The 144,179-nt window shown below is 42.0% G+C and overlaps 4 protein-coding genes across 5 annotated transcripts in view; 3 read left to right on the top strand and 1 right to left on the bottom strand.

Moving 5' to 3' along the window:
• cep350 (centrosomal protein 350) overlaps positions 1-26,194 on the bottom strand; it is a 31,000-nt gene extending 4,806 nt beyond the window's left edge. Inside the window, exons 1-35 of the mRNA XM_053429714.1 lie at positions 25,833-26,194; positions 23,588-23,676; positions 23,388-23,431; positions 23,108-23,216; positions 22,840-22,999; positions 21,211-21,860; positions 20,975-21,088; positions 20,462-20,590; positions 18,803-18,922; positions 16,884-17,623; positions 16,611-16,726; positions 14,862-15,895; positions 14,520-14,664; positions 14,129-14,298; positions 13,817-13,988; positions 11,990-12,174; positions 11,623-11,786; positions 10,991-11,101; positions 10,687-10,827; positions 10,406-10,545; positions 10,172-10,273; positions 9,846-10,063; positions 9,494-9,708; positions 9,034-9,312; positions 8,548-8,697; positions 8,224-8,384; positions 6,502-6,624; positions 4,663-4,913; positions 4,316-4,515; positions 3,847-3,997; positions 3,161-3,321; positions 2,912-3,045; positions 2,750-2,805; positions 841-2,642; positions 1-192 (exon numbers count right to left, since the gene is read on the bottom strand). The exon at positions 1-192 is cut by the window's left edge and continues 321 nt beyond it. Coding sequence (XP_053285689.1) covers positions 1-192; positions 841-2,642; positions 2,750-2,805; positions 2,912-3,045; positions 3,161-3,321; positions 3,847-3,997; positions 4,316-4,515; positions 4,663-4,913; positions 6,502-6,624; positions 8,224-8,384; positions 8,548-8,697; positions 9,034-9,312; positions 9,494-9,708; positions 9,846-10,063; positions 10,172-10,273; positions 10,406-10,545; positions 10,687-10,827; positions 10,991-11,101; positions 11,623-11,786; positions 11,990-12,174; positions 13,817-13,988; positions 14,129-14,298; positions 14,520-14,664; positions 14,862-15,895; positions 16,611-16,726; positions 16,884-17,623; positions 18,803-18,922; positions 20,462-20,590; positions 20,975-21,088; positions 21,211-21,860; positions 22,840-22,999; positions 23,108-23,216; positions 23,388-23,431; positions 23,588-23,672 — 8,724 coding nt within the window. The 5' untranslated portion in view covers positions 23,673-23,676; positions 25,833-26,194. The remainder of the gene's footprint in view (positions 193-840; positions 2,643-2,749; positions 2,806-2,911; positions 3,046-3,160; positions 3,322-3,846; positions 3,998-4,315; positions 4,516-4,662; positions 4,914-6,501; positions 6,625-8,223; positions 8,385-8,547; positions 8,698-9,033; positions 9,313-9,493; positions 9,709-9,845; positions 10,064-10,171; positions 10,274-10,405; positions 10,546-10,686; positions 10,828-10,990; positions 11,102-11,622; positions 11,787-11,989; positions 12,175-13,816; positions 13,989-14,128; positions 14,299-14,519; positions 14,665-14,861; positions 15,896-16,610; positions 16,727-16,883; positions 17,624-18,802; positions 18,923-20,461; positions 20,591-20,974; positions 21,089-21,210; positions 21,861-22,839; positions 23,000-23,107; positions 23,217-23,387; positions 23,432-23,587; positions 23,677-25,832) is intronic.
• Positions 26,195-36,098: 9,904 nt separating this feature from the next.
• Positions 36,099-114,084, top strand: LOC128448500 (voltage-dependent R-type calcium channel subunit alpha-1E). The gene is made up of 48 exons (XM_053431183.1): positions 36,099-36,655; positions 60,436-60,702; positions 66,536-66,641; positions 66,897-67,036; positions 81,124-81,227; positions 81,681-81,839; positions 83,368-83,558; positions 85,816-85,919; positions 87,337-87,452; positions 87,720-87,773; positions 88,782-88,823; positions 90,180-90,275; positions 90,437-90,646; positions 90,753-90,865; positions 91,102-91,214; positions 91,371-91,502; positions 92,467-92,536; positions 92,693-92,810; positions 93,643-93,710; positions 93,917-94,008; positions 96,711-97,628; positions 98,223-98,467; positions 99,364-99,475; positions 99,766-99,895; positions 100,639-100,698; positions 101,012-101,118; positions 101,299-101,310; positions 101,461-101,557; positions 102,598-102,758; positions 103,145-103,282; positions 103,842-104,043; positions 104,132-104,296; positions 105,033-105,143; positions 105,234-105,314; positions 105,449-105,634; positions 106,248-106,339; positions 107,019-107,178; positions 107,376-107,503; positions 108,513-108,609; positions 110,596-110,701; positions 110,804-110,911; positions 111,000-111,100; positions 111,417-111,523; positions 111,629-111,800; positions 112,138-112,266; positions 112,483-112,630; positions 113,237-113,409; positions 113,530-114,084. Exons 1-48 carry the CDS (start codon positions 36,126-36,128, stop codon positions 114,082-114,084), a joined length of 7,626 nt encoding a protein of 2,541 aa, XP_053287158.1. The 5' UTR covers positions 36,099-36,125.
• A 4,265-nt stretch (positions 114,085-118,349) lies between these two features.
• Positions 118,350-140,741, top strand: si:dkey-21p1.3 (collagen alpha-1(I) chain). Its single transcript, XM_053430730.1, has 56 exons — positions 118,350-118,518; positions 118,865-119,009; positions 120,800-120,995; positions 123,013-123,114; positions 123,801-124,544; positions 125,714-125,767; positions 126,743-126,862; positions 127,399-127,481; positions 127,700-127,753; positions 127,879-127,932; positions 128,035-128,142; positions 128,200-128,317; positions 128,469-128,522; positions 128,609-128,653; positions 128,782-128,835; positions 128,935-128,979; positions 129,087-129,140; positions 129,359-129,412; positions 129,631-129,675; positions 129,780-129,833; positions 129,916-129,960; positions 130,117-130,170; positions 130,265-130,372; positions 130,464-130,517; positions 130,598-130,651; positions 131,536-131,589; positions 131,781-131,834; positions 132,143-132,196; positions 132,283-132,336; positions 132,431-132,475; positions 132,672-132,716; positions 133,117-133,224; positions 134,022-134,075; positions 134,418-134,525; positions 134,628-134,681; positions 134,764-134,871; positions 135,350-135,403; positions 135,503-135,556; positions 135,679-135,732; positions 135,837-135,944; positions 136,082-136,135; positions 136,212-136,352; positions 136,837-136,890; positions 136,975-137,028; positions 137,124-137,177; positions 137,320-137,373; positions 137,468-137,521; positions 137,677-137,730; positions 137,815-137,868; positions 137,951-138,004; positions 138,091-138,108; positions 138,205-138,267; positions 138,447-138,611; positions 138,704-138,839; positions 138,948-139,054; positions 140,589-140,741. Exons 1-56 carry the CDS (start codon positions 118,350-118,352, stop codon positions 140,739-140,741), a joined length of 4,944 nt encoding a protein of 1,647 aa, XP_053286705.1.
• Positions 140,742-142,674: 1,933 nt separating this feature from the next.
• Positions 142,675-144,179, top strand: part of soat1 (sterol O-acyltransferase 1) — an 8,464-nt gene continuing 6,959 nt past the window's right edge. The window contains exons 1-2 of one of the 2 annotated variants that reach the window (XM_053431155.1): positions 142,675-142,811; positions 143,694-143,845. In XM_053431155.1, the coding sequence (XP_053287130.1) occupies positions 143,695-143,845 (151 nt within the window). In that variant the 5' untranslated portion in view covers positions 142,675-142,811; position 143,694. Of the gene's footprint in view, positions 142,812-143,693; positions 143,903-144,179 lie in introns of those variants that run through there. The other variant, XM_053431156.1, reaches the window with a different exon arrangement.

Genomic DNA, 144,179 nt, shown 5'->3' with positions numbered 1-144,179 from the left:
CCTGAGCTCTTCCTCTTCCTCTATCTGCCTCTGTTTAAGCCTCTGCTGTTCCCTGCGGGAGCTGAGGCCATAGTCCTCATCAAACCAGTCCTCATCGTCACCAAGGTCTTCCAGCAGTTCACGGCTCAGTTCCAGCTCTGCTAGTCGCTTGGCAAGCTCCTCTTGACCACTGGCCCCTAACACTGGACTCTCCTGCGAAGAAAAATAGAAACATCATTTGATGGGCAACAAGTTTAGAAAATAAAAATGTCAATTCATTTGAATATTTAACTTCAGCATTACATCTTTAAGAGTTTCTCGTTACTGATGTTTCAGACGCAAAAAGGTTTTCAGCAAAGAGCTAAAGACTGTTAACAGACTCAGTTGGACTTTGGCTGCACACATCCCAAAAACATGAGGGTTCTCCAGGTCAAATCAATAACCACTGTTTGCTAGTAACTTGATTATCAGAACACCACAGTTCAATCACATTAAAGACCAGCACTATCTCGCAATCTAACATTTTAGATTGAAATGACGAAACACAACGAAAAACAAAACACCGAAGAAGTCAAAGTGGAAATTCAGCCTGTAATTGTTTATTTAGACTTCAGATATTTGGGGTTTTATTATAAATTCAGGGTAAGGGGTGCATCTCCCTTTTTCCCTTTTTAACCTGTTCAGTTTAAAGTAGGGCTCTGATATTTTCTGTTTAAACTCATATTTTGCTTTTTAGTTCAAGAATGAATAAAAGTCACCAAATGACCTCATTGATCTTTTTTTGAAAGTGTCTCAGCAAGGAACCCGCTTAACTGTATCTATTTTATAATGACAACATAGGCTACAGAAATATTCACTCACCGGTCGGTTGCACAGCTCCGGTGAAGACAGCTCCTCTTTTTCTATGGTTGGGAAGAATGGTAGACCATCTTTTTGTTCCACTGTAGGGATCCACTCCTCTTCGACATTTTCACCCAACAGCTCTCCATTCATCTGGTTGGCATCTTTGATCTTCTGCTCTTTAGCCCTTTTAAGTTCAGTAAACTGCTTCACAGTGTCTGTCAGAAAGTTGTTGAAGAGCGTGTCTGTGAATTTGTCCAGTTTGTCTGTTTCCCTCTCTTTTCCCTCGACCTCCCCGATGTCTGTGGAAAGATCAGCAGGAGTAAACTGGTGTTGTGAGTCCACATCTTCGTTCTCGACAAGGGTTGTGATCTCCTTCGGACTGGGCTTCTTCTCCAGGTCAATCTTGGCCATGTCAGAGATGAGGAGAGTGGTCGGCGCATCGTCAAACTCCAAAATGATGTCCTGACTGTTGCCATTAGAGAGTTGATGATTGGAGTCCTTGTGATGCTGTGTATTGAGGTGGGATGTGGGCTTCAGTGAGGTCTGGTTCTTGCAAAGACAATCATCTGTGATCTTTTTATCTCCAGCCCCAACGTCCTGAGATGTTTGCTCATTTTTACTCTTTAGTTTTCCTTGTTTCTTATCATTTCCGTCCTCATCTCTTTCACATTTATCCCCACCTTTGTCTAACAGATCTTCAAAGAACGAGTCTTCGTCCTCTGTGGTGTCTGTGTAGAGCCCAAACTTATCTGGGAGGTGTGTGATTTTGTCCGGAGGAGCAAAGATACCGTGGCACTCATTACACTCAAAGTACACCACTCCATCATAAGTGCCGTTGTTGCTCCCTTCAGACTTATCCAGCTCCACGCCGGCCCAGAAGCCATTGGCAAAGCTGGTTGGGCCTTTGAACATCAGAGTGCCAGGCTGAACGCTACCCACAAGAACCCGATCTCCCACTTCAAAACTTGGCATCTCATCCTGAGCAGGAGAGAGAGGGCTCAGCACAGGAGAGAGGGGTGCTGAGTGACTGGAGTTGATGCTCTTTTGGTCATGTTTGAAATCTTCCGTCTGCTTATAGAGCTCCAGCAGTCTTCCAGAGTGCTCGCTGGGTTCACTCATGCCAGAATGGGAACTCAGCTCATCCTCTATTTCCTCCTCTACTTCTTCATCTTGGCTGTCATTTGGTGTGGTTCGGCCTGGGGAGTCCTTTCTGGAAACCTTGATTTCCGTCGGGGAAACTGAGATTTGAGACTCTGACTTGGAGATGGGATGTTTTTCTCTGGGTGAGGAATCGCGTGATGACTCAAAGTCATCATGATAGTCATCTGGCAAGGAAGCAAAGGCTTCAGCATCCTTCTTTGGTGCCTCCTGGCTTTCTAAGTCCATTGCAGGTGAAAGTGACTTAGTTGTAGGTTTCACAACATCCTCTCCTTCAGATGGAGATGATCGATGTTTTTCACTCATTGAAGAGGAATCATGTTTATGTGTAGACTGCTTCTCCCGGGAGTCGGGTCTGTCTTCTTTTTCTAGTTTATGGAGAAGTTCAGAATGTTGATCCTCTGAACTGGAGCTTACTTCCACCTCCAGCTGTTCCTGAATTTCAGATCTTAGATCCGACAGAATGTTCTCGTCACCAGACTCAATTATCTGTGTCTTGGTTTCTTTGGAGGTGGGTCTTAAAAGATCCAGAGAGGACTGACGGCCCCTCGGACACTCTGGGCTGCCGTATACTGGAGTCGGAGTGACAGTTGGTGGGTCTTCATCAGATAATACTTCAGGCACCGAGGTGGATCTACTATGATCCACTTCAAGAGGGGCATCTAAAATATAAGGGAAGGTAACATTAATATATTGTCTTTTATTATCAAATCAACTTTTTAATAAATGCTGTACATCATATTATTTATAATGAGTATGAATCACTCACGACGGTCAAATGAAGCATCAATTTTTGTCCTTTCAGAATCTTGGCTCTTTTCAGACCTAAGAAAGAGGGATTGAAAGAGGGAACTACACGTAAACGGAAAATCCTATTTCTGTAAAAACTACACAAATAACAGAGTATTGTGATTGAAGCCGAGTTTGGTACCTGTGAGAAGGTGGATTGATACTTGACTGTTTTGCGACTGATATGGAATCTTGAATCTGGGACTTTGTATCAGGTGTCGAGTCTGGTTCCTCATCAAGTTCTGCCTTAGTTTTCTCGATGAAGTCGTTATAGGTCTGAAACAATCAAATTAAAAAGGTATCATGAATTTACTTATAGATGGACAAACACACACACACACACGCAAGCAGACAATTTTGTTGAGACATCTAAAAACAACAACACATTTACCTCCAGCTGCTTCAGCAGGCTGGCCTCCTTTGCCTTCAGTCGCTCTTTGTTTCTCTTCTTCTGCTCTTTTTTCAGCTGGCAGGCCATAGACTTTCGTTTTCTGAGTTCCTCCTTCAGGGCCTTGATACGAGTCTCTATGTCACTCTGGTCTGAAATGGGTTCTAGGCAAAGTCAGACGAAAAATCACTGTTAGAATGTGAAACAAGTGCCAGACCTCTGATTAGCAACGGGTAATCCAACTTTGTGCCCAATCGAACTCAGTCCCCACCCAGTTCTTTGAGGATTACTGTACATTTCCTTCATTAAGAAAGGTAACATTTGTTATTGTGTATGTTTCTGTGGCTTGTTCACAATGAACAAACAGTATTACAAAGATGAAAGTTTTTAACAGCAGCCTGAAACTGAATGAAACACATTTCAGCTACAACACCAGGCCTGCAAAACTGTCGTTGCTTGTGCGATAACTAAGTGCAATGCAAAGTGTTCCCTTTTTCTATCACACAGCTAAGCAGTTCCGGTATCAGGGAAGTGCTTGCATAATGTATTCCTGGCAGCATCACATTATGCCTGGCTACACGGTGCCAGCAATATAGCTGCATTATGTCCACTTTCTCTGAGAACAATCAGGAACCATACCTCCAAAATGTGTGTTCAGTAAGTGTGTATTGAGTCATTGGGTTACTCACCAGTCGGTGCGGCCATGGGGGAGTCAGTGGGCTGAGTGCGGGCCTGGCTGATGGTCCGAGAGGAGTGAAGCTGCATCTTGGTCTTGCTGCTGCCGTCGGATGGAGAGGCGGCAGGGCTGTGGCTGCCTTTGACTATAGACGACTGGACGGACTAAACAGGAGGAGGGGAAGAGAAGGGAATATTACTTCAGGATATGAAAACAAAGTCAGATGGACGGAAAGAGATGATTGGATGAATAATTTAAATGCCCAGTAATCTAAAAGTTACCCATTACCACTAATGTGAGGGTTGTTTTTCATCTTTTAGTGAAGTTTTCAACTCACACACTAATCGTGACAATTAAAGTTGCCTGAAACCTGTTCACAAGGACAATCTTTACTTTCTTCAACAAATAAGGTCAGTCTTAATTAAACACTACCTTCAAAGACGTGGGGCTAAACAGAGAAACAGGACTGCATTAGTGCTTACTTGTCTGCCAGGTGATGGAGAAGCTGAAGAGAAGTCGTTGGTGTAGTTTGCAGGGCTGCTGTGGACGGAGGCCAGAGGTGTTTCACGGACTGACAGAGGTTTTGCCGAGGAGGGGCTTCCTGGTTGCTGGGACCCCGATCCCTCTGTGTGTATACTTGACTCCGGTGCTGCTGAGGAACAGTCGCCCTCACTGACATAATCTAAACATTAAAACACATGAAGTCATTTTTATTTGTTAATATTTTCAAACCACAGGATGTGTTGTCCAATTGAATTTGCAAATGCAATTTCTTCTTATTTCTTTTAACTCATCAACAGCTAGCAAATTAAGAATCCTGTTGCTTCACCTCTCTCGCTGTCAGTCCTGGGTTCTGAGCTTTGATGTTTACCGGGACTCGTGTCAGAGATCTCCTCTTTCTGACTCTCTGGCGCCTCACGATCCTTAGGTTGAGATCTCGTCTTGTCCCAGACAGCCCGGGCTTCCCTCTCCATCCTACGGACCTCTGCCTCTTCCTGGTCCAGCCGCTGTTTCCACTGCAGCAGCTCCTCGGCATGGCGGCGCCTGTGCATCAGCTGCTGCTCTCGCTTGGTAAGGAACCTGTGGTAAAGTTGAAGGGAAAAAGAGAAAGGAGAGAGAAAAGAATGGGAGACCGAGGAAGATGAAGGGTGAGAAAGAGGATGAGGTGGCAGCGATGAGGGGAGAGAAGAGAAGTAGACATTTAGCATAAGAGATGTTTAACATGGCCCCTGCAGAAGCAAACAGACCCAGATCACCTGGTCATCCAGTTTTCACAGCAAAACCACCTCAAACATCTGTCCAACACTCAGAGACGCAAGCACACACACACCTGACACATGCTGAGAATAATCATCCAAATATTGACGTGTACAAGCACCCATCAAAAAAAAGATGACATGTCACTCAGGTCAAGAGAAGAAAAGAAAAACAACAGCAAAAATGTCAAATACATGCATCAGTTTGATTGGGGTGTAGTCTCTCTCTCACACTCTTCTTTCGCTCTCGCTCTCACTCACACACACACACACCCCACACCCACACTCTTAGAATAGAAAGAGGAGAAAAACTTAAGCACAGACGGTTACATCTCTTCAGTATGACCTCCTCCATTTAGCGCACTCCTCTTGCCAATAAGGATAATGAATAAACAATGGTTCTGTTCTGCAAAGTAATTTGTTACATTCAACTCACACTGGCTCACTTATGGGTACATATCTCTGCAGATGCCTATCAAAACAAAGTGCAGTCAGGTATAGCTGTCATGTAATGGGGTCTCCCACAGCTATGGGTGCCATTACAGTGCAGTATTATTTAGCCCTAATCTAATTCAGAGCCTTTCCCCCGACCTAATGTAAACTGATGACAAGTCAGATACTGAAGACCCAGACCGGGGTGGGGTGGGGTTCTCTTAGTGCTTTCCCAAACTGTATTAAAGCCAATGGCCATCTGTACTTATTATCCCATCCTCTGCAACAGCTACCTAATAAAGAGGGATAGTTAAGATTTACTAGGCTCATTAAAGAGATAGACCACTCTATCTCTGGTCTGCGCTAAGAAAAAAAGTCTGGTACTTTAAAGTCATTGTGCGGTTCAATACGAAAACATTTTGTATCAATAACTGGTCTAAGGCCGAGAAGGGAGATGCACAGCAGCTTATTTTTCATTCATTCATTCCAAGAGGCAAGAAATAAAGAGGGGAAGAGTTGCAAATCAAACACCACAGACATTAGTGAAATCCCAGCTTTGAGTCTGAGATTCCCATCGAACAAGGAAGGCTCCTTTTTTTGTAATAACCATAACCTGTGACCTTCTTTCTAATCTCCAATTATCTCAACCTCTTTTGGTTGAAATGAAGAATTAAAAGAACATCTTAAATTCAAAGTGAAGTTGTCAGAAGGTTAGATTATTTCAACCAAGCAGCTTTCCTTGGGCACATAGCGCAAGCTTTCACTCAAAATTCCTCGCCCCACAAATTCCATCCTGGAAGTTCTCTAAAAAGACCAAACCACAAGCCGTCAAATCACTCATCATTCACCATCCCACCCACACAGGGTCCCCGTGCCAGTGGATGAACACAAGCATGTTCCAGATGGGGTGGGAGGTGAGGCGGGGGCAGAGCTATATAGGTGGAGGTGCTGGGGGAGAGGTAGAGATCACTGTACAGTACCTGACCAACTGGTTGTAGATAAAGAGCTGGAATTTAGGTTGGAGTTTGGGAAGACAGAGACTGAGGGAGGCCCAGTGGTGGGCAGTGAACACAGAGAGGAAGTAGTGGACAGGAGAGCAGTGTCTACAACACAACAAGCACGCAACAGACAAAGTCAAGAGTCACACGAAAGTGGGTGTGGACATGAAAACATAGACACACACACACACACACACACACACACACACACGTAATATAAGAGGGGGACAATTGAAAACACGAGATAGAGAGGGATAAGACAGGTAGAGAGAAAGGGAGAAAAAAGAGCAATATGAGCAAATGTGGTTTTATTGAACCCATGGTGTCAGTCTGTCAGGCTTCTGGTTAGAAAATAGTGATTTTAAAGGAGGTGTATTTTGGTAAACATAAACATTTAAACTGGTATTAGGACATAGGGTGAAATTCAGTATAAGAATGGGGGTGTGAGGAGACCAGTGCCGCACCTGCTTATAAAAGGGCTTAAATAATTGCTTCACCAGTAATTCAAAAACAGTCTAAAGAGTGAGTGTACAATTACAGCTTTAGGTAAAGTGAGTACAACTTTGTTAGTGTGTTATGTCAGGTTGAATATATATAATGATTTAGTAATGCCCATCTAACCCGACAGTGGTGTTAGAGAGTGAAAAATGGAAAGAAACCGATGGATTTTTTAAAGGATCATGGCAATTAAGCGAGCAAGAAGGCTGATAAGTACTGTTTTCTAAGATCCTCTTTGTTGCTTAATTTAAAGTTAACTGTGATGATTTTAAACATCCTAATTATAAAAGAAATAATAGACAAATCTAAATTGTTTTGCCAACTGTATCCGGTATTAATCTAAACAAATCTAGATCTAAAAAGAAGTGATACTACTGATTGATGACTGGCCAGTGTTCATAAATCCTAAACCCCAGAATAATTAACCTAGTTGTTGGAGCTACCCGGTCACAAGAGGCTCTAAAAATCACCTGACTGAAGCTGGTACCAACAGGAACTCCAAGTACAGTTAGTGACAGGCCAACACAAGAGGAAATTGATGGAATAAAGGTAATGGAATGCACAACTAGTGTTGGTGTTATCTGTGAAAGAATCAGGATTTTATTATTGAAGGTTTCATTGGTAAGATTGCTTGGTGTTAGATTTATCTGAGGCCTAACGTTGTCAGATGTTATTGCTTTCCAACATTTGTTTAAAAGTGCATCAGATATTAGTACATTAGTACAGAATGTCCTGTTGTGTGCTCATAGGTTTAAAAGGTTAGAGGGGATGCTTGTGTAGTCTAGAGGGAGGAGAACATGGAGCATGCTTGTGTTCACATCCACACATTCACAGCACTTTAGACAGCAAGCAAAGATGGCATGGACTGGTATTACTGTTAGTTTCCATTAGTTTTGTAAGTGCATTTTTGTAAACGTAATTTTTCTATTAATCATGGTAAAAATGAATATTAAAACAGCACAGTGACGCACCTAATGCAAGGCAACTCATTTAAATTCAATGTATATCTTGTATATGCAAAGCTATAGGCCAAGTTTGCCCTATGTCAGCCCAGGCTCTATGTTCCAGTATGTTTGGCCCCTGATTGAGATCAGAGGACAAAAATGAAATAATTGGAGCAGGGTGATACTTCGGATTTTTTTTAAATGAAATGAGCAAAACAAATAGGAGGAATAAATGACAGCCGGAAGAAATGAAGGTGTTTACTTCTCATCCGTGTGAGTGCGCATCTTCTTAAGCTTCTGCATGATGCTGCTCGTCTCACTTCCAGAGATGGAAAGCGAGGGAGAGGGGCTGCGGTTATCATCAGCATGTCTCATGTTGGGGGAGGCCGGCTCCGACAGTGGTGCTTCTGACACAGGAGTCTCCTGGAGGATGGACAAACAGACACACACACACACAGGAAAATCATAAAAAGACATGTCTGTTTTCTAACCTTTATTAAATAAGTTTGAATTTTGTATAACAAAAAATATTGAACTGAACATCCTTTACATAGTTTGTGACATGGTTAGTGACTGCACTACTTACAGGTGGTGCTTCAACCCCAGCACACTTGAGACGCTCCTTCAGTCTGAGTGTCGAGTTTCTCATCCGCTCAATCTCCTCCTGCTGCTTCAGCAACAGCTGCCTCTCCTTCCTCGCTGCTTTGTTGGCCTCCTGAAGTCTCTTGATCTCAGCCTATAGGAACATGAATAACATGGAGAGAAGTTTTGTTAAATCAGACCTGATATTAAAATACGTCCTAAGAGAGATCACGAGTGGAACAAGTTACATATGATTGTTTGGGACTATAATATGTGTTTGCTAAAACCAAATTATGTAGTTTTACGAGTCAGATTTTATGAATGTGTCCGATGACACTGTGTTTGTGCGCGTGTCTGTGTGCTGGTGCGAGAGAGAGAGAGATTGAGAGAGAGAGAAAGAGAAAGAGCAGAGTCAGGAGGGACTGAGCGAATGACTGCGTGCAACTATGGTGACAGATTTGGCCATTTTGCATCTACCCCCCCCAAATACCTGCTCCTGTTGTAGTTTCATCAGAAGGCCCCTCTGCTTCTTCCTGAGCGGTGGCATTTTGTCATCCTCTCCCTTGTCCCTCAGCCTATTCTTCTGGTGCTCTAGCCAGGCCAGCTCAGTTCTGGTCTTCTCTTTAAGAGCCTTCTGGCGAAGATGCAACAGAGAGCTCTGGTGCTGCAGCCTAACTTCCTCGTCCTTCATGTACTGACGCACCATGTCCATGGTGAACTGAGAAAAGCTGTCCTGACCACCAGAGAAGGCCATCTTTCCATCTTGAGACTAAAGGAAAAAAGAGGAAATGGTTAAGATCCACTGCAAGTGATAGGTAGGAGGGAGACAAGCTAAAAGCGAGTGAGAAGTATAACTGGCAGGAGGGAGTAAAATAACTAAATATCACATTTAAGGGGATAAAGCACACCATAAGTGGTAATATGTTTGTGTGACTGCACTGCCCTCTCACCTTAAAGATGTTGTGTGCCCCTGAAACCAAAGTTGTGTTGTGATTGGCGCCATCGTCCTCCGATTCCTCATGGTGTCGAGACTTTTTCTCGATGGTTCCTCGGCGATGCGCCTCAGACGGCAGCAAAGAGCGGAATGATCGCTCTTCTATCTCGTCCTCTGTCATGGATTCATCAAACTTGAGGGAATACTCAGTTGCCACTGATGTACTGTCTCCTGGGGGGTCAGAAATAGCAACGGTTAAGTGAACGCATTCAAATTGCGACTACACAATATTGGCCAAATTGAGTGTGAAGACACAAAGAAATGCAGGCCAGCTTTTTAGACTCTGTTTCATGCTCATCATCCAGCACCTTTCTCATCCACTATAGAGGGGATGCTGTCACTGCAGAGGGAGTCATTTGCTGCCGTAAGAACTTCCTCCTCTATGGAGCTGCTTCCTGCTTCCCTCTCTCTCCTCCCCTCTGCTCCCCCGTTCCTCCTTTTGCCCTCTCCTGCTTCTTTCTTTGGTGGTTCTCTGTGGTCCGAGGAGACGTACGATGGGGTATTGAGGCTGCTCGAATTTTCTCCACTGAGGAAAGAAGAAAAACAAAGATTAAGTGTCTCTTTTGGATTTGCTTACTCAAATCCAAACGCAAAACTAATGAAACTAATGCTACAAGAGAGGCCTGAGTGGTACCTCATGTTGGGTCTTCTGAAAGAAAGCGAGTCAGATTGGCTGTTCAGTGAAGACAGAGATTCATCTGGCTTGGCCCTTCTGCTCGACACCTCACTTTGGAAGCTGTAAGACAGAACAGAGAGGACACATTTTAAATAAATAGTAGTTTTAAACATTTCCAACCCATATGTAGGTGCCAGGGTATATTCTATAACTAGTAATCTCATACTAGACAAACAGTACAGTTTACTTTACCTATCAGAGTCAGCTTGATCTTGTTGCTGTTTCGTGTAGGAGCTCTCATGTTCTACCCGCCGGTCCAGCATGGAGGAATCTGCAGCAACAGGAGCGACAACCAAGGCCCCCGCTATCTGCGACCGTGCCAATTCTGTCATCTGACAGACGGGAATATATAGAGAACAAATATTCATATTTATTGTTATTTCCTTGCTGTAAGTCAAAAATCTATTAGCTTTTGTTATAAAATCAAGACATGGGCTGTTTTCCAGGCAGAGAGGAAGGCATTGATTGCTAACCTCCTTGATGTGTCGGGCAGCATCGGCTGTGTACCGTGCTGCCTCAGCCTGTTGACTCATCATCTTAGTAGTTGCCTCCTGGAGGCCTTCCAAAGTCTCTTTTTGGTTCGCTGCCAAAGTCTCCTGCAGCTCTGTATGAGCCTGGACCAAACCAAAAATAAAATAATAGTTGTCATAACATGGACTTGGAAACGTGAGGGAAACAACACAGAATTGGTCTTCAACAAATGTGCATGTATTTAACTATATGGATATGTGTGTGAAAGAGAGAGAGAGAGAGAGAGAGAGGTCTTCATGTTCATACCCTGGCCACTCTCTGCCGATTTTCCTCCATCTGTAGCTGCGTCCCCAGGGCTTCTCTTTCAGTCTTGATCTTCAGTTCGTAGAGGTCACGCTCATGGCGCTGCTCCTTGGCCTGCGGGGTCAAAGTTCATATTGCAGCTCATTAAGAACATCAATACAGAATCGTTACAGTGGGGCAGTAAATCAGTTTATCATGTATTGCAGACACAATAATTCAAATCAGGTTTCTAAAAAGCAAAAACCAGAGGAAATTGCTTAAGTGCATTTCCATTGATGAGGCTCATTACACTAGAGACAGAAACTGAATAATCCAAGACTAAAGTGGTGCCAGTGACAAAATACAGCCCTAGTTGTTGTACATGATTAATCGGTCTACATTGTTAATATTTTGTATTCTATGTGAATATGGTAAATACAGAAATATTATCAACTGCGAGCAGCTAATTTGTAACTTATACCACAGTTACAGTTAATGGTACGTTATCATCCAGAAGAAAGGTTAATTAGGAATTTGAGTATAATTTACAGTTTTACTTACAATAATTCACCATTGTCCAGATACTACTAAAACAACTAGAAGTACTACTACCACTACTTGTTATTACTAACGTCAGCATCTACACTCCTGTTTACCTTTAGCATTTGTGCCAAATTGGCACTGTCCTGCTGAGCCATGGAAACACCTATCAGCCTCTCCACGTCGCCCAGCTGCCGGACCGACTCTTCAACAGACTCCAGGTAGTGGAGCTCTGCTGCCATTCGCTGCTGCAGAACAGCAGGTGAATACTGTAGTTCACCTGGGAGAAAGACAAAGGCGGTCAAGGTGAGCGAAAGTAATGAAGCCATTTGGTGGTGGAGAGCAGCCCATTGAGAGCAGCATGATACACAAATAAGCCTGATGAGCATCAAAAGAAACAACCAACCTTTTCTTTGTTATTTTAACAGGGACATCCTTTCTACCGACATATTATCTGTTATTATATAAATATAGGTTATTTACCTGTGGTCCTGTTCTCTAGTCTCCCACTGCCAGCTGAGTTGCCAGTGCCGATGTAATCTGAGCGACCTCTTACAGGCTCACTGAAAGAGTCTGCTCCTGGAGGAGAACCAGGGTCTGGAGAGCCAGAAGGAGAAGCATGCTTGGGAGTCACCGCCGAAGCTGACATCTTTCCATCCAGCGCCGAACTACAAATGCAATGAAAAAGTTATGACATGTTAGTGGTTTGAAATTTTAACCAAAACAGATTTTCTTCTAAATGTGTATGCTTTTGTTGTTTGGGTTGATTCGATATGTTTTCAGGTTGTGGCGGATCTGTATATATCTGATAAGATAGATATTCCATAACAGTGGTACTGACTGACAAAGCTAAACTGTGAAAAGCTGATATTTAATATGGAAACCTGATGTCACAAATGCTACCATATCAATTTTAAGACAGTTTGAAAATTGGATTTTAAAATCACTGACAGTGTTTTGAGCGCTTTGAACCGAGGGGCAGGTTGACCATATGCAAACCCTCAGATTAACTGAGGCAGCATAACCCTGCTGGCTGAGGCCCAGATGATGAATGGCTATATTGTGCTGCTGCGAAATGATCGGAGGCCAAAACGTTGTCAGAGAGATCAGAATACATTCTACTTCTCCATTAAGAATTGTAGACAGTGGCGTCATTATTCTCCAATGATAGCAATCAAACTAAAAAACTAATAAGAAGAAGAAGAAGAAGAATATAATATTTCCATGGTCTCAATGTTTAAACAGTTAGCGGTTGTGTGCACAGAAACAGATATGTATACAACCTCTCAGAAACCTACAGACCTCTTACTGCTACACATAAGCTGTCCATGAAAACTGTTTGTTTTATTTTTTTAAGTCACCACCAACAACAATTCACTATTTAAATGGTAGTAAGGAGACACTGTCTGTCTGAATGTCTTGCCCTCTTACATGTCGGCTCCACAGAATAGCAGGAATCTGCCACCTGGGCTTTAGGGAACCATTGGACGGCCCAAATGTTTCTACTGGGGACTGAGATTAAAAGAAAAAAACTCTCTCTCCTTTTCCTATGGCAGCCGGCCCAAGCTGCGGTGAAGCTGGCTGACCCGACCAACCACCCTGCTGGCCTCCAAAACAAAATAACCACTGTTTTCTGTCTTGGGTCGAATTGCAGCCTCCTCCTGTTGCCGGGCACTGCACGGCTGCTTAAACCTGTTAGTCCTAAACAGAGCAGCAAGCCACAAGACTGTTTGGACTGGCAGTCTAAACTCAGGCTCTCTTAGTGTTGTTTAGTAATAGGTCATGCCCAGATAAATTAACCTTTGGCTGATTACAGTATATACCAAGTGGAAGTTTTCAGAGGTTGGAACAGCAGCAACTGAAAAGAGCCAATGATGAAAAGATCTCATTCATCTCCCTGAGTGCTAATAGATTTTAACACTCCTTTTCAGATAAGCTTGGAAACACTTAGGAGGAGAAACAGTGTGCCTGGTGTGGTTTTACAGGTTCATTTCAATGTTACTTTAAACACATTCATCTGTATTTAATGAAAACCTAAGTTTAAATTAAATAATTTAAGAGGAAGAATTTTAAAAAAGTGCCAGAAAATAAAGTAAGCCAAGTGAGTGAGAGGGTAATTTATACTTGTGGGAACACTTCTCAACATTTATGCACTTGGTGTGTGTGCGTGTGTGCGCAACAGTGGATCACAGTTTACATGAATCAGTTTGATGCTATTTACTGAAAAAGTTTGTTCCACTTTTAAACCACTCAAATAAACCAGAAATACCCCCCCCCCCCTCTCTGATGTAGTCTCCCGAGGATCATTACCTTTGGTGAGGATGCCCTGAGAGATCACTGGAGAGGACACTCCTAGCCTCGCTGTGGGCAGAGCTTTTGTCTGAGCCCTTTTTCCTGGAGTCGGAGGATAAAACCTCTGACCGGGGTGAGCAGGGGCTCCTCTGCTCTTCCACTAAAGTGGCATCACTCTGGTCTGATGTGCCTGTAGAGAAAGCAGAGTTAGAAATGCTTTAGACAGATTTGACACCGCAAATGACCTTACAGTGGCAATTTAAATTAAAATAAAAAATATAGAAAATTCAGACTCGTAGCAGGACATCGTGCAAAGATACGGATTCTCACCTGTTCTTCTGCTGGAGTACTTTGAGAGCGGTGAGGAGCCAGATGTTGAACCAGAGGAAACACGTGGTGAGTGGGCAGATGAGTGAAAGGATGAATGGTGGGAGTTGATGCCTCCTCTACTTGGCTCATAAGGAGACCTTCTGATCAGCTCCTCAAAGTGACTGTTCACACTGACAGAGAAGGAAGAGAAAAGGGTGAATTATATTATTATTTAAAACATGTAGGATCTTTGATATTACACAAAAAACTATATGTCATGTTTGCATATCCTCATTATATATATGATATAATTACCATCCCTCTTAAAAAAACAAAAAAACAACATGCATTTGGTTTTCATCTCTGTGACATGAACGCCACCTAGTGTTCACATCCAGTCTCTCCATTTTACCTCGGCGATTTTGAGCCTCTCCTTAATTGGCCGGTGGTTTTGCTGCTTTGTGATGATGACACAAAGTCATCTTCATAGACCGCTGCATCCCAGAGGCCATTTCCAGGGTGATAGGATTGGGGAGAGGGAGATTTTCTCTCACTCGCTGTTGTATAAAGGTGGAAACAAAACAGACAGATGAGAAATATTTATGACATTGTCTAGACTGATTGGTTGGTTTTTCTGCAAACAATGTTTATATGATAAATAATCTGTGTAGCTCTTTAAGTTATATTCGTAATTCTACATCCAATACTGCAGTTTCTTTCTTCTATCTCAACAATTAAAAGAAGGAAAACTGACCTTTAACATGCCCATGAAGGTTCTTGGTGAAAATGTTGATAACGCTTAAAGGGCTTCCTTTGTTCAGCTCTTCCCAGGCCATTTTACTGCAGTCCTGCTGAGCAAAGGGGGGGCTGAGAGCGGAGCACTTTGCTGCCTCCCTCTGGAACTCAGTCAGCCGCTGGTAATCCCCTCTCCGACCTGCACAGTACTCAGCTGCCTCCAGGTGGCCTGCTGGTCGAGATACACGATTGTTGGAGGGGCGGGGAGGGCTGGCCTCTTCCTCTGAGAAACTCCCTTCACTCAGTATGGGACCCTCACTGATTGAACTGGCACTTGAGTCATGGAGACCTGTCTGATTCTCCATCTGGTCAAAGCCGCTCCTTTGGGCCATTTTATCAATTATTTCTACCTTTTCAAAGCCATTGACCAAATTTCCCCTTTCTTGTGTATAACTGTTGTGAATGGGCCCCGTTCCGTCGCCATAATTTATTTGTGGACTGGTCAAATTGGTTTGTACACTCCTCCTTTCTTTCTGTCTGCTAAGGGTGTGCAGATTGCCCACTCCTGGAAGAGCTGTGCTGTCATATGAACTTTGACCTGTGCTCGTCCAAATCCTCTTGACACCAAATGCCTCATCATTGTTTTCTGTGGCAGCCGTTTCTGCCCAGCGTCCATCGTCAAGATAAGCCTGAGAGGACAGAGGAGCCAAAATAGCATCCATGTCAGCTGAAGCTGCCGTACCATAGTTGACTCCTTCCCCAGCAATCTTCCGTGCCTCACTCTCTATACGATTGGAAAGGGATGCGGCCTTGGCCTTGAGGGCCTCAATGCGGGACATCTTGAATGGTGACCTGTTGGTAGGTGCTGTAGCCGGCCGCGGGGTGTGGTTGATGTTACTGGCAGCCACTTCCGTCTCCAGCCGGAGAAGCTGAGAGAGAAGATGGTCACCATAAGGAGCTAGCGTACTGCCGCTGTGTCGAGCTGTGGGTCGCACAGCAGGGCTCAGACGGTCAGGTTGAAGAAAAGAGGAAACTCCAACATCCAGATCGTCCCTGCAACAGTGAAAGAAATAAAGAAATGTTAAAAAAATTTGGGAAAAGGGTATAAACAACTTAAATTGATGACCAAATCAAAGACAAATGTTTAAATCAAAAGACAACTAGAGAACTTTCATTTTCCTTGCTATTCTTGGTATTTAAATTGTTTTTCCTTGACATTCATATCTGCATTTCACAGCAATAACCATCAATTTTTTTTTTTTATATAATGCGTCTTATAGCTATAATGTTGAGTCTGATACAAACAGTAATTGTTAGTCAGAGCACAATGAGGCTTGCAAAGTCATGACAGTAAAACAGATGGAAAACGATAAATCAAAGCAAACATAATTCCTCCAAATACTTAGAGTGCAAAGACTGTTATGTGTAGCATCATTATATACTGTAATCTTCACTGTATTATATATAGATTTCATGATATTAATAGTGGCCTGCAGTGTTTTCGTTAAATCATGTACTAAAATTGAGGGGAAAAGGCTTCTGGGGGACTTTCATAAGAAACAAGCATCTGAGAACAAGCAGCTGCTCTGTTTGATAGAGTCAGGTGATCCCCCACAAGCTTTAATTCCAAGAGATAGAAGATTTGTTCACTTGCAGAGAGTTGTTTGTTTTTCATCTCTATGTATAATCTGAGTGTGGTGAAGTTGTTGTTCTGGTGAGTTAGTGAGCAGACCAGAGAGGTTGTGAGTAGGTGTGTGTATCTGTGTACCTGTACAATGGAGGTGGCTGATCATTTAAAGACCTGTCGCTGCTCGAGGGGCTATGAGGGGCATCTAGTCTTTTGTTCTCTTTGTCAGACTCCCCAGAGGGCTGGTACATTGGTCTCTGCGGAAGAACACGTAAACAAACATGTTAAAACAGAGATTTTCTTTCCCTTCCTTTAGATTTCATTGACACATTTAAAAAAGTTAGTAATTCTGCCCAGGATTCATATATGGTTACAGTGATTGCTTATTTATGAAATGTTTTGTATGTAGAATACCATTTGACTAGGAGCCGCAGGGTGCATCTGTGTGACGTCCTCGCCGAGCTCGGCCTCCTCCAACAGCAGTTTGTTGTAGGTCTCCTGAAGTCGCTTTTGTACAGGAGCCACAGGTGGGTCGATGGGAACGGCCACTGTTCTAGCGACTTCTCTTTGCTTCCTGTAGAGCTCCTGCAGTCTCTGGTTCCTCCTCTCCGTCTCCTCCCTCAGTGCCCTCTTGTCCTCCGCCAGACGCCTCTTTCTCTCCTCTTGTTGCCGGATGATGTAGTGGCGAACGGCATCCGCATCATAGTGGCGATTTTTGTGGCCTGTATCAGTCGTGTTGGCAGACTCCGGTCTGTGTCTAGTGGGGCTGGCACTGCGGCATCCCCTCGAGGAGCTACCTGTGGCCGCTGTAGTTCCCCACGCAGACATTGGAGTTCTTGTTCGTGACCCTGATCCCCCTCTCCCTCTCCTGACATTGCTCCCTCCTCTGGACCTTTGCCTGGCCCTCTCCTCCTTCTCGGCTGCTTTACACTCCAGCTGAAGGTCATCAAGTATTCCCTGAATGTCTGCTGACAAAAGGTCTGTGCCAACAGCCACCGGCTCCTTGTCCTGAGCCGCAGAGAAGGGGCAAGATGTGGTTGCGGAGGGGATTTTTGACTGCTCCTGGAAACCACTGCGAGGCCTCTCTGTGCTGTTGGGTCGAGATCGTCGGCTGGATTTTGAGCGTGGCTCTGAACTGGAGTGGGGATGGGAAGCTGGCAGACATTTACAGAAAGGCAAGATGTTACAGTTCTACCCAGTAATCAATTCGATAATAGAAAGAAACATACACACAGGTAGCAGAGTATGCTGCTAAACACAGTAAAAATAATGAGATAATTTAGCATCATGATTTATATTTAATCAGAAGTATGAGTGTCAATTTTTAACAAAAAATGTAAGAACTACTTTGCTGTTTTTCTACAATCAATGTCTATAACAAACAGGGTTGTCGTAGTTAAATAAAAAACTGGAAGCCCGAACATGTGACTGCAGCAAATAAAAACAAATCCTTCACAACTAAAGCACTAGACCCAGACAGAATGAGACTAAATAAGGCTTGGGGGGCTGGCTTGCCATGGCGACTCTAATCTGGGCCAAATTGAAGAGTACATCTAGATTTTACAGGATCTAATCCCACACTGTGTTAGTAGTGAATAGTGAGGCTCATTGCATCTCCCTGCCCACTCTGCAATTTCCCCAGAGTACACACACTCCACTGGGAGTCACCACTGAAAAAAAAAAAATCAGGCTATTTCTAATTGTGCATCCAACCAGAACAACCAGTCGATCTCTATTCCTTCCGGTCAATGGCACCCAGTAAACATGTAGCTAGAAAATACAGACATAGAAATAGACGGAGATGTGTATTTGTGTGCGTGTATGTGAGATAGAATTTGATAGTGTGAGTGCCGCAACAGCTACAGACTTCAATTATTGATATTATTTTGTCTGGCTCTATTGTCAGTCTTCATGTCAAAACTCTTATATTTAAACTTAAAAAAACTGATTTAAGTAAAAATGAGGACACAAGTCTAACAGACTGAGGAGACTGAAGATTGAAAGTCGGGAGTAAAACCTAATTTTCACCTCAGTGAATCTAACCCAATACACCATGGGACATAAATAATGCAGAGAAGACATTTTTTACACAAAGCTGAGACGTTTTCAGTAGCTCTTCAAATCCTAGTGGAAAGTTAATCGCCTTTGCTGTCTAGGTCCTTTTTTCTTTCTACTCCAAGAAGACCATTGGACAAATGATCCCAGCAGAGATAAATGGATTTTACGTCAGCTGAGTCAGCTGTTAGTATCATAAGATTTGCTTACATAGCAAAATAAGACAGGGCTGTAGCAGTATGTTTATGAGGGTAAGAGCTTAAGTCTCCGGTACCCACCTGTTCGGCTCAGTCCATCAACTGGATGGGATCTGTCATCTTCCCTCGGCAGCCGCGAAACTGGACCCAGTACCATCTTCACCAGCTTCTGGCCGTCCCGCCACGATGCAGGGCTGATCACTGCAGAGGAGGAGAAACACACATGATGTCGTTGATGAAGAGCATTGCAGTTCATAATAGCTCACGCTGACCTTATGGAACATTAGTTTGCATATAATGTAGATAACAAGACATGTCCCCAAGTAATACTGGAGAGAGCAAGAGATGTGGAGAAAAGCATTTGATCAACAAGGTGCAGAGATTTAGCAGGACAAAGTCAAATGGTCACTTAACCCAAACCTAATAATAGGAAAAAGAACATGAGACTTTGAATCACTTTCCTTTATCAAGTTACTGACGGTGCTGTGTGGGAGAGGTGATTTAACAAGAGGAACATGCAGAGTATATATTCCTCCTTGCTCCTCATAAGAGTAATTTGCTTTTATTTCACACAGCTTTGCTGTCTCTCAGCTCAGTACAATGAGTATTAACAGTTTTTTATTTGGAAATTACATTTCGCAAAACAGCAGTGTCTCCTTTCACTTTGACTGTATTCTTCTAACGAGCAGTTCCTGGTATTGAAACTGCACATCCACTAACTAAGCAGCTGTTTTTCCTGGGTGGATGAGCCAACTGAACCTGGCCACAGATTTCAGGGAGCTATTTATAGCACCGGGCCAGCATGAAACAGAACCCAGCCAGAGACACGAGGAGAAACCAAAGTTGGAAGAAACTCATGAAGACACTAAGCAAAGAGTGAAAGGGAGCTGGAGCACAGGATGTTGGTACAGTATTTTATGTGAGATGATCACACCATGCTCACATTTTTATGTACCAAACAAAGCCTTGGTTTATGCCCAGGTCTGCACAGACACAGAGGTCAAACTAGCTAGGCATCATGTTTACATGTGAGCCTTCAGAATAATCTGTGTAGATGGGGAGAAGTTTGTTTTCTCAGCTGTCAGAGGAAGGCTGTGTTAGCACAGTACGTTGCAATATATCTTCTGTGTGGGCCTCTGTAGCTACTTGCTGGTCACAAACAGCATGTCATACATACTGGGCATTTTTTCAGGGATTAGAGTCTTAACACAACCTCATCGGCCAGAAACCGCTCTAGTTCATGTACTAGAACAAACACATGGTACAACTGAGTCCAAGGAAAGAACACACTAAATACTGGAGTCCAAATTCTGGCCTTTGCTGTCTGTTTGAGGCATTTATGATATTAAAAAATATTTTTTCAAATGCAAAAGAATGACCACTTTATAAGACTGTGCTACAGTCAATGTGTTAACAATCACCTGAAGACTATGGTGAGTTGAAATCAGCAAGAACTTGAGTACAGGGTAACATTTTAACAAAAGATATAATCTATAAATAAAGATTAAGATAAGAATCAGAATGCAGCAGTCACAGACATTTAAACAGCAAAGCCAGTTGAGAAAAGCTTATAATCACATAGACGGTTCAACACTTGGGGTTCTTAGTTTTCAGGCAAATTCACTGACCCGCAACAAAATCCTGCCATACTGTCACAAATGATCAGCTTTCCTCCTGTCACTAATTAAAAATAGATCAGAAGGCAGGCTAGCCCTCATACATAAAATAGGATTATTATACCTGGTTTTGCATTTAGGTCAGAGGCAGGGGCTGCTCTGTGGACTTTCCTGGTTGGTTTAGGGGGCCTCCTCTCCCTGGACCTGTCTGCTCCCTCTTCCCTCTGCTGCTGATGCCGCGATCTGGGGCTCTCTGTACATAGTAGACACATGCAGAGAATTAACCGCTGAAAACATATTGCTAAAAACAAAAACAAATCTGATACTGTTTCAAAGATTCTGAGCAGGTCAATACAAATCTATGTTTTCCATATACTCTAGACTTTTTGTGTGCAGTCTATCCAAATAGATTTTTCCATGCAGATTGTCAGAATGGTTCATTCATACAAATTTCCGACAGCTCTCTTTACTCAATACCAAAGGGAACGAGCCAAGACCCAAACATTTCAAAGATCACCAATCACTGTCATTTCCCACATACAGTGAAATTCAGAGATGCTGTTACCAACGAGAGCTGTGGCATCAGGCCAAAAAGTACTAACAGCTATGAGAAGAAATGTTTGTGATGTGTGCTTACCAGCAAACTGTCTTGACAGGTCCCTGTATACGTCCCTGCTGAGGTTAAGAAACTCCTCCTCCTTCCACACTTTCCCATCAGGGGTCCGAATCTTTGTCTCAGTACTGTTGAAACCTGAGTGAGGATAGAAGATTCAACCTCCAGCCCATGGTTTCCCACTAAAAGGCTCAAATCTACATTCCCAAAACACTTAATTATTTGAGAAATTAAGGGGTTGAATCTTATAGTGAACTTACCTTTGTATATAGGAGCAGGGGGTGCAGCAGCTACTTTCCTTATTTTGGCTGTGGGTATGTTGTTGGTATCAGCTTTGTTAGTCCCCACAGCTGCCATAATAGGCTGCTCCAGAAAACCCAGCAGCCTCTCTTTCTCTGCAGCCTCCTCCAGATGTTGCCTCTGCCTTCGAATACGCTCTTTGAGCTTCTCCAGTTTATCATCAGGCTGATGTCGCCTTAGCTTTTCCAGCCTCTGAGAAGCTGAGCCAGGGCTGGTGGAGGAAGTGCTCTCCCCTCGGGGTACAGAGCCCGGGGCTGGAGCTAGACACGGGCTTGACTGTTGGCTGTCCATGCCCAGTTGTGCTTTGGGAGTGCTATCCTCCTCAGACCCCTCCCATAATGGAGCTCTTACACCTGTGAGATCTGAATGGATTCCATTCATTTTCAGGGTGTCCAGGGCTGGCTGATCATTGAGGTAGCGGACCTTGGTGCTCTCAAGAGCTGAGGAGTGTATGCTGTCCAGGTCCCTGACCGTCTGCTTGTCTCTTGTGTCCCTCTGGTAGACTAGCTGGCTGAGCAGAGGATCTGAGGATGGGTATGAAGACCCTGGCACTGACTGCCCGCTGAAGGACTCCAGCTGAGAGGATGGATGTGGTGGAGGGGTGGCCCCTCTGGAGACAAACCAGATTACAAGGGATCAGGAAGAGGATAAAGATTTACTCTTAATTTACTGAGAGTACTGAATAAAACATTCAAGAGTAGTCAAAGGGTATAGGAGGAGGAAAAGACATTCAGTCAAGATGTCACTTTACTTTAATGATTAATAATATTTTGAAGCAGTGAGTTTAATGTTTAATTTATAAATTTTGGTAATGCAAATCTTACACACCCTCACCGACAGACTGGATTGTAGAATATTACTAGTGATTCTCCAAGAACAATAACTTAAAAGGGGGGGCTGAATGCCATGGACTCATTTGTCATATGCACGAAATAGTCAAACATAAACAATTCTGACATTTCATTTCAAATCCTTGCCTAATCTTATAACTAAAATTCAATAACACAAATTGGGAGCAAATAAAAACATTTCAAATAATATAATTTACTTTGAATGTGCAACATATGTGCATTCAAAATCATTCTGTTACCCCGAGTAACAAAACATCAAGGTTTCAAAGTGTTTTAAAGACTTGAGCTACCTAAGTATCTGTAAGCTATTCAGCTTCAGGTAGTTAAGCGGAGATGTCAAGAACATATGGTCTGTGAATACAAGTCTTGAAAATCCAAGAGCATTGGTGACTGACACTTATTTAGGTGAAAGAGCTCTTCTGATGTGTCACATTTAAACCAGCACCCGACACATGATGCTGATGAAAATATCACATGCCAGGTGGGCAATAAACACTGTCTCATTCACTGTCACTGTAGCGAACAACCACACAACTCTAGATGACTGCAGTGGTATCATTCATTTCCATATCATTTAATATACTGATATGATAATAATAGTATAAGTATGCATAAAATGTAGTACTTTATGCTATATTTTCCTAGAAGATCTGGAGAAAGGGACTATTAACAATGAGAAGAGATAGAAAGCGGTGACTCAGTGTGTTTCATTAATGCAGTATAGTGCAGTATTTATACCTGTATGATGCCAGCGGTTCCCTAAACTCCACACAGTTGTTCCTGCAGACATTGCTGTCCTGGGTGGTATTTCGCAGTGGGCTGCGTGAGCTGCTCTTTTCTGGACTCTGCTGACTTCGCCCCCTGCGCTTTGAAGACCCTCTGTTAGCTTGCTGCCCATCTGAGAACAGAGAGGGCAATGTTACAATTGTTGTGGAGCTAAGAATGTGATTTAACTATTTATAATGATATTTTACAGTATGCAGCTTTACATTTTGGAATTACTCACCCCTGCAGCGGACAGTCCTGGACACTTTGTCCTTGGGTGGGTCCATGACTGAGTGCAAGAGAACCCCAGTCCCTGGAACTGCCTCTATATGGTTTTCTATATGCCGCAACTACCCAGAGAAAATATAATTTTATTTGTATAGCCTATATTCACAAATCACAATTGGTCTGATTGGGTTTAACAAGGTGTGACATCCCCTGTCCCTAACCCTCAATTAGAGTAAGGATGGTAGTTCTCTCCGAACAGTCATTCAGCAGAACACTCTTCTTATGATACTTACAGCAGCTTTGGGCTGAGCCAAACTTTTCCATGCAGTTGTCAGCTCTGACAAAGAGGAAGAGAATAAAAATCCATTATGACATGTGAGAATCCCCTGCTTTGAAAAATAACTGGATACATCTAAATTTTGAATTTCAAATGAAGTAATTATAATAACTGTGAATAAACATTCCTACAATTTTATTAGAATATATTACACACCTGTCCCAATACTATGATCGGTGAGCTGCTGCGCAGAGCTTTTGATAGACACCTCAGTCCTCCTGCTGCTCTTCATCTCTCCCATTCACCTGTACCAAAAATTCAACAGGCATAGAATTGAAAAAAAATAATGAAGGTAAAGACAAATGAGAGATCAACACAGCAATTCATGAGTGTATTTAGTGTTGTACTATTCTATTGTATATCATATGCAATATCTGCAGAAAAATGCAGTGGTGTATCACAATCATGTAAAATCAAAACAAGGCATAACAAAAAACCATTGACCCTGACAGAAACCAGCGTTAGAGACAATAAACAAAAGCGCCAGAAGAGTTGCCTCTGATGACAGCCCGTTGACAGCAGATTAATGTCACCCTGCCATTTAAAACAGGTTCTACAGCCCAACATTCCTCAATAGATTTCTATGAGGGAAGGTAAGCAGAACTGTAGACACGTCAGTCATGTGATGTTTACTTAAAACACCTGCAAAGCTGCGTACACGAGTCTGGTCCCACCTAGTTACTGCTCTCCTAAAGCCAGAAACAAGTGTTTCGTTCTAATTAGGAAAAACTCTCCCTGAGAAAACAGTGTGTTAGTTAATCATACCATGGATCTAAACAAGTACAATCTATAAGACCTCTTTCGCAATCTGTGAGTCATAAGTAGTTTCACAGAAGTTCTTTATAAGTCAAACTTACTCATATAACAATCACATGACACAGCCCTGAGGTGGTCACGTCACAACGAGAGCAAACAGGAAGGAAACTAATGTTTCTTCATCAATAGCCCTCTGTGTTAACTCATATGTGTACACCAATGACTGCTACATACACCAATTGAATTATGTTTACTAAATCTTACAGCAGACATACTAAACATTTAGTGAGAGTTTACATCCAACTGTACTTTGCACAATCTAGTGTCTGGTGTTTACTTACAACATATTACACAATCCCGCCCCTGGTACTTTTTTTTTTACATTAAATCTGTTTCGTATTTTTAAATATGTATAATTACAAAAATTCCTTGTATGTGTAAACATAAAAAGCAAACTAATAGTCAGTACATAATGTTGGTGCAGACAAATGCCCTGATGTTATCTCCAGTCGTCAGCTGATCACCAACCAAAGAGTCTACAAGCAGCAAGCTTGACACCGTAGCACCGCACTATGGTCCTCTGTTGCTTTCGTTTTGGTCAAGTTCAATAACAAAAAATAGCATGTTGAATTTACGAACTTGTCGAGAGGGAGGTGAAGCCACCAGCGACATGTCAGGTGACGGAAAGACGAAGGCAGGAGAGCGTTGAGGGACAAAAAAAACCCGAAAAGTTTTGCCGGTGGGGTTCGAGTTATAGCCATCCAAAACGAATATGTACATCAAAGATGGCGCAAACCTACTTCTCTGCTGCAATAGCAGCAGGAGTGGCTCAGTGCCGCCACCTATGTGTAGGCGCCGCATCTCAAAAAACATGAATGTAGGAACCGAGACTTGTGTAAAAGATGCGGATCCCCGGAGTCATCACAGTGCAAACAGCTGCTATACACACAGGTCGGGCAGTGAGGAGACATGTGACAACTTTGACTTAACACGGCTTCTATTGACATCAACCCCGATCACCTCCCCAGCGTATTAAATCACGTTTATACAACTTTACATCGCCCTCACGTCACACTTAGGTCCCCGGATACGTCGCTGACAAGTTAAACTCTCATTCAGTCATTAAGTATTTTCAACATTTCACACAGAGAGGCTGACTTATGTAGTTTAACCCCTGATCACGCATCTGGGTATGTAAAAGGGGGAAATCTGTCATCGGTGCTATTATTATTAAGCACGTTCATCTATTATAAGATTTAGTTAAACAGCAAGTAAAGTCCATACAACTCATATCAGAGAGAAATGAGCTGTGAAGGGCTGCCACTGAAACCCCGTGTCCAGGAAATACTCACAACACAAACCATCGCTTGTCTACTTTCGGGTGTGGAACTGACAACCATTGTGTTCTTATCTTTTAAATAACTGATTATTATTTGACACCACCTCAACTTTTTTTATAACCATGTTTGCTTATCTGGCGCAATCGCCGCATGTTAAAAGATTGTGTCTCCCCCTCGTTTTAACATCTGACTTCGAGATGACTTGTTTCCAAAGGCTTTCGATCCAGGGAATAGTCGGGGCCGCCGCCAACTCGGGAGTTTGTCAACTTGTCAGAAACACCGCTTTTAGGAGACATAACACGTACCTGTAGTGAGGTGATCCCAGGCGTCTAAATGTCCACATTCATGCCGACGTCCTCATGATAAGATCCGAACTTCTCCGGGCTGCTTCGGTTTCGATCAGCTGTATGTTTGCTAACGTTAGCGTTAGCCGGCTAACGTTAGCAAACCAATGCTAGCTCGCAGTTGTGCCAACTAAGCTAGCAACTTTTTCTAGCGACATGCAGCCATTGTGGTCATCCCGCCCGAGGGTCCAGTTGATCGGGTTCACAGCTCAGCCGACACACGCTGAGAAGGAGGAGTTGTTACCCGCCTCTGAGGCTACCTTTCCCGGGTTACTGTTGATGTTTCTCAACATAGGAACTGGAGTATCCAGGACGGGGTAGTCACTGAGACACCGAGATATCGCGAGAGTTGGACCACGTCAAATATCGTGAAGCCTCCCCCCCCCCCCCCCAATTATAATAATAATAATATTAGTAATAATTATATATGTTATAAATATATATGGATCCACACACATGTCGTAAATTATTTTTATTACCATTTTATTGTTATTATCGTCATTATAATCGTACACTTAATTAAGTAACGTTCCAATGTGTGTTTATGATGAGGGTATAATAGTATAGAATTGGCTATTTGACTGTTTAATAAACGTAATACTTACAGTACGTGTATTGAATTGCCTAAAAGACTTCAGTTCATATATGATCTGTTGGTCAAATTTGTCTGGAGGCACTTTTTCCTGTATTTGCTTCATTAATATAATATTTACAATTAAGATTGGCGATATAATATGTACAGGATGATGTCAAACATTTGTTTTATTTTTATTTAACAATCACATGAAATACTGAAATAGAGACAATTACAAGGGGCAATGAATAGTTGACATAAGTTAATGGGAAATAAATGATTGACGCTATTTATGAAAAAATTAGGCTCTGCCTTTAGGTTCCAGGACTAACTGGTTTTTCTTTGTTTAAAGAAATAATAGATTTTTATTGGGAATGTCCTTTCTTAAATGTTAAAGCAGTGCTAAATTGAAAATTATTGATTTGTCAAAGCCATTAACCATAAACACACAGTTAATGAGAAACGCAGAAGTGACCTTAGCAATACATTTCACGTGCGTCTACTGCCACCCAGCGGCACCTAGTGATTATTACACACAGACACACGCTTATTCATGATGCACACACATTAACTTTAAAATCTCCATTCATTCACTGTATGACGTGTGTAAGTTATTTTTTAATTTGTAATTATATTGTGTTTTGTATTGTAATTCATATCCCCTCATGCACTGTTGGTTGAGTCTGGATCCATTTTTTTATTAGCACCAGATTGAGTGCGCACACTTTTGATGACAGTGTTTGCGTGCGTGCGTGCGTGCGCGCGTGTGTGTGTGTGTGTGCGTGTGTTTGTGTGTGTGAGCTCACTGTTACAAAAGGTGAGTCATAAAATTATAAAGTGCAGCATCCTGTTATTACCAGGATGAAGGTTTCCAGGTGATGGCTGCTTGTTTGACCATCCAGGAGGAGGCAACAAGTAGGTCACCTGTAGTGGAGATTAACTAATACATGGTTACACGAATGTTTGACACAACAACACAACAACAACACAACGACAACAGAAGCTTTTATTGTAGGTTTTCTGGTGTCTTGAATCAAAAGGGTGCTCCAATTTCCCGAATTTACCCCCCAGCCCCCTACCCACCCCTCTCTCTCTCTCTCTCTCTCTCTCTCGCTCTCTCTCTCTCTCTGTCTCTCTCTCTCTCTCTCTCTCAGTAGTGGCTGGGGGAAGAAGTGGCGGACGTGCTCGTGTAGTCTGCTGCCACATTTTACATGTTTGTCCGCGGAGAGGTGAGCGACATGGAAAGGAGCCCTCCATTTGCAGGTAGGATGCGTGCGCGTTGTCTAACAGGTGTTAGTTTAAAAACCCCAAACAAATAACCCTGAGCTCCGCAGCAGTTTTGTCTTCTGCATTGATCTGTGTCGCCTCAATCCGACAGCTGAGGCATTATTCTGGCTAATATTTGTGTGCCACCCTGAAGGAGCAGGGTGCAGTCAGCCTGGATGGGGATAATGCTGATGAAGGAGGAAGAGGAGGGTTGGGAAGCTTTTGCGCGACTTGGAACCAAACAGCCCATCAGCTGTGCAGGGCTCTGATTCTGCATTTCTCAATTCAAAGTTTTCGCATGTTTGATTTACTGGGAACAAATAGACTTTTCCTGAGCGGATCCATGTTTTTTCCCACCTCAATGTTTGGTCCTGATTTGGAGGTTGTTTTATCAGCTCCACTCACCAGCCTCCAAATCATGAGGAAATGATACCAAAATTACAGGAGCACCAATCTCTTCACTTTAGTTTTTTTTTTTTACGAGTGCAACATGATGAGGGAACAGGAGAGGAACTGATTAGAGTCAGACTCCTACAAGTTGATTTCAAACATTCACATTCAAAGTGCTGCAGAGCCAGTGGCAGAGCAGGTGTCGCTACAAGGGGCCACATGCAGGCACACTTGAATGAGATTCTTCTAATTACTAAATAGGCATAAAGCAGATAATGATCAAGTCTCAAGTGTCGGGAATATAAATCCTTCCCCTGCTCGGGCTCAGATGTCGGGAGAGGCAGCGATCGTTACCTTAACGAGGGAGGATTTAATTAAGAAAAGCAAATCAAGGCTGCATTAGTTGCAGTGAATAGAAAGGAAGTGTGTGTGTGTGTGTGAGACGAGGTATTGATGGAGGTTTCTGATGCTAAAATGTCAAGACTTGCTTGTGTTGCCCATCTGTGTTTGTGTCTGCTCTTCTATTTCTGTGAAGTGGGACATTCTTTATCTTCCTGACAAATGGCCTTACTTTAAGGCCTGTGGTGAGGCATTCAGATAACGAATCCATCAGAACTGTGGCACAGCAGCCCTATTTTCTCAAGTCATGGGAGTCTGACAACAAAAGGAAGCGGCAGTTTGAACAATCAGTGTTTGTGTAGTAGATGACAGGCAGCTGGAGGCAAACACTGTGTTGCCAGTTGACTTCATCATTTTACATCTCTGTTTTCTTTTCTCTGAAGTACAGGCTTAAATTATAGCCATGCAGTCTCCTACTATCCCCTTTACTGCTCAGCTTTGTGCTAAAATTGATCAAATTAACTTTTTGTGTGAGGGAGAATTGACCATTGCTTGGATCAATCACGCTTGAATGTCTTGTTAATTATTTGTTAATCAATATTAATCGATTTATTGATCTAGGTTTTTCTACATTAATCTGAGGCTATTGCCGTTGGTTGATCTATTCTTTTTAATTTCACTGATTAATAATAATTCTCATTAGGATGGGGATAATTGGTTTTAATGCTTTATTATTAATTGGCTTTGTTCAGGACAAAGCTGAACCTGACTGTAGCTCATTGACCGATTCTTCTTGGAAAATCAGTTCTATGGTTTGGAGTACATACTTATTTAAAATATGATCAATAATCTTTAATGCTATAGGTTCCTACATTATTAAAAGCCTCCTGTCATCGGTTAAAGTGGAACGTTAGATACAGACCAATCAAACATCAATTCACCAAGAACAAACTCAGTCTATATGTCACAAGAGGAAGAAATTAGACCAATTTGCAGTGTCAGACTGTAGAATCAGGTTCTACCTCCTGTCACTACACTGGTGGTGACTGTGAACAAGTTAGTTTGTTTAGAAGTGGGTGCATTTAAGTTTTTATTATGTTTGCAATTGGTATCTCAATAAAGTCTTGTAGTGTTTCTAATTAATACGAGCAGATTTGAGTCAGACAGTTTAAGCAAATGCACGATTGCATGTACATGATATCACTGTTGAATTGCTGACATGTAGAACACGTTTAGAGGCCTTATAGACTACATGGGTGGAGCTGGGATCAAATGTACCATTTTCTATTACTATTCCAAACACTCACACACTTTGTACTTGTCAAAGTTTGTTTCAGATCGAATGAGGTCCATTAATGTGGTCTTTCATCGAGGACAAAACATTTAGATCACAAAGCACAGACAACATAGTATTCCTGTCTCAGTCATTCTGTTAAGAAGCCAACCAATTGAATTATAGATAATGGACATACTCTTGTCCAAGGACAGCAGACTCCATCGTTGTGGATGTTGAGAGGACAGACTGATTGTCCTCTTATTTACATCAGGAAAAGTTAAGCCTCATTCAGCAAACATTGATTTATGTGTCAGGTAATAAATCCATTTACCGGTTAATATTTAATTTCACCACACTGTGCAGAAAGTGCTGGATTTGAGCAATGAAAATAGGAATGATTGTAAATGACAGTTCAGTTAGCAATTCTGTTTAGAATGGGTTTATATTTCAAATGGAACATTGGTTCCTTCTAGCTTTGTGGATACTTTTGTCAAAATGTAAATGTTGGTTGTTTGTATACATTTTGTAAAGTGAGTACACAGCAATAATGTTTATATGTTCAAAGGATGTAGGTTGAGTAAATGAACAGACAATATCTACCAATAGTATTTAGTGATTGTATGCTCCAAAGTAAGTAGGAAGAATGATTCGATTCAATGTAATGATCCATAAGTATGTCAGTGTATCAATGTGATATTCAATTTACAAAAACAAAAATCATAAAATATGCAGTGAAGTATGTTTTTTATATATCGCACCTGGTGAGCTTGTGGAAATAAGTAGCTGCTTGCGATTCAAACCTTTGAATTACCTCAAACTCACTGTTTACACAACATCGAAACATCATTGACTTTTTATGAGACATTTCCCATGCTGCACTTGTGCACAGTACATTTTCTCCCCCTTGTGCCCTAAACGTAAAGGAGTATTTCTTATTTGAAAAATAGACCATCACCTCTTTACAGATGTCAGGACTAATCAACAAAACTCTTAGAATGAATGATGTTTTTTCATTACAGTGGTTTTTTCTCCATGCGCCGAACAGGTGCTGGATATTTCTACTTCTGTTTATGACTTGTGCACGTCTACATTCTCAATCAAATTGTCAAGATTTTATAATTACATCGTAGAGCTGAGATAATGCATCACCTCTTGGCCCAAGTTATCCATTAGGGTTGCCTCAACTTCCATGGATTGGACCACAACAGTGTGTTGGTTCTATTAGTAGAGCTGATCATTACTGACGTGTAATGGTATTTCCTGGAAGGTCATCACAGCAGTAGGATCCCTTTGAGAAGTGTCTTTTCATCATCTGAAGTCTACATGTCTAACCTGGCTGCAATTAAAGGCAAAAATACCATAAATTAAATGTGATACTATAATGTTTGATAATGTTTAGCCTTTTAGGTTCAGGACTCTGTCAGACATACTTCCACTATAACGCAAAACCTCAAACAGGCTAGCAGCTAATTGAGCTGTTCAAACGGAAGTCCCTCTGTGTTTATGGCACAATGGTTGCATACTGAAAATATGAAACTTTAATAAAGCCAGCAGGGACATACAGCTGTGGCGGCTGCGGCTCAGGAGGAGGTCGAGCGGGTCGTCTATCTAATCGGAAGGTCGATGTCAAGACACTGAGGCATTTCCAGTCCATTTACCATTTATCGTTCAAAGAATCATAGAATAAAAATGAATTTGAAGTGAATGGATGCATTAAATGAAGGTCAAGTACAGCACAACACTGCACTCTGGGAGCAATAACTATTAGTGTGGATATATGAATGAAATATGGATGAAAGAATGAAATAAATGAAATCTGAAAATGTATATGTACAGTATTTTAATACACACGAAATAAAAAAAATGTAAAGAATACAGAAAGGGAAAGGAACAAAAGGGAATTCACTGCTTACATGCGAGATGAGTGAAACATGCACTGTATTTGCATTAACACATCTATATAATGCAGTGGAATCTGTGGGTTCTGTAGGTAAAAAACTTTGTCATTAAATACATTCAATTTCCAGATAGACAGGAGCTAAATATAAATAACATAGAAACAACAATAGATGCAGAGGGACGTGGGATAAACTGGTGAAGTGCAGTGAAAAAGTTTTGCCTGTTTAGTTATTGCATCCTTAATCATTTCTTATTGTCTCAGAGAGGGGATGCCCTTTAGTATACACTCAGCAGGAAAACCTGAGTGTGAATTAACAGCATACGTTTCAGAAAAAGAAAAGCATCTTGCTCAATGTGATTGATGGTCAGGGGATAATTAAAATGAGATACAATTTATTATAATGCAGCCTGCTTGGAATAGAAGGCGACTAAAATGATGCTTCTGTCTTCTCACGTTGATATTTTTTTAATGTAAGTGATTTAAGAACTTGCTTCTATAAGCTTTCGGTGTTTTTCCTTTGTCTGCGTTTCTTGATGCTACATCCATGAAAGTGTAACATCACATTAGCATCACATCTGCACATGTGCTGCTTCTGTTTGTCGCTGTGTGTAATAGAAAGTTGTAAATTAAATATGTAAGCTAATGCACTCGGTATAATACAGAACAGTATAATATGCAGGGGCTGTATTTTAGAGAGTCACTGATCAAAGTTAGAGGCTATAGCTGCAATTAGACGTCCCATAAAACACATTCATTTACTGTCCCTCCAAGGCTTCTACAGTATTTATAAGCGTCTGTGTTTCTTATTCTCGACAGAGCTGCCATTCAGTTACATTTATTGTTGTCATTCGGTTTGTCCAGAGCTATAAGGTAACCTATAGAGCCTGAGCACCGTCCAAACATATGAGGAAATGCAATAACTGACACAGCTGAGTCATAATGTGCGTACAGAATATTGTTCTGTGCCTCGTGCTCCCTCTGCATTGTGATTAATAACTCCTAAGGGTCCTGGTCTTAACACTCCTATTCTGAATTTAAATGCATCACACCAACAGTATGTTTCTCGTACAGTCTCTATGTAGTGCCTGTTGTAACATTTCATTTTATTACCTCTGCCAAGGACTCATCATGCTTGTGAGCAGGATAAAGCAAAAACTATTCAACAGATTTCCATGACATTTTGTCGAGGGGGTAACCCAAGGAAGAACCCAATCAGTTTGGGTGCAGATTGAGATCAGGGGGGGCTGATCCAGGATTATTATATTATTATTGCTTTTTAATACTGTCTTTTACATCAAGACAGTGGTGGTATTTCCACACTTTTGTTTATTTCTCAGAGAATAATTCATGGATCCTGCTGCAGATCCAAAATCTGGATCTAGTGAATTTAAAACATGGTTTCCTAAGGGGACTGTTGGGCCTTGCCAGATACACTGTACTGAGTGCCAGTCTTGTATGATGAAGAAACATATGTAGAATAACCTAAGTAATATGAAATGATATTTGCAACCAGATAAAGGACAATAATTTGGTCTGTTTGGCCTGTTATCCGGCCAAATATTTTTGTGACTTCCATGATTCGATTTCTATAGCCTGAAATGTATTTTATCGATTCCCCTTAAGCACTTGCCCTCAAATTTTTCTAACAACCACCTGCACCGTGCTACAAACAAGATGGTTATTTTCAGCTGGCTGATTTCCTTTTCCAACACATCCCCCGTTAGTGTAGTCTCAGGTGATGTGACACTTCCTGACACACATTTGGCCACTCATGGGGGCTGACATTCAGGTTGAGGGTAGGATGTGGTGAATATAATGTGTATCAGGCATCATGGGCCGTCAAGGGGGCATCAGGTGTGAGAAGGTTCCTCGCCTGTCTGAGCCGCTCCTTCACTCCTCATTAGTGACCTCGCAGGTTGTCCAACAAAGAGCACTGAAACACTTTGGCCACTCTGCTATTGTGATCCAGTTTTCGTTGTATCCTTCAGGCCCTTTTAATGTGACTGTCACCGCGCTGTTGTGAGCAACACAGTAGAGGTGTGTGATTTGAGATAATGGCAGACAGAAAGCTACAGGGACCAAGTGTAATCAACGGCCAAACTCTTAAAAGCTAATTGGGTGAATTTTATCAAACCACAGCAGCTGCTCTCTGAAGTTTCAGTCTGTGCTTTGCAGTGTGGAGTTCAGAGCTCTGTGGTCAGAGTCTGTTGCTGGTCTGGCAGTGTGGGTCCTGATAATGGTTCAATGAGGGAATTAGCCATAAAAGTTTCATAAAATCAAAGCTTTGTCCAATGATGTAAGCCGTGAGCTTTCCCCCCCTGTTTCCAGGCTTTGTGCCCAGTTAAGCTAACAGGCCATCGACTTCAAAGTCATATTTACCATAAAGATAAGAGAGAGGTCTAATCTTAGTATGAAAGCAAATTATTTCCCAAAATGGTGAACTGTTCATTAAAAAAAGAGACATCACATTAGGAGTGTTTAGTTGCCTCTGTTTTTATCTCACTGTATTGATCTCACCAGATGGTACATGGCCATAAACAAGGGACTTAAGTGCCTCAATATTGAATATGGTGCAGGTAGCATATGGTATGTAGAGATAACCACATAGGCTCTTTACATAAATGCACCATGGAGGAGCAAAATGTAATCGTTGTTTACTGGAGTGACTAATCCATTTTCAGACACATTCTCCGGATAACGGGCAGAAAATTGGTTTGGGCATTTTCCTTTCACATATGAAGAATGTAGCAGGAGTTTATCAGGGACTGACACGTCCACAACAACAGGGAAATCACAAACAGTAATGGCACCTGGGTAGACTGGCATCGTAAAAACCTAAAATCTCGTCTTTCCAAATCGACATCCTTCTAAGCGTCTACATGTACAGCATCTCTTTGTCTTCCTGAGAAATTAGTTTAATTTTAATATTTTTTCAGTTTTGCACGTGTTGCATGCTAGAACTGGATCAACACGTCCACTTGCTGGCTTTGAATTTTCCCTGCTGTGTGCTCACATGGGCTCACTCACTCTTATGTGGCTGATGCTCCATATCTACACCAGACTGTCCGAACTCAAATAGTATATCAGATAATTGTGCTGGCATTCCTATGCAGCCAGTTTGTAAAGATAATTTGCAAAATGGATTCAGTAAGCAGCGGATCATTTCCTTAGACAGAGGTTCCCCCTGAGCCAGGAACAACACAATGGACGAGTGTGCATTCAAATACTTGTATATTCATGCCTATATATTTCGTTAGCCTTCTCTGAATGAGTCCTTGCACATCGTTTTGGAGCGCTCAGTAAAGCTGCAGGAGAGAATAATTAGAACAGGACTTGGCAGCACCAGGTGTTTTCTTGTTTCTCGGTTGGAAGCTCAGCTCATATGCATAAGGCAGCCGCAATTAAAGCCACTTTACCTATGGTCCCATAGCTCTCTGGATTCCTGCACTGCAATGTTGTCATTAAACGCTATTAAACCCCCATGAGAGCAAAGAGGTGACAGAGGTAATAGGCAATCAGAACCTATAGAACCATCACTGATTGTTAAAAAGAACAACTATCAAAGTGTGCTTCGAGAATTGATCTGTGATGCGTCAATTTCTGGTTGAGTTAGTCGATCCGATCAGTCGGTGCAGAGATGCGTCAAGAAGGTGTCAGGAGTGGTCCTCCTGCAGCAGAGGGCCTGTGATCTAAGTGTGACCTTTTGTAGTTGTAACCACTGCCGTCTGACAGTTTCATTATTTATGTTTCTTTCATCAATATATATATGAGCACTGAGATTAGCACGAAAAATAGTTGGAGAAAAATAAATGAAGTAAACCATTTCCCCTGCAACATCATTTTTTAAACTGAAAGGCTTTTCCAGAATATTTCTTCTCATTATAATGTTTGACTGCATTAGTAATGAACCCGACGAATGCAAGACCATCACTCTTTGTCGAGCTTCATAGAATGTTTGTGAAGATGGACAACATGCTTGTTCCACAAATGTGAAGCCAAAGTGTCTCATCTGCATTATAAATTCCATTCCAAACCTCCTCCATGATAATGGGTGATGAACAAAACTTAAATGTCAAAGACTCTAAATACCATTTTTATTTATTTTTAATTTTCATGTCTGCCTTTGATATTAACATATGTAATATTAACGTAAATCTTGGGATGGATACTAACATGTCTAAAATATAAGCATCGCTTATATGAATTAATACATCAAATTGAACATTTTTCTATTTGAAGATAACTAAAAATTTGAGTCCTGTATTTTGGTTTATGCAAAACAGTTTTTGAAAGTAATTAAAAGTTCTATTTATTCATCTCTCTATTTGAGAAAATTCTGTATCTGTAAATTTCACAAAAATATGCTTTTGATGTGTAGTGAAATGATGAGTGAGGATTTGTTCATTAATATCTTCTGTCTCTCTCATTTTCCTTCCTTCCTTTCTGTTCCATCTCTTCTCCCTTTTCTTCCTGCAGCACTATGCTGAGGTCCCGGGCAGCCTTCCCACAATGCTGGAACTGGGCTCCTATCCGGCCGGCTCTCAGTCTCTGACAGGGGACCACAATGCTTTAGGGCTACCTAGAGTGCCAGGAGGGCCAGATTGTACAGTGGGGGGTGTGGGCATGGGGGCGATTCGTGGTAGCAGTACCCCGAGACACCATATCCTCCACCCGTCCCCATCAGACTGTGAGGGCTGGCAGAAGCATCGTGCTGGACTGGACAGAGGGTCAAATCTGTATTCTGAGTCCCACTCTCTCCTGGAGCCCCAAAGTCTCTCAACCAGCTATGACACACTTTACCTTCCACATATGTCTGGACACGCTCCCCCGCTGCACCCAAACCGTCTGGGCCTCTGTCTTGATGTGGCCTCGACTTTTGACGTTGGAGGGGGGATGCTGGGGGTGGATGGAGATTTGGCGGTGAGTCCCAATGTGAACAAGAGACGTCGGGGCGGCCTGATCGAGCAGAGGGACATTGTAAAAGCCCACCAGGCTCATAAGATCCACAGCACACCACAGGCACGACGCAAGGAGTGGGAGTGAGTATGAGGCTAATATAGCACCCTGACATGCTCTATCTTTTAAATACATGAAGTTTAGTTATTATCTGTACATCGGCAAAGTTATCCTAGGGCTATGCTCTGAAAGCAGGTAACCTTAGAGTTGGGATTTACACATTATATATACTAATAGTAGCTGTCATAATATCAAATATAATATAATAATGATAATTACGATAATATCTTTAGCCTACGTAAATTTGATACCATCTGCTTGATATTGAAATTGTGCAAATAGTGTTGCACATTTATGATGTTACCATTGATTTCTATGACGCACTTCCAGTTTATACTACAAGAAATTCAAAGAGACAGTGCCTATAAATCAGATCTAACTGTTATATGAGCTGCTTTTTCTACTTTAATCTACACTATTCAGCACTCCCTGTGAGCAGAGACCACATATATGTAAAGTCTATGACGATAGAGCTGAAACTGATGTAAAGTTCAGATTTGTTATGGCCACACGCTGAATAACTCTTCATTTGTGCAGTTTAATGACATTCATCATATCCAGGGGTTAGTGGATAGTGGTTTCCTGAGTGGTTAGTGATAAATCTACTGTAAATATACTGTGACTTAGCAAAGCTTCTCAGTCAGTTAAATCTACTGTCAACACCTGCCATCAAACGTATGTCTTTAGGGTACAGTGAGAAAAATGGATTTCAAATGCAAGTTTGTTTTCCAGTACATAATGACAGGAATTCGACCTGTGAAGCCGCTCAAAAACATGTAGTGCATGGGTTGTTGTGTTAACTGCAGTGTTTATATCGCTCAGCATTTTGGGAAATGTACTTATTCATAAGTTATCATGTCTGTGTATGTCCAGTAGCCTAGCATGATAAATGGATCAGGAAAAGGCTAACCTGGCTCTGTCTATCCATAACTACCTGCAGGCTGAAGCTCACCAGTTCATATTTTGTATGGTATGTCTATTATCGCTTTACACTTTGGTGTTCGCTCTTCTCCTGTTTCCTTGTTTTTTTGCTGGTAGGTGGCAGAGCACAGAGCCAGACTAGCTGTTGTCCACTGTTTTCAGATGCTGAGCTGTGAGCTGAGTTAACCAGCTGCATGCTGTCGCTTCATATTTACCTTACAGATTTGAGCTTGATATAAAATTTCTCATCGAACTTTTTGACAAAAGCAAATAATTCCCACAATTTCCAACCTTAGTGAATGTTTTGTTGGAAAAGATATATTAGCATGTCAGCAAATCAGCAGCTTGTTATTGAGTTTATGTCGGGTTATGAGAAACGTCTTAACATGGTGAGAATATTCAGCAGGATGATGTATTTTCAGCTCTAAAAAGACTTTCAGATAACAGTTGAAGCACCAGTCTAATGCTCATTCATCAACACCAGTTGCCCATAAATTGTATATGAGAGGCAGCGCTTATACCATGTCCCTTATACCATGCTTATGCCCTTTGAGTGTGTACGTGTAGTTACTGGTTTCCTGCCCTGCAGCGCTGTGGATTATAGCGGTGAGGCCCCCCTCTGTTTCCCTGCTGAAGCTGGGGCTTCACCTCTAGTGGCTTTGGCCCCCTCTGTGCCCCCCCACCCCCTTCTCACCACAGGTACAGGATGCCACATTCGATGCTGAGCTATGTCTATAGCTGGAGGGACAAAGCCTTTGGGAGTGTGGCGGAGGAATAGGGGATTGGAGGGTAGATGGGTTAGATACATGTAGGGGGAGTGAATAAATGAGGACTAAAAATAAGATATTTATAATATGATCATTTAAGTCCACCTGACAATAGTTGATGTGGTCAATTACTGAGTAACCAGGCCTGTAGAGAGGCTCTGTCATGGACTAGATCATTTTTCTCTGGCCTGCCTAATATGATTATTACAATCGCACATGACAGATCTACACTTGTGCTGCGGAGAGAGCAAAGACCAGAGTGAGTCAGGTTCTGTTACAACCATGAACATCCACCTCTCAAGGCCACTTAGCAGCAAACCCACATCCTCCTGACAGCAGGATGGAACATGGGATGTTGCACCTGAGCCAAAGTGTGCACCTGCTTTTGTTTTTCAAAGGAAATTGGTTTGGATTCAGATGAAATGGGAGAAATATTAAATGAAAAAGACAAGGTTATTGGAGTTTATTATACCAATGGTGCCATCACTCATTTTCTCCCCCTGTTCCTTGTTTGGCTGCTTAAAAAAAATTTGCCAGCCAGATTTCCATGAAATATAAGATGGGTATTCATTGTCCCCAGAGAACTACCCCTAAAACTGTGACGACCCACTGACCCACCATCAGGTGAAAATTTGTCTTAATAATGTCTTTAAGTAATGGGACGATTCCCACAAAATGTTCTGAGGATCATGGTGTCTCACAGATGACTTTTAATATTTTAATAATTAACTCAACTAAGGAGATTATGTTTTCTGTGGCATAGATTTTTTTTTTTTGGCAGGATAACGCAAAAAAACTGGTCTGATTAACATGAACCTTGGTGGAAGGATGCGGTATCGGTCAGGCTCTCTGAGCACCATTCTAGTTCCTTGATCATTTGTCAAAATTTGTCATAATTCCATACAAAATTATTTAATCCTCCCAAGAAAATATGTCATATTTGGCCGTTACCTATCCCATTCTAACAGACCCGTGTGATAAATAGTCAGTGTTGTAAATTGGTGAACTTGGCTGTGGATATTCATCCTCCATAGAGGATTAACTCTGATATTCTCTCTACTTCAATGACCCTGTGTTCTACACTGAATTTTCAATCTCTAAAATACTGAGCAACTCAATACAGCATTGTCATGCTCCCCAGAGGAAGAACCCGTATATAGTTTCCATTACCTGATCTTTAGCCCCATTCTGAGGTCAGACCGCACGTGTTTGTCCACAAACAATTAACAAGTGTGTGCTGTTTTCCCTCTGACCCTTCTGTACTGTGGATTAAGAGCAATGAAACCTCTATGAGGCTGTTACTTTCTTTAGTTGGTGTTTTTTTATATGCGTCCAGTGAGGATCTTCTGAAGGATTAGTATATGACATTGGAATCTCGATCATGTTGAAACAGCAAACACTGCTTTGTAAATGAAGCAATTAAGTGTGTAATCCTGCCATTTTGTTCTGCTTTTAGCTGTGTGTGTGTGTGTTTGTGCGTGTGTGTGTTGGAAGCACGGCATTCAGGGTGAAGACATCTTTTCGGAAGTGCTTGATGAAATAACAGTATTTAGAGGTTGTGTTAACGTGGCCATAATGACGGTGATCAGACTGAATCAATCTGACATTTCAACTGCAATGAGTGGTTGGTCACAAACAGAGAAGATCACCAGATTGATTTGGTCTCTGCTGGAACTGGGAGCTGTTTGTGTGTTTTGGAGTTTAATTTGTGTTTTTTCATCCAAGCCAAAGGCAGCATGACTTTTATGTTTGCACCAAAACAATCATTTGGAAAAGTTTTTGCATAGTTTTATACACATTTCACAAATTATCTCACAAACACTCTTGTGTCTCCTGAAACCTCAGTATATCCACTAAATGCTGTGGGTTTTACAATATATTCCAAACTGCCCCTGCCGTTTTTGGAAAATATGAAATAACTTGTGGGACCTCGACCAAGTCTCTAAAGACGTCTGAGGGAAAAATCACTGTCATGGGGAACTGCTAATAACTCTAAATTAAGTACATTGCCGGATCGAGGATTAATCTAAACAGGGGCCATAAAGGGTCCACAATATACACAGAGTGGCCAATTATATACCCAACATCTTTGCACAATTCCTTATTTTGCATGGTGCACATTTAGGACATTTCTTGTTTACTGTTAGATCTATATCTTTCAGCAATGTCACACATCATTGAATCTGTTTGGATAATGGTCCCCTGTTAAAGCCAATTGTGTACCTGGAAGTATTAATTTGTTCCTGTGCTCAGGTTTGTCCTCTTCATATTAGAGCTGCATTTAGGTTTTTAGTGAAAATATCACTCAACATTTTGTTCTAATTCATTCATATGATCATATTTGTCCTCAAACTAATGACTGTGCACCACCACTCTCCACAAACAAGAGTTTCTCATATTTATAATGACCTGACATACTGTTTATGTTTTGCCACCGATCCTTGGCTGACGTGCAGGCCGCACACACATGCACATCGATATAAATGTGCACAGTGAAGTCATAGTGAAGGACATCAAACATCAACGATTCCTTCAATAATTTATAGGCGATAAAATCTGGAAATGCGACAGGTGTCAGTGGTTACAGATGGCAGGCGAGGACATTGGCACATCACTGCTGTATTCACCGTGGGCGTGTGTGTATATGCGTGCGTGAGTGTGTGCATGCTTTGTGTTATCATTAGTTTTCTTTGCTGGGCTGTGCGTCCGATCCATGCTGGTCCTATCCTCTGCAGGGGTGTTTACAGATTCGGACACAGTGTTTGATCCTCATCTATTCTGATCATAGCTGCGGTTGTCAAATTGGCCGTGTGCAGTCGAGTCAGTGTTTTGATTCTTTGAGTTTCTTTGCCTTTCAGTTCAGGGTTTTTGTTTTCATTGAAGTCTCCATGACGCATTTTGAGTTCAGCAGGGACATGACCGAACAATTTGTTTTTTTAGCCCTGTGAGCAACACTCGTCTGTTTTGTCTGATGCCACTTAGCTCCTGACTTTAAACTAATGGATGGACTGGCATCGAATTTGTTTGTACAGACATTCATGGTCTTCGGAGGATGAATCATATTGAATAGATCTCATGAGGTTTGCAGTCAAATGTGAAGTTCATCAGGTAAAGATTCATCTAGTGTCTTTGGTTTGTGATTACGTGTAAAACTAATAATATTCTTCTCAGCAAAAAGTAAGATTTGTGAACAATTCTGAAAGTGCTTGTATATGTAATGTGGGACCTGATCTAGATACATGCAATATTTTGATAAAGTGGCCAATCAGGCAAGCTGTATTCAAACTGTGTTGTTAATCACCAGAAACACAGTTTACTTTAAAAGTTGATATTATTCTCTTAACCCTTTTATTTTTATTTTTTTAATGTCTGTATTTTTTCTTTAATGAAAATAACTTTGAATGAATATAGATTTCACCTTTGTAGAACAACCATAACTCTCTGGCTGAGCCTTATTTTCCAAGAGAAAACATCCACTCGATTTGATCCCCTGCAATCTGTTGTATTTGATCAAACTGAAGTCTTCGGTGAAGCTGCACTATGGGGTGGAAAAGGCAATAATGTAGTCACTGGAAACAGTGACACCACCACTGGCTTCAATCTGTCTGCTGCTCTTCAGTGTTTGTCTTCCCACAAGCCATTAGCTCTGAAAGAGCGCTTGCTCTCTGCCGGCCTCAGAGGACCTCGCATGTCGGTTTGTTCTAAACCTGTTGATCCGTTAGTCAGACGGAGATTCAGGAGGGAAGACAGAGGGATTTACAAAGTTTGCTACTGAGTCTATTTATTCACACTTTCTCATTCTCATTTGTCTCACGAGAAGCCAAGCGAGTGGATGGATGTTTTGTACAGAGGCGTAATTGGACAAAAAGGTAATCTAAATCTCGGGGGAACCTTTTTGTTCCTACCAATTTGAAAAGATTTGCTTAAGTAGACTTCTTATGCCCCATTCAGGTTTAATTTACTTCCCCTCTTGTTGTCAGAGCTACTGTAACCAATTTAAACTCAATTCAGGGTCAATGTACAATTTCTATAAAGGGCATCACAGCCTCTACTCCTGAAGCTTTGACGCTTAATAAGGCCTGACCCTTTCTAATTTCATCAGTATAGAACCGAGAGAGAGAGAATCTGCCCTCCCTCCATATCGGTGTCCTTCATAATTGTCTTCCTGTAAGAGTCAGACAGACACCAAGTGCAGTGTAAATGTCAGAGCTGTTTGTCATAAGTGAATTATTAATGACGACACGCTGAAAAGACATTTTCCCCACCACAAAACCCTGTGTGTGTCAAACGCTATGCCGAATGGCGGAGGCAGCGTTATTGAGAGGGAGAGAGAGAATGTGCATCGAGGGGAAATTGTTGAAATGTTTGTTGGCTCGCACGCACACACACACACAACGCTTAGATGGGGTTTTCATTTAATTCAAACTGGCTTATTTGTTTTATGACAACGATGTATTTGGTTTTGCTGCACTCAGCGTACAGAGCTTCTCATTAACTGATAAATAGATATATGGCTGCACTCATTCACTCGCTCGCCCTCTTCTCTCTCTTTCTCTTTCTCTCTCTTTCTCTGTCTGATTGGACAAATGTGGCAAACTGAAACTACTGTTGACATCGCAGAGATTGAGAGAGATCCTGAGTTTCTGTGATGTGTGATCTGTCGGGCGATGGCGGCGTCCATCAAAACTAAATGTAGCCCCGGGGTGTAATATGTAGACAGTGAAGGGATGGGAAAGAGTGAAGCAGTGCAACAAACAGAGTAAAGACAGCTGCAGAGTGAAGTGGTATCAACATTTAAAAAAAGAAAATGTCTGCATGCCCTCACGTTGCCCTCTTACTTGTAGTAGTTTGCTTTTTATATAGGCCGGTAAATATATATATAGGGGATAGAGCGGATGCTCTGCAACAAGAAGGTTGCCGGTTCGAATCCCACTCTATCCCATCTGCATGCCTAAGTGTCCTTGGCAAGATACTGAACCCCTAAATGGCCCCTCATAAATGCTGAGTGTTCTAAAAATGTAAGTCGCTTTGGATAAAAGCGTCAGCTAAATGACATTTAATGTAATGTAATATAATTTTCACCATTTCAGTTTCGTATGTTAGCATCCTGAGAAGAACGGGAATGTACCAAACTTCAATTCATAGTTTCCATACATTTAAAACGGGCACCATGACAGAATGTATGAACTAAATTTCATGGTCATCGTCCATTCAGTCTGTACCAACGCCATCCATGCATCCATCCGTACATAGAGCTGATCCTTTTAAGCGAAGCTGGAGCCAATCCCAGCTGACGTTTACTGACTCAATCTGCAGAAAACCCACCCAGACACAGGAAAAACATGCAAACTCTCAGCAGTGGACTAACAGACCAGTATTTGCCCTTTTGTTTTAGTTCAGAGCAGAGCACCATCATGTGGCCTATATTGTGTCTCACCACAGAGGAACAGCTGGGTGTCCTCATTCCCTGATTCTTTCAGTATTACATTACATGTTACTACCATGCAGCTGTATGCCCTTGCCCTGCTTCACTGACACCAGCTACGTCTCCTGAGGGAACTTTATGAAATATGGCCCCTGGTCCTCCCGAGCACCACCACATCACTCATTTACTATTGCATATTCACATTCAGATGGGCTTACACTCACTTGCACACATACTGACACTCACACAATGAATATGGTTTGCTGGCACTGGTGTAGTAAATCAACTTTTATTAACTGTTTAATAAAAAAAGACCTTTATTGTGCTGATAACTCACATGCTTTGGGAGTCTCTGAGATAATGCTTCAGGCTCTGTGCTTGATGGAAAATGTCCAATTGCTTTAGTTAATTTATGTCTTTATTTTTGAAGAATGTGTGTTAAAAGGTCTAATTGTGTTTTCTCTGCTTTGGTGAAATAACGGTGAAAATCACCGAAGCATCATAAAGTGACAAACAAGTCCATCTTTCATCAGTGTTTGTCTAAACCTAAACTTTTTACTCGTTAAACAAATTATCTTAAATATGAATAGACAATTTGAGATTTTAACTTCATGAATTCGCACTTTAAAGGTTTATTTGAAGATGGGATTCATCGTCAGCTCCTCTGAGCCAAAGGGGTTCCCAAATTTGTCCATGCCAAGGACCTGCATATAGCATAAGCCTCTACCGGGGACCACCATTTTTATACTTTTCTAAATTACGTGTGCAATATGAAGGCAAATATCCTGAATCAAACATACAGTTTCTTAATATATTTCCCTTATTTTTGATTAATAACTGATAATCGGTCTTTTTTCTGTTTCAAACATTCCTTGTCATTTCTGTACAGTAATATTAACTGTAAATATATATATATATATGTAAATATAGGTGGTACAAAGGTGGTATTCTGTGGTTGTGGCAGTTTTTGCAGCTGAGTCATCTTCAGTCTGGTGGTCTGATGGTCTTTTTCTTTTTTTAAATGTGTCCGTTAGCAGGAGGCAGCAAGCTATTTCTCAGGCACACAGCAACCTTCTGATGCAGCGGCTGCTCGATTCTGATTGGCTTGAGTGGTGTTTTTTTTTCTTATTTAAACTTCGGCATTAGAAGAAAAAAAAGATTGGCAACCAAGGACACATCGATTTCGTTATGCAGTGATTAATAACATCTAAAAAACATAGTTCATTTAATAAATACATTTTATTGTCACATTGTCCCCCCTTTTCCCTTACAGTTTCCGCCCCCCCTGGCGCCCCCTGGGGACCCCCACTTTGAAGAGCAGTGCTCTGAGCAGCTTATTTGCTGTACAGGTTCTGCTGGAGGTGAAAATAGAAATACAGCACTTTGTGTTGACCTCCCGTACAGCCCTGTGATACGACACCATTTAGCACAGGAAGCAATATGACCTGCTCCACCTGTGTTTGTGTGTTTGTGTGTTTGTGTGTGTGTGTGTGTGTGTGTGTGTGTGTGTGTGTGTGTGTGTGTGTGTGTGTGTGTGTGTGTGTGTGTGTGTGTGTGTGTGTGTGTGTGTGTGTGTGTGTGTGTGTGTGTGTGTGTGTGTGTGTGTGTGTGCGCGTGCGCTCGCTCCCACAGATAAGTAACACAACCTGCTGTAATGATGTTTGTCCACACACATTTAACCCACCCCCTTCTTACAATAGGAACAGGCTTCGAGCTAACACGAGGGAGGAGGGGATGTGGCTCCTGAACCTTCCTGTTGGTTACCAGGTTGTAAAATGTCAAGTTGTAAATGAGAAATTCAACCAAACAAAAAGGTGAAATGAATGGTTGCTTTAGCAATATGATATTACTATATGGCAAGATATAAATAACAATATATGCACCGAACATGCGTCTTTCTCTTTTTGACTGTGAGCTGTATTAATTTCACAATTTGAAATGACAGCTTTAATACTCAATTTACCATTTCATAGCTGTGTGTTTGTTATATTCACACATGCTAAAATTATAGCCATCATATGCTTCCTCGAAAATAAACTCCTAACACGCTGAAGAGCACGAGCGCGCACCCTGTCGTAGACCTTGTAATCTCTCCCCGTCCTTTCGTTCAAAGCCTCGGATTTGAATATCAAAGATGATTGTGCTGTGTGTTCTGAGAGTTCAATGCTGTTTAGACTCATCGGAGCAAATAATGCCTTTGTAGTGCCACATGAATTCTTTCTATTGCTGAAGCTTTTTAGCCGAACAGGCTCAGAATGCAGAACGAGCAGAATTTTTATCGAAATTGTCTATTTTGGACCCTTAATTTGAGATTACAATTCAGTGATGGGTCAGATTTGAGTGTGTGTGGTTAGCATCATGATCCCCACATCAGCCGCAGTTCTGTTTGAGGGAACGAGCCAAAGACATGCCTGAAGTGTGTGTGTGGGCGGCGGAGGAGATATTCATCACATCCGTCTCCCCCACCAAAACCAGAGGGAGTCCAGTCACTGCAGCTGTGTGACTTATGTTTCTCCGGGAAGGTGTAGTTCTGACAAATGGGTGAGGAAGGATGCTGAGCAAGCAAAGTGAGTCTTCATCAATATCCAGCACGGCAGCAGCAAAGTGAGACTCCAGCGCCATGTCTGTGACCTCTAGTGGAGCCTCTGAGAGCTGTTCACTGCACAAAACGGGCGCATGCATGCATTCATGAGACAAATGGGTGCTGCTTGGCCTGTGGTGGTGATGTCATCTGGAACCAGCAGGTGAAAGAGGCATGAGCTGGAAGGGTTCACGGAGCAGGGGAATGATGAGAATAGAATTTCCGGGGAATGATTCACGCAGAAGAAGAAGAAAGTGACACCGAACATAGTTTTAAGTTTTAAAGCTTTAATTAGTTGTAATTCAGCTCCGTCCTCCTCACACCGGATCCCTCCTTGCATGTCGAACGCCTTGGATCGAGAAGGGATCAATCATGTTAACATCTTTATCGTATTGGGACAAAGTTTGATTTGATCCTGTGTGTGTATTAAATTAGCCCCTTGTTGCCCAGCAGAGGGCATTCAAAATCCACACTCTTTGTGATTCATCGCAGCTTCGGCCAAGCTTGTCGGCACAGTATGTTTTCCAGATCGGAGCAGATGCCGCTGTAGAAGCTGTTGGATAATGATGTTGTGAGAAAGGCTGTCGTGTGGAGGGGAAATCAAGCAAATCTGATCTGCAGCTGCTGGGAAAGTCTTAATAATCTGAAAAAAGTCGAAACTATTTGGCAGAAACCCTTAGGCTGGGACTTTATGATTAGATTGTATAATTCTTGAGTTTTGGGGGTTTATTTGGCATTGGTTAAATCCCAGCGCTAAAAGAGGAAAACTACCTCAGGACCTGTCCAGGATATGTCCTGCCTTGGATGGACGATGTGTTACCTCATATTCAGTCCAGATTTTGGTTTAATCAGAGGCGGGCAGAGGCCAGGAAGGAGAGTTTCTGGTTAAATCCAGAGGTCCTAAATCTTTTCTCCCAGACTCTCGCCTCCAGTCTACTACATTCCTTTCTATGCTTCATTCATGTGCGCTGTGCACTACATAGCTTTTCCAGGCCTTAGGGGTCCTTCACTAATGCACCAGCCTACACCGGCAGTCTGCTCATGCCTGTTTCCAGCCCTTGCACATGCCTGGTAAATTTACTGCAGCCTGTTAACAATATTGATCTGTTTGGCTGCCAGTATGATTATTAACATCCTTCTCATTCACTCATAGTTTTGAGCCAGAAAGATATATGGACTATTGTATGGTTTAATTAAAAAAGGTAAACGGCTGCAGCAGCAAGCAATCACTGCAAATACCTTATTCATGACTTTTTTTTTTTATTATTAGCCCACCACCTGCCTTCTGCTCATTGTTTATTATGATGGATTTCCATTGCCTGGATTTGATGCTTTTCTTTTTTCTCCTTTTGGTTTTGCACCATGTTTTCTAAGAAATGTCTCTCAACGTCTCTATGAACCTGCAGTGTAATCGAATTCTCCAAAGCACATTTATGGGTCTCACTTTCCCTGAACAAGCAAATAACATTTTAGTTTTTTATTTTGCAAGTAAGGTCATGAACGATGTACAATGTGAATAAAAGTGCACAAAAAGACACTTAATAAAAAACTTTTCTATAGGGAATTAACCTTTAATGACCAGATAGTCTTGTTGTACAACAGCATCGGTTTCAGTACAATTCTTACATTTTTCTGTTTGTCATATTTAAATGAGGGAATACACTCCATATATATTGTTGACACAATTACAGTGACTAAACAATATCTAAACACAACATGAAAACTGATTATTGTCGGCCACATTGAATAATGTAGTGCCATCATTGGTCACTAGGTGGAGATAATCTCTCAGCGATCTTACTGCCCACCACTACAATTTCCTCTATGGGAGATGCTGGAATTGTCATCCAATTGCTCTATGTAGGCAAACACTTGAGACAAACCTGCCATGACAATCGAATTTTCTTTGCACAGTTGATTCCTTGATTAACCGTTTATATGATAAATTAATGAATGAAAGCTCTGGTTAGAGTCTGTAACGTTTCCAGGGTTCATGAGTGGTCTGATGTGGCTCCTGATGACTTCCCCACAAGCTAAGAAAATGAAAAAAAATCTCTTAAAATCTCTCAAATTGTTTTGCAACCAGTCCAAGTTATAGCTTTAAAAAGTTGCATTAGTATTACAAGTGGTGAATCAGGCTTTTATTTTCATGCATGATGATTTGAGTATTTCTCAAACTAGGTATTTGAGCTTAATATAACTTTAGTTGTATATTTGAATATAATTGTGAAATGAATGATTGAACATTTATAAACAGTTTATGAACTGACATTAATTGAGCTTGATTTTTTTGATTTTTTTATCTAATGATCTTGTTTCTTCTTTAAAGCTTTTCCCGGCACACTGTTATTTTAGGCTGTACATACATATCTGTGTGAATGCTAATAAGCTCAACTTAATATGGACAGTGTGCTGCCAAAGACTGCAGTATTTGTATTATCTGCTCAACTTCCCTCAGCCTGTATATCGGCCTGTATGAATGTTACCTCTGAAACACATCAGGTCAGTTGGAGGCTAACCTGCTTGCCAGTAAGTTCACCAAGATGATTCAGTGCAGTTTGTTGAAATTGACTGACGACAGCATCCCAGCAGCAGAAATCCTGAAGTGCTCTTCTCCATCTTTTTTTAGATTAAGCATGCTTTAATGAATAAGGCATCTCATACAGCTGTCTAAATGTTCGTGTTTGTTTCTTGTTATCTGGTTGATAACTGCAGCAGATCATTCAGTGCCCTATTGGTATTTAATTGGACCAGTCTAAACTGGCTTTATGCAGAAACCAGGTTAACATGCTCGTGGACAACGGTCATAACTCAGCCCCCCATGGGGGCCAATGATTTATATAGGTTATTCCTTAATGTCTAGGGTTATGGCGACTGATTCACGGGGCTGAGAATAGGGGCCATGTCAGTTCAGTTGCTAGGAAACAAGTAGGAGGAAGACAACAGTGGAAGGCAGAAATCTGGGCTGGGTACAGCCAAGGAGAGAGAGAGGGAGGGAGAGAGAGAGGGGAAGACAGTTGGAGAAATTGAGGAGGGTGAGAGAGAGAGAGAGAGACAGAAGAATTGTGCCGCCGGGTAAATGTGTTTCATCACATTTCCTTCAGGTGCTGATCAAGGCCGTGGAGAGAAATCAACAGTGCTGCTATTTCCATGCTGTATTACAGGGAGATGACTATTGATTCAGTCAAACCCTCTTGTAATTATCCTTCTTTCTGTGATCAAAAACACTTTCCCAGTTTAAAGCCCAGAAATTTAAATGGTGGTTGAGACCATTACTGACAAACACACACACAAACACAAACGAAAACACGCACACACACACGCACACGCACACGCACACGCACACGCACACACACACACGCACCCACACCCACACCCACACGAAGGTCCTCTCATGTCCTAAGCATTACCATGTCAATGAAGCTAAATATAGCACAATCTCCCGGCCCCTTCATCTCACCACATCAATAGGTCTGGCCTGGCCGTCAGTCTGTCCTTCATGTGTTTGCCCCGAGCTTTTCTTTGTCATGTTCAAATCTGGGCTCAGGCCAATGGCCCACTGACGGCCCACCGGTTAGTTTTTTGTAAGTTTGAGCATGAACCAATATGAAAGATATTTGGTGAGAACTTCTGACACAAATTGACATTATGTGATGCGGGTGTTTATAAGAGAACAATATCCAAAATAATACATCTTTAGTCGTAAAAGTGTGTTTAGTTTCATTACTGCTATATTTTCATCATATGTCATTTTCTCAAACCAACAGTAGCAGTGGCTCAAACATATGTTCTTTCTAGTCATACGTATTTCCGTAAGGCAGTGGAAAAGCAGTCCCTCAATTTCAAACATTGTATCATTTTATTTGCCAGTCTGTTCATGCTTTAACCAATATTAATGAATTTGTCCCACATTCAGCTGAATACATCAGCTGTGTGAACAGACTGTGTGAACAGATTGTTTTCGTGCTGATGCAGCTCCGTGATCTCCACCAGTCCACATTTGGACTACAAAAATATGAATATCTTTTCAAGTAGAAAAGGTCCCATCATGGGGGCAATTCTATCTAATGGGCACAAACAGCACTACCCCATAACATAAATCATTACACTCCAAAATAGAGACTTGTTTTTAGTTAACGTTAGTTTAAGTTAAGCTTGCGTGTGTTTGTGCGTGTGTTAAAGACCAGGTGCAAATGTGCACAGGTAGGAGTCGAGCGTGTGGAGAGGAAGAAAAATGTAATCATCCAGTGTGTTCTTCCGAGACCTGGAGTGAGAAGGAGGGAACAGTAGATCCTAGTAAATTAACTCAATATCAGACTGAGTTAGAGCAGACAAACAAAGAGCAGACAGGGAGTTACGACTCCGTGGTCATTAATTCTCAACTTGAAGTTGAATCTGATGTTCATTGAGCTGCTGCCTCTCCGTGGTCACAGTGTATCACTCCCTTACGGATGACAACTTAACTTGAATCACTTCAAAACAACAATCTGTCTTGGTTTGACGAAACTGTGAGATATAATGTTGATTTTATTCTGATTGATACTCACTTCCAAACAATCTGCTGAAGTTCCCTTAGTCTTTAGGTCCCACTCTTTTGTTTATTGTCTGTTTTTACTCGTTGCAGCCAATAGGAGTAACACCACCTTCCTGCTCACATGTTTACCAGTACGTGAAAGCTGGACAGCACCGTCTCTCCGAGTATCTCTTGTTGCCATAGAAACTGTTTTGGCAATGACAGCTGCAAAACAATTTCATGTTAGATTACCCTGTCAACAGTCACAGCAACTTACAAGGAAACTCTTCCTCCTCAAATGCAAAGTTTAAAACTTAAAATGAAATGATTGAGATTCTTGTGGGCAATCAACGTCTTCATACTTCGGGACTGTGAAGCGTTGAGCACGAGCAGGAGGCTCCTGTGTGTTAAAAACATAGCATTGATCACAACAGCCTCTCAAAGTGCTGTAATGCATAAGGACTTGGGTGAGCCTCCATATTGGATTTAGCGCCAACCTCAGGCCAAATAATATGATAACACATTGGTTTTTGACTCATTCTCCTCAGTATCTGTACTTGGTTACAAATGTTAACTAAGCTTAGCACCTCCCCAATGGGGCCAAAGTGTCTCTGTCGCCATCTGGTGGCTGGCTGCAGTATAGGTAATTAGTTTTGCTTTGTCCATGTTATTGGATGGGACATGGACACAACAAAGAAGTCAGAAGAACACACCAAATAAACTTGTTTTTTGTCATTTTAGTAAGTTCTTAGTTTGTTTAACTAGCAAGATTAAAACAAGTGGTCATGTAATTACAACGGAGGTTTATTGAGTTAAAAGAAAATGATAAATATGCACAGATCCAAAACTCTTCCTGGATGTTACGTGTTTCAGTGTCTCAGTGTGTGTTTTGATCTGCTCTTTTATACCTTCACAATAAAAGCTCCTCCCCCAGCTGCCATCACTTCTCCACACTGATGAAAATGTGTTGACACGTCTGCATCAGACGGACACACAGATTCCTTATCTGACGTCTCTCTGTCTGTCACACCGTGCTGTGTGGATCATGTGACTTCTCAGTGTAACTCACTACAGTGGCTGCCAGCACTTACTCTGTACTACTCCAATTACACTACCTCTCATTTAGTCAATGATTCATTTGGCCTGTTTCTTTCTCTATTATGTTTCACTGACCTGCGCTTGGTTTCAAAGTAAAGGAAGAATAAAAGAAACAGAAATAGCCAGAGGTATATGTTGATTTACCTAAAGTGTATCATTTAGTGTAAGTACCTTTCTGAATTGACTTGTCATATGTGGTTCTTGCTGAGTTAGCACACCTCATGGCATGAAGCTGAAGTTGTCATAATGTTTCTGAATGTGATATTTTTAGCAGAAACACAGAACACTGACTGAGCTGCAGAATCTCTCATTAATGTGTCCTTGTCTCTGGCTCTAAATCCACTTCCCAAATCATACAAAATACCCATCAAATCCAAAATGAGCTCTAATCTGTCTAACATTTATTTTTTTATAGAGAAAAAGGTGCAGGCTACTAAAATGTCTCCTATTTCTGGATTCATGTGGGTTGAACAAAGCACTATCTCATGAATAGAGATCAACAAGTAGAATAAGGTTTGAGAAAAGCCATGAGAACTCAGCACACAGAAACTTGTTGGAATTATGCCGATGCAGTTTGTGTGTTTGCGTTCAGAAACCAAACGTGCTGGAGTGAATGTTATTTTCCCTCAGGGTAAGCAACTACTCTAGTTACACAACTATAAATGGAAGCGGTTGATAATGACCAGGTTTCAAATCCAAGCCCACCAGGTATCGCCATGCCCACGTTCTATTTTTGACTTCAAATCTTTATTCCCACCTCAGTTCTGTGGCACTACGTCCCATTACCAGAGCAGGGACTGTCAACCTGCTGTCATGACAGCTGGTTACCTTAGAAACCCCCGCATTTCTCGGCTAGTTTTGGAAAATAGACAACTTTTAATGCCAAGAGATGGTTCTACAACATTTACACAATGTCTACAATGTCCAATTAGACATCCATTCTTCAGTTGTGTCTACCATATACAAATTGGTTGTTGTTGTTTTCCATCATATTCTGGTGTTTTAATACAGTTCAAGCTTTTTCAGCTTTACAATGAAATATTTCAGTGCTTCAATAAAAGACTAAATTTCAGATCTTGAGTTCCGTCGGATTACTCCCTGCTCTCTTGACTCAGAGCACCAGCTTACTTTGTTGGATTTGATAGTTTTTGAAACTTCTTAAATATGTTTTCTCTCCTTTTAAAGTATCATTTGTAACCTGTCTCTTTACTTGATTACTGTCTATATTTTTTCATTTTCAATATAGGATGATATAACACAAAGACCTGCAGTCAAGACAAGGCACATTTAAAACCAACTAAACAAGAGCTTATAAACAACAAACAAACAAACAAAACGCACTCGTTCTTCTACGTTTGTCTCCCCCATTCTTATAACTCTCACCCGTTCCTCTCTCAGGTGTGTTGCTATTGGGGACCAGTCCCTTACAAACTCCTCTTAGATAAACAAGAATGGATGGATGCATGATAAACATTGTCTGAAGGGAAACCCCTGTTTAAGCTTCAGTATCTTATTTCTGATGTAGAAGTACTTCTTTAACAAACTGGTTCAAATTTTATAATGGTCAATACACAAATGTATATTTACTAACCCAGTATTTAAACAAACATGATAAAGAATATATATGAAAGTTTGAACAAGAGAGTTTTAACAAGAGAAAAAATCATTTAATATCAGCCTTATCAGATATAAACATTTACACAAATCAGAGAGGGGGTGTCCAGGGGTAGCCCTTGCTATATGAGGGCGTGGTCAGTGTTTCCTCCAGTGTCTCAGTTGTAGCCATTTAACCCTGAAAAAGCTGAAATAATGAAGGAAGACACATTAAGTTTCCCAAGTGCTCCATTGATCAGGTAAAGAGGTGCAAAGTAATCACTTCACTTTTCTTGTAGGTATCTAACAATGAACTGTTTGACCACTTCAGTACCAAAATCCATCCACAACTGCAGACTTACAACCAGTCATCCAGAGAAGTGTTCACATTAATGCCTAACAGCTGATTTATAAAGCACCAACTTATATATGTGGCACCAACTCACCTCAGGGCCACTGATGTCAATCACGTTGTGTTGGTAGTACTCAAACAATGCAATGAATATTTTAATTCCAAATGGTGATTTATAATGTGAGAAAAAAAGGGTATTCAAATCATCACCTACATCAAAGAGTGTAACTGCTCGCTCTCTGACTCTCGGCAGGAAAGATCCATCATCCCGCCGTCATCTCTGTTTCTAACACACAATTATCATAATTCACCCCTCCCCTCTCAGCCAAGAAAGCTGTGACTGCTGCGGCACTCTCTCATCACGGCAGAAAACAATGAAATGATATTGTTTGTGCACTGCGGCGCCGAGAGGGTGGAGGAAGTGACATTTCAATCACACACAACTGAAACCTCTAAAACGAATGAAATGTGATTTTTCTAAAGCATTTTTTTTGCTTTATAACTAGAGGGGAAGCTGTATATTTCGTCTGCCTGTATAGAACAAGAAGCAGTTTGTCTGTTGTCTGTTCTATTTTTAATGTCCATACTGTGATGGAGCACTAATGAGTCAGAGGCCACACACCATTGAACACTGCCTCTGTCACACCACCATCACTAAATACCCATCAGTGTCAGCGTTGTGGTTAAGCTCCTGTGGTCTCTTCTCCTTGTCTTCTGCCTCAATCACTACTACTTCACTATTTCAGATGATGGCTGGTGAATTTGACTTTACGCAGACTCTCAAGTTTAATGCTCTGTAAGAACATGGTTTTTATTCAGGCATCGTCATATATCTTGCTTTTGCTTTGTGGTGGTGGCTTTTTTTAAGACCAGAGTTATTTAATATTTGTATTAGTGACATTAAAATGCATTAAATGACCAAAAACCAACAATACGTTTGTCTCACTGTTTTCAATCAGAGTAAATCTAAAAAATAGCAGACAACCTTTACAAACCTAATTTCATCCGGGCACTGTAAATTGTGAATGCATCTGCCAAGGCCAAACACTCCCTTTATGAAACCACACTTAAATTCACTGGATCCAGTATTTTTTATTTGGATTAGCACCAAATACTACTCCCCTGAACATGCCTTCTTCACGATCCATTAATTTCTTCTTTGAGAAATCCATAATAATGTCAGGCCTCTGATTCAGATCGACACCTTATTTATAGGATTTGTCCCCCTACGATAAAACATCCTTCCACCAGGTTTAGTGTTAATCTGCCCAGTTGTTTAATGTGTATTGTTGCTAAAAAACAAATAAACAAACAAACAAACCCTAATCCAAATGGACAGGGGTAAAAAAACAACCTCCTTAATGCAGGAAATAACCCAAGCGCCAAAACAGACTGGTTGTGTGTATGATAGGCTGCTTCACTGTATGCGGGTGCAAGCGTTTAACTGTATCCATCATGTCCACGGCATAGGTGAACATTTATGTGACATATTAATGTACCTTAAGTGTGTTTAATTGTCTTGCTCTTTTACATCTGTGGCACAGAGCAATGGAATGCAGGCTTCAACACGATACTTGTTGGTGTAATTACTTTACATGATTTGTTGACAATAAAAGTTAGTTAGTTAGTTAGTGCCTGTAGCACCCCTGCTGGGGTATAGGCCGTCGACAAGGGACCTCCAGAGTTCACGGTCGCTGGCGTTCTTTTCTATCTGCGACCAGGTGCCTCCCAGTCTCTTTGTGTCTGCCTGAAGGTCCCGGCGCCAGGTGTTTTTAGGACGTCCTCTGCTTCTCTTTCCTTGAGGGTTCCAGGTCAGAGCCTGTCTGGTGGTGTTTGACTCTGGTTTGCGTAATGTGTGCCCGATCCATCTCCATCTTCTTCGTCCAATTTCGTCTGCTGCTGGGGGTTGTTTTGTTCTTGTCCACAGATCGTTGTTGCTGACCTTGTTTGGCCAGTAGATTTTCAGGATTCTTCTGAGACATTTGTTTATGAAGGTTTGCACTTTATTTATTGTGATCTTATTGATTCTCCATGTCTCTGCCCCATAGAGCAGGACGGATTTTACGTTGGAGTTAAAGATTCTGATTTTAGTCGTTTCCCGTATCTCTCTAGAGTTCCAGATGTTCTTGAGAAGTAGAAATGATGTCCTTGCCTTACCTATCCTAGCTTTTACATCTGCATCTGTACCACCCTGACTGCTGATGATACTCCCCAAGTAGGTGAAGGACTCTACCTCTTCTAACATGGTGTCACCAAGGGTGATCGGTTCCGTACTAGTTGTATTTATCCTTATGTTTTTAGTTTTTCCCTCATGGATGTTAAGTCCTACTTGTGAGGAAGTCTCTACGAGTGTATTGATCTTGTCTTGCATCTGGTGGTAGCTATGTGACAGTAGTGCCAGGTCATCTGCGAAATCTAAGTCATCCAGTTGGGTCCATAATGTCCATCGGATTCCGTTCTTCCTTTGTTCTGTTGTTGTTCTCATGATCCAGTCAATGGCTAGTAAAAACAGGAATGGGGATAGAAGACAACCCTGTCTGACCCCAGTCTTGATCTGGAACTGTTCCGTGAGCTGTCCATCATGTATCACTCTACAGGTCATTCCAGAATAGCTGTTTTCAATGATGTTCACTAGCTTAGTGGGCACTCCATGGTGTCTCAATAACTTCCATGCGGTCTCTCTATGTACACTGTCGAATGCCTTCTCGTAGTCGACAAAGTTGACATAGAGTGGGGAGTTCCACTCTAGTGACTGCTCTATGATAATGCGAAGAGTGGCAATCTGGTCGACACAGGACCTATTCTTTCTAAATCCTGCTTGCTCGTCTCTCAGTTGGTGGTCAACTGCATCCTTCATTCTGTCCAGGATGACTCTATTTAGCACTTTGCCTGGCACAGAGAGTAGGGTGATCCCTCTATAGTTGTTGCAGTTTCCCAGGTCTCCTTTCTTTGGGAGCTTGTTAATAAGGCCCTCTTTCCAGTCAGATGGTATCTCTTCTTCTTCCCAGATCCTTTTGAAGAGTGGATGCAGCAGGCTCACCGTGATACCAACGTCTGCCTTTAGGGCTTCTGCCGGGATGTTATCTGGCCCAGTTGCTTTCCCACTCTTCAGCTGCTGTATCGCTTTCCTGATCTCCTCTCTGCTGGGTATGTCACAGCTGATGGGGAGGTCGGTCTGTGCTGGTGGGATATCTGGTGGGTTTACTGGTGGGGGTCTATTTAGCAGTTCCTCAAAGTGTTCTGCCCATCTGTGTAGTTGTCCGTCCTTTGTTTTAATGCTGTTTCCCTCTTTATCCCTGACCGGTCTTTGTGGCCTGCTGTATTTGCCCGACAGCTTTCTGGTGGTGTCATACAACTGTTTCATGTTTCCATTTCTTGCTGCTTCCTCTGCTTCTTCGGCTAGGTTGTCGATGTATTTCCGCTTGTCCGCCTTAATGCTCCTCTTAACCATTTTATTGATATTAGTATACTCTTCTTGTGCCTTTGCCTTGGATGCTCTTGTACGACTGTTTGTCACTAGTGCTTTCTTCTCTTTTCTTGTTTGGATTCTTTTTTGGGTTTCTGTAGATATCCACTCCTTTTGCTGGAATTTCCTGTAGCCAACCACTTCTTGGCATGTGGATATTAGTGCGTCTTTAATATGTTGCCACTGACTGTCGATGCTGTTTTCGTCTTCAAGTAGGTCCTGGAGAACGTCAAATTTGTTTGATAGTTTCAGTCTGAATTCCCCTTGTTTTTCTGCGTCCCTCAATAGGCTCACGTTGTATTTCTGTCTGTTAGCTGTTGTCTCCGTCTTGTTCTTCTTGAGCTTGAGTTTCAGTCTAGCAGTTAACAAATGATGGTCAGATGCTACATCTGCCCCCCTTTTAACTCTCACATCCTGTAGTGATCTTCTGAACTTCTTGCTTATGCAGATGTGATCTATTTGGTTCTCTGTTGTGTGGTCTGGTGATACCCATGTTGCTTTGTGTATCCTCTTATGTGGGAAGATGCTGCCTCCGATAACAAGCTTGTTCAGTGCGCAGATATCCATGAACTTCTCTCCGTTTTCGCTTGCTTCTCCAAGTCCATGTGTTCCCATCACCTCCTCATATCCGATGTTTACTTTTCCTACCTTTGCATTAAAGTCACCCATGAGGACGGTGGTATCTTTCTCTGGATATTTGTCCAGGATGTTCTGAAGCCTGTCGTAGAACTCCTCTTTTTCTTCTTCTTCACTGGGGTTCGTTGGTGCGTAGCATTGGATGACATTCATCTTTATCTTCTCCTTTGTTGTTCTGAACGATGCTGTGATGATCCTTGGTCCATGGGCCTCCCATTCTATCAGTGCTCTCTGTGCGGCTCTTGATAGCATGAGGGCTACCCCTTCTGTGTGTGGGGCATGGTCATCTTCATGGCCCGAGTAAATCAGCAGCTCTCCACTCCTTAATCTTTTCTGGCCTGATTGTGTCCATCTTGCCTCACTGATGCCCATTAGTACAAGATTATAGTTTTTCATCTCTTGTGCTATTTGAAAGGTTTTCCCTGTTTGGTACATTGTTCTTACATTCCATGTTCCAATGGTAATGTTTTTCCTGGTTGAGAGAAGGATGGTCGGTCCTGTGGCTTCCAGGGGCTCCTGGCTTTCACCACACAACGTCATTTGTCTTCTAGCTGAAGAGCTACTCTCTCCCAGGGCCGTGTCCTCTCGTAGTTCTCTTGTCGACGTTTCTGTAACTGCAAGTGTTTTACAGGGTGGGGTTGTTGGCCCCACGCCCAACCCCCAACCTGGAGGACCAGGTGCTGCTTTTCGTCCGGCCTCTACTCTAAAACCTGCCCGGCATGGTTGCACCTACGGGGGGTATGAATACCCGCCGGTATAGCCTTTAGAGTCACGGAGGCACGCAAGCCTCCCCACCACGGCAAGGTAGCAGCCACGGGGGGTGACAATAAAAGACAGAAACAATAATACCAGAATCATCGTGTTACTGCTCCCTGTGCAGTCTGTCAGCGTTGCATTGGTCCCTGCCCTTCACTCCTTGATTGCAACAACCACACCCTAATGAGACTGTAGATATGATCGCTTCCCATCAACAGCACACAGCAGCATGACCCCCCCCCCCCCCTTCACTGTATCATGCCTCTTGCAATAGTAGGTTCCAAACCCTGTAATTAGCCAGAGAAGCTTGCTGTCGTCCTCTTGAGTGAGCTGCTGCTGCTGCGCTCATTTCACAACAGGTGTTTGTTTATTCCTCCTCTCCACACACACACACACACACACACACACACACACACACACACACACACACACACACACACACACACACTCCTCCGGATCTGATACGTGACCAGCATCCACTGCGCTCGCCTTGAGGCGTGACCATGCAAGGTGAACAACACAAGTCAAAGCCGAATATCGCAGCGTGGTTCATCTTCAAATTGCTGTTGACCAGTCACGAATAAGAAAAGCCTGTTGTCACGCGTCACAGTCGATTGGAGAGAGAATTTTACGCACATGTTCAGCAAAACGCACAAAACCGGTGTGTGGCTGCCTTTTTCAATAGTTCGGATAATTACAGTTAATCATGATCTCCTGGTGGAGGCAGTTGCGTCTAATGATTGTTTTCATTTCACTGAGGTTTTTAATAATTCCTTGCAATACGCTCTGTTGCCTCTCCTCGCGGTTTATATGCGCATGTTAAGCAGCGTGGGTACAGGGTTGGACAGAGGTTATAGCAGAGGTGTGCTGATCCTGTCGCTTTGCATGAGGAGACACTGTTGTCTTCTCTCCTCTTTCACAGCGCAGGGGGAACCGGGGGAGATGCTTCCTTCACTATCCCGCTGCAGTGGAGACGGATTCAGGATTTTCTCTTTTTGCGAGTGACGCGTCATTTTCTTCGCGTTGTTTCGAGGGGGGTGAAAGACGCAAAAGTTTTTTTTTCCTCTTATTATTAAATTTTTTTTTTTTTCCGTCCTGCGCTTACACATGCAGCAGGATAGTGCTCTTGCCGTAGGTGGTCAACGGAGACGAGGAGAGAGGAGACAGGACTGATGTGCTCTGAATTAGTTAGTGGACTGTTGCCAGTTTATTTAAAAATCCATGGATTAACCTGCTCCTCTCCTCCTCGCTCCGGGGACTGAGGATGGCTGGAGACGTGACCTGTTGCAGCTTCCTCTCTCTTCGCTCTCTCTGCTGTTTGAATGGATAAAACGCAGCAAAATGAAACCGATTCCACAACTGCATTTAATAAGACCACGGGTTCGGTAAAAGAAACGGGATATAATTACTTTTTTTATTCTGTTGTTTCCTTTTTTACGCAAAGCGCACTAATAAGGTGGATCGACGTGCTGCTCTGCACGGCTCCTCATCGGACGAAATATCCGTTCATGTTTTGATCTGGTTTTGAAGTTTCTTTGTTTTGGGCGATGGACTGAAACTGGGCAGGATCTCGCCACACCGAGCGCAGCACCGCGCCCTGCTCGCCAGGAGGACATAACCTCCTTCCCCTTGCTCTCTCCTCTCCCGTCTCACTCTCTCTCTGTCTCCTCCCGTGTTGGTGTTTGCTTTTGACAGAATGGCCAGATTTGGAGACGACGTTCCGGGCTTGTTGAGCTCAGGGGATGGAGGGTCCGAGCGCAACCGGAACCGCGATGGCGCGGCGATGTCCACAGGTGGCATCTCCCCAGCCTTCAAGCAGACCAAAGCGCAGCGCGCCCGCACCATGGCCTTGTACAACCCCATCCCGGTCAGGGAGAACTGCTTCACCGTCAACAGGTCCCTGTTCATCTTTGGCGAGGACAACGTGGTCAGGAAGTACGCCAAAAAAATCATTGAGTGGCCATATCCTTTTTTTTTCTGCTTCATGGTGAAAATGAAGTGGGTAAGGTGTGAATTACAAACACAGTTATCAAATATGTGCAAGGAGTCATGTAGGTGTAAAATACACATGGTCTTCCTGTTGGTCTGTAAAAAAATAACTTACATGCAGTATAGTTTTCATTAGGTATGACAGGCCCACAAATAGCACCTCACCTCATATTCACAGAAGTGGGGGAGAATCTGTGGGGAATTTCAGCACCATGGACAGCACACACAGCACGACACATGAGAAACCACCAGAGAGTACAGCCCACTTCTTTGGTTCATATGAGCTAGATTCATTGAAATATAATGCAATAGAATGCAGTACTATTAGAAAGTGAAAAGACAGAATAAGCACCAAAGTTTGTATTGTTATTCTGATACAACGGAAACCCACAAGTGGGTGAAATTATGTATCAGTTTGACACAGGTTATATAAATAGCTTTATTTAGACAGGCACCACTGCAGAGGAGGAGGAGTTGTCAGTGGAAAGTGGATTAGTGGAACAGAGAGGAGGTTCTCCATGTATGGCTCATATATTTTGTGTCAACAAAACACTATGAAGACTGGCTGTTGCCATCAGACTCATGTGTCAGACTCAAATAGAATCCATTTTCATGGTTAATAAGTAATTTGTAAGCAAAAATGTCAAACATTCTTCTCCAGTATGATGATTTGTGTGTTTTATCTGTTTTATTTCACTGCAAACTAAATAGCTTTGGGTTTTTGTTCCTGATCAAACAAAAGAAGACATTTAAAGACATATCATTGATGTTTTGCACTATTGTACGTTAGGTTAAAGCCCTAAGTCACTTAGTTTTCAGCAGTGCTGTTACATATTATTAGTCTGGTTTTCGCATATTGACTCACTCTTCTATCCAGTGAAAGTGTTTCCTCTGCTTTGTTGAGGAGGAACGACCACACGTGAATGTGCACTAGTGGCGTGTTTGTGCTTCAGCTCACCAGGTGTCTGGGCCAGGTGTGGTCTCCTCACTTCCATTGTTCTGCTCCATTCAGCAGCTTCCTGACTGACTTACTGGCCCCACTGCTGATTTTTGAAAACCCCCGTAAACAGAATGAGTGTGCTCCTTTTGTTGATTGCGGCTTGTGGTTGCCTTTTTTTCTCGGTGGGCCCCGTTCATTGAGCTGATTAAAAATAGAAACAGGATGAATTTCAATCATCAGCTGAGGTGAAAGGGTTGAAGTGCGTGTCTGTGTGTGTGCACGTGCTGTATGTGTGTCATCACAATATAGATAATTAAGTGGTTGGGCCATTACTAAAAAATAATTCAACCTTGCCTCCATGCACATACATGTACATACTGGGGCGTGGTAAATGAAAGCATTGTCTGTGCTGTAGTGACCAGAAGAAAAGGAGCCAGACTGAACCACCTTCAGGTTAATGTGCTGTTATGGAGGGAGTGTCTCATTACATCTAATGAGCTCTACTGTATCTGATTAACAGACATTAACAGGAATTATATGTAATGATGTCTGATCGCTGTGTCGTGTGCTATTACAACTAGTCATTACTCACTGAGTCAGACTATATTATATTGTTGGCTAATATGGTTTCAAAGGGAGTGAAGCTGAGCTGACTGATGTCATATTCCGGTCAATGTCCACTGTGGCTGTGATGAGTGGATCACTTCACTATGTATATGTGGATCCTATTAGTTTGTAAACATACTGTACATATATATAAATTATATAAACATACTTGTGAGGACCCTTAATAACAGAGTGTATTCTTTAGCCTTAAGCTTAACCCACCGTAGTCCTGCAAGTACAGACTACACGCTCGAATCATGAACACTACTTTAACCAGAAGAAGAGAAATTTGCGCAAACCAGTTTATTCTCCCACAAACTGTTTTGATTTCAACTCCAAGGTAGATACCTTTTTTTGGCTCAGAAACTGAAGACTTGGTTAAAGGTCTGTGCCCAAAATGTTACCCGCATGGGGAAATTTTTCGTCTTCTGGTTTTCATCCCTTCTGTCCAACAGCCACTTTACTGAGCTGAAGCAATGTGTTTATTTGTCGATTTATCATTTAGTACCTTTTTAAGTAAACATGTCAGACACTCACAGGGGTCAGCGCATCGAATATCAGGATTTCATTTCATGAGCCCTTATGCAATAGAACTTGAAATATATTATTGGTTGCCGACAAAAGACATCTGAAGACGTCACCCTGGATATTTTTCACAATGTTCTGACATTTTCTAGGCAAATTGATTCGTTTAAGGAAGTACTTGCTGGAGTCATCGATTCTGAATTGAATGGTTACTTGCTGCCTTGTTCCCATTGTCTAAAACTCAAAGCCATCCCCACACGAATGGAAGCACAAGTGCACACACACACGCACACAGTCTCAGCAGGACGTCTCCTAAAGGTCAGCCTTGCATTTGGAACGCTACTTGCTGCTGTCACTGCGCCGTAAGAGCCTCTTCTTTCTCAATTAACAGCAGATGATCAATGCACGAAATATCCAGAGGCTTCCGGGGTTTGGGTTTGTACTGGAGCCAGCGAGGCATGTGTGTGGGCTTGTGAGAGCGTGTTGCTCTTTATTTTGATATTAGTTTGAGTACATGTTCTTTCTTTTTTTTATGTCCCATTGTGCTGGTTTATAGGAACAAGGGCTGATTTTATAGGTGTGCTAGTCTGACGTCAGTCGATTGAGGTTGAATTCAATGAAGGCAGGTCGAGGCCCGGCAGTGAAGAGGCAGAGATAATGAAGCAAATGACCTGAGTTTAGTGAGGCGGGCCTGCTGAGAACTGGCAGCTGCTCCTCCTCTCTGATCCCCACTGGGATCCCCCACAGCGGGAAGTTTCCCATTGAGAAGGTACACCTGTAAATAATTGATTGTTTGATTTAATAGAGTTTGTTTCATCGGGGCACACATGAATAGCCATGTGAGAGTAAGACGTGCTTACTGGATGACAGACAGTTGTCACTTTTTAAAAATTAAGCCTGTTTCAGACACATATGGGACAAAGAGTCCACATTCCAATCCACTGGCAAGAGAAATTGGTCTGAGTGTGTAGGTCTCCTTCCGAGGCCTTTGTTCATGATTTAAATTAAATAGGCTCTGATTTCAATAGACTCAACTTAGATTTGAGAAAGTCCATTAATTTCCCTTGAACTAAAGTTTTGCATTAAAATTTGGGTTTCAATACTCTCATTATTTCCAATTATAAAACAATTTTCTTGCTTATTACCTGCTTTTGAAGTGTATATGTAAAATATGAAACTAGTATAAATAAGCTTAACTGGACTATTGGGCAGCATTTATTATCAGGGTTGATCACTTAGAGTTAAAACAGGGCACTGTAATGTGGAATGATATACGAATATAGTTTGTTGCAGCAGTCAGCCAAATCTCTTGATAATATCTTTATTATCTTTGTCATATTTTAACAACAGCACAGTTTGAATTACATAGATGAATAGAGATTTAATTTGTAGTGTATCAGTGTCTTCATTCTCCAGACTCAAACAGAGCTTCATCATTGATTTCACTCCAAAATGGAGATTACACCCCTGCCCTTTCTCTATATCTTTGTATATTTGATACTGTTCTCCACCTGTGGCTCAAACACATAAACCCACATGCTGCAGATAATTCACAGGTTTCCAATAAGCCCGACTCAGATGCCCATGATTCATTTTTATTTTCAACTCTATGCAATAATAATCAGAGGGGCTCAGGCCCAATCTGGGCTGGAGCGCGCTCGCAGATGAACGTGGCATCACACTCTGTCTCCGTTTCTATTTTTACACAATTGTTTGAGGAATCAAGGCTGAGTGCCAGCGTCACGGTGACTCACAGGATTGCTCACGAGACACCTTGTTGCTAAAGCTGGAAGACGATCCGTGATCCGCGTCACACGCACCAGCCGACATCCAGGCTCTCGGGCAAACGTCTCACATGAATGTCTTGATATATCAGATTTTTTTGTCAAGACAGTTAGGTCATTTATTTGGCTGATACAGGCTTGGTTTTCTTCAAGATCCACCATGTAGTGGTTATAATTAGTACATCATGAAGTGTGTGCGGGCGTGCATGCGTGTGCGCGAGCTCAGCTGCCGTCTTGTAGCATTGACTTTTGGACGGATGAGAAGCCTGTTGCCGTGGATACCTCCCCTCCTCTGTTCCTATCTTCTTTTTCTCTCTTTTCTCCCCTTTCCCACCCATTCCTGTTTACTGTGTGGGAACCATAGACTGTATATAAATAAGATGGGAACGTCGGGCGTTGGGGCCGGCTGGAGGCTACTTCTTGAAAATCTCAAAACAAACTTGAAAACAGCTCCCAAGCTTGAGACAGGCCGACACTTTTTACGATATGTTTTTGTGCTCATTGTCTGCCGATGGCTGCTATATATTTTTTAATTTTTTTAATTTTATCTTTTTAAGTTCTCAGCAATTACTTGCATCCACTGAGTCGGTGTGTGGCACAGCCTTGGTTTAAGTCAGAACTCCTGTGGGCATGTGGGAGATTATGGTATTTGCTCTGCTTATTTAGCTTCTCATTGCTCACATGTCCCTGAATAACCCTGCTGGATACGACTGCCAGCGCAGCATCGACCTGTCCGGTGTCAGTCTTCCATTGCCTCCTCCTCACCCACCTATTTCACAAGCTTCTCACTCTGGATATAACCATCTTCTTCTCCTCCGCCGATCACCCTTTATTGCCCACATCATTTTCATTCTTCCGCTCTCCCTTCCTGTGTCATCTCTGTAGATTTAAGCTCCCTTCCTTCCTATACCTCTCCTCCATACAACCGGGAAAGAGGGGACCACCCACGCAGACCATTAGATACAGAGCACATTGATGCTCTAAGCTCAACCTCAGAGAACCCAGAGTTGGACTGACAACAATACAGGTCCCACAGAACAGACTGTAAAGATTGTAGTAAGAGTCGCCCTGTTAATAGGAGCGCAACTCAGGCCCACCCACTCGACCCTCCTCGATAAACCTTCTGTTGTCATTGTGTTTGTGAGTGTGTGTATGTTTGTGAGTCCTTGTGTTGCTGTCTGTTGCAGCTGACCTCTGATAAGGTGAAGCCAGTGTCTGGTTGAGTCTGGAGCCGCAGGGCTTATTACATTCCACATTAATTCTGTTCCATATAGAGGAATGATTGTTGAAGCTTGTCGACCTTTGCTTACGCGACACACTGCTGGGCCTGATGTACTTCAATTAAATGACTTTTTTTTTCCAGGCCTTTACTGTATCTGAAATGAACGTCCTTAAAACAGATGTTCTATGTGCTGTATAAATATACTGTGATTTCTAAAGCTTTTTATTACACTACACGCATCAGAAAAAATGCTGAGCTCCGACGAATACCAGCACTTGAGTGTGACCTAGAATCTTTGAGATTTCTCTGTATCGGTCCCATGTGCACTTTTCTTATTGTCAATAAATCCCATCAATAAGATGTGATGCAGTGGTTAGTTCCATTGCCTCACAGAAAGGAGGTTCCTGGTTCGAATCCTAAGCCCAGGTTTCTCTGTGTGGAGTTTGCATGTTGTAGTGTGTCGGTGAGGGTTTTCTTTAGTAACTCTGGAGCCTCCGACAGTCATAAGACATTCAGATTGGTTAGGTCATTGGAGATTCAAAATTGTCTGTAGTCTGTCTGTGAATGGATGTTTGACTCTGTATGTTGACTCTGCGATTCGCTTGTGATTGCTCCTGCATGTAAACCCACCTTTCACCTAAGGATATATATATATATATATGATAAACAGTTGTATTCAGTGATGTAAGTCACATAAGTTTTCTATGATCCTTAACTTGAGCCTTCTACTCCATTCGAGTACATGATCCTCGCCACCATAATCGCCAACTGTATCGTCCTGGCTCTGGAGCAGCACCTCCCTGGAGAGGACAAAACACCCATGTCCAAGAGATTGGTGAGATATTCACACCTGGAAACATCTGCATTTACCACACACACACAGACACACAGACACACACACACACACACACACACACACACACACACACACACACACACACTTCTCAATCTTCTGTCGAGTTGTTAAAATTAAACAAATAGGTCTAAAATGCCTCAATAAACAAAGATGCACCATTCATGCTTCCATTTCAGGTCAGATTGAACTAATTCAAACCAGTTATCTAATTGCCCTCTTGCTTTGCATTAACAGGAGAAGACAGAGCCCTACTTCATCGGGATGTTCTGTTTTGAGGCCGGAATAAAGATCATCGCCCTGGGCTTTGTATTTCATAAAGGTTCCTACCTTAGGAATGGATGGAACGTCATGGACTTCATCGTGGTTCTCAGTGGGTGAGTTGAACTGTGTGTGTCTGTGTGTGCCTGTGTGTGTCTTTGTACAGGCAGATCTGTGAAACAGGGTTATGAATTCAAAGCGATGGTGATTCTGTGGGATTTACTGGATTCCAAATGCACAGTATGTTCTTGGACTCTTTCTATTTGTTTGGGTTTTTTATATACAGTTCAGGCTGGTTTGTTCTAGTTTGTCTGTCTGCTTCCTTTTCGCTTGCCGCTCTACAACACCTACACAGGAAATCTTTATTTAATTTTTTTTTAATTTATATTGCCAGGTTTAAAAAAAGGGGTATGTGAGCAGGAGTAACACAAGGAGCTTGTTTGATTAAGATTAGTTGGATTTTTTGGAGGTAAGAGAGTTTGGTGATGGTAACTCATGTCACTGGAGATTGTTTCTTTTTGTAGTTGGTTCTCATTCCCATCAAAAGCACCCCACAGTTTGTCTCAATGTCTTCCTAATGTTAAACTACCTGATTGGTTTTATCTGGCCTCAAAGATAATTACAGCTGGCAGTTTCAACTGGTTTTGTCCCAGGGACCACCATTCTGACTAGAAAGTAATCCGCGGCCCACTGATGTGCCTACGCGCGCGCGTGCCTACGTGTGTGTGTGTGTCTGTGTGTGTGTGTGTGTGTGTGTGTGTGCGTGCGTGCAAGTGGATAGAAGGAAGTTTTAACATTTGGTTTTCCATGTTTGTTTTATTTAAAAACCTCAAAAAAAATCTACAAAAATGTGTAAAATACAAAAAAACGGTTGATTTTCAGTGCTTAAGAATTGAAAACAAAATTTAAATAAAGTTTGTAGTTGTACTGCATCTCAGAACCATATGTACATCAATATATAACGTTCAACAATCAACATAAACTGGGGCTACAACTGAATAGGGAAGATGACAAAGTAATGCAGAATATGTCACAAATGATAATCATACAATATCACACAAACAATTGAGGCCTACTTAAATTTAACCTCATGATCACCAGCAGCAAATCCTACCTACTGCGTGAGTAGTACTTCTGTGTGTGTGTGTCTAGAGCTCTCTTAAGAAATTGTTTCTCAACCAGCGAATGTGGTAAAGTTAACTGTTATTTTCATTAATTATTTTGGCTATTATGCCAATTTATTTTTCTTATTACAAAGTATTTGTTTTTCGCTCTTTTGTTTTATTTAATATTTTCATTATTAATTCTACCCTTTTGGGCCTTCTTTTTGGAAAAATAAAAATGTCCATCATACAAACTACATCTCCAAGACCTCCTGAGAGTTTTTCTACCTAGCTCAACCGCTCTTCTACATCTCCCTTTAACAAGCATGCACAGGGGAAAACTATTGGCAGTTAAAAGCCCCAAGCCGGTTTCAAGGTTCTCCTCATCACCTTTTTCTTATTTTAGACATATTTTTCTTATTTTAAATATTTTTCACGATATTCAAGAGTAATCTGGGAATATGTTGATATATCAAAGCAATATTTCGCGGACCCCTTGCAATGCCGACCACCAGGGGGCCGCGGACCCCTGGTTGAAAACCCCTGACCTAAAGGAAGCAAATATGAAGTGAAGTGTATCGGTCCCAGTACAGAACCTTGTGGAACTCCATGACTTACTTTAATGTGCGTGGAGGAGTCACTGTTAACATTAACATATTGGAATTTAAGTACGACTTAATGTTAACATAACTTTTGTTTGTAGCAAGAAAACGGCAAATTAAATTTAAACCTCTGAACATCATATGACCCGAGGGGGTTTATATTGACCAGTTAGTCAGTTCAGTGGGGAGAGTTGTTATATTAAAGGGCATTTCAAACCAGTTCCCTTCCCAAGAGAGTTCCTTCCACTTCAGTGCATAAATGTTTATGGTTTAAGAGGAGGACTTTGATGAGACATCAGATTAACACCAACACCTCTCTATCTGCTTCTTTTACACATACACACACACACACACACACACACACACACGCACACACACACACACACACACACACACACACACACACATACACACACACACAAATTAAATATTAATCACAGCAGAGTAATACAAAGGTTGGCAGACCTGAGCTCAGGCTTCTTAACAAAGTGCCGCTGTTGGAGAGAGGAAGGATGCAAGGTTGTAAGGAGTAGAAAAAAGGAGGGGAGAAGAGAATGAGCGATTGTAGTGACAGGGATTGTCAGAGTGGCTGCTGACTCTCCAGCATGTTGATCAGCTGATATTTGGCAGGCGTGAGGACTCTCGGTAAATTACTATACGACCAAAATTAGAAACTTAATTAAAAAACAGGGAGACAGACACATGCTAATGGATGTTCTAATTTCACCTGCCTCAATAGGGACAGAGAGGACTAGACTCCAGTGACTCTCCCAATGGGGACAGATGCTGTAATCAGACTTCACCTTTAATCAGCTCTTTGTATGGATGAGACAGCACTTATTGATGAGGTTTGTTGTCTCTGGTACAGAGGTCAGCTTGTGGTGAGGCATTGGGCTCCAGGGTTTGATCCAGTCTGGGCCCTGAAGCCATTTGTCATCCGCTCTCTCCCCTGCTTTTCCTGTTGCTGTATATTCAAAAATGCATTTACATATAATCTGAATCAACAAATTCTCATCAAGCTTTCTCTGCAATTTCCTGAACAATGATTTGGAAGTAAGATGAAGGTACAAAAAAAAAAAACAGCAAAGGCATTTATTCCCATCTTCTGTGCCATGGGTTGAATTTGAGTCACTGATTGTGACTGAGTAAGGCGACGGATTCGATCTGGATGAAATTGGCTCCCAGGTCTGATTATATTAATATTCAGGATGATGAAGTGGGCTGCGGAAAGATTCCTCTCTAAATTATCATTCTGGCCACAGCAAAGATAAATTAATGAAAATGTTCTCGCTCTGTCTGACACACACTTACACACACACACACACACACACTCACACACAAACACACACAAACACGCACACACACACACACACACACACACACACACACACACACACACACACACACACACTCACTCACCTACAGGCCATCGCTTGAGATTGCAACCCTATTAGAGAGTGAATGAAGCTTATGAGATCTGCTGATATTAGATGAGTCACCAGTGCTGTCTATCAGTTAGTAATTAGGAAGTCACACTGTGTAACAAATGCACTACAGACCCCCACAACCTCCACAGGCAGTATGCACACAAAGTCATAAAAATATGGTTTAACAATGATCAACAAAAATAAGCAAAATTTAATTTTCTGTTATGATAAATCTTCATATTCATTTACAGTCATATAGATTGTCCGTTCTATATTTACTCTGTAAAACACTGAATAGCTGTTCTCATATGATGAATAGGAGACAGATACATTGGAATGTGCGTAATTGTGTGCGGTTTGATTGAAGTTGAGGGATCTGTCAGTCGTTGGCGGAGGAGTGAGCTCCAGTGCCGTTCTAGCTGTAAGTCACAGCAAGAAGATAAAATGCACAATAGTCTAGACAGTCTTAAACAAAGTTTGGGTATTTGAAAGCCTTTATCACAAATCTTGTAAAAATCGACTTACTTCTAATTCAGTGAACCCTGACCCAATGGTATACAAACAATCGGCACAATATGTGACACCCTCTATCCAAACAGAGCATCACTGATTCAGATACACCTCAGACACTCTTTTCTCATGAATATTTAAATAATGTTATTTTGTTGATGTGCTCTGTTACAAACAAACATTTACTTCACCCCTGTCCATCCTGGGAAAAGGATCCTTCACTTGTGACTTGTGATTTGGGGGATTTTTCTCCCCCTGATGAACAAGTTTATTTGCGGGGTCGTTTTTCCTCACCCATGTCGGGGGGGTTAAGGAAAGAGGATGCCAACCATGCTCGGAAGGTTGAGCCCAATGAGGCAAATTCTGGCTTGTGAATATAGGCTTTACAAATTTTGCGATTAGGTAATGCTAAAAAATTAACTATTAAATCAGAAACAAAGTAATATACCTCAGGCAAAGAGCCCTCTTCCAGATTCATACTGGCAAAAGCCCTAATTTCAACCCTACTGTGTTGCAGATTTTTTTTTTTCCATTGAGGAATAACACTTGCCTGTTAAAGCTCAGACCACAAAACCTGCTAACCTCCCCTCCACTGATACCACTGACTCACGCCGCATTATGTGTAAACATGTGTAATTACGGAAGCATTTGCTAACGGTGTCAACACTGGAGGCCATGATTACCTCAGCAAGATGCCTTGGTGTTTCAGCATGGTTTTACACAGAGAGCGTGAGTGGGAGGGAGCTATGAAAAAAACAGATGGCACTGGCTGCTTCCTCGAAGGCTGTTGTGGTGTAGTTGAGGACTGTTGTGATTGAAATTCAAATATGGGGGGTGGGGGGGGGCAAACTACTGCTGCTGAGAAGGCAAGAACTGAGAAAAAGATGAGCGGAGAGCAAGGAAAAATGGATAATGAGGAGCAAAGACAAAAGGAGAGAAGAGATGAGACTGGAGGAAATAAGAGGGATGCCTCTATGCGTAATCGTACGTATTAATTGGCACCTTCGCCGTCTCACTCGCTAGCAAGGCCTCCATTAGACTGGCAACAGTTGGCAGAGGGGGCCGCCCACCAAGGGTTTGTGTCATCACTTTGTGCCAGACACTTGGAGTGGTGGGGGTGGAGGGAATGATGAGAGTAAAGCTGTGGAGACCCGAGAAAAGAGCATTTCAACTTTGTCTTCAAAGAGTAGGATCGCTTTAGATGAGAGGAGAAGGAGGAGTTGTTTATGTCTCCTTCAGAAAAAGCTTGTAAGATAGAAAAGTGGGAAACAGAGAGAAGAGAAAAGGATGCTCAGAAGATTGGACGACACAATAAGGCTTAGATGTAGACATATATTTATATAACTTCTATATCTTCAGGACGCTTACAGTTTTGACAGATATTTTTATCATTACATCAACAACACTTTACAGAAATTTTTTTGCATAAGGAATTTGTGACATGAAATTAAAATGGCTCTTTTGGTCCAAACAAGAAAATGTAATTGTTTATTTAACATCTTGAAATGGCTGTTCCTATTTTCATTTAAAATCCTATAATTATCTATTTATTCTTTTTTTTTTTTTTTCATTAGCAAGTGTGAAGTTAGGACATGTTTTGAAAGGGGAGATAAAAAGAGGGATTTCATGATCTTTGATTTTTCAATAGATCGTAAAACCAGCCTACATCCCTGCCTATGAAACGACCAATATTTGTAACCTGTTTATATCAATCATGACGAGTTTTTACATAAATAAAAGGATATGTTGTGTTTGGTTCATAACTTGTCATGTGGCTGAAATAGGGATGGTGTAGTGGTGTATCTCAGATCCGAAAACACCATGGTTTTAATAGACACCGATTTATTTTGCTGTGAAAACAGATGCTGCAGCCACAGTCCTTATTCCTCACGGGTGTCAGAACTGGATTATTTATTGCCAGGAGTGAGAGCACATGCACCAGCTTTCATAATAGGCCGTGAGAATATTTTGAATTTCTCAATTTATGTTCTATTTCAGTAAGAAATGTATTTACAAGTATTTACATTTTCCCAATTTACACATTCCTTTCTATTATTTTGTCCTTTCTTTTCTTCCTGTGTCTTTTCGCCTTAAAGTTTTGTCAGAGTTGCTGAAGTTGAGCTCTGCTGTTGATGTGATAATAGTATGTGTGTGTGTGTGTGTGTGTGTGTGTGTGTGTGTGTGTGTGTGTCTGTGTGTGTGTGTGTGTGTGTGAGTGTGTGTGTGCGTGCGTGCATTCATGTGTATGAACCAAATGTGCCACTACTACATGTCTTTTAGCCAACAGCACCTTCTGTCTGTTGACAGTCATACACCTGTTAGAACTGTCTGACACACACACACACACACACACACACACACACACACACACACACACACACACACACACACACACACACACACACTCGTATGTAGACACACAGACGGATCTGTCCTCTCTAGTCTTATTTTCCATCTGTTGTCTGATCGATTGATGAGTTCAGACACAGCGGGAGTGGATGTGTCCCCCTGAGCAGTTACCGTGGTGACTGAGGACCCCACCCCTGGTCAGGCTGTCACTGTCTTCGTGTCCCGCTGCTTCCCTGGTCAATGTCTCTACAATTAGACCAGAACAGGAAAAGATTTGTCAGTTTTTTATTATAGGTTGATGTGGAAATGCTCTTTGTGTGTGTGTGTGTGTGTGTGTGCGTGTGTGCCTATGTGCGTGTGTGCACTGAATATACTTACTTTTCAACCAGCCTTTATTTTACGAATCAACCAAAGTGGATAATGAGTCAGTGACATTGAAATGACTTCCCCAGGGAACAAGTGGTGCTTCAGCTGGGATCCTGAATTAAATCAGTGAATAAGGACGAGGATGTAAAGGAAACTGACGGCCTAACAAGCCCACTTTCTCTCCCTGTACACCACCTATCTCTGTCTAACTCTTGGCCTAATCTGACCCACTCACCTGTAGTTACAGAAAGCTGTTTTCCCGGATCAAGACAGATACATTTTGAGAAAGCAGATTTGTCATGTTGGGGTCAGAATACAACAATATCTGTTATAGCCACGACCCTGAGGACATAAAGGGCCTCAGGTTGGTTTTGGAACTATAAATGGGCATCCGGTGCTAAAATATATTGTTTCATTTCGTGTAAGGTTTGATAATAGAAGGCAAGACTCTTTGAAAATTCAGATTTCTGTCTGTAGGGCCTGGACGAGTTCCAGTGTTCAGTGCTTCTTGTTCCAATGTGCTGAATTATGAGGGGCAGAAAATGAAGAAAAGGTTAAAAGGCGAAGAATTCATCTAAAGTGAACTTTCATTTTAGATGAGTGGAGCACAAACTGTTCTTTTAAATCGAAACGAACTATAAAATCTCACTAGATTGGATTAAAGTTGCATTAATTGGTCAAATCAAGTCCCAAACCTGATTTCAGAAAGGTAGATGGTGAATTATATATACAGAATGTACCTTTAGACACTTGGACCTAGACACAATCCTGTTTGCGCTCTGCATGAGTGGAGGAACAGACCATTATGGTCAATCAAACATAGATTTGCTAAATAAGGTACAGTTTATAATCAGTGCCTGCTCTTCAGTGGGATTGGTCAAAAGAGTACAGTGCAAAAGTTCAAAAGTTCAATTTGCCAATAAGTGTAGGTTACAGACATTAATCAGAGCACAGGGTTTTTTGATGACACCAGGTTTGTCATTGCTGAAGCAGCCTCCTCGATCAGTGTAACTGTCAGAGTAGAATCTTTGCCAGGAAGCCATGTGTCACATTTGGCTGTGATTGTCCACAAGGCACAAAACAGCCGTGAGCCAAAATATATTCTCCTCTATTCCTGTACATTCCAAACATAATATCGCATGATGATGAAAATTATCATTGGAATTGTATGATATATGTTTTTCTAATTATTACCCCATGGAAGAGCTCCAGTGGAGAAGCCCACAGCATCACATTTTAAATGCTCGCTTCCAAAGATTAAGAATATGACATAAAATGATGCAAAGGACATCTGGATTATTTATATTTTATTTTGAGATGTTGTGAAATACCTATCAGTGTTTATATTTCACAGTGTAAACATATTAAAGAGTTGAAAAAAGCTGAAATATTATCACCAATCAAAACTCTTAGTGTTTATTCAGTATGTACTGTAGCGAGCCACTTTGGCTTCGTCCTGTATGTGAACTTTTTTGACCTAGAACGAGACGATCTGCCAACAAATCATCTCTGCACTGAGATAAACCATCAGATCTCTCACTTGCTCTCTCTCTCCCCTCATCTCTCTATCTGTCTCTCCCTCCCTCGCTCACTCTCTTCCAACAGATGGCTAATAAATCATTTACCCAAATCAATTATTCAGTCCTGCCAAAGAGCAAACATTTAGCAAACTGACACATAAACCAATATGCAGGGCGATAGTCAACTGATAGCAGATTCATATATATAGCCAGGCCATTACTGACGCTGTTGATATAAGGAGGAATAACATTTGATGTGTGCCTTCTGTGTGTATGTGTGTGTTTGTGTCTGCGCACACTTGTGTGTGTGTGTGTTTCAGAGAAGACAGGGAGGTGGTTAAAATGAGAGGGAGAACACTGTGGGAGGCAAAGAGGCTTATATTAACTAAACCAACCAGAGCATCACTGTAGGAGTTGCTCCACACAATTCTTTGTGTCAAGACAATCTGCTGTTCACACACACACACACACACACACACACACACACACACACACACACACACACACACACACACACACACACACACCACCCACCTCACCGTGGGCCACCAGAACAGTTATTTTAATTGATTGTGCTGCAGAATCACAGGTCTTCATAAAGAAGACAGATATGTTTTTTCTTTTTCTTTTTTAAGTCCTCATAGGGGATTTCTATTGGACTTGCTTCTTCTTTGAGATTGGTCTGAATGCTGTGACTGCAAAAGCTAAGCAAGTGCTTGGCATTCATGGGAGCCTCTGACTGGCAGATTCAAAGGTTTTTTTGTGATCAGAAGAAAAAACATATAAAAAACCTCCCCTCAATAGTTGGGTGGAGAGTTTAGGAGGATAGAAATATTTGTCCACGCTGATCTCTACCTTAGCTCATGTGCTTATGATTCCAGCATCTTCATCATCTCACAGTGTGTTTCCTCGTGGTTCTGGTTGCTGCAGGAGTTTTTCCCTCCTGATTCAATCTCCTGCAAACCTTGCTCTCGGATACTTACTGAAACATTAATGATGATATATTGTTTGGCGAATTACTCTTTGCTGGCTGGAAAAACCTCCCGGACATTTCTAGGAAGTGAGGAAAATGGTTTGGCCAAAATAAACTCAACAGAAGTTTTTCAACTGACCGAAAGAAATAGAAATCTCCTTTTCTCAGCAGGTGTTTTGACTTGTCATTCATTCTTGTATATTAAGATGGACCATACATGACTATTTCCATGTCGTTTGGAGCCAGAGTCTGAGCTACTGTGATGTTGATGCAGCTCTTGAATAATCACGAGTCAGACTCAGCTGTCAATCATGACATTTCATCCCATATTTATAGCATCAAATGCCGCATTAAAACCAAACTCACCAGAAAAACTAACAAACACCAGTGTGATATGAACTAAAATGACAGAAACCATCTTTGAGTAAAATGTATTTGAAGTGTGTGTTGACCCTTTATTTTGGCTCATGTCCTATCGACTAACATGGAGGGGGCAGGTTTTATAACCAATACTGCAGCCAGCCACCAGGGGGAAAATCCAGATGATTTCACTTCACTTTTGGGGAGCTGCCATGTCGTCCATCATTCTATTCAGTCTCTGGGTATAACTAACAACTGCATTTCATTTAAATGTGACATTGGTCCAGTTTGTTGACTATCAGATCAGGTCAGGTTGTAGTTAGACAAAGCTCTGCTGGGAATGTCATGATGCTACCAACCTCTCTGTCCCAGTAACAATGATAAACCAGCCTCATAATATTGTGCTATTCAGGGAAGAGGAGAAAGTGATGGGTTATAATTGGGTTTATGGCAATAACAACCCCCTGATGATGTCATCATGATTGAATGGAAATGTAGTATAGGAACGCCTCACCAGTGGTGTTTGAGATTTGATGGAGAGAAAACTGAGGGATCTGGATGTGATGATGAGAGGACTCAATGTGAACACTTTGGGAAAGAGGGTCACAGCGAGTTACTGATGTGAAAGCTGAGAGTGAGAGAGGAAAAACTATTTTAAAGTGTGACTGCAACAACGCAATTGGCGGATTGAGATTTTGGTGCGATTTGATTGGATAACTGAAAACAACCGAAGTCCAGTGAGGAGGAAAAAATAATATTGAATAAATAATACGGAAAGATGAGTTTTTACTGATTAAACCCACGCTGCTATTCATATTTTTTAACATGTGTTCGACAAGACTAGTTTACTGCCTGTCCTAAACCTGCCTGACTGGAATGGGCTGTTTGTTTTGAAAATGCGAAAAAATTTAAATTCACCCATTACATACTCACACCTATGAAGATGGACAAGTGGGTGAAGTGTTTGAATTCAACAAACACTTTTGGAGTCTCAGGGGTAAACCGCTTTGCAGCCGAATCCAATACTATGGAAGTCAATCGCGATTGCTTCATCCTACGTAATAAAACAACAGAATAAACATAACATGCCGCCATACTGCAATGCTTTGTGGACTCAAGCACTTCCCCCACCCCTTTATCGGCACAGGTGGCAGTAGATAATGAGTGAATTTTCATTTTTCGGTGAACTATCCCGTTAACATGTGACACGGATGAGATGAGCAGTTAATTTTAACACTACAGATTTATTTTTGTGTCTCTCGGAGCTGTGAGCCACATGCTGACGAATTAATATCTTGACACTAGTCAGGTGCGCTGGTGTCATATGAGTTTGCAGCTTGACGCTGACATGGAGCATAAGTCACAACGTTATCAGTATCACAGCCTGACGCTTGTCACAGCACATTTGTCACGCTGCAGGGAGCTGTCACATCCGCAGGGCATGTCACTGTTACTCACTTATCAGGGCTGACAACTCCGACCAGGACATCAGCTCAGTTCACCACGCCGAGCGTCTCACATAACTGCACATATGTGTGGATGATGTGTCGGCTCCTGGTGACTGAAAGGGGACTCTATTAACCTGTTGATGCCCCGGGCACCTGTCGGATGTGTGTCATCTTCTTGGATCAATGCAGGTGTCCATGAATTCACTGCCGTGGCTCAATCAATCAATCAATACAAACTTCTTCTCCTCATCAAGTTAGGTTCCAAACTGTAGTATTTATTGTGCACCCTGTTGTTGACGGAGTATTAAAGAGGGAGAACATGAGAAACATAGTAACGGATTCAACAAAGCACAACAGGGCAAAGAAAAAAAATTGAAGACACGTTTTAAGCTTTATGTCCGTGGGCCTTGCCATTCAACTTTCTGAAATGTATAGTATCACATTTGCACTCCCTTTAATTTGTAACTCTGGCTGAAATAGAAAGCTGCAATTTATGAGGTGAAAGGAATAGTCATTAAATCCATTTGTCCACACTTTCTTCATGATGCCCGTTGTGAGGTAAATTGTTGATTTTTAATCATTAAGCATCTTTAAAGATGCTGTATACATTCCTGACAATCACAGTCAAGAAGAGGTTTTAATCTAAGAGAGTTATTCAACCAGAGCCAGATTTTAGTTGGTAAATATTTCTATGAATGTGTGTGAGTGACTCAAAAACTAAAAGCTCCCACTGGAAGAGAAGAGGAGAAACAAGCAGAAAGCCGAGCACGTTGGTCTGTAGAGCGGTAATCAGAGCAGAGGAGTTAGTTCCGAGGAGTTCAGCCCGCTGGCAGCTCGTATTGTAGGTTATATTTCCATTATCTGTCATGTTTTACAGTGTGATGAAAAAAGAATTCAGGTCATTTGTCATAAAAACACAGGGTCAAGAAAAGCAGGAGAAGAACAGTTCAGCTCAGTTACTTTGATCTAATTGTCTGTATCTTATGCTTCTTGTTCTGTATTTTGCTTATTTACACATAAATAGAAGATAAACAAGTCAGTTCACCATTATATGATTTTTCCACTTTTTTCCACACCATATAGTTTTTAACAATCATGCAGGTGCAATCATACATCACTGCAATTCCCAGGTTTTATCCATAATGAATTTTTGCAGCATCACAGATGTGTGTGTTCTTTAGAGGACCAAAAACCACAAAATGTACATGCTATATATATTGTATGTACATTGTACAATACACTGTGTGTATTCCAGTGTACATCCTGTATGTAGATAACTTCTTTGTATCTTATCCAATCAGGCAGATCATCTCCTTAAGCTTTAACTGGCACTGTATTATTATTATTAGCATGACAGAGATACTGACCTCCAGACTGCAGCCCAGGACACAGACGCAAAACTACTCCAGACCAGGAAACAGCACCAAACTTTTTTTTTTGCTATAATATCTTTATTATCTGCAAGTATGAACACATGATGAGGAATTTCTCTTTTACTTTGGCTTAAAAATATCTTACAAACAATATTCAAAAAGAAAACTGTCTCTTCAATTTTCTGACTGCAAAATAAAGGAAAAGATGAGTGTTGTAAATGAAGTTGCACTTTGAGAGCATCCCGCTTCACCTCGACAAACGGTCGTTATTAGAAAACTGGGCCCAGGACATCCACTGAATAACAGCAGACTTAACGAGGGAGCCATTTTTAGACCCTCCATCCCATCGTCTCCATAACAACGAAAGGGCAGCCAGGACTGACTAATGGTCTGTTGAAAGACAGAGAGACGGAGGAAGTGGGGGATGAAATGACAGAGGTGGCAGGAGATGGTGGATGGAGTGATTGGAGTGAAAGAAGGGGAAAGAAGAACGTGTGAAGGAAACGAGTTGTTGAGACTGGAGTGAGAAGGGGGGGAAATACATCTGAAGGGGGGATAGTTAGAGGTGTGAATCTCACGAGGATAATTTCATTTCTATATTTGTGTGGATGATGGTGTTGAGCTATTTTAATCTTGTCTCTCCTCCTCTCGCTCCTCTTAATGAAATCACATGACGCTTTGTGTCGGCTATAGACAGGACTAATTCTCACCACCCCTTATCACAGTCATATAATTGGGTCTATGCTGCTACTTTCTTTTCAGCTGTGTGATGATCAAGCCTGCAATCATTATAGAGCAAATGACTGAACCAAGATGGCTCTGACGTGTACATCATGTGCTTAAAGAGCTGTAACTCTTGCCTCCATCTTTGTCTTCTCGTATGGTTTATTCTACGTCCGCACTTGGTAAAAAGTGTTCATCAAACTACATCATCTTGTAACAGAGATTATAATAATTCCTACCTGTTGAGCCTTATATAGCTCTAGATCAGACTTTATATAAAGATGGATGATGCGTCTGCCCCTCCTCCCTTCATCCAAAACCAAATATCCCGGATATGAACGCTGCAATCTTGAGCATTTGGAGCCACAATCTGTGCAGTAGTAGCAGATGGAGCCGCGGTATAAAGGTCCACACACACACTCGACCAATCACAAGTCAGTCTCAGCCGTCTATCATGACTTTTCCCGCCATTAATATAACCTCAAATAATTAATGTAAACCTTCTTTGTGGAAAAATAAGCAGTGTATTTGACGTGTACTTTTGCTTTTTATTTTGAACAATTCCCTATACATTAATTCTCTCTTAGACAAAAACCATAATCCTCAACTCCCCTTTTTGCTATTTTCCTTCTGCCTTTACCCCCCCCCTCTCCATCTGCGTCCGTCTCTCACTCAGCCGGCATCCAGATGAAATGTGTGTTCAGGTCAGTGGAAAATGGACAAACAAGAGAAAGTGTCAGAGGTGCAATTATAATTGGGGGGAGGCTTGAAAAAAAGGTGAAGAGCGACAGGAAGAGCAACAGGAAGGTGCAGAAAGAGAGAGAGGGAGGCTGAATAATTAGGAAGCATGGAGGGGGGGGGGGGGGTCACCAGACACTGCTTTTCTTTTCCTCATCAGTTTGAGGGTTTGAAGGCCACAAAGGTGTGTTTACAGGGTGGAGTAATGGAGGACTAAAATAAAACAAACAAAGTAAAAATTGAATTTGTGTAGCAGATGAGGGATAAAGGCTCAGGGTTTGTGCATTTGTGCGTGTGTATGTTTGCACGTTTGTCCGCGAGCTGCGTGTCTCTCCAGCCAGAGGGTGTCCTGCGCCCCCCCCCCCCCCTGGATGAAGCTGCTTTCTTTGTTCTCCTCCTAAATAGTAGTTGTCACAGTCGTCCTCCCACACACAGAGAAACAGCCAAAAGCCCCAAAAGCATCCTCGTTATTTTCTGCTTCCTCTGCCTGCTGGAGACCCTCACGTCCTCATGCACTCCATATCTGAGCAAACCTCCCTCACCATGTATGATGGCCTTAGTGTGACTGGGTCTTTTTATTTTTTTTTACACAGCTCCATAAACCAAGAAACTTTGGCATTTAAAAGCATCTACAACACACAGGTAGCTGTGTCTGTGTATTATTTCTTTGTGGGTTTGTAAATGGACATGTGTATGTGTTTACCTCTATAGGATCCTGGCTGCAGCGGGGGCACATATGAACATCTCAGTGGACCTGAGGACGCTGAGGGCGGTGCGAGTGCTTCGACCCCTCAAGCTGGTTTCAGGCATCCCCAGTAAGTGCCATACTTATATCAACGGACATATGCATATATATATACATTGAAAACTGTATATACTTGCTGCTATGATAACTAATAAACTTGCTGCAGCTACTGATCATTTTTACTATTGATTATTCTGCTAATGGTGTTCTCCTTACATTTTCCATTATTTGATCTACAAATTACTGGGAAATTCTTAAGAAACGCCCTTTCAAGACAAAATAAATATTCTCATTTGAGACGGTGGAAACACATATTTATATTTGATATTTTGCTTAAATTATTCTAGAATGATGAATTGATTTTGTTAGTTGTTGAGAAATTGGATAATTTGATTCACCATTTAATGTCTGCTCGGAAATGTACTGTGAAGGGATCAATCTTAACATGTTTATTATGAGTGTATCACAGGTTTGTATAAAATGTGATCTCACATCTTCCTGCTGTCGTGTGCTTCACCTCCAGGTCTGCAGATTGTCCTGAAGTCAATAATGAAGGCCATGGTCCCTCTGCTGCAGATCGGCCTGCTTCTGTTTTTTGCCATACTCATGTTCGCCATCATCGGCCTGGAGTTTTACAGCGGCAAACTGCACTACACCTGCAAACCACAGCCTGGGATACTGGGTACAGATACACTTGTGGTTTATCTCTGTTGTATACAGGTTCACATAGTTATACACAACTGCTCCCAATATATTAAAGTCAGTATATAAGTTAAGTGTTACTTTTTTATTCAGTTTGCACAGCATGTATGTAGCATGTACAGCTTTGACAACAGCTGCTTTCTATACTCTAAATACTAAATACTAACCCTGTCCACTAGAGTGATCGGACTGTAATCTTCTTTTCAACCCTGACGGAGCAAAAGAGAACTCTAACTGAGCCCGACCTGAGCCCAACAGATCAAGCCAAATGTTTTCCACAATTTACAACATGTGCACTGTAAAAAATCAAGTAGACTGGCCAGCCAATGTCACAGAAATCCAGACCAAACCCAAATATTTCAAAATCTTTGTCCGAACCCGGCCCACGGGGCCCGACAGGTCCTGACAGGATCAGTTTTGAGTATCCACTCTCTAATGCACGTGCACACACACACACACACACAGAATTTCCCATCCATTAGTTTCGCACAGATAACAAGGTGAGGAGATGGTAATGGGATGTTTGTGATAGTAGCCAATAGGAACATCCTGTACTGTCATTCAGATATTGTTGTTCATCTCAAGCTAAGATCTGATTTGAATTTCATTATATAACAGGGGAGCGTCCTCAACACAGCTAGCAAACACTGATGGCAGGGATGACACAAAGGAGACTAGCATGTAGAAAGGACCTAAATTATTCTGAAACAAATATGAACAAATAAAAGATTCAGTTTACAGCTATTTTTAACAACAAACTGAGTCACTGTTACACCGTTATTATTGTTCATGTTAAGTGTGTATGTGTGGCTTCATGTCATGTGTATTTACAGAGAAGGCAGCGGCTCTATTGTTATAACCACAACTCCCGAAACACATGCGTGCACACGATGTGACGGCAGGCTGCACCTGGAGACTTGATCAAACCAAACCAAAGCCGTTGTCCTGTATAATTAAATCCAACAAAAGCTGCGCACCACAATGGTTTATTGTACGTTCACAGCTGCCATTAACCACCGAGCCGCTCCTGTCACTGTCACACTGAAGCTGAATGAACAGCGAGATAACACAGACACACGGAAGGGAGCGTTTAATGTCAGTGAGTAGTCACATCACAGTCATGTCACAGAGCAGACAGGTACTCTGAGTGATGGAGAGAGATTTGTCTTTATTTGTACACTACATTTTACTGATGACTTTACTGACTGTTTAGCCAATAAGAAGTGTTTCAGGTTGAGAATTCACTGTCACACAAGTTTATTGTTGGGTAATTATATAGGTCAAATGGTGTTCACTTGGTACGTAGATTAAAAACTAATGTTTCAAACTTAATTTTACTCAAGCTTAAATATCATTAGACCTCAGTGAAATATTTATACTCCTTATATATACTTTAAGGTCTCGGCCTTCTATGTAAAGAGCCTTGAGATTATGTATATTGTGATTTGGCGCGATGCAAATATAATTTAACTTGAATTGAAAATAACCCTCAATACCTTCCTGTTCAGGAAACGAGACAGTGGACTCCTCTGAGTACGAGTTCCCGTGTGGTGTGCGTCAGTGTCCGTCCAAATACGCCTGCCACGGCACCTGGATCGGCCCCAATGACGGCATCACCCAGTTTGACAACATCCTGTTCGCCGTCCTCACTGTCTTCCAGTGCATCACCATGGAGGGATGGACCACTGTCCTCTACAATGTAAGTTAGCGAACACACACATGCACTCAGACGTGTGACACTCACTGATTGAAGGATGGTAGCTTGAGTGTTTTTTTACAATTTAGATTTTATTAACCATACTGAAGAGAATGGGCCTCAGGTTCGAGCTTGCTGATGGTTGTTGAGGGGACTCCCTGCCCCCCCCCTGTATCTTCGCCTCTCATACTGTTTGCCTGTGGATAGAGCGCATGTAGAGGAAGGTTACTGGGTTCTGATTTTAGTGTTGAAACTGCAGAGTGCTTTGTCGATTCCTGTTTTTCTATTAGCCTGCGCATGCTGCAAGGCCTGAATAGAGATTAGACTGCCCACGTATGAAATATGGCTGACTTCAGTATAATGAATCAACAAGCAGGGCAGCAGAGGCATTGACAAGCAAAGCAAAAGACAGGAAATATACCACTAGGAGTTTGTATATGATAGAAAATTGTTGAGAGTGAGACATATCACATGAAAAGAGCGCCACAGCTCCAGTCGGTTGCCTGAACTCCATTTATTCTTCCATTTTGTGCTAAATTCGTTAGCTTATTTAAAATGTGACTTGATTTTTGATCTGAGCTGGACTTTCTATCGCTCTAAGACCAACAAAAAAAGCTGAAAGCTTGGATCAAAGTCTTTTAGAAGTCCTGTAGAGACTTCTCCAGATCCACCAGCCTTACTTTTAGAGACGGCGTTTTGAAAGCTTTACAAAAGTGAACAGGGGAACTTATCATGCTGCATCTCCCGGAGACATGTGTTGAAGTAATGAGCACTGAAACCAGTAATAATGTAAGTGTCAGACAGGGATTTGCTGCTGCACTGGGCTTCACAAGCGTCTATATCACAGTGAGAGGAGCAGGCGGACACAGTGTGCACACAGAAAGGCAGCCAGTGGAACCATTTGGGAGTTTGATGAAGCTGTTGCCTGTGTGACCATCAGACCAATCACGTCTCATCATGCTCACATCTGCTCGCAGCAGGACCGCAATTACAGTACCTTGTTCACTGTATGAAATCATGTCATTATAACAAGTCATTAGAATAACACATTGCAAAATAATTATCATGCCATCACGTGGGGCGCCTCAGCTTTGACATTTGCAAAGTCTCTGTATGCGTGGATATGATGAACTATAGTAGGACCACCTCTACTCCTGTTTATCTGTGCGATCATTCAATCAGCCAGTCATGCAGCGGCATTGTAATGCATAAATCATGCAGCTACTTGTCAACAGCGTGTCAGGAGCTTTGCATGATTGTTGGTTTGAATATTTCTGAAAGTGTCGATCTCCTGGGATTTTCAGTGTAGAGTGTCTCAGAACAACACATGTCGGGTTCGTCTCCTTTCAGCCAAAAACCAGAATTTCGAGCTTCCATGGGCACAATCTCAACAAAACTGGACAATAGAAAAACTGGGAAATGTAGTCTGGTCCAATGAATATGAATTTGTACTGAGGCTGCAGATGGCAGAGTCAGAATTTGGCAATAATAGCATAATTCTATGAACCCAGCCTTGTGTTAACAGGCCAGACTATGATTGTCGGTGGTAAAATGGTGTGGGGAATGTTTTCATGTCAGATTATGGGCCCTTAATAACAACCAGGCATTGTTTGAATGCTCCAGTCTGTCTTGGTATTGTTCCTGACCATGGTCCTCCCTCTATGACCACAATTTACCATGTTCCTGGTATAACTGTGGTGTACCCACTATTTTGTAAAACCTTTGTACACTGTATTTTTACAAAATAAATAAATAGCTTGGATTTAGTCAGAGGTAAAAGACAGAGTTGTACAATTTAGATGTTGTCTATTTTCACACCAATTTAGAAAAATATTGTCTTTTGTTTACTAAGTGACACCGAATGAGCGCTAGTGATGGACGAGGACAGACAGAGGAAAGAGACAGATAACATGTTGCTCTAACAGGACTGCTTACCACAGACACCTGTGTTCTCAGAAAACCATACAACTTTCTCAGGTCGAGGTTTTCTTTAAAGCAGAGAAGCAACATATAATCTTTATACAGCCGGGTTAGTCCACAGAAAACCTCCACACACTCTCTCTGTGAGGCTGAAGCAGATCAATATACACCTGATGTCTCTGTTCGGAGCCCAGCCTTCTCCCGGGCTCAAACTTTCAGCAGCCACACAAATACCTAAACTTTCTTTGTGTTTCTGTCTTGTGTCGCAAGGGCAGCATGAGTCGAGTCTGCTCCAGCCTCGATTTTATAAAGTTAAACTTTGTTTTTTTTTATGTCTCAGACTGACGATGCCTTGGGCCCCAGCTGGAACTGGATCTACTTCGTCCCTCTCATCATCATCGGCTCTTTTTTTGTCCTTAACCTGGTGCTAGGAGTCCTCTCTGGGTAGGTTCGCCCTTTAGTCCTCAGCTTCCAGTTTAAGCATATTGAGTTTTCAGTGTCTACCAGACAGAGTGTCCCAGTTAAGGGTCGGTCTATTTGTGTCTCAGTAATGCAGCCTGTAGCATAGCCCTTTATTTGACATTCCAGTCCATTGCGTGTTGGTCGGTGGTTAAATGTTGCATTCAGGTAGTCTTGTCAGTCATTATTAAATTCACTGCAGGATCTGAATCAACAAAAACTAGTACAACTGTGGTTGTATGCATATATTTTTATTTAAATATTCTAGACCTTTGAGAAGTGGAATCTAATCAGTTCATCTTTGAGTCCAAGTGACAAATGATCCAAATTTAAAGAAATTCCCCGAAGGCAAACTTGAGATATCAAGTTCAAGAGGTCAAAAGTCACTCTGACCTTTCACAACCTGAATTTGATCACTTAGTCTGAGTCTGATATAACGTTTTTTCCAAATTTGAAAGAATTCTGTTTAGCCATTCTAAAACCATATAAAAGCACATCATAAAAGTGTGCTTTACTTTACTCATACTAACTTGGCTGTTAACAAGAAATCTGGAAACATCCCCAGACATCCCCCTGATGAAGGTAAGATCGCCCAAAAGGTTTTGTGAATAACTCGTGGGGAGAGGAGCTGCGTGAGGTACATATTTTTATGTTTGATGGACTTTCTGATGTTGTGTATCACTGCTTATCCTGGTGCTTTTACTTTTCTGGTGGAGAGGCTTGAGAAAAGCTTCTACCGAGCTAGATTGGTCTCAGATGAGGGGCCAAGAAAAAGCACACCAACACTCAAGGTTAGGGGGTTGGACGTGGAGCTAGAAATGATTCCCTGTGAAAACAAAAATCTGTCACAGAGGCCCATCAGATGACTAAGAGGATTAACTGACGACTGCTGAAATGCTTTGTTTGTTTTGGTCTCTATGAAGATATCTCAAGAGTGTGCACAGGTTCAGCCTGGTCTCCAGGTCCTTCACATCATCCTTTGAAGAATTTATCAAATGAGCTGCAGGTTTACATGCACTTTGTTTAGTTAATGGGAGTTTCTGTTTCCCTGGTATGTTGTGTGGATGGTGGAGAAACTGTTGTCAACTGTGTCTCAGCAAGTGGTGTCATATTCTGTTCAAGTTAATTAGTTTTACAAAAGGTTAATTGGGGATCCATTGCCATTATCTCCTTGGTAAAGAGAAGAGACCTCCCCTCCCCCATCTTCTCTTCTCTTCTCCTCCCCCATCTTTTCCTCTCCTCTCCTCTCCTCTCCTCTTTTCTCTCCTTTTTTGGTTGAATAAAAAATGAAAGAGCCTAGTTCCCGACAACAACAGCAAATTTCCCCCAGTAATTATTTACCCCCTGACCATAAATCCTTGTACCCTGAAAGAGTAAATACATGTTTCTGTGGTCTCTGCAGGGAATTTGCCAAGGAGAGAGAGCGGGTGGAAAACCGCAGGGCCTTCATGAAACTGAGACGCCAGCAGCAGATTGAGAGAGAGCTCAATGGTTACCGGGCCTGGATCGACAGAGCAGGTGGCTTTATTCCCAGTCACAGCCGAGAGGAGACCCAGTAATTTGGCTCCTGATGAGAAAAAGGAAAATCGATATTTCACTTTAGGCTCAGACTAATCCTTTTAATTGTGGAACTAACTTATGCAACCTGTTGCCTGCATGTCGGCTTTTTGTTGTGCCACAATTGAGCAGCAAATATAGTTGCGAAGAAGAAGATTCCAGTATATCTGCATCTGAGCCATCATCAGCTGCTCATTTCTGAATATACTGTGACTTTGTGCTTTCCAGAGGAGGTGATGCTTGCGGAGGAGAATAAGAATAAAGGACCCTCTGCTCTCGATGGTAAGAACTTGTTTTCCTGGTTTCCTTGTGCACATTGTCACTCTGACGCTCTCACATTGCTTTACATTCTGTTTCAATTTTAAGCTGGCCAGTGTGCTTTGTAAAGGCTATTCAGTCATATGCTGTTATAATTTTTGTTGCTTATTTTTATGATTTTAGGTTAAACACACATTTTCTTAAAATACAAATATAGACATTAAATTGTTTCAACATGTTTGGTCCGGTTTATACATTTTTGAAATATATTCTATATAAACTCTATCTATATTATACATTTTGATTACCCCCCCAAAAAAATCACTAGAGGATGAATCCTAGTATCTTTTGTGATCCTTGGAATTTTTGTCTAGCGCCACCATCAGGTCAAAATGAAACCATTGCTTCTGTATATGACCAATTAATGAGGTTCCTTTCAGCCACCACGATGCTTATGGACAGCCAAGATTTAGGTTGTCCCCTGACCTGATATAGCGCCATCTTCAGGTCAAAACTATAGGATAACACATTGGTTTATGTGCTAAACATATAACATTCCCCTCTGCAGCTCTACTTAGCCAACTAACTCTAATTAGCAAATGTAAACACGCAAAGCAAATATGTTGAGCATGATAAATACTATACCAAGATCAAAATATGTTGTAATTTAACATTAGGCCCCACAGACCATGCTTTCATGAATTAAACTGTATTAAAATTGTGACCATGCTAGTATGCTGATGTTAGCATTTAACCCAAGTAAAATATAATGGAGCCACTAGCAAATAATCCATATCATTATCTATATCAACTTACTATTTGAGCTTGCACTTGCACAGATCACTATTACATCTCACTCTGCAACTCTGACTGCCACATAGAGAGAGCATTACCAGTGATGGTGTAAAACCTGCCGCTAGACACAGGGCTCCACAGAGAGCTGAGTTCCTGCTCTGACCCTCTCAGCTCCTCTGTGACCTTTCCTCCTCGCTAAACCAGCAGGGCTTTTATTAAATGTTGATTGATTGGCAGCTCTCAGGAGTCTCCCAGAGTGGAGTACAGGTGGTGCCTATGGTGAGAACCTTCCTCTGTTCTACTCTCCGACTGCACACACACACACACACACACACACTGTGCCTGAAATGTGCACATGCAAACACTTACACATAGAAAAGTGAGAGGAGTGTTTCTCCTTCAGTGTGTTTCTTTGACTTGAAGTTCATAGAAGTACAACATCAACGAAATTATGCAAATATGGAGTATAAACAGGTCGCAGGCTGCTGGGATGGAAATGAATGCAGAGGCTCTGATAGCGTTGACACACTGTAGTTGCCTTAGCAACCTCTGATCTGAAAAGGCAGGAACATGCATGTGCTTGTTGTACGTGTGTGTGTGTGTGTGTGTGTGTGTGTGTGTGTGTGTGTGTGTGTATTGACAGGACCATCCCTGCCTTTTGTAAACACTCCTGTATGTGTGAAATGGTGGCAGTGTGTGTGTGTGTGTGTGTGTGTGTGTGTGTGTGTGTGTGTGTGTGTATATATGTTTGAACAGCGGCTTATTTAAAAAAAAGTCCTCAAGCTAATATTGACCTCAAGTAGATTCGGCACAAGGTGGAGGGAAGGTGTTAGTGGTGTAGGCTTAAAGGTAATCATAACCACATCCGCGAACACTCATCACACTCGCCTCGGCATGTGTGCACTGCACGGCGTGTCCCCCCCGACATTGTTTGGCTGTAGCACTTGAAGATGCATGGACCGTCAAATCGCCTCAGAGCATGGTTTGCCTTGATGGAGATTTAAAATAGAAGCTGAAGGTTTCCATTCAGTTGTTTGGATCATTACACAAACATTAAATCATCGTTTTGATCTCCTTCATAATGAGCTTAACTTTGCCTTTCAGCTGAAGCTTCACAGGCATGAGCTCGTCATGCAGATGCTCCTTTTCACTGCATTGTCATATTGTCTATTTATTGATGTCTTTATAATGAAGGGGTGGTCATACAAAGTGCTGTTTGGGGCACGTTGATGTACAGCGAGTATACGAAAGTGCTCACTTCCAAACTTGATAAGGACACAGTGCTGGACAGAAGCGATGAAAACCTGGAGACAAGAAATGTCCGCACACTAGTTAATGCTCCCCTAAGTTTTTACTGACCCCCCAGGTTGCGTTTCAGGCACAGGTCTTTCTTCAGGCCCTTCAGGTTACCTAGTAGATTTTTTAAAAGTTTGTGGTGTGCAGACCTTTCTTGTCTTCTGAAATCAAATTGGTGATTCAACATGACATCATCAAGGAAAAACTGCTACAGTGGTGTTGCCCAGACGTCGGCCTTGTGTCACTGCCCTGACAGTATGCTCCCTCTACTTTCACAGAATGCATTACTGTCTGTGCAGCGTGTAGTACTGTTTAATTCTCATCATGCTTTGTCAGCAGTGCTGAAGAGAGCCACCACCATAAAGAGGAGAGGCTTGGATGTGGGGCATCGAGGGCAACCAGGAGAAGAGCAATATGGTGACATCTCCTCTGTGGGTGAGTGGGAGTCTGGACAGGCTTGTAAATATGGGCATATATTGTGTACATACTGCAGTGCATACTTGATGAGGCTGTTGAGCTCACACTCAGGGCTCAGGATTCCGAGTGGGAACATGTAGTACAACTACTGTCTCTCTCTGACTCTTGTTTCCCCCCAGGCGTCCCCATGGCCAGGCCCAGTATCAGGAGCGTCAAGCGAGGTCCGACAGCCTATTTTCGGAGGAAGGAGCGTCTCCTTCGCATCTCCATCCGCCGCGTGGTGAAGACACACACTTTCTATTGGACGGTGCTTGGCCTAGTGGCCCTCAACACAATTTGTGTGGCTATAGTTCACCACAACCAACCTCTCTGGCTGTCCACCTTCCTCTGTGAGTCACACTTCATTTAGGCGGCTGCAGGAATCTAAAATTCACAGTTCTATCATGCTTTTGCAATAAGTCAGTTTCGGAATAGTAATGACTGTCTCTGTTCCAGACTATGCAGAGTTCCTGTTCCTCGCTCTGTTCCTGACTGAGATGTTCCTGAAGATGTACAGCCTGGGACCACGTCTCTACTTCCACTCCTCCTTTAATCGCTTTGACTGCAGCGTCAGTACTCTGTCTCCCTCTCCTCACATTTGTTTCTCCCAAGATTCAACTGCTTGTGTTGATTATTGATGCAGCATCCTCCCTCACACCACATATCTCTTTCTTTCTGCATCATTTTTGTGTCACTCTCTGTCTCTCCTCTCTTGTCATCATGTCATAACTGTCCCTATACATCAGTTTATTGATGTGTTTTTTATTAAAGCTGCAGTTCCTTAAGAATGTTTTTTTTTTTTCAGGTAATTGTTGGCAGCATCTTTGAGGTGCTCTGGGGTTTCTTCAGGCCTGGAACTTCATTCGGCATCAGTGTCCTGCGTGCTCTCCGTCTGCTGAGGATCTTCAAGATCACCAAGTTAGTCACTTCCACTGTCTTTGTATTGTAAGATCTTACAAAGTTAAACTCTTACTTTAGTTTTGGAGGTCACTTATATACTAATTAATTTCAGTACTAGAATTATGCACTTTGTTGTCTTTTTCCCCACTAACAAGGCCTTTCGTTGCTGTCAAGGTATTGGGCGTCTCTGAGAAACCTGGTGGTCTCTCTGATGAACTCCATGAAGTCCATCATCTCCCTCATTTTCCTTCTCTTCCTCTTCATCCTTGTATTTGCGCTCCTGGGCATGCAGCTCTTCGGTGGCAGGTAACAGTAAAAAGTCCTCAGCAGCTAGAAATGCACTCAGAGAGACACAACAACCGCGCTGCTTGAAGTCTTACATATTCAATAGCTGCTACCCTTTATTGATATTGATTGACAAAATGATCGAACTATTATAATCTGTCAATTTAAAGAGGGTTGCCTTGTTAAATTGAAAATATCACTGTAGAATTTGATCACAGGAGCCGAGGAGCATAATTTATTTATATTTTTGTCATATGATGAAGTGTATATAAATGCTGACAACAGATGGCTCCCCAAATGTGACGTCACTCCATCACCACCAACTGTGGCTGGCTGCAGTTACAGGTCCTGACCCTTCCCCTTAAACAATTTGCCACCTAATCCAAATTGGATTAAATCTGCCCGAGTCATCGTTGTGACGAACAGACAAATGCCTCCAGTTACAACACACACGTCCACTGCAGCATTTCATGGGATCGATCTGTGCAAAACACTAGTGCATGTAGCTGGGTATCATGTCTTAAGAGGCACGTTGCCCGAGGTAGATTGACAAATGTAGGGTTGAAAATAAAGCTCGGACATTTCCTGTGGTTCCGATGAACACAAATTCACAAACTTAACACACGTCTGATGTAGCCACTTGGTTCAGTTGATTTCTCTTTATTGAACAGACACAGAAGTGAGAAGCGAATAGATTGTCCTGTTCACAGTTGTTTTCATTATAGAAAGAGACTGAGCCTGTGCCTTTGTCACACTCAGCTACTGCTCGCTTTTCCCTCGAGTCCAAGGCTGTTTCCCACATGCTGTCATTTCAATAAAGGCCGGTTGAATTAGACAAGCTTGGCATTAACTGGCCTCCAGAATACAGAGTTTAGAAAAAAAATCCAACTGCTTCTCCATCAGCCAGCCAGTCAGAGAGGAGGAAGATTGATTTTTCTCTGACTGTGCTTTTTCAAGACCATATGTGTCACATCTTGTTTCAAAGGTTCATCTTTGAGGACTACACCCCGACGAACTTCGACACCTTTCCCGCCGCCATCATGACCGTCTTTCAGGTCTGGAAATGTGACGATTTACTTCTCTCTGCCTCACACACCTTTCCTACAGCAAATCACAATGCAAGCTCATTTTTTATTATTTACATCGTTGATGTTTGCGAAGCACAACGTCTGTGGATGATATCCTGTGTGACTGTGTGTGTGTTTTCTCAGATCCTGACTGGAGAGGACTGGAACGAGGTTATGTACAACGGTATTCGCTCTCAAGGAGGAGTGAAGTCTGGCATGTGGTCCTCCATCTACTTTATTGTGCTCACTTTGTTTGGAAACTGTATCCTTCGTGACTCCTCTGTCAGATGTGGAAGGTTTTATTCACTTTACAGTTGAAGCATCACCTGGAAAACTCAACTCAGAGCATCTAAATTATTTGCCATTCTCTTACCAACTTCCTCTGGCTAACATGTCACCAAATGCCTGCTTACATGTGTGTCGTACACTAGTTACATTTCTGGACACCTGTTGAATTCAGTCCCATTCGTTTCTCATCTTTTAGTCCAGGTTTCAATCACCAACTCCAGACAAAAGATAAATACAATGTTTGAGGCATTTTACGACTTTATGATACATTTTATGGTAAAATTCCATATGAGCTGAAAAATGTAGTATACAAAATTATGAATAGTAAGCAGAGAGTAACAAACCCTTATTATCAAATCTTTAACTCTATTTTATCAATTCACACACATTTATTCATTTCTATTATTAATTCTAGATAATGTTTTTGTCATTCCCACTTTCAATTCTTTTCTGTTATTTCCACCCTTGAGGCCACTTTCCTGAAATGATAAATGGCAGCTTTGTGTCGTGAATGATGAATGTAAGACTGAGTTTGACTGTTTTAATCAAATCAGCTTTACATTAATCACATTTAATTATTTTATATAACTTTTTTGTGCTCATTTTTAAGTCACGCACACTTTCCGTCTTCCTTCCCTTGCACCAGTTCAAGTAACAGAGCATACAGTCTGCATGTGAGAGGTGACGTGTGGTTTTATGTCTGGATTGGATCCCACAGACTGACTGGATGGTTGAATCCCAGGCGAGTACAGTTATCAGTCTCTTAACAAGGAGTCGGTGTCAGTCCTTAACTCAGCTGTGACCAGACACTCTGCTGAATGTCTTCTTGGCCATCGCTGTCGATAATCTTGCCAATGCACAAGAACTCACCAAGGTACTAAACAGAGATATAACTATAAAGTGTAAGACTCTAATATCTGCTTTGATTCTTGATGGATCATTTAGCTTTCTGCTGGATGATAATCTCTTCACTCTGTCGAGTCCAGCTCTGCTCTTTCCTACTTTTCACTTCGGTTCTGTTTAATTATTTAAACTCGCAGATGCTTTAGTCGCTCAGCAGCCTTTTCTTCTCTTGATCAGGATGAAGAGGAAGCAGAGAGAGCGTTCAACCAGAAGCACGCTCTCCAGAAAGCCAAGGAGGTCGGGCCGTTGTCCTCCTTTATGTCCTCAGAGTAAGTAAGAAACCGCTCTCCCTGCCTGACCTGCACCTCTCCTCGCCCTCACTCCCTCCAGAGAGCACATCTATGGGTCCGACCCACGATGCAACACTGTGCACGGGCTGCTGTGTCCTCCGGTAAATGACAAGTCCTATCATTTGGTGCAGTAGGTTAGGGTTAATAATCACGCAGAGAAGTTATAGAGGAAGGCTAAGGCTCGTCACGTAACACGTCACTCGAAGCTTAATCAGTATTTGTGTCTGTCCCGCCAGAGACTTATTGATAGACTGAAAGGCCTCCTGTCAAACCTCTGCCTGCTCGCAGCGCTGCAATCTTCTCCTAATTGAAGTCTATGTCTCCATGGTTACCGGTTCCATACCAGGGGTGGGAGGTGCCTGTAGTGTTGTCATGGAGACAGGGTTACCCAGTGTCCAAATTAGCGCGGTGTGTCCGTCACAGTAAAACAGTAAAGTGGATGTGGCGGCTGTATAGGAGAAGTAAGACTAAGTGTGTGCAGGCTCTGATCTGTTGTCTCACTTGTGGAAGGTTTGATTCCTCAGGTAACGTGACCTTGTTTTCTCAGTGTCCAGCTTCCTGCCCGGTGGATTGCTTCATTACTCAGTGCATCGCTATAGGTGCTGGACGTGCATGTGCATGCACACGAGTGGGGACGTCTGGTTCAGGAAACAAGCACTTTGTTGCATGTGCATGTGGAAGATTTCAGAAGTTAACAATTTGTCACACAGACATTATGTCTCTCTCTTTCTTTCTTTCTCTTTCTCTTTCTTTCTTTCTGTCTTTATCACTCCAGTTCTTTCTTTTTGTTCCTTCCTTCGTTTCTTTCTCCCTCCCTCCCTCCCTCCCTCTCTCCCTCCCTCCCTCACTCCCTTCCTTCCTAACCTTTCCTCCTGCCCCTCCCTCCTCAAGGCCTTTGTTGCTATTTTCTCGAAACTTCCTGCACATAAATGAACTGAAGGATCAGACCGAACCAGGAGAAGAACCAGGGCAGAAAGTGAAAGTGTAGCAGTGGTTCAGTGTCAGTTGAGCGAGCTGAGGGGTCAGGCCCTTGTCAGAGCCCATAGAGGAGACTGGAATGCCTCAGGGTCGTCTGGGCCGGCATCTGTATTCAGAGAGGACACTGTGAACTTTAAGGGCTCCTGGTCTCAACTCGGATGTCAGCTGTGAAACCCCACAAGTACCTGCCCCCGGTGACCTTGAAGCAACTTGCATGACAGCATTTGCTCAGTAAAAAAAAAGGGAGACGGAGAGAGAGAGAGATGCTGCATGTCGGGGGCTGATGATCATTTCACCCTGGGATTGCATGTATCTGGACGGCATGATTACAGGAAGAAAAACCGAAGTTGTACACACGCTCACGGAGAATGCATCAAATCATACGAAAACTGCAATACCTGGATGGTGTTTTCAGTGTGTGTGCAGTTTTTCTTCCGCTGTGAAGTCTTCGATCGCTCGCCTCAAATGCTCTTGAGCATTTTGAATATTTTAGCGCATTATTTTCTGAAGCTGCGCACATGGATTTTCCTGACCTTGGCTTGACGAGCATGTCCTGAAGGAATGCAAGTGTGTGAGTGAGGTGGCAGTGGTGTTCAGAGCTGCATCCCAATGTGATGGCTTTTGTACAAAGGGTATTTAACAATGTTCTCTTACCCCCCCCCATCTCAGTGTTTTCTACCCATACTGTAACCCTGACTGTCTTTTAATGATGTCTTCTATCCATGTTGTACTGACTGTTATGTTTATGAATGTTTTTTAACTGTTTCTAACACTGTTACCATCTTGTTTGTTTATGTGCCGCTTGGCTCCAATGGAGACACACACCAAAGCAAAGAAAGTCCACTTTTCAGTAATTCAGTTGCAAACCGAATGCATCATGTTGTGGTTAAGTATAAAATTAATATTTAATGTGTGCGTGTAGTCTTCTAAAAGAGCAGCTCTAGCCTTCAGCGATGAATAACAAATGGAGAACATCTAGTAAATGCCATTAACATTGCGCGTAGTCCTTCTCGTGACGTGGTCTTTGTGTGAAAGGCCAGGTTACGATCTCTGAGGACCGTTTGCTGTGTGTGTCTCCTGGCCCTGTTTTGTCTCTGCCCACAAAAGCACTAATGTCTTGTTTTCAACCAATCGCTCATTGATAACACGGACCACACAAGAGTCCTCGACTCCAGTAAGTAACACTGTCTGCCCTGCTCTCTGAATTTCTTAAATGGGGTAAAATGTCCCCGACTCATCCTGTGTCGTCATGCTCTGTTCACGCTCTGTCCTGTACCTCCCAACTCTCAGATCTACACATTTCTTATATCTATTTCCACTGATTTCATTCTGCTTCATACTTTTGTTGTTATAAAAGTCACACAACAGTCCCAGGCTTTCCTAATGTATCACCCAACATCCCCATTGATCCAGTAAATTACTTCATGTTAAGATGAATATGCTTTTTTTTTTATGTTGTTGATAAACCACTCAAACATCAGACCAAAGCACCTGCTCTGTACTGTGATGTGAAGTTTTTGATGCAAGTGTTTTGATTGATAATTTAATTACAACTTTTTATTGTAGAATTTTAAGTCTGACACCGAGCAAACTAATATCAAACCTGGATGAATAAAGTCTTAATCAACCGTTTTTACGAAACGTGACACTGAATGTAATAAATGATCTGCTTCTGACGTCAGGTCTTGTCTTTCTCTTCTCAGCGGAAGCCGTAGGAGGCGGCCCTACCTGTACAGGAAAAGAGCAATCCACCGCAGCCGCCCCACCTACTCCTGCTCCCTGGAGGAGGCGCAGGGCAGCATCAGGGAGGGCCGCCCACCCCCACCACTCAATCCCTCTAACTCTTTCATGTCCAGGGGAGAGAGGAGAAAAAGGATGACCATGTCAGTTTGGGAGCAGAGGACCAGTCAGCTGCGGAGACACCGGCAGATGTCCAGCCGAGAGATCCTGTTCACCAGCCCCAGCGAGGAGAAGGACGGGCCTCCGGCCTCAGCCCAGGCCCAGCCAGGACACCCACTGTCGCTGCACCGCAAGGCCATGCAGAACACGCCGTCTGGCAGTTTGAAACGCCCGGCCGATCCCTTAGGATCACCGGCAAAGAACCAGGATTCCCCCATGTCTGTGGATAAGCCTCTGGGCGCCGTCCTTGCTAGTGACATATCTGAACCCCCCATTACCGTCCCTGAGTCACTGGACCCCACAAATGAGCCTCTGCCTGAGGCGTCTGTGACTTTGACCATACAAGAGCCTTCAGAATCAGAGACCGTCTCTGAGAGTAAAACACTGGGTGTTAATCAGGCTCACAACAGCATCAGTGAGCGCAGGAGCCCCAGATTGAACGGTGATCGCCAGCACAGGGCGGTGAAGAAGTTCAGACCACCAGATAACATTGACATGCTGACTCCTGAGATGGAAGGTCTTAGTGGGATCAGGGCCAGGAGGGCAGCGCATCATTGTGACCGTAAGAGTGGAGCCAAAAGTCAGGTGTCATCTCCCGAGAACGAAGGCCATTTGGCAAGTCGCTCGGTCAGCAGAGAGAGAAAGAGAAACCCCGGGAAAGTAGAAGAGAAGGAGGTGGAGACCAAACAGGAGGAGGTGGTGTCCGAACCTGAGGAGAGCAGGTGAGACAAGACAAACATGTTTGTTTGGGCAATGGACTGGAAATAAAGATGGACGACCCGTCTCCACTTATGTTGTACACAAATTAAAACGAAACTGGCTGTGAAAATCAACACTTAATCAATCATCCGAGTGATATCAACCACCTAAATGACCCCGAGAGAGAAATGTCTTTGACCTGTATAGGCTTCTTTAACTTTAATTTGCCTCATCAGTTAACATGGTGGAGGTTTGTGACCTGTACCGTAGCCAGCCATCAGGTGGCGCACAAGATGGTTTGTCTCTACTTTTTGGGAGCTGCCTTGTCGTCCATCTTTATAGAGAATCTATGGTTTAGCAGGACGTTTCATTCTTAATAGTCAGAACAAATAAAGTCAAGAAGGACGGATATGATTTCAAGTAGAGAGAAGGATAATATACAGAAAGGTTTCTGGGTCAGATTAATACCTGGACATCATATTTCTATGTTTATTACCAGTGACTTTTTGTGATGTGACCTGAAAACAAACACACAATCTTTCTCTTCTTTTCAAGCCTATAGATTCATCACCCTACAACCGTACTTTATCGTATGTGTTTTTTTTCTGTATCTGCAGACAGGTTGAAGGGGAAGAAGGAGACATAAACCCACCAGTTGACCAGCAGAGCAACACCAGTGACCCCTGTCCTCCGAAGCAAGACGTGCTTCTCCAGCAATCAGACCCTTCCCCCCCGGCCAAACCAGAGGACGACAAAGAAGAGAAGGAGGCGGAGCAGGAAGAGGACAAATCTCAGCTCAGCTCCAGTGTCGTCCTCGAGATGCCCAGTGCAACTTCATGCATGGAGCTCTCTACAATCACAGGTGCTGGTGCAGTTGGGGGATTTCAGTTGCTTTCTGGTAACATTAGTAAAGGATTGTGACATTACTGCCTTTACTTCACTGCAGCCCCGTCACCTAGAATAAGTGGAATTCGGACCTGCTAATATGACACCTCGTTGTCTTTCCGATTTGGTGACTGAATTGTGCTCCTGTAAATTAATCTGTCAATTGCTGCGGTACCTGTAGCTGACAGTTTGTTTCCTCAGTGACAAAAATCTATTACTTTTTTATCTCTTTTTACAGAGAAGCTCTTCACCGTCGGCTATTTTTGTCATCATCGTCATTTTGATGTATGAGCAATTTTGCTGTCAGTACTGACAGTTATTTGAGTGGAAGTAAAGGGGTCAGAGGTGGTGACATAGGTTTTTAAAATAAAACCTATCCTTGCAGGCTTCATATAAACTGATTTAGATATTACAAATACAGAACAATCATTTCAATTTCTTATATCTCCAGATAAAATATATTATATCTCTTACTCTTACTCTTACATGGGACAGGATTCATTTAATTAGAGGGATCCTCAATCCAAGCCTTTCCCACATCTCGATATCTGTGGATGAACGTAATTCTTTCTGAGCTGTGAGCCATGTTTAATTCTCAAACTGGCAAAAACACATTCGCTTTTTGACGAAATGTCACATTTGACAAAAATGTTGTTACTGAAAGAATCTGAACAAAAGGAATACATCAGGGTCTTGTTCATTTGATATCTATCACACTTAGTTTGAAATTGTAACCCCCAGAGTTCAAGCTCTTTGAGAAGCAGTGAGTCACATCCCCATCTGAGTCGGTCCCCACTTTGTTTCACTGATGCAGTTCACAGTATATCCCAGAACCGAATTATATATAATATGACTTCTCCTGGCCCCCTCTAGTGAACAGCAAGGATCCTGAAATCTGTAAGTCAGAGAAGGAGGAGGCCGAGGCCACAAATCCTGTCAACACTGTGACGCCAAACAGCATGTTCATCTTCAAACCTGACAACCCGTAAGTGGCTTTTCACTCCCGCCCCTCACAGGAAACTGAGTTTTACAGTTTGTCTTAATGGAGCAGACTTTTCACAGACATCCTCACAGCAGTGCAGCGTCTTTAGGGATATAGGTTTCAAGAGAACATTGTTGTGATGTAGAGCGATGGCAGTTCAAATGTGGTGTTTTGTCTATTTAGTTTAGATTTGCTGCACACTCTCCATGCTGTTTACTCCTGCTGCCATTAACTTTCAGCCCGCACAGTCTCATGTGGTACGTGACCTCACTCTGCCATCTGCTCCCCCTCAGGGTGCGTCGAGCATGTCACTACGTGGTGAACCTCAGGTACTTTGAAATGTCCATCCTGCTGGTTATAGCTGCCAGTAGTATAGCTCTGGCTGCTGAGGACCCTGTGGCTACCTCCTCTGACTGGAATAAGGTATATGCTCTCATTTATCTGTTTAGTAAGTGTCTCTGACACAGGGACAGCTGTTACATTAATAACTTAATATGAGCTGGAATATTTCTGCTGGTTCAGCGACGACCATCAACCAAATCAATACTAACTCCTGGGATTGATTTCAATCACCCTTTATCTGTGCCTCGGGCCTCATTTCTGTTTTCATCAGTGCTGAACAGCCAACGTGCCACAAAGAAAAGAAAAAAATTATTCCAAAAAACATTCCTTAAATTGCTTTGGAAAAGGTTGCTAATGTGAGTTGATGGGAGGCAATTAGATCGCTGATGAGTGAGGTGAATGAAGTGTGAGGCACTCTGAGCCTGCTTGTTTATTGGATGTTTATTATCTTGTGTTGTATTATCCTCACAGACTGTTTCTTAGTAAACCTCAAGCTGAGAGTCTGAAGTAACGACTCAGGCTTCATGATATCAACCAGTAGAAATTCCAAATTGTAACAAACTCTCAGTTCAACCACACCGATTAGGTTTTGCTGGTCAAAGGTCAAGGTCTCCGTGACCTCACAAAACCCATCTTTGGTCTTGTGACTGCAACATCTTAGGAACATCTTGAGGAAATGTCTTCAAATTTGGTACAAACATTCACTTGAGCTAAAGGGGACGATTCTAGTTTTGCGGAATAACTGATTTCTATTTTTTGTGTTAAATGGCTTTATTTTCAAATTTTTCTCTGTTGACTGTTCCTTTGTCTCTCACATGTTGCAGGTCCTGCGTTATTTTGATTATGTTTTTACTGGAGTCTTCACATTTGAAATGATAATTAAGGTGAGTTACTGTGTAGAGATGGTGCGCTAATGATGTCATTTAATGAGATGATTGTAAAAAGCTATGGAGCAACAGAAACTCTCTCAGGGACTCAAAGTTCCTTTTGTGCATAGATGTTGGCTTCTTTACCAAAGTTAAAAAGCCCATGAAAATGAAAATCATTTGTCCATCAAAGATTGTTGTTGTTAGACATATTTTCAAATATGACACAATAAGAAATGATTTGTGTAATGATTACTTTAATCAGAAACACCTAAAAAGATTTGAATTTAAAGTTCCATGAAACCATTGCACACTGTTGTGTCGTCCTCAGATGATCGACCAGGGTCTGATCCTCCATGACGGCTCCTACTTCAGAGATCTGTGGAACATCCTGGACTTCATCGTCGTGGTGGGAGCACTGGTGGCGTTCGCCCTCACGTCAGTCACATGACTTATTTTAACTACTCACAATCACTCATTATGTTTGTAATCATCAAATTGTCTTTAAATCAGGTGTAGTCTCCTCTTCCATTCTGTTTCTAACTGTTGATATATGTGTTCCTCTCTCCTGTTGTTCCTTCATCTGTGCATGGCGCCCCCTGTTGGACTGACGAGCAGCAATGTGTTGGGGTAAAAGCCGCCGCTTAGAGATTTTAGCATCTTTAAACCTGCAATATTCAGAGTATCACTTGTGTAGAATAGCAGTTCTGCAAGGAGTTTTTAAAAATGTGACACTTAAAGGGCTCCTCTGTGTGATACACTCTCTGTTGTGCTGCACAGAAACAACAAAGGACGGGACATTAAAACCATCAAATCTCTGCGAGTGTTGCGTGTCCTCAGACCACTGAAGACCATCAAGAGACTCCCCAAGCTCAAGGTCAGTCATGTTCCGTCTCTATTTGTGTTGTTTGTATCATTCTGACAGCATTTACCATTATGAGCTACTTGATAAACAGATTTTAGAAATACTACTCTAGGCGATCAAAGCAATACAAATATAAAACAGGTTGTACCAAGTGCACCTGAATGCATATGTACAGTATATACTAGTATTTGTATAGCACCCAAATCAGTCTTTCTTCTCTGATAATGTATTTTGATTTATTAAATGAGCAGGCTTCAAGTGTATATGTTAACATATTAGTGGTCCTTCTCACCACAGTGTCCACACACACACACACAAAAGCAGACACACACACACACACACACCGACAGGAACCAACCCTATGACCTCCTTCAGAGCAGGGACAGGACAAGTAGTCAGACAAGGTGATAAACCATGAGGTAACAAACTGGGATCATTAGACCATGAAGATGTGTTGTCAGGGGCCTTACGTCACACGTGGACTGTGTACAGGGAGAGGAGAGGGCAGAGGAGAGAGAGGGAAGAGAGAGGGGAGATGAGAGCGAGGGGAGAGAGAGAGGGGAGAGAGAGGGCAGAGGAGAGAGAGGGAAGAGAGAGGGAAGAGAGATGGGAGATGAGCAAATATAAAGAAGCTAAAGAAACCTGGTAGTTAGAAAGGAGAGGAGAGGGTTAGAAGTGAAAGTGGGATTTGATATGGAGATGGAAGACTAATACCAATCGCTCAGAAATATATAAAACAAATGTACATGTCAAATTTCAATTATTTGACCTGAAGGGCATTTCATGCTTTTACGTGTTCTATATCCATAAACTAAAACTTTCATATTCTTTATATATGACTGGAGAGAATTAATCAAAGCTACAGGCTACACGCCAGCAGATAAAAACACCAAGCAAAGTCCCGACTGGACGATAACATAAATTTGATTACATGAATGAAAACATGTATCACTGCTAATCTTGAAAGTTTTATGTGGAAAAGATGTGAAAATGAAATATCTGAAGCCCTGCACCTTTTATTTCCTCTTATCTCACTTCTGTTCCTCCTCCAGGCGGTCTTTGACTGCGTGGTGACGTCTCTGAAGAACGTCTTCAACATTCTCATTGTCTACAAACTCTTTATGTTCATCTTTGCCGTCATCGCTGTGCAGCTCTTTAAAGGGAAGTTTTTCTACTGTACTGACAGTTCGAAGGACACGGAGAAGGACTGCCAGTAATACTCCTTTACTTCTTTCAGTACTTCCTCCCTACTTTGTTGTTTATGTACTTCCATCTGTCTTCATTTTTATGCTTGTCACTTCCTGTATTTTCCTTTCTTCATTTTTTGTTCACATTTAATTAAAAAAGATGTTATACTAACTTTCTTCAATTTGTTCTTAATTCATTTCCTCCTCTTCCTCTCTTACTTCTTCTTTCCCTAACTATTTCTGTCTTTCTTTCTTTAATCATTTAATTAATTCATTCTTTTTTGGGTTGATATTGTTTAACTGTATTTGTTTTGTGACACTAAAGAGAATAAACCCTTTTAGGCTCTCTCTATATATCCTGCACTTGTAATGTGTTTATAGTCTGATGAACCTCTGCTGTGTGCTGCTGCAGGGGTTACTACATCGACTACGGGAAGGACAAGAAGGAGGTGAAGAGAAGAGACTGGAAGAGACACGAGTTTCACTACGACAACGTCATCTGGGCTCTGCTCACCCTCTTCACTGTTTCCACTGGAGAGGGATGGCCTCAGTGAGTCGAGTTCCCATTCTCATGCTCATCAGAGTTTATCAGCAACATATTGCTCATATTTTCATAATTCTCAAATCAGAGCTTTATATGGAGACATATTATGTTATTTAGTCATATTAAATAAATTATTGAAATGTAATCATTTATCATTGCTTGTGGATTTAAACTGTTCCAACCTTTATTAATGAACTGCTGCTGTCAAACGACGTCCTCTTCCAAATGACATATTAGTATTTGAGCCTCAATCCAGTGAACAAATACATTACAAATACAGATACTTTCAACCATCTGATAGCTGTCATAGCACATATGTAGTTTTTACATTAAAAAAAATATTAAACGATAATTTGTTTTAAATAGAGAAGTTAGATTATAATTTTTTACTCTTCATCAAAGTACAATATGGGAAATAAAAGTCTGGGCTAATTCGAGTCAAATTGATTTATAAATATTATTTATAAATATTATTTTTTTATTTACTAATAACTGACTGATAAACTGATAAACCTTTGACTGTTGCCCTGTTGTCTCTGTGTCTCTGTGTCTCTGTGTCTCTCAGGGTCCTGCAGCATTCAGTGGACGTGACCGAGGAGGACAGAGGGCCAAGCCACGGCAACAGGATGGAGATGTCAATCTTCTACGTCATTTACTTTGTCGTCTTCCCTTTCTTCTTCGTCAACATCTTCGTGGCTCTCATCATCATCACCTTCCAGGAGCAGGGGGATAAGATGATGGAGGAGTGCAGCCTGGAGAAGAACGAGGTGAGGAAAGATTCTTCCTGTCCAGGATAGCTGCCATGTTTTCTATGTATTTCTCTTTCATTCTCTCTCTCTCTCTCCTGTATTTCAGAGGGCGTGCATCGACTTTGCAATCAGTGCCAAGCCCCTGACCCGTTACATGCCGCAGAACCGTCACACGTTCCAGTACCGTCTCTGGCATTTTGTGGTGTCCCCCTCCTTTGAGTACACTGTCCTGGCCATGATCGCGCTCAACACCATTGTGCTGATGATGAAGGTGAGGAAGATGAGGCAAAGACATAAATAACTGAACTCTAATAAGACCTGAACCAGATTTTCTCTGTCTGCCCCCACTCCTGAACATGACACATACTTTTTTCACACATCCCTGTTTGCTAAGAGGAAAAAACTCACCTTGTGTCGCTTCTCGGCAACATCTTCTGTTATGAACCTGCGACTGTTAACACTTTGGGTTTAAAATAAGCCCAGATGTGTCACTCCTGACGGTGCAGACCCTGAAGTGTCCTTTCTTTGGAAGCACCACCTCAACACACTGTGATGTTTGCTTTTGGATCGGTTGATGTTTTCAGGTTTTTTCCACCACTCACGCTGCACAATTTATTCCCCGAACTTCCCTTTTCTCGGGCTGCGCTGCTCGTCAGACAGACGGACAGAAAGACACAGGGTGACTCAGCCTGTATTAAATATTGATTTTTAATGTCCAGGGGCTGCTATTTAGCATGACCTCATTAACGGTGGCTGCCGCCCCCAGAGGAATGACTCCTTTTATAGTGCGACTGATGAGAGGTGCAGAGACTGAGGCAGGATTTATGAGTCTGGAGGAATCTTCCATCAACCCGGAGATCTGCTGGGTTCAGGGCTGAGGTTCTCACTGGTATCAGCCTGGTATCATGAGGCTGAGCTGCAGTGAGCTGTTTAGGGAAGTTCCATTTTTATCTCACTTGTAGCACAAATTTCCTGTGGTTTCATTTCTGGCCCCTTTCTCTTTCCAGTATTACTCTGCACCGCCGGCGTACGAGGCCGTGCTGAAGCACCTGAACACAGCCTTCACTGTTCTCTTCTCTGTCGAGTGTGTCCTCAAGATCATGGCTTTCGGCTTTCTGGTGAGAGCAAAAGGAAAGAAATGCAACGTGAATGTGACTTAAAGATCCTCTTAGGAAATGACTCAAAGTGTCTCCTCCATATTTCTGCAGAACTACTTTCGAGACACGTGGAACATCTTTGACTTTATCACCGTCTTGGGCAGCATCACTGAGATTGTGGTTGACCTGCAGGTAATAAGTAATACATGATATCGACTGACTGGAACATTGGGTGAAATTCCAATTTATATTCTGTTCACTTTCCAGCACAGTTTTACCTTGATCTTTAAATATAAACATTTACTGGGTTTCTGTCCTTTTACCAGTCTATTGACACGTTCAACATGAGTTTCCTGAAGCTGTTCCGAGCTGCTCGTCTGATCAAGCTGCTGAGACAAGGCTACACCATCCGGATTCTTCTGTGGACCTTCGTCCAGTCCTTCAAAGCCCTGCCCTACGTCTGCCTGCTCATCGCCATGCTCTTCTTCATCTACGCCATAATTGGCATGCAGGTCAGAGGGAGTAAAGAAGGAGACACGATCAGTCTCTGTCTCTCTGCAGAGAGGGTGTTCAACTTGCTTTATTTTGGTTTATTTTAGCTTCTCTCTCTTCAACAGCTTGGTCTTTCAGGTTGAGAGAATGTCTTACTGCTTTCACTCCAAACCCTGCAATTGCACTGCAAAGGCCCTTGTACTTGTGCCTAGATTTGCTCTGCTTGTATTCAAACTGCTTGCGCTCAGACATTTTTTCATTTTCATCACGACATTTGGCATGAGAAGCAGCAGAAGTTTTACACATGCGCACAGAAGCAGCGTGAGCAGTGGGAGAAGAGCTCAATGCTGGAATTTTAGCCAAGCTACTAAATATATGAGTGCACATTTTGAGCACAAGCAGAGCAAGTCTAAACACCAACAGGAGCAATTTGAGTGCAAGCACAGGGATTCAGGTGAAAGCATTACAAAATCTAAACATGAAAAAACTCCTACTCTCAACCTGGAAGACCACACTCTAGAATAAAATCCAGCCTCCTTAAGCATCCCAAGTTAACTTGTTTCATGGTGAAAATTCCATCTTAAATTCTGAAGGTTTCCAATGGTTTTGCAAAAGTGTGTTTGTGTGCATCAGGTGTTTGGGAACATCAAGCTGAACGAGGAGACTCACATCAACCAGCACAACAACTTCAAGTCCTTCAGTTGTGCTCTGATGCTGCTCTTCAGGTAGGAGATCTGTCCTCGTCGGAAACTCTACACACTGAATTCTCCTCTTAATCCAGCGGCTCTGTTTCAGTGCTTTCGACAAGTTAGTATCTTAGTGTTAAATTGAGACCCGGCTGTGATCCACCGCTCCTCTTGATTTGCTACACTTGGTTCACTAAGTAACACGTTTTTTAATGTTGTCTGAATCGCGTTGCTAGGTTACATTAGAAAGACTTTGCTCTCCCAGTACCCAAGGGGCCGCTCAGTGTCGAGAGGAGATACATGCTGCAGTCTACCATTTACCCTTTGAGCAAATAAAGGTAGAATGATCAGTTATAGTGATAATAAGAGTTGATATTGTGTTTATTTTCCCACATTGGTGCAATTTTGTTCTCATATGACAAAAAACTTTACATAAAATCGCACCCCCTCAGTTTTGGCTGCAGTAGAGCTCAAAATAAAGAAGCAACAGTGGCATTAAATTAAATCAGAATTGTGACATACAGTGTGTAGTGTACATGTGTGTGTCTAACTACACAACCACATCTCCGTTTCAGAGCCGGTTCTTAAAACTGACTCTGAGCTGGAGGTGCGAGTCCTCGTGCTTTGATTGCTCCTGCCAAACCAGACGTAACTGTGGATACACTGAGAACTGGACGATTCAAACTCCTCATGTTGTGCAATGTGTGTGTGTGTGCAGGAGTGCCACAGGGGAATCATGGCAGGAGATCATGTTGTCGTGTCTGGGGGGGCAGCAGTGCGAGACGGACCCTTCTCTCACGTCAGAGCAGGAGGGAGGCTGCGGCTCGGACTTTGCCTATTTCTACTTTGTCTCCTTTATCTTCTTCAGTTCCTTCCTGGTAAGAAAGGCACAAAAAAAAAAAAAATATTAACTAATTAATTAACTTCAAACAAGGATAACTTGTGTGTTGGCAAATGTTTTCACCTGGAGCTAAACCATCTGTCAAGAGATGCTGAACTGCACTTCTATTTTCTTGATTATATGTTTAAATAAACATCAAGGCCTCTTTGCCACTGCTGTTTGTCTTCTGTCCAGATGCTGAACCTCTTTGTGGCTGTGATCATGGATAACTTTGAGTATCTGACCAGAGACTCGTCCATCCTGGGCCCTCACCACCTGGATGAGTTTGTCCGGATCTGGGGGGAGTATGATCGTGCTGCCTGGTAAGTGTTTCCAACAACAAGGCAGTCTGTGCACGCACAATTTTCAAATGTCTAGTTCTGATATGATACAGTCACTCTGTAGTTGATACAATTACATAAAAGACATGTATAGTAAGTTAGTACAATGCATAAACATATATCCATTGATGAAGGCAACGAAAGGGTTGTTGGTAGATATTTTGGAACTTCTTAAATCTTTTCAAACCTATGCTGCAGCCAGCCACCAGGAGGAAATCAAGATGCTTTAGGTTCACTTTTGGGGGCATGTCACCCATCTTTATATACACACTCCAGCGTCACACAGCACACTGAACTTGACAGAAACCGTCACCTACAAAATTGGACAAACTTGTTGTAGCTTTATTCACCAAGGACATTGAAAAACATGAATTTATCTCACTGACACTAGACAAAGAGCCAATAGGTCCTTTATATGTAGTGAAACACATGGTTCATACACCGTATGCTCATGTCAAATGGATACTGTGGTACAATTAAGAAAGACTTTATTCCTGTAAATAAAGTTACAGCGACAGTATATTGTTGATATGAATAAATGCATATCTCCGTTAGACAGCAGTATCTCACAGTGCTGACACAGGCTAGAACATCTTTTCTAATCATTGGAAAAAGTGCTCTCAAGCTGTTTTCAGACATCCACTGAAATATGTCATTTTTTGGAAGGATTGATTATGAGAATGCGAATATCAGCCATGGGCACCAGACATTTTCTGGAACTTTTCCTGTCAGCCCTGAGTAAAAGTTTGAAAATGTCAGCGTGAGCTTCAGATTTCCATTTTTGTTATGAAACAATATCATTTTCATGTGTTCACCAAAGAGTGAAACAAGTTTGATTGAATATTGTTTATGATAAGATGTCTTAAAACTGCTGCTTTTATATGTTCTGATCTTTACCTCAGAGAACTGACTCCGTTTAAGTCACTTCACTCTTCTTGTGAACTAAGAGGCTCCAATGACACACAACTAAAGACGTGTATGTTCTTTCCAGTGGTAGGATGCACTATAAGGAGATGTACAAAGTTGTACGCACTATCTCACCTCCCCTGGGCTTTGGAAAGAACTGCCCCCACAGGGTGGCGTGCAAGGTTTGGTTCCCCCCCAACGTCAAGAACCACTCCCTCCTGTCCTTGCTCTCCTTCCCTTCACTAACCATTACCTCAGGAAGTAACAAATCCTTAGGAGTTTGTTACTCAGGTCAAAGAATGACTCCAGTCTCAGGATACTAAGGCACAGGGTGTCCCTCATTCATCCAGAATTATGAAAAATACATACTTTTTGAATGATAAAAGCTTGGATTTTGGATGAACTTGAGGGAAGCCGGTCTCTTTCTATCTTTTGGATCTGGTTTTAAAATGTGTTATAACCCTCGGGAACCCTACAGCACTACAGAACGTGAGTATTAGACAGTCGTTCCAGATCCAGGCTGTCATTCCTTGGCTCATCCTGTCCGAGGTCTTCTCCTTTCCCAGATTTCTATGTGCTGTTGGCGGCATAGAAAGAATAGAACCTGTTTTGTTTCTCCTACGTATGCTCTCTCCTCCTGTGTGCTGCCTTGGAATAATCCTTTCTTTTGTATCTCCTCCATTCTTCTTCCTCCTCTCTTTTACCCTCCCACCCCCTTCCTGCGTGACTCCTCCACCGTTATTCAATTTCTGCTCCACCTCCAACATCATCCCTCTCCCTTGCTCTCCTCCCCTCCTTCTCCCTCCCCTCTCTCATCCCCCATCTTCATGGCTACCTGGCGCCCCCAGTGGTCGAATCCATTACACAGACATGTATGAGATGTTGACCCACATGTCGCCACCTCTAGGCCTTGGCAAGAAATGCCCCTCCAAGGTGGCATATAAGGTAGACTAAACGCTGGAGAGCAACAGGCACTTCATGTGTTAACCGATGAGGAAAAACACTGTCTGTGTCTTATGTTGGAAAGGCAGAGCATTTTTTCTGTTGATCACATGATGTTCCAGTTCCAGTATTTGTCAGTTTATCAGATATACATGTATATCGCTGCAGTAATGATTTGGCTGTTTTGCTTTGCATCTTGGCACAGAAATAAGTCGTCGCTTTCTGTTTGCTGTGACCTGATGACAGAGTCTCGGTGGAGCTTATTTTTTCGACAGTGTAGTTTAACAAGAGCGCAGAACATCTAATTGCTTAAATCTTGTCACGTGAAGGAGTCTGCCGGATTTTCTCACGTCCCTCATACTTCTCCTTTTCTGACATGTATCTGTTTGCATGTGCCTCCTGCCACGTGTGTGTGTTGTTTGCGTGAGTTTGTGAGCTTGCAAGCATGTTCCATCACAGACGAACGTCATGCTCTTAGTGCACAGTGTGATGTGTGAGGCCGTCCTTTTTTATGAAACTTACATTATCTGCAGATTCTGGACAGGAGAGGACATGCGTAAAGATTCCTTTGTTGGGTATTTGCTCAAAATAATTGTTTTTCATCTAAACAGAAGACACAGGAAATAATGACACGCCTGCCCTCCCTGTACTCATGTATCTATTGGGGTAGTTGAGTTTAAGTTGTATAGCTTTGTGAAATTGTTGGTGAAATGGAAACGCTCTTTTCAAATTAGTACCAATTCCAAGAAAGACCATGGTGGCTCATATGCTCTTCTTTATTTCCAAGCTAGTTGCTTTGAAATCATGAAAGAACAAGACTGGAACTAAGTAGAGTTCATACCTCAGCCCAACGGTCCTCTTATGACACCTCATTGGAATTCACTAGATCTCGATTTGTTCTTGGATCTGCACCAAATGTCACACGCTCTTATGTATTAGTCAGTAATCAAGAACCATGAATAATTCTTGGAGAAATCAATGAAAAGGTTGAAAAACGCTCACAATGATAAAACATTTAAATGTCTGTGTCTGACCTTGGTCAATTGTAAAAATCTGTTTAAATATAATTTGAAAGGGATTCGGTCGTTACGGCTGATCCAAAAAAGTATCATGAGCCACCACAGCCGTTCTGGGATTTCTATTATTTCAGTTCTATTATTCTTTCTTTATAGTTTGTTGTTGTCCTGGGTTGGGACTGACTTTTACTCTTCCTCTGCTGCCATCAGAGACTCGTCCTAATGAACATGCCTGTGGACGATGACATGTCCGTCCACTTCACCTCCACCCTCATGGCCCTCATCCGCACCGCGCTGGAAGTCAAGATAGCCAGAGGTTAGTCCGAATATCCACACACACATCCACTGTGACCCGAAATTAAATGAGCTTAAACTATAAGGCTTTTTGTTCCCCATTGTCTCTGCTTTGTGTTTCCAGGTGGAGAGGACAGAAACCAGATGGACCTGGACCTGCAGAAGGAGATCAGCGTCATCTGGCCTCATCTCGCTCAGAAGTCGCTGGACCTGCTGGTTCCCATTCACAAAGGTGACGTCAGCGTTACACCTGCAACCTCACAAGACAACTCACATGCTGCTGTTAAGTGGTCTGATTGCTTTTACTTTCTCCTCCTCAGCCAGTGACATGACCATAGGGAAGATCTATGCTGCCATGATGATCATGGACTACTACAAGCAGAGCAAGGCCAAGAAGCTCCGACAGCAACTGGAGGAGCAGGTCCCTTGTGTTACTTTTCTTGCTTTATTTTTTTTCCTTACGATCAATTTGGGATTATTTTTATTTCCTCAAAGCATCCACTGATGGAGTTTCTGATTATTTATCTTGGCCACTATTAAGACGTTTAAACTAATTGAAAGCCTGAGACTGCAGAATGTATTGCTACCACTAAACACAGAGTTTTAACTTAAACCAAAGCATTGATCTCATTAACAATACAACGACGTCTTTATTCACTTTCATCCAAAGCTGTCCAGTGTTTAAACACAGCCATCTACTCATCTTTGATTTATTGCTTTCCCTTGTGTCCCCATAGAAACACGCTCCTATGTTCCAGCGTATGGATGCTTCCTCTCTGCCTCAAGAAATCCTATGCAATGCTAAATCCCTTTCATTTCTTCAACACGGTGCCGGATCTGCTCTGTAAATACTCACATTTTATTCTCTTCACACAGTACTGGTGTGTGGAGATAAAGATTTATCTGTATGTGTCTGCCGCAGTTGCCCTGAGTCTTTGTGTCCTTTCAGCAGAGGAGGTTTTGTGACGCTCAGCCCCATGTCCCCCCATGAGATGTTCCTGCAGCCGCTGTCTCGTTCTCGGGACGAGAAGGAGGAGGAGGAGGGCGACGACGACTACCGTTCACCCTACCTCCCTTACCTACACCCACATCATCACCACCACCACCATTTACACACACTGGTAACAATTTAGGAAGTGTTTCCCCAGAGATTACCCATTACCAAGTCATTTGACAAGGTACCAAGTTGACCTTGGTACCTTGTCAAATACCAACTGGCCAACTTATACACTAAATTACAAATAATATTAATTGAGTAAAAAAAACTCCATGATACAACTAACTTGTCTTTTTACACAAAAGTATTTTATATATTTGGGAAGCCCAATGTACTGAGGCTTAAATCCTCTCCAGTGGCCCCAGTTTCAGGTTCCGACTCTAAAAGGCTCAAATATGTATTTTTTGGTAAAAGATGTGAATAAATCCCACTCAGTCCTCCTCTCTGTGGTATTATTGTAGGTGCAGGACGTAGTGGAGTATAACCAAGTGATACAGCAGGCCAGGCAGGACCCAACAGTTGTTAAATCACCTCAGCGAACAGCATCGATCAGAGCGTCCTCCATGCCCAGACTGGCTGTTGATCCGCAGGTAATAATTACCTACATTTAAACCAGTATTCAGTACTTTAAGAATTAGAGGGTAGAGAACTTGCTGCCTGACTGCACTGGATTGAAACTATTTGTTTTCATCCTATGTAGTTTGTTGAAGTTCCTCGGCACATGATGTGAACTGTATTTCATGGTTGCCTAACGGATTCCTCCTGTGGTTGTTTGTTTGTGTGTGTGTCTGTGGGTGTGTGTGTAGCCTGGCTTGTCAGCAGACAGTAAGCTGATGAAGCGCTCCTTCTCCACCATCGGAGACCAGTGTGTGAACGGCCTCTGGCAGGAACAACACTCTCTGGAGAGAGTCAGTCCTGACGACACATACCGACCCCGACAGAGGAGCTACAGAGGTCACCTGACTCGTATCACTTCACTTCCCACAGTCTGATTCACATTCATAGTCATGTTTCATCCCGGAGAGAAACGTTTGATAACTTTAAAAAAAAAAAAACTTGGAAAATAATACAGGAATTAGCTAAATACGTTTATCTTTTACAAACCTCAACATATTATGCAATAATTCAGCTGCTTTAAGTTGCAAATGATTGCAGTTACCTTACAGATAGAGTCACACACTGAAATAAAAAAATATATAAATTTATTTATATTGCTCCATTTTAAATGGCTGTGCCCAGTTTTAAATGGAAATTGGACATTTTTAATTGGTTAATGTCATCAAGTGTTGACCAATAGTTAAACTATTTGCTGGTTTGATCAATTTAATCTCTTACTAACTGATACATGCTTTAGAATAATAGTTCTAAAGCATGGGTTAGGGTTAGGGTTAGGTATAGGACTTAAGTATAGGACTTAGGGTAATTCCAACAGTTTTCCTTGATTGCATAATTTTACCTGTCATTTATATGATGAAGGGAAAAAAAGGTATTTCTCTCCATTTTGACGTCAAAGTAGATGTTGTTTCATTCACTTTCTAAATGTTTTGTCTCAACTCACAGGTGCAAGAGTCAACCACAGAGAAGCAAGTAGTCACGAGAGAGGGAGATCTAAGGAACGGCGCCACCTACTGTCCCCAGACGTGTCCCGCTGCAACTCTGAGGAGCGGAGCCAGGACGCCTCGTGTGAGAGGAGACGGTCCCGCTCACCCAGCGAAGGACGCGCACAGAGACAGGTGCATGCTCAGCGGTGTTAAATGATCGATCTCCACACCAGTTACTGTCTTTGTTGCCTGTGAATACAGTTGAATGATGTAACAGTTACCTCCTCCCTTTTGTGTTTGTATTATTTGCAGGTCAACACCTCAGGCAGCCCTGCCCATTCAGCCTCAGAGTCCAGCACTCCACGTAATCGACGGCAGCTGCCCCAGACGCCCTCTCGCCCGCGGCCTTACATCTCCTATTCTCCTCTGGTTTGCCCAGCACAGACCTCTCCCAAACCAGCAAACCCCTCTGAGGGACAGACCCAGGCTCAGGACGGCCCTGTTGGCTCCGCAGAGCCCTCGTGGAAGGCCGACAAGGAGGCCGGGCCCCCCGCTGCGAATCAGGGGTCATCCGGAGGTCAGGTGTTAGCACAGAGTCACCCATCTCCTCACCGCTACATCTCAGAGCCCTACCTCCCGTACCACGCGGACCTCGGCAGTGGCGAGGCGGGCGACAGGCAGCATACCCTTACCTTTGAGACTGCCATGGCGACCAGCCTGGGACGGGCCAACGCTATAAGCTCCGCCCCTCAGCTTAGACACTCGTGGCAGGTTCCTAACGGGCATTTCCGCAAGCCCTTGGGCAATACGAGTCCGGCTGGAGCCAGCGAGTTGCTAAGTGACACGGACGAGGACGACCGCTGCTAAAACGCAGAGAAGGGGGGGGGGGGGGGGGGGGGGCGAACGGGCACCTCAGAGCTACACGGTTGTAGCTCGTCTGTGGCTCTGAGACCTTGTATTCTCAGCACCAGTAGCATAACGGGCAGGACTGAACGCCACCGCTCTTTATCTGGATACTTGGGTGTCTGTGTGCAACGTGTCCTTCCCTGTTTGTCCTCTTGTAGTTGGAGGGAGGCTACGTTTGTGTGTGTGTTTATGTGTGTGCGTGTGCGTGTGTGTGCGTGCGTGCGCGCTCTCAGAAGTGAACATTTGCCAAATCAAAAGTATAGCAGAGACCTCCGCTAACACGAGTAGCTCGCTGCAGGCAAACCCATGCGTGGCCGAAAACTTCCCACACGGGTTAGTGTTTTGATAGTTTGATCAAATGTGGTGAGATGTTGATCTGAGGTGTCCAATGCTCTTGTAGAATCGGATTTAACTGAATTTAGTGTAGGTGAACATAGCATGTAAAAATGTAATACGTTGAATGTATTTTAGCTCTCGGTTCATAAGTCCAGGTCATTTGAGAAGGTAGCTGTCAGTCTTTGCTGTGCATAGTTTTAACTGTAGCAATGAAACAAGGTTCAGCCAAATAATTGCCGGATAATAAGCGGCCATTCCCGCCAGTTCATGTTTACAAAACCTACATCCACATGGTTTGTGGTCATTAATCCATGAGGAGTCAATACAGGAAATCGATTTGCAGACCTTTAAACGATGGTCAAGTGCTTTTTTTAGTCCTTATGTGAAACAGTAAGAGAGTAAGTGAGTGCAAATGGAGCTGTGTCCCAATTCAAGGGCCAAACAAACCGTGAAGACCCGAAATGAGACGGTTTTGTCCACAGAGGATTTCTGACATCGGTGTCACCAGCTTGTCCTGCTGTCACCTAGCAACAGAGCTGCTGTTGGACATAACGAGAATGTTTTAATGCCTCTTGTTTTTCTAACATGTGTACCGTCAGCTGTTAGGTTGAGCTGAGGCCTGATATTTAAGCATCAGACTTCTCTTGCCTGCGCCATTACCTCTTCGGAAAAAGGTTTGTCACTGAATCCTGGGATAGGTTGACCTGAGGATCCGAATGGTTGAGGATTCATTTCTCTGGAATGGACGACGCATTAGGAGGAGTCTTCAAAACGCGACAGCCTGGTCGCTGCGCTGTGACTCAATCGGTCTTCAAACGCAGCCTCCGTGGGATGCAGCCTCTGAATTGAGACATAGCTACAGACTGTAGCCCATATTTCTTGTACAAACATGAAGATATCCCGGACACATGCCGCCATCTTGCACCTTGGACATAATTGGGAGATGGCGTACAAGTGATTGTGGCGTGAAGCTTCTTATTGAGGTACATTCTCGACCAATCAAGAGTCAGCCTCAGCTGTCAATCATGCTTCATCCTGTTTTTATATTTATATATCAAATAACTAATCAAAGCCAAACTTACCAGAAAAGTGAACATTCAAACTTGCATCGATGTGACAAAAACTACCTAAAATGACCATCTCTAAACTTGATTTGATGTGACTTTTTAATTTGGTCCAGACTGCTAACAAGGAGGAGGCGGGATTTTTGACCTACACTGCAGCCAAAGATGCTTTGGCTTCACTTTTAGGGAGCTGTCATGTCTGTGGAGTATTCATTCATCGGGAGTATATGTGTTCGATCTGTGGCGTGAAGAAGAAAAGAATAAGAGATGCTTTGTCTCAGGATACTGTAACTGTGGTTTCGTAACATATTCTCATCTGAAACCTGAAGATGTTCTTCGGTTCTTGGACCTAAAATGAACTATACATCAGTTAGCATGATATTCACGGATAACGCCGTAACAAGGACCAGTGGAGATTTCAAACACATCTGATGGGATCATGGATTAACAGCTCTGGCCCTGTAGGACAGAAAAACAAATGATCGATGTGCTGGATTACCCCTGTCGATGTTTTGTGGAGAGGTGACTAAAGCCATTTCCTTCCTGTACATACAGAGCCGAGGACGCGACCTCTTCAGAAGTGTTTCTGTCACGTGACGATGAAAACAGTGAGAAATTAAATGTCTTTTCTACATGTGATGCAAATGATTTCAAGGAAATGGAAAAGAGGAGGAGTCACAGGCACAGTACGGTTTGTGTCTTTGTTAACTGCCACTTTGTTTCTGTCACATTGGAGTCTATGTTTTGGTTAGTAGAAACAAGCATAATGGTATTTCCTGTGCTCCAGTGTTATAGTAAATTGCCACATGCATGATCATGGTGATTTGATAATGGGAGATGTGTGAGAGGTGTGTTTTTTTTTGTTTGTGTGTATCCATTATGTTCAATAGGATTTATTTAGGCTAATTCAGTGATTCTGAAACATCCGGCAGAGAAATGCTTCCTCATTCCCAGCATTCACTGTCACCATCCTCAAACACTTTCTCACATTTGTTGTTGCCCCTGAGTAAGATGTATATTTATATCATGTGCTGTTGAGTTGTGATGAAATGTTGAGTTTGACATGTTTTCTGAAATGTGAACACAGGACACATGTTGACGGGTCAGAAGAGATCACGCCGACCTGCTAAAGCCCGAAACAGAAACTCCTGGACTAATAAGACGTAATATTAGAGGATAAACCTCCGTTCAAGTGTGGGTGGATTTATACAGTTTCCAGGTTCAGTATACAGGTTGGGGTTAAGGCTTCCGCCTGTAGTTCGCAGCCTATAGGACTTGAACTCGATTGTACAGAACAGCCTATTCTGTGCCTGGGGACGCTCGCCAAAAGAGTTTCCCCATCAAGCCTGGATTTCCTAGATAGAAATGCTTTCTGGTAAATAATGAATGAATAAACTGTACAAAAATAAATCAATGTTTAATTTATCGCACTGTTTTTATTTTATTTCAAAGAATGACTATGACTCTAAGAAAAGAAGTGTTTACATATCTGTTCCAAGGACCATTAAAGAGAGATCACTTGTCTTTTCTGTCCTGCGGCTGATATTACTGCATTTGATATTACAAGTTTATTTCTGTAGTACATCCATACTTCTATGCTTTCAATTGCTCAAGTTGTGCGCTTTATTTGAGCTGCTTTAGCTGCCTGATCCTTCTGCTTCCACCCCAGTGCCTCCTTTTCATGCTGACTCTGAACGAATCAATATAAATATCATCGTCATCGATGTCTGTTCTGTTCTGTGCCGGGGTCTTTTAGCATCTGCTCTCCTGGCCTCACTCTCCATGAAGGCTCATGGAAGGGCAGCGATGTTCCAAAACAGAGCCAAGCTCCCAAATATAACTAAGTGCAATTATTAAAATCAAAATAGTTTTGGCAAAAGTGCTGCTGACTTATCTGTCCATTAGCTCAATAGCAACATCAATGATTTGAAGTCCTTTAAATCAGGGAGGGATACCAACACATTTGTGCAGTAGCGTAGGAATAACATTTTACTTAAGTAAATGTACAACATTAACTTCTCTACTTAAACCTAAATAAGCATTTGTTTTTAGGTATACTTAAAGTATTAAAAGCACTTTCAGAGGGTGGTCTATGTTTCCTAATGGAACATTCTACATCATCGTGGCTGAATTTCGACTTCTTCTGAATTCATTTTAGCTGTTTCTTCTTCACCAGTGATGCTGCTGCTGCCTCATTGTAGATCATATATACAAATATAAAAAATGATCGGAACATGTAACACAATGCATTGTAAAAATGTAGTAGAGTAGAAAATACAGATATTTTCTACGCTAGAAAAATACAGATAATTTCTACTCTAGAACTTTAACTTTAAACTTTAAATATACTTTATGTCCCACCATTGCATTTGTGCTGTTTCTTGCAAACTAGGACATGCATACAGATTATACATTTAGGAAAGGGAGCACCCAGACCTAAAATTTCTATTTAATTCTAGTGTGGAACATGTGTATGCCCACTTCATAGAAGTAATACTATCTGGGATTCAAGGTTGAAATGGCCCAAAAAGGCATGAAAGACAAAATGAAAAGAAGAACAGACCAAGTGAGATGAAAACTTTTCATTATTTTTGTAAATCTCCATCGGGAACGTGTGTTTTCCATGTTTATGGATGTTCAAATAATCCTAAAATAGCCCAGTGAGAAAGAGACCTTGGCCTGGGAGCTGAGCAGAGACGTAGGTGAGAGATCTGGTTTGTTGTTGAGAGATCAGGACGTAGTGAGATGCCGGTCAGGCCCGTCCCTCCGGTCCATGTGTAACAGCAGCAGAGATGTTCTTCCAGCATCATTTGTCCTGAGGCCACGATGCAGAGCTCCTCTTTGCTCTCGGCGCTGTGGGTTCAAGCTTGTCTGTGTGTGGTGAGTCCTGACAGGCGATCACAGGGAGAGGGCACGCCGCTGCTGCGTTACCTTCATCCTGAGGCAAAGGATCATGGGAGGAGCAGAGGGATCATGGAATCAGCAGCGGGGAAAGGTAGACTGACTTAGAATTGGATAGAAAGCTCTTACAAAGGAACATTTGGGGTTATCCAGCTGTTTTCACCACATTAACACAATACACCCCCCCCCCCCCCCCCCCCACTGAATTAGAAATGTTTTCACTTTTCTGCTGAGTGACTGAGTCAGAAGATAAATGTGTTGGGATGTTGTTGTGTTACGTTGATGTACACCAGCAAAATCTTTTGAATAGTAATCTTTAAAATGTTACTTCATGTTTAAACCCTCTAAATTTCTTGGAGAATCTGAAACATTAAACTCTATGTTGATGATCAAAGTCTCTCCACAGCTGTCTGGTTTTTGCTTTAATCTGTGTCTTTCAGAAGTTGATCTGCTGCAGCTGCTGGACATGCAGTCGGCCTCTCATTACAATGTCTCAGCAACAGACGATGGGGGAGGATGTCCAGCCTATCAGATTGGACAATATTCCACACTCGTCCTGCCAACGGCTTCAGTCTTTGGACCCGTGTAAGATTTAACAATTCTGAACTAACTAGTACCAGCGAGTGCAGATAAGAAAAGCTTTTTACCAAGAGCAGTTCACAATGTATTACTTCAAAGTCGTCTTATGTTAAACACTAATTCTAAATGTGATATTTCCATTTTGCAAAACACAGACATCTTGAAATAAAGGCAAATGTGTTGGAGTCTGTAAGACTTCAGTGAGCCCTTGTCCAGGGTGGATTTTATTTCCATGATGTACAGGTTGAAAGGATGGAGTTCAAGCGCCTGGTGTTAAACTTGACCTTGACTGTTTACGCACAGGCTGCTGATGCCGCCTGAATCTGGCAGCTTTGTGATAGAGTTTACATTAACATGTGAAGCGTCTCTCAGTGAGGACAGTCTCTCTGTGACACCACAACCTAAGCTCCATGCTGTTCCATACACACGTCTCAAAACTGTCCATGTCCAGTGACCGATTAGGTTATAATGAATGTGTGTGTCCTTGTGGCACATGAATGAGTGCATGTATACATCTGTGTGTGAGCGCGCTAACGTTTACATGACAGGTTTCCAGATGAGCTGAGTGTTCTGATGCGTCTGCGTCTGGGTCAAAGCTGGTCAGGGCAGAGGACGCTATTGGTTGTTTTAGGCCAGGAGGGGGAGGAGCTTTTCCAGCTGAAGCTGGGCCCACGACTCCTCACTGTCATCAGTGTTTGGCAACAACACTATGAGTGAGAAACAACACACACACACACACTCATTGGCTCCTTACCCTAATCTTAATCATCAAAACTAAATGCCTAACTCTAACCTAAACCAATTCTAACCCAAACCCTAAACCTAAGTCTTTACTTTCAAACAGTACATTGAAAAAGAGAGTACCGGTCAAAATGTCCTCATTTTCCACAAATGTCCTCACTCTGTAGGTGTGTGCTTAAATTGAATGAGATCCACAGCAGATTTGCAGTTTTTGAATGTTATACTCTTGATAAGTAATGATGGATAATTATAGCAAAGCTTTTACCTGGTTATATTCACAATTTTTCCGTGTTACGAACACTTATCAGTTAACAATAAGTTTTCAGAGGCTCTGACTGAAGCAGTGTTTTATTTTTATTCAAGTATAAACGTAACATTATCGTCTCCTTTAGGTGAGCAGCAGGAATTACTTTGAGTTATATTGAATCAATGCAGTTGAAACTAGAAGGTCCCTCGACAAACACATAGCTCTCCCACGGCCGACATACTGCACATGCGTATTGAGATCAGGCACATTTACTATGTACACAGAAAGATTCAGCAAACTGTTAACAATAAACGCAGGCCAAAAATACAAAATACATTTTGTGACTGAGTTGAGATAACATTCCTCGTAAAAAAAGATAATTATTCAAATACATGCTTACGCCCTACAAGTCTCAATGATGAAAAAGAAAATGGATAAAGAAAATCGCTGCATCCAGCCCTTGACACAGATCGCATTAACATTTAATGGGTTCCTCCCAGTCTATGGTTCTTCCATGACCCATTCTGCATCCTCCCACCAAGTTTCATGGTGATACATCCTGTAGTCGTAGCGTAATCCTGCTAACAGACAAACAAACGCAGATGAAAACACAACCTCCTCCACGAGGTGACAAAGATATTAATTTGTTGACTACATGTAATTAGTCGGACAATATGATCAATATTGAATTTTAGCCAGAAACAAGTTGTCTAACTGAACTTTCCAATGAAGTCTGAATAACTATCTGAAGTAGCACACCTTTTGCTTAAATGTGTGTGAGTAAAATTCTCCCACACATGTCTGACAGGTTTCCTGCTGCTGCTCTGTGGGACGGCCTGTGGCACAGGCTCTCCCTGGCCTTCTCTCTGTCCACACTCAGCTTGTACCTGGACTGCAGTCGGCAGGAGAGCACCTCCTGGCGTCACGGCTTGGGACCGCGGATCAGCACTTTGGGCCTGACGCTGCTGGGAGGAGCTCCCAGTCCTCACCACACACCGTTTACAGTAAGAACCAACCTCACCCTACACCAAGCATCATCGGGCAGCCGCCCCTGCCTCGCTCTTCTGATCCCAGTGTCACATTCCTCACCTGGGCCACAGTCCTCCCCTCCCGACCCCTGACAACAGAGGTGGAGGTGCAGGGATCAATGTGAAGTTCAAAGGCAACTTGGGCAGAACGGAGTCATATGGTGTAAAATAGATCGCATTTGATGACATCTATTGAGGCTTTTGTTTATCGAGCATTTATTGTAATATAAGAGATTAAAATTAAATTATTCTAAGATTATAAGGAGACTTCTTAAAATATTCAGTATCGTTGGATCTGTTTGTTTGTAGTGGAAATAAAAGATTTCAAGCTTCAGAAGGTATAAATGTGAGTCAAGTTAAAAAGAGTCTTACTTGTAAACCTTGAGCTCACATTTGGTTCCTTTTTGTTGATTAAATTGGAATGAAAACATTCATAAAAACTGAGAGGTCAGCAAAATCTCCCTGCTCATCTCGGGCACACATCAGTGTCAGGATTTACAGGAAACAGGCCCAGCACACCACACCACAGTGTCTGATGGGATCCACTGAGGATTAGGAAGCAAAGCCACATGTGTACGGTATAAGTGAGTGGGTGAGAGTCTTTGTTTGTCTGTTCAGTTCATCGTCCCTCTCGGCTGGAGCCCTGTGGTCGTTCCAGCACAGGCGTGAATCCTCCACATAGCAGGAGGGGTGTGTGTGTTTTTTCAAGTGCAGCCCCTGCAGGAGTGTGTGAGGACTTACAGACACCAACAGTCAGAGCAGTCCACAGTTTGTCTTTGTCAGAAACCATGCAGGGGGCTGATGTGCTGCTGCTGCTGCTACTGAGCTGCGTAAGTCTGCTTCTATCATATGTGTCTGTTAAAATTCTGTTAGCGGATTGATTTATTTCATGACAACCGACACTTAAAGAATTGTATTTAAAGATTAGGAGTAGATTTTAAGACTGCTTCAAATGAGACTGACTAGAATTTCTGATCTTATATCTTGTTTATGTATCGTCTTGCTACTTAGACTATCTGTTATAGAGTAAAAAGGTCAAATACAATCAAGAGAGATTGTCTCATTACACTGGAAATTAAACTTAACTCTAATGTGTTCAACCAGCTTTATTCCTTCAGTGGTTTAAGAGGTTTTCCTGTGAATGGAGGCATCACTGTTGTCTTCATGTGTTTTATTACATGGTTGATCAGTAGCCTAGGTCATAGCTAAAATATATTGGTTCAAGGTTTAAATGGATTCTTACATGTGAGAGAATGAGAGACGCGGGCAAAGATGTTTCCTTCGACCTGTAAACCCTCATAGAATATGTGCCGGAAATTTCACTGTCTTTTTAATGTGTTCAGCATTAGATCACAATGGTGGCACAGCAGAAAGAAGTAGTTCACCACAGTACCTCTGCAGGTTCGGCTGCTCGATGTTACAGTGAGAGGCCTGACAATAAAACTCACACCTCTTAAAGCAGTGTGCAGACCTGGCTGCACACTGAGTGCTTCATGTTGACTTTTCTTGAGAACTGAGTTATACAACCGGTTTAAAGGCCCAGTCTTTGAGTCTTTTTGCACAATTTCGCTGCCAGCAGAATTATTTATGATGTTATTTGCTGGTTTATTCGTTTGTTATTTGCTTGTTTAGATTGTAAGTTCATCTTTCATGACATGTCCTTGTACAATTATAAAAGTAAAAGGACACAACTCTGCCAGAATTTTCTTAATTTCCTCCTTCCAGGTGTCATTGCAGTTAGACCAAAAACATAAGCGTTATTAGTCATCCTAATTACGGCAGATTACATTTAAATGTTTCACAAAATGTAGTTTTCTGTAGAAAATTGCCAAAATGTTTTGCAACTTTCAAATTGCCTGTGCAATATTTTTGACTCTAGTGTCCTCTAGTGGTCTTGCGGCAGAACAGACCCTGTAGCAGACATCGTCACACACTGACTGAAAATAAAATTCACTGAAGCTACAACTTGTGTTTGTGTGTTTGTGATGTTCAGGGAACCATCCAGCAGATGAGCTTTGTCCTGGGAGATCCTGCAGCAGCCGAGCAGGACTGTCAACATTACAACAACACATGTTCAACACTGACTGACACACAGGTACAAATATTACATTATTATTACATGTCATTTAGCTGACGCTTTTGTCCAAAGCGACTTACATTTTTAGTACACTCAACATTTATGAGGGGCCACTTAGGGGTTCAGTATCTTGCAAATAACATACAACAAGCATTCACTGGTCTAAAGTGCAGGGTTCCACTCACAAAATATTGTCCTGAAAACATCATTTTTGTTCTTTTTTGATTGAATGTATTAATTTAACAACCTGACAAGTTCCTTCAAACATAACGATCGATTCTAATTCTGATTCTGATTCTGATTCTTATTCTTATTCTTATTCGCATTCGCATTTACGAGGTTTGCATTATATTTAAATATTATACCATCTTATATCATAATTTATATCATATTATATTATGTTATATTATACTGCATATTAGATAGTTTGATCGTTTTCGTTATTGTGCGCAATTTTTTTTAATATTTTGCCATTATTTCTGTTGTCAATTAACTGACTGTATGTCTTAGAATTAATTAATCTATTTTTGAGATCCTTTATAATGTACGTAAGGATTATGACAATAACAAATCCTTTTCCTGTTAAAAGTTTAAAGCAGATCTTGGTCCACTTATGTTATTCTCACCAAATATTATAAAATAGAAAAAGCCTAGCAGGAGACTGAACATGATGAGGTTTAAATTCTCATTTAAATCTCTCCCAGGAGGTAACAGCAGCAGATGAGGTGACTTCTCATCCTGGCATCAGAGAATCATCCAGACCAGACGGTTCCCCACAGGACACAACTCTGAAGGCCGGACTCCCTGCGCTGACAGGAAGACTGAATCCAGAGAGCAGCACCTCCGCTCTGAAGACACACACTGCTCAGACTGGTGCAGAAACTCAGACTACAGGCTCAACCAAAGGAGAAGAAGCTAAGACTATAGGTGAGGAGACAGTTCTAGGTGGAGCTAAGGAGCTGCAGACATCACAAATATCATGGACAATGAAGGAGACACAGAGAACAGAAGGGAGTTTGACAGTTGCTTCTGTCCGCACAGCTCACACTGCTCAAGTTCATCTACCATCGGGTGCAGCAACAGAGGGCTTCACAAGCAATGATGCATCTGTGGTGCAGCGAGTGGAGACTTCTATTTCAAGCCCAAACATCCAACCTGAGAACCCAACAGCTCCAGGTGACACTTCACCATCGGCAGGGGGAGCGACAGAAGCTGCAGAGAGACGTTTCTCTGAGGGGACTCATGAGTTTGTCATCACTCTGATCTCAGGCTCCACCACAGAATCAGGGTTTGATGCTTCAAGTGTGGACGCTTCACCTGACGGAGGAACAAAGGAGGCCAAACAGGATACTTCACCAGCCATGATTACACCTCCAGCTTCTGTAGTCACTCATCCCTCCCTGAAGGTTGTCGCAGCAGCAGAAGAAGACACATCAGTGGAGGGTGAGGTGACACAAGACTTTGCTGCTCCTCAGAAAGTTCAGGCTCCAAATCTGACACTTTCAGGTCCCACACAACAAAGCACAGCAGCACTGAGTAACATCACAAGTGAGGGGGGTAACGTTTCAGCAAAAACAATAACCACCTCACCACCACAACGACTTCCAGCTGGAGAAGAGGAGAGCGGCAGAGATGAAGAAGAGACAGATTTAGTGATGGAGGAGGAGGAGGAAAGAGAAGCAGAGATGGAAAAAGCAAATCATGATAATGACACCGGCATCTTTGAGGAAAATAATCAAACTTTACTTGAGTCGATCTCCAAGTTCCCCCATGAAGACTTCATAGTCCAATCAGAGACTGAGTCGCCACAGCAGAATGTTAAAGCAGCCAATCGGCAGCCTGCATCCTCAGTCAGACATCACGGGGCAGGACTAAAACCTTGGGTCAGAGGTCAAAGGGTAAGACATTGTTTACATTTACCTGTATCTGGGTAAATGTTTATTAAGACCTGGAATTAATTGACGCATTGGAAGACATTTTGTGTCATTACAGGTCAAGCTTATAAATGTGAGTATTAATGATGTTCAATGATGTTATAAGTAAATTAACAAACCACAGATGACATTTCTTAAATAAGAGAAATATTCTGATCAAATTTTCTGTCACGAATTGGTATGAAATTAAGTTTGAGTGGAGCCTTGTTGATTACCAAGATGGTGACATAGTCAATTCAAAAGATGTGTGTGTTTGTGTGTGTGTGTGTGTGTGCGTGCGTGCGTGCGTGTGTGCGTGCGTGTGTGTGTGTGGTAAAAGGGAGGGGTTGAGATTGAACTTTCCCATGAAACACACCATTTCAACATTATCTCAGACCAAAGACCATGCACAGTGTTTTAATAACAAGCATTTACAAACCCCTCTACTTTTATTAAACATTATCAAAGAAAAGTGCTACATTCACCAGAATCCAGATATAATAAACTTCTGCCCAGGAGAACAAGTTAAACCAGGGCTGTTGATGTTTTGAAATATCTCATTTTGCTTTTATCAATATGTTATATGGAATATTTCTGTTCATTTGTAAAATATTTTTTTTGTTGATTTATTCATTTGTTTATTTATTTAGCCATTTCTGACAGGTGGGCTGTTGCCTAATTATTCTATGTTCCTCTTTCTTCAGGGACTACAGGGTCCACCTGGACTAACAGGGCCATCAGGACCTAAAGGAGATAAAGTATGTGTTCATCTCAAGACTTTATTTAGTTATTTTGTATGAACAATGAAACAACTGGCTCAGTGTGGTGGGAAAGTGCTGCTCACAAACATCAACAACAACAAACTGCTCAACTCTGCCAGTTGCAGCCATTAGCCTCTTCGAGCCTTAGCTGGTAAAGAAAGTTTAAATATAAAAGCTTCTAGAAATCAGAATATTATTATTTTAAAAAGTAGATGTTAATCAAACATTTGACAGGCAGCCAATAAGAAATATACAGTCATTAAAAGGATTTTCTCCCTCTGTCTCATGTCTGTTAGATATGTTGGTAAGTTTTTACAGTTTTTTGATACAAAGCAAATGGGCCAGTTAAACCAGTTTCCACATGGATTTAACAAGCAGCTGATTGTTGAGGTCAGTGGGAACTCAGCAAAAAAAGTCAAACTTCTGCTAAACGCCAGTTTTGCCACAAGTCAGTCTCGTATTCCGAGACTAAAGAAAACCTTCATAAACCTCCATGTTACTTTGTCATCAGTAACTTTTACTGTACATCTATCACTCTATGCATTCACAACAAATGAAGAGCACATCCTGAATTCCCCAAACTATAAAATGTTAACATATCTTTAAATTCCGACTCTGCACAACCCTTATTCAACCTCTATTCACAAATCAATGAATTCACTCATCCTATAGTCCTGATCTGCTTTACTGAATCTAAATAAAACCATCTCAGATGCAATGACTTTTGTGTAACATGTAACACTGGGCTTATTTTCTTCAAACAGACCTAAGGAATCAGCTTATACTTTGGGGGTTGTGTTTGTGAGATTCTTGTGGAAACATCGCTCAGCACGCTTTTGTGTACCTTTTCACTTTGCGTCTAACTGAGATGAGATATTCCTGTTTCGGGCAGTGCTGATCAAACCTGTGGACACTGTAATCCAAGGTCTGTTTTGCACATCATACAGATTATCTCATCTCCCTTCCCTTCAGGGATATCAAGGTGTTATGGGCAGGACCGGCCGGACAGGATACAGAGGCCCCATTGGTCCTCCAGGGATGCCTGCCATTGTTGTATTCAAAACCTCTGAGGAAGGATGGGTGGCTTTCAAGGTGAACAGTTTTGAATCATCTAATGGTTGTTGACCATGAACCGGGCAACTCTGTGCTGCACACATACTTGAATTTATGCCGAGAGTATAAATATGGATGATAAAAAACATTATGAGAGTTTAAAGCCACTTCAACTGACTGAAAATACAACACTGGAGGAAAAAAATGCATGGGTTAAAGGAGTAGGAAGTGTTCTATATGTTTGGCTAGCTTTCTGATAAATATTTAGGGAGTCTGTCAATCTGCAACACGTTACATGCTTATATTATATGAGTAAGTATTAAAGGCGATTAAAGTCAGAAGCATTGTTGGTAGTTGTTGGACAACCATTGCCTCTGATGTATAAATCACATTTTTAACATTAAAAAACCTGCCAACCAACTGAAGGTTTAAGAACGTGATTGTTGCAAATTTAGAGATACAATTACATGTGTTTCACCATATAAGTTTATTTCTTATGGTTTGGTTATTTTCTCAAAATACATTATTTGAACTGAAGGTCTGTGCTAACATATTTTTGTGCTGTTCCTTTGCAGAAAAAGAAGATCTACAAAAAGCTGGTGTCTTCCTGGCCAGTAGGTGTTTGTGTTAAAGAACAAATGGTGTTGAAGTTCCTGAAGTAACATTATATTTGGTGATGTTTAATTTACTGATCAGTGTTTTGTCAGCTGAAATCGAGGTGTTCAAATCCCGCACAGCTGTTGAATCCAATAATTGAATTAATAAAGTTGTTACGAACATTGTTACCTTATTTACAGTCAGTGAAAAATGTTTGAATGTAAACTATGATTTTGTGTCGTGATTAAAATATCAAACGTTGTGGTTTTTGTATTTTAGAAAGTTAAAGGGCGTATGGGGCCTCCTGGACCTCTTGGAGATGCCGGACCAATTGTAAGTAATTGGATTACCTGACAAGAAAAAGTTTAAACAGCTGAAGGGGTAAACTCTATCGTGACATGACAATATTAGATATAAATGATGGTGAAAAGACTCCAGTGTCTGATTCTGTATTCCAGGGGCCGCCTGGAATTACTGGGAAACAAGGACGAAGAGGAGCTCAAGGGACAACGGTAGTTATCTCTACTTTATTTGCATCTCATCAGAGTCGACAATGAGATTTTCTTAGCAAATTGTGCTGACTTCCTCACATTCCATGTTGTATTGAACCGCAGGGTAGTCCAGGGCCACGGGGTCTGCCGGGGCCCCAGGGCCGACCCGGAAGAGAGGGGACCCCAGGAGAGGACGCTGACCCGGGCCCTCCAGGCTTACCTGGAGAACAGGTAAATCCATTTGGAAACATGTAAATGATGTGTGTTATTGTATTGTTTGCCTGTTAGATGTGAATGTCACTTGGCGCAGTTGTTGCAGCTTGATAAATATATTGTGTGCCTGTCCTACCAGGGTCCCATTGGCTACAGAGGAGAGGAAGGCAGTAAAGGGGAGCTGGGTGAGTGGGTAAGAGTGGCCTGGACTTCTAATGTTATGGGGATTTCAATTATAGAGGCCCAAGTGCATGTGTGTCGGTCTCTTTGTCTAAATGTCTAAGTTCCATTTTCTGCAGCTACCTTATAATTGAATATGTCTGTGATAATATTTCTGCCTATAGGGTTATGAAGGAGAGGCTGGACCACAAGGAGACAGAGGACGAACCGGAGACAAGGTCAGATTCAGGATACAATACACACTCAGTCTTTACGAGGAGAAGATGGCTGAACTACAATATATTGTATTTTCTCTGTCTCACAGGGAAATAATGGAGTCAGAGGCTTTGTCGGGCTCCCTGGCTACATAGTAAGTGACTTTACTTTTTAATTATGGTCATTTTGATTGCTTTAAAATCATTTTCAAGTAGTCTGACTTGAAATCAATGAGAACCTTTCCCTCAGCAATGCAGCATCTGAAATGTCCTGTGTTTACAGGGAATGCCCGGAGCCAGGGGTCCTCCTGGTTTTCCAGGACCATCAGGAACTCTAGTAAGTGTCAATGCAGTTATCCATCGCTTCTGAATTAAAATAACTCTGTAAATATGATAGATCTTGATCACAGCCGTTTTTGCTTTTTATTGTTTCCAGGGAGCGATTGGAGCTCAAGGATTCAGTGGACCACCAGGCCCACCTGTGAGTTAAATAACATAATATAGAGATAATACTATAATTAATTTGGAATTAAACAAATAGCCACTGTTAAAGTAAGGACAGCAGCAATTAATTTGTCTGCTCCTCAGGGAATAATTGGCTCCGGAGGACTGAAAGGTGTTTTAGGAGTGAAAGGACCTCCGGTAAGTAAACAGCCAGCGCATCAAGTTGTGGAGTGAGTCATTAAACAATATTTGTGAAACACAGTTTTATGTTATCAGGGTCATCACGGTGCATTGGGTGTCAGAGGAGCAGCTGGACCACAGGTGCACATGCAGATTCACAGACACTGAATAATAATAAGCACATTATCTTAATACCTAAATAAATGTCTAATCTGTGTGTACACGGTTGGCTTCAGGGAGAACCAGGTCCTGAGGGCACAGTTGGATTTCCAGGTGTTCGTGGTCCTCAGGTACAATGAGCGCATTTGGTCAGAAATGTTGTGGTGTTTTTAGAGTCACTGCAGATTCACTCCTGTTTCTTGAGCTATAGGTATTTTATTATATGTGTTTCCTTGTATATATATGCATACCTGACTCATCATACAAAAACACAGCAACCACACTTGAAATAGATTAGATTTATTACATAACAATATTACAAAATAAATTTTATATTTTCTTCTCTTAGGGGAATCCAGGACCAGCTGGACCAGTGGGTCCTAAAGGAGACCCTGTGAGTACACATTTAAAACATGAGAATAAAAGATCATGCAGCATTGGATTGCAGTTATAATTATTGCATGAGACTCTCCTCTGTCTTCTGTTCATTTTGACCAGGGTGATCTGGGAGATGAAGGAGATATAGGAGAACCTGGACCACCTGGACTTAACGTAAGGCTATGAGTCCAAATCCTCTACAGAGGTGACACTCACTACCACAGATATGAATTTAGATTTAATTTTCTCATTACAGGCAGCCAATGGGAATCCAGGAAAGCCTGGACCCTCAGGTGATCCCGTAAGATTACTTAAAGCAATTTCAATATTGACTCCATCCATAAAAATGATTTATAAACATGTTGTCTATGACAATATTTAATTATCTTAACTTTCTATGTCATTAAACTGTTACTGCTCTTTTGGTTACTAACTGCTACACATGTCTTTCTACCAGGGGGATAAATCCAAGCGAGGTGACAAGGGCGATTTAGGGTTTCAGGGAGACAGAGTGAGTTTGATCCTTCGTGTCAATCAGTTCAGATGATTTCTAATCTGTTCTTTGATCAGAACAGTGAACTTTGTCTTGTTATGTTTGTGTACAGGGGCCTCCAGGGCCTCCAGGTAGACAGGGATCAAAGGGCCGTCGAGGCCCATTGGGGTTAGAGGGACTTGAAGGACCAACAGGGCCATCAGGACCTCCTGGTTCCAGCGTGAGTGAAATATACTTAATGGACAAAAAATGCTACTGAACAGCAACGGAAATTCCCACGTTTTATTTTGTATATGCTTCTATTAATATAGGGGTTTGATGGCATCATGGGGGAGCAAGGAAAGCAGGGAAAAGATGGTCCAAAGGTGGGTTTGAGAGCTGTTGGAATCACGTCTTTTTCTTTTGAGTATTTTGTTTAATTTTGTATGCATGTATGTTTTTGTAGGGAGATCGAGGGCCAACTGGTATTCAAGGAGCTGCTGGGCCTCGAGGTGACAAGGTGGGCACAAGTGTGGATACTGAACGAGTCAGGTCAATTTAAATGTACATTGTACTCACACCAGCAGAGGGTGAATTTCCGTCTAATATAAAAAATACTGGTGTCAATAGAGGTTTGAGTTATTTTCCCCTAATGTTAAATCCTAATCAATTATTATTATCACTTTTCCTACTGGAGGGTCGAAAAAGCCAAGCAGGATTTTCTGGAGTACCTGGTCCCATTGTGAGTATGATAGTGTAATTTATATCGCTGAAGAATGAAACATAGAATAAACAAATAAAATATAAATTCAAGATGCTGATCGTTGTTCTAAACCCAGCGTCTATTTGCAGGGAGAGATGGGAAAATCTGGGGAGAGAGGACGTGAAGGAGAACCTGGTATTAAGGTTCCTATGTGGTTACACTTCTTGTTCTGAGTTTATGTGACTGCTGTGTTCAGATATTATTATATATATATATATATATATATATATATATATATATATATATATATATATATATTATACACTGTATTTCCATGATTACATTTGTAGACTGTTGACTTTTATGCGTCAATTTGTGAAAAGCAGACAAACTACTAAAACTTATAAAACGTTAATAAAACACTCTGTTTGTATGTTTGTAAACTGTTTGTGTAGGGAAGGCCTGGATTCACAGGGGATCCTGGACTTAAAGGCCAGAAGGTGATCACACTTGAACCTTCATATTTACACACAGTAGAGAACATTTTAACATATCTACAATTAGAACCAAGTTGCCATGTGACTTTTCTGTTCAGTGTAGTTTGGAAGAATTTGGGAATTTACTTGTATATATTTCATCCACTCCCATTAAATAACACACTGTCAAATGATCACCTTCACATGATCTCTGTCCCATCTTAGGGTTTTCAAGGTCATTTGGGAAACAGAGGACAGGATGGACCTCATGGAGTCCTGGTAAGGCCAAACAAAAACAATAAGTTAATACTAATGTTTCTAACTTTGTCCATAGACTTATCACCACACAAACCAATGTTTTCTTTGATTTGATTTTCCAATTTCATGAAAAGATGTTATGTTCTTTTACGCAGATGAGTAAAATAGTCAAGATATGCGATTATAATAAAAACAATTCATCTTTCTATCAGGGCCTCATTGGTGCAAATGGAATGAATGGCGACCCAGGAACACCAGGCCCAAAGGTGAGTTTTTAACTCTATTATCATAAATGACAATGACACATTTTCACACAAATTGCATATCCACTGTCTGATAAACATCTGCCACAGGGATCACCTGGAAAGATGGGAGCACCTGGCCTCCAAGGACATGTAGGGAAGAGTGTGAGTTACTTACATCTTTAAGTTTTACAGCTCTTAAACTGATTTAACGAGAGAAGAACAGATTTAGACAAAGTAAAAGTAGTTTCAGGGATGGTAAGAGTTCTAGGATATGATGTGATTGAGAGATGTTAAGTCAAACACCTTTAAATTGCCTGTGCCATTCAAAGGGTGAAGCTGGCAGTAGTGGATTGGAGGGAACACCAGGAAAACCAGGAGACAGAGTAAGTTACCAACTATCATTACATGGATTCCTACGATATCTAAACCGGTGTCATAATGATGCTGAGATATGTTTCCTTTCCTTTAGGGTAATAAAGGTAAAGTAGGCCTCAGTGGACTTCCAGCGGATGAAGGACTAAAGGTACGAGTCATTTCAAAGCCTCGTGTTAAGTCAGTGTACGTTTACGTGATGTATATTTTATGTTTCAATTTAATGTGTTAACCTTGTTATGAAGGGTAAGAGAGGCGAGGAAGGACCAAATGGAAAACCAGGCCCCCCAGTATGTTATTTTTCATATTATTATTAGCAGTAGTAGAGGTAGAGGAAGTAGTAGTAGTCATTATTATTTTCTGTAATCAACTGCCATAACAATATCAATGCAACTCTACACCATTATTTTACTTAATTTTAAGTGTAAGTGCTCTGGTATTTCTTTCTCTGAGCTCCATTACTAACAGTATCTCCCTGTCCGTCAGGGTGAGATGGGCATGTCTGGACCACGAGGATACAGAGGAGCTCCTGTAAGATGATTTCAGTGGTTCATTCCTTCCAAGCATTTCCATCCAACCCGTCCTTTACTGTGTCCTTAAGTTTCCCTCTGTGAATTATTGACATGCTGTCCTACTATGACCTGCGAGTCTCTTAATACATTTTGTATGGACATTTGGTGAAAGTCCTCTCCTACAGTAGATGTGCTTACTGTCTGTCCCATTATTTCCAAGCTAATCCAACACAGATCACATGATTGAATATTTTAAGGTTTCAAATGTTGTTTCAGGCGAGACAGATGTTGAGATGTCTTTATAGACCAATAACTTCCATTACGTCATGCCTTTGCATAGTTCAGTTGGTCACACTATGTTTAGTCCATCTATTGTCATTCTTTTTTATTTCAGTTTTTGCATGTTTTTACCCCTCCAGGGTATTCAGGGCAACATAGGACCGTGGGGTGAGATTGGGCCACGTGGCCTCCCAGGTGACCAAGGGCCACAAGGTCCTGTGGGTCCTCAAGGAGTTACAGGTTACTCAGTAAGTTTAATTTTGTGCTCTTGTCAATGTTGACCTTTATTTTCTGACTGTTTGGTAGATTTGGTGTTACATGGTCTTCGTAACCACAAATATCACAGTTCACTGTCGTATTAAGTAAAAAATAAATTAAAATGTACTCAGTGCTCATGGTCACCAGCTACTTAACTCAAGTAACCACCAGAAGACTTAAAAGCCTGATCAATGCTTCAGGCTGAAAGCAAACAAAACTCAAAGATGAAACTAACCAAAAAGGATTATGCACTAATTCGTTATGGTCAACTCCACCTCGACTGCCTACGTCAAGACTTAACCCTTGGGGTTCACAGGGTGCGCGCACACTGAAACCATCACTAATGGCTGCATTACAGTCATCTGTCACAGAAGACCATGCCAATGAGTCAGCATGCTCTACCATGGGTCAAGTCCAAAGTATCGGCCATGACATTTTGTTTCTTTTAACACCAGTTTTGAATATTGCTGATTTATTGACTAACAGCAGACCTCTTGTGTCTCCTCTTGGGTTTTCTCGTCACTTCTGGTCAGTGATGATGCGTTGTCATAGATTACGCCAGCAGTTAAACCCCGTCGGTGTCATTGTGAATTTTTTGGGGCCAATCGTTCCTTTATTCTCTCTGTATTTAGGGTAAAGATGGATCCCAAGGACCATCTGGATCGGCTGGTTTCAAAGGAGATAAGGTTAAGTTTCTCCTCTACACAGCACTTTTGTTCTCTTTGATGCACAGGTAATTTGGAGTGAAGCCGTTTAAGGATTCTGTCTCTCCATGTTGTATCTTCAGGGATCTGCGGGGGCTTTGGGGCAAGAGGGAGTTGCTGGTCTCGATGGTGAGGAGGTATATTGATTAGACTGAGTTGCTCACAGCTTTGATTTTTACCTTTCCTTTTTTTAACTAACTAACTTGATTCAAAGTCATTAAAATCCAAGATTTAAAAACAGGATTATGCATCTGTTTATTTGACTGTAGGAGAAGATGTCCATAACAATGCTGTTCTTTTGTTTAGGGCCCAGTTGGACTGAGGGGACCTGAGGGCTCAATTGGACAAAAAGGAATATCTGTGAGTCAATATGTGACTTTCTATAATTTCAACAAAAAAAAATTCTAAATAACAAAAGTTAGACAATTTGAGATCATAGAAGCTCTGAATAATTGGATGTTATTTAACATACCTTACAGGGTGATAAGGGGGACAATGGACCTCTTGGAGAGAAAGGGCCGAAGGGAGCTAATGGGGACACTGGCAATCAAGGGCTAAATGGAACAAAGGGTATGCCAGGAAAACAGGTGAGTCGTATTTAAATAGAAATACCTTTTGAGTTGTATTTTACAAGGGAATCTACTCATGACAATGCTATCTGCTATATTGTCTGTACATTCTTTTTGTAGGGATACATGGGAGCGCAGGGACTCAGAGGAAAACAGGGGGTTCTTGGTCTCAAGGTCAGTCATCCAAGAACAGTGACAGAGAATATTAGCTAAGGATTGTTGTTAATGAAAGTCCTGATTAACTATGCTTTTGCAGGGTGATCCAGGCCTCAAAGGCCCATCAGGCATGCCTGGACGGTTTGGACTGGGGGGCAACACTGGGACGACAGGAGGCAAAGGCCAGAAGGGGCTCCAGGGACCAGCTGTTAGTACCACTGTTGAACTGAAAATTATGTTAAATTCTGTAAAGTCTCTGTCAGGGTAATATGATGTTTATGTGATGTATAAGATAAGTGTGAACAGGTTTGACTATTACACAGCTGGAAAAAAACACTGAAGGTTTATTTATTCTCCTTCAGGGCCCTCCTGGGAGTATGGGTCCCCATGGACAAATTGGACCATCAACAGCAGTATGTTTGACTTAAAATTGAATTTACATGTTTTCAATCGTTGGAAATCTCCGCCTTGAAATTTGTAGCCTCTTTGTATGAAACAGTTTTGTTTATGTTAGAAGCCCTTCAAGGTTGGTGATATGTGCCATACAAAAAAAATGTAACTTAACTTTGACCTTGACCATGACTATTTGATTGTATTTATCCATAAAAAATACAAAGATCAGCAGACAACATTGAAATTGTTCACCTGTTGTTTCAATGTTGTGGCTAATTCCTGTGTTTCTTCAGGGTTTACCAGGCAACAGGGGCTTTGATGGCAAAACTGGAGGACCGGGGATAAAGGTGTAATGTACCATTCATTCATTCTGACTCTCTCACTGATCTGTTAAAGGGGTTTATTGAGATTTAATTCTGTCTCTGATGTGTGTTGGCTAAATTCAGGGCAGTCACGGTGAAAAGGGCAAACTCGGTCTTCCAGGCGTCACAGGAGACATGGTAGGATTATATTTTCTGTTTCCCTTCAGGCATCATTAATCAGGTCAAGCATATTTAATGGACTGTATGAATATGTAGCCACAGTGACACAGTGTGTTTATATAACCCTCTTTATTTCCCAGGGCATAGGAGGTGAAATGGGTGCAAAAGGAGAACCTGGAGCACGAGGCACCGCTGTGAGATTGATTATTTGAACTCTCAAGAAATGGATTTACAAATCAAAGTTACTAAACGTGGAAGTTTTGCTCACAATTTTAAGTACGTCACTGTATTTTTTTAGGGGGATCTTGGGAAGATCGGGTTCATCGGCTCTGCTGGTGCGAAAGGTCGACTTGGACCTGCTGGTCCTCGTGGAATTCCAGGAGCTAAAGGAAATCAAGGGCCAAAGGTAAAAGGAAGCCAGTATATTTGTCCTATTAAAATAAAGTCATCATAACTGAGTATTCACCTTCATTATGTGTTAAGTTTTAATACTTATGATCATGTGAAATCTGATTTTTTTCCCCCATTATTGTCTTTTTAAAGGGAAAAAGGCCCCAACCTGGAAGGAAAGGGAATAAAGGGACCCCTGGGAAAACTGTGAGTTTTATGATTATTAATACAATTATCTTGTCAAAGTCAAATCTTGGACGTTCTAATGAAGTCTGGTTTTTAGGGAGCTGATGGAGACGCGGGGAGAACAGGACCTGCGGGAACACCTGGAAAACCAGCAAGTATCCCTTCTGACAGATACTGTTCAATAAATACCTTTAAATATACTGAAAATCCATTACTGGTAAACCACAGCTCATCTCAAGTATTAAAGGTTCAATGTGTAAGATTTAGGTGAAATGGATCTATTGGCAGAAATTGGATGTATTATAATCCTAGTGATGTTTTCTCTTGTGTGTTTCATCTAAATTGTACATATTGTGGTTTTCTTTACCCTAGAATGGGACCTGTATATCTAAATACTTTATATTTACATCGGGAGCTGGTTCTCTCAACGGAGGCCGTCAGGTTTTTCAACTGAAGGCTACCACATGTTTACTTCCATGTTTGGAAGGGGAGGGTGAGATGAGGGGTCTTCAGCTGCAACATGCAACTTCACCACTAGTTGTCACTAAATTCGACACACTGAACCTTTAACATTAAAAGGACAATAAACCTAAAAATATTTTACTTTGGGACATATACCGATTTTTATAGATATAGATATTAGATATTTAAACACAATAAAAAGTTAAAGAGAGGAATTTGTCGATGATAACTGGTTTCTTGTTTTGTGATTTTGTTGTCAGGGCTTGAGTGGACTGGACGGGTTACTGGGGGTTGAGGGTAATGAAGGATATACGGTAGGAAAAATGTACCATGCTGCAATTTATCATTGTTGTTCAACCGTTTTACTGAAATAAGTTTCTACTGTGCTCACACCAAAGGGAGGCGTGGGTTTCAGAGGCGCTCCTGGAGCACCTGGCTGGTCCGGCAAGATGGTAATGTTAAAAAATGTGGTGACTTAATCATAAATGTCAGTTCTAGTGTGGTTTACATGTCTATTTTGTGGTATTACATACATTTAATATTTCAGGGAAACCCGGGGCCTCTTGGGATCAGGGGAAACACTGGAGCAGGAGGGTTTAAGGTACAATATTATGTAATTAATTTAAATGTCAGATATATATTATCACCATATAATGTTCGCCTTAAATATAGTTTGAGATTTAGCTTCTTATCAGACAGTTTAACACAATTCACTGTGAAATGTGTCTTATTGCATCACTCAGGGTAAAACTGGACAAAAAGGAGCACGTGGACCTCCTGGACCAATTGGGCCAAAGGTTTGTACGTTTTTTCAGTATAGTATTAAATTCATAAACATAGCATCATATTCCTGTTCATGTCAACATCTGCATCATCTGTGTGTGGAAACAGGGTATTCAAGGACTGAGAGGAGAGAAGGGGGAATCTAGAAGTCTTGGTACCAAGGTAAAATGTCCTCAACCCACAATAAAATGTATCCTAACAGATATGTGCATCATCATTCATAGATAACACGTGACACAAAAAATAATGCATTGTCTGAGAATCACACGTCTTTTCAGAGAACAATTTGTCTTTGGTCGTCTGTTCTTCATGTACAGGGTCTCCCAGGAGAAACAGGGATATTGGGACCGATTGGTCCCCCGGGGCTGAAGGTTGGTTGAAATGATTTTCATATAAAGTAATTTAACAGCACAAACATCAATTAATGTTGATAACATATATCATTTTTATCTCAGGGGAATCCCGGTTTGCAAGGGCTCAAAGGACAAATAGGTCGTAAAGGAAAACAGGTAAGTTTTATTTTACTTTCTATTTCGCACTTTCTTTTAACTATAGGAATAGCAAATTATTGATCAATCATCATTTTCACAGGGAAGCACTGGTCCTCATGGTCCACCTGGCCTAAGAGGCTTCCATGGACTTCTTGTATGTGGTTTTCATATTACTCTGCTAATTAAAAATATTGTTTACTCAAATTGGCAACTAAAGACATTTATATTTGTCTTTTACAGGGCAAGCATGGCAAAAAGGTGAGCGTTTGTGTAGATAGCATCTTGGTCTATAGATAATTGTAGTTTCCTCTCCTCTTGATGCAAGACAGAATGACTGTGTTTGGATCTTTACAGGGAGTGAAAGGTCTCCAAGGCAGGAGAGGACATAAGGGACTGACAGGAACGCCTGGACCTCCAGTAAGACATTTTGCACATGCAATAAAATTAAACTGATAAATGTCTAGCCTGATTGACAAACTTAGCTGCAACACACTGAAAACTTCTCATAGGACGTTGAAGCTTAGCAGCATTGAATACTGTGTAATGGCCACTAGCTTCACGCCATGGTCTTGGAGTCATACTCATGTCTTTTACAGGGGAAACCAGGAGCTCCAGGCAAACATGGTTTGACACAAAGAGGACGATCAAAGCCAAGACCAGGTCAAAGAAATGAGCCCAAAACAACAACAAGAACAAGATCAAAGCTGACAAGCTCCAGACAAACACCCAAACACCTGAATGAAAAGGGAGGACAACAAAAAGTTGGTACAAGCTGTCTGTCTTCATTTTGCTTTGCATTTAGTCATATTCAAGGGTTGGCATCATGATTCTGGTTAATGATGAAATCTTATAGAGGCCCAGGCTGGGGAACACGAGATTGCCTCGAAGTGATGAGGCAGAGAAATCCTTCATTTGGCCCCTGGGAACACAGGACGACCCCGGTACCACCTGCCATGAGCTGGGACTCATACACCCACATCTGACTGATGGTGAGCGTCTGTCAATAGACTCATAATGTTGTAAATCAGTCATTGACTTTATGCTGTAAAATACATTCTCCTGAATGATGGACAAACACTGAGTTGATTATCTTTCAGGTTACTTTTACATGGACCCCAACCAGGGCTGTGTCTGTGATGCTGTGAAGGTTTCCTGTAACTTCACAGCAGGGGGAACAACCTGTATAGACCCTTTACAGTCACAGGTACTCTCATTCTCACATGGTTTAAACCATTAGAGGGTTAGATGCTGTGAGGAGAGTGGCCTCACTTTATTTAGGGAGGTCAGAGCACAGTTAGAAGAACTTGTAAAACATTCCTTTTCCCATTACCCTGTCTGCACTGGCGTAGCACAAGCAGGGAATTGTCTTCAACCGGGACTGTGTGTGCGTGTGTGTGAATACGTGTGTCTGTGTGCATGTGCATGTGTGTGAGTGTGTGTGTTGACAAGATGACTCGACAACAACAGCAGGGATTTTCACTAGATTTGGTGGGAATGTTACTTAGGAGGGAATCTCCTGATGATTAACTTTTGGAGCACTGGTCAGGGTCAACAACAATATACTCCAATAATCGATTTAAAAAGATAAATCTGTGAATAAGACTAGAAAAACATCTAAAATCTAAATCTTATATTAATCAGAAAATAATGACCTATCATATGATAACATTCAAGATGTAATATAATGATCAAGTACAAGGAAGTCAGAAAACGATGCCATGTGAAGTTCAAAAATCCATCTCTGTATCCAATATTTGTGGGTTTTGGGGACAATTTAAAAATAATTTTGTGAAGAAAGGGAATAACATTTTTCTTGTGTTATAAATAAGGTGATGCTTGTCCTGTAATAATGTTCTGTTGTGTAGATTAAGCTCAGGTGGGAGCCAGAAAAGCAGAAATTAAGAAGATCCCTCCAGTGGTTTAGTCAACAACATGATGGAAACAAGGTAAGTCTAACTCATTTATGGACTGAATGAGGAGAATATATTACAACTAACAATAAGTGAGTTATTCCCTCCACCGTAAAAATGAATCATTTCTGTCTCCATTAGTTTGAGTATGCTGGTGTGGATGTTGTCCAGCTGAGGTTTCTGCGGTTACACAGCCATGCATCTTTCCAGCACATGACTGTCAGCTGGGAAGTAGAACCCTCCTGTGCTGCCACCGCAACTAATTCAACAAATTGGAGTATCCACATCCTGGGAGATTCCGGCAAAGAAATAGATTCTCACTTAATTAGAGGGAGCAGAAAAGACTGTGAGGTAAGACTAAACTTTTTTGTCATTCTCCAAAACACAGTTTATTACAGTTTAGCAGGGTTCTTTTTATTATAAAAATGTTTTTTATTGTAAGTAGCTCTGTAGTGATATGACAATGTGCAAACAGCATTGCCAGAAAAGACATAGAAATATTGGCTTTGGACTGTAGATCAAACCCGTTCTTTTCAGTAAGACTAATGCAAATTAATGAAAACATTTCTGACATTGCATTCTTCCTGCATTGGCAACAAATGTTACCGAATATATCACCTCAGCAATAAAGATACAGAGATGTGATTATTTGATTTGATCGATACATTTCAATCGTGAGCAGATGTTTAAGGCTACGTGAAAAATATTTCCCTGTCTGCCATTGTCTGACCCATAAAAGATTTCATCCCCGGACAAAATTATAAATTCTGACAGGACAAATTCGTCTGTTCTCTTAATGTATATTCTGCTGTCCTGGTCATTTTGCAGGAGCACGTGGTTGTGAGGGTTCAGGGCAGCACTGAGCTGCATCGAGGAGATATGGAGTTGCTTCCTCTCAGAGATCTGGGTATAGCGATGACGGAACCGACTGCCCTCGCCCCTGAGATCACTGTGATCATGGGACCCCTCTGCTTCCTGTGACCAATTAATGATGTGTGTGTTTATTGGTTTGTGTAATTAAACATTGTAAATATAATTTTCATATAGAAAGCAGCTATATACCGTATGTATCTACATATTTTACATGAATAATGTTTATAGGAATAATTTACTAATTTACTGTATTTTGTGTATATTTATTTAATTCATCATATACGCATTTTATAAATTGCTCTTAAATGTTAATGTGTCAGCCAAAGTTTGAATAAAATTCGGTTTCTAATCCTCCTTGCAGCGGATTGATGTGCAGCACTATCAAAATAAAAGTATAATTTAGAATTTGGAATAAAACTTAGTCGTGTGTATAAGCTCTGAACTAATCCCCAAGTTTGTTAAGCCTGCCACTGACCAGATTATCAAGTTCTGACATTTCCAGAGACCACATAAAATGGGGGGACATCTCCCTTGGTATTTCCATGAGCATTGGAACGTTTTGAACATTAAGGGGTTATTTAGATTTTCCATGACCAGCAAACAGAGAATCCTGGTTGTGACAGAAAAAGCCTGCAGCCATTGGGCTGAAACAGCCCGAGTCACAGGGTCCTCTCCAACAGACTATAGCAAATCATCAAAGGATGATATCACTGTCTCCTACCAAAAACACGTGGAGATCTCAAACCCTCACGTATTCAATCATGGTTATTTTTTCCCCCTTGATCATATATAAGACAGTCCTGAAGCAAAGGCTGTCAATAACTGTATGTACTAATCTAGAACGGTTACTATAAAACTATGGTCCCAGTGTCTAAGTGTCCTTCTGTTTTTGCAGTTAATTGTATTTTCCACATTCATCTCATGAGACCAGTTTTAATTTGAAAGCCATCATGCTTTACTGAGACGGCACAGTGTCTCATTCAGAAACACAGAGATCACTGTTGACTGAATCAGACTCATTTAAAAAACATTTCAGATCACATTGCCTTCATTAGGACCATTTTACTGGTGTAACATTTATGAACATATTTTAGTTATGTGTAATGTGTTGACCAACCTCATTGGGAGAACTGAATCCCCATCATATGATTAATTTGATAAGTGATGTCATGAAGAAGTCAAAATGAAGTCAGAAAATGATGGCATGTTCTTCCTTTTAACTTCATACACAGACATGTCTGAGTCTCCAGTGTAGGACGCCTGAACTACTCACGACCAAACAGGGCACATCTCATCTTACATTCCATCACTCATGTTAAACATGACTCACATGACGCATGTAAGGAGGTCAGAAGTGCTAACTAGAGGGGTGTGTATCTATATAGAGCAGTTTTAGTTTGATGACCACTCAAAGTGCAGTTTATTGCCCTTCACCCATCACACACATACAGCGCATCTATGGGCAGCACTTTTCTTATGAAGGTTAATTCAGTATCTTGCCCAAGGACACTTCGGCATGCAGATGGGGAAGACTGGAATCGAACTGCAACCCTCACACAGAGAATGACCGCTCTCCCCCCTGAGCCACACCTGCCCTGGTAGGTACTGTATGCATATGGCTGTGGACACAGGCAATGAAGTGAAGACTCGGAAAAAAGTGGCCCAGGTGTGATCAGTTTTCAACAGCTGTCATCCTGTTCACCGTCCTTTTACATCCATATACACTGCTCCCACTTTATAATTTTACTATCCCACTGACTTTTAACTGTCTCTGGACATCGCGAATCTGGGACCAAATAATGTTGCTACGTGAGGAGCCTCAGTGTGAAACTCATTATTTTTGGCGCAGGTGAAAGAGAGACAAGAACACAGACAGTGTCAGTCCCAGAGATCTCAGTCTTACAGTCAAGAGAAAGTAGGAAGTGAGAGTGTTTCTCTTCACTCATGAATCTCACCGACCACTGATCTGATGACCGGCGTGGCCAATGCGGTGACGTGGAAAGGAGGAGAGACTTTGGGCCAATCAGCGGCGGCCGTGGGGCTCCTCGCCTGCTCGCTGTGTTTACCATGGGGAAGGTGAGCAGCACCACAGGTCGCTGTCATCACAGGAGTTTCCTCGGCTGAGTGTGGACTCTGCTCGGCCTGAGGTCCGCTGGAAGAGCCGGCCCCTGAAGTCAAGTGAGTAACATGGAGCTTTTATCACCGGGCGAACCGCGGCTCCGTCCGGGGCTCAACACGCACGTCAACAGGCTATTTTTTTCAATTAGCTCGCTAGCGGTCCTGAGTGACGGGGTCCCAGCATTTGACGCGACAGTGATGATAGAGGTTCGTCGTTAGCTGTCGTGTTAGCTCCTTCTGAATCTCCTCATCCCACTGACTCCTGGGGTTAGCTCCACCGCAGCTAGCTCAGCTGTTAGCTGTGTGTCTGTGTCAGGTGAGGCTGATTTGATTCTCATTTGGTTGCTCTGTCACTCAGTCAAATCCTGAGCGTTTCCCATTTACCTGAGGGGGTTTGAACACTGATTTGTTAAGTTTCCCTCAGGGCTCTGTGACGTGACCCATTATTATTACAATAGGAATCTTCACATCGGTCAATAACAATATTTATTGTGATGTACAGTATGTCCCGTTATTATTAGATTTGTCGCTCCTGATTGAAAGTTGTGGTTTTACACTCTTCATGGTCAGAGAATGACAAATACTTGATAAGCAGCACATCCTTTTACATATCTGAGGTTGATCACTTATATGTTAAACACCCTCACTTAATACATTAGAATACTGGACTGTTAAAGATTCAAGACCTGTCTTGTCATTGTGCAAGTACAGCGAAATTACGAAACTGTACTTCTCAAATCAAATTGTGCCTGTGATTATGATTTATACAGTAAATATACAAATATATTCCTGTTGCTGTCATTTATGTTGAGATGATTTTTTGTATTGTTCAGCCATTGTTGAGACATAAAGCTTGTTGAGACATTAAAGCTTTGTTTTTATCTTTATTTTGGTGGTTACGACTGTTTATTTCTTCATCTTGAATTCAATCCGCTTCTTCAGGATGGAGAGTGGCAATGACGGCGTCCTCCGGTCCCGCCTGCGACCCATCCCCTCGACGCCCCCCCTCTCTGACTTGGCCAGCTCTTTGGACGGGGAGTGTAGTCCTGAAGACCACCGGCCAGGGAACGGAGAGACCCTCACCACAAAAAATGGTGAGAAGCCCTCCCTTCTCAGTAAGAAGACAGTGACCTGCGTATAAAAAGGGAAATGTAAGATGAACTGTGCGTGTTGACTCAGTCCTGTCCTCCCTTTTTCTAAATATCAGTAAATTCCCCTGGACTTGTCACTTACTGAAACCTTGTCATGTGATGATATCTTCATCTTAGGCGATGTTTTTGACCTATGGTACATTTAGTTTGGTTCACCAGGGTAGAGAGTGACTGAGGCTGCTTGCTGCTGAACTCCTGCTCACTACTACGCAGTTGAGAAGCTATGAACTCATCAAAACCCTTATTGATGTATCTAGGTTCAGAATTTGGAAATATG

Source organism: Pleuronectes platessa, chromosome 9, assembly GCF_947347685.1.
Source record: "Pleuronectes platessa chromosome 9, fPlePla1.1, whole genome shotgun sequence".
NCBI lineage: Eukaryota > Metazoa > Chordata > Actinopteri > Pleuronectiformes > Pleuronectidae > Pleuronectes > Pleuronectes platessa.
Note: the sequence above shows the minus strand (reverse complement) of the source record. Positions and strands in the feature narration are given on the sequence as shown.

Coding starts and splice junctions, on each gene's coding strand:
- LOC128448500 (XM_053431183.1), top strand. CDS start 36,126: ATGCTGGAACTGGGCTCCTATCCGGCCGGCTCTCAGTCTCTGACAGGG. Junction 87,453..87,719: donor GGCCTGGATCGACAGAGCAG/GTGGCTTTATTC, acceptor TGTGCTTTCCAG/AGGAGGTGATGCTTGCGGAG. Junction 92,811..93,642: donor GCTCACTTTGTTTGGAAACT/GTATCCTTCGTG, acceptor AGCTGTGACCAG/ACACTCTGCTGAATGTCTTC.
- si:dkey-21p1.3 (XM_053430730.1), top strand. CDS start 118,350: ATGCAGAGCTCCTCTTTGCTCTCGGCGCTGTGGGTTCAAGCTTGTCTG. Junction 119,010..120,799: donor GCTTCAGTCTTTGGACCCGT/GTAAGATTTAAC, acceptor CATGTCTGACAG/GTTTCCTGCTGCTGCTCTGT. Junction 138,612..138,703: donor AAAAGGGAGGACAACAAAAA/GTTGGTACAAGC, acceptor GAAATCTTATAG/AGGCCCAGGCTGGGGAACAC.